The 144,179-nt window shown below is 40.9% G+C and overlaps 2 protein-coding genes, 3 long non-coding RNA genes and 1 pseudogene across 10 annotated transcripts; 5 read left to right on the top strand and 1 right to left on the bottom strand.

Moving 5' to 3' along the window:
- Positions 1-9,815: 9,815 nt before the first annotated feature.
- LOC123861670 (uncharacterized) lies at positions 9,816-23,161 on the top strand. The gene is made up of 4 exons (XR_006795090.2): positions 9,816-9,903; positions 16,316-16,515; positions 20,522-20,623; positions 22,931-23,161. It is a non-coding gene; the product is annotated as an uncharacterized LOC123861670 (long non-coding RNA).
- Positions 23,162-27,571: 4,410 nt separating this feature from the next.
- Positions 27,572-30,517, top strand: LOC135361624 (uncharacterized). Its single transcript, XR_010405209.1, has 3 exons — positions 27,572-27,794; positions 29,630-29,790; positions 30,408-30,517. It is a non-coding gene; the product is annotated as an uncharacterized LOC135361624 (long non-coding RNA).
- A 4,397-nt stretch (positions 30,518-34,914) lies between these two features.
- Positions 34,915-45,008, top strand: LOC123861669 (uncharacterized). 2 transcript variants are annotated; one of them, XR_010405208.1, is made up of 4 exons: positions 34,915-35,050; positions 35,164-35,264; positions 42,667-42,795; positions 44,862-45,008. It is a non-coding gene; the product is annotated as an uncharacterized LOC123861669 (long non-coding RNA). The 2 variants fall into 2 exon arrangements; XR_006795089.3 differs by having other exon boundaries at positions 44,407-45,008.
- Positions 45,009-71,361: 26,353 nt separating this feature from the next.
- On the bottom strand, positions 71,362-133,960 carry SLC38A6 (solute carrier family 38 member 6). 5 transcript variants are annotated; one of them, XM_045900989.3, is made up of 16 exons: positions 133,822-133,960; positions 132,515-132,645; positions 129,875-129,948; positions 116,681-116,733; positions 113,108-113,147; positions 101,203-101,281; positions 90,440-90,522; positions 89,911-89,969; positions 82,726-82,791; positions 82,439-82,492; positions 80,320-80,399; positions 79,573-79,673; positions 73,825-73,949; positions 72,534-72,678; positions 72,329-72,423; positions 71,362-72,148 (listed from the first exon to the last, which is right to left on the bottom strand). In XM_045900989.3, exons 2-16 carry the CDS (start codon positions 132,589-132,591, stop codon positions 72,068-72,070), a joined length of 1,212 nt encoding a protein of 403 aa, XP_045756945.1. In that variant the 5' UTR covers positions 132,592-132,645; positions 133,822-133,960; the 3' UTR covers positions 71,362-72,067. The 5 variants fall into 5 exon arrangements, with proteins under 5 accessions (XP_045756945.1, XP_045756943.1, XP_045756946.1 ...); XM_045900987.3 differs by having other exon boundaries at positions 133,758-133,899; XM_045900990.3 differs by lacking the exon at positions 133,822-133,960 and adding an exon at positions 133,459-133,671.
- Positions 85,269-85,895, top strand: LOC135361501 (large ribosomal subunit protein eL15-like; annotated as a pseudogene).
- Positions 133,961-133,971: 11 nt separating the features above from the next.
- On the top strand, positions 133,972-143,948 carry TRMT5 (tRNA methyltransferase 5). The gene is given in 6 exon segments (XM_045900986.3): positions 133,972-134,108; positions 135,448-136,103; positions 139,159-139,283; positions 142,295-142,949; positions 143,322-143,362; positions 143,364-143,948. Coding segments are annotated over 6 exon segments (1,530 nt in total). The 5' UTR covers positions 133,972-134,103; the 3' UTR covers positions 143,412-143,948.
- Positions 143,949-144,179: the final 231 nt, after the last annotated feature.

The raw sequence follows: 144,179 nt of genomic DNA, 5'->3' as shown, positions 1-144,179 counted from the left end.
CAGAGAGAGACACAGCGAGAGAGGGAACACAAGCAGGGGGAGTGGGAGAGGGAGAAGCAGGCTTCCCGCCGAGCAGGGAGCCCAATGCGGGGCTCGATCCCAGGACCCTGGGATCATGACCTGAGCCCAAGGCAGACGCTTAACGACTGAGCCACCCAGCCGCCCCCAAGCCTTTTTCAACTGATCAACATTTAAGCTGGCTGAGACAAAACCTAGAGAAGGGTGTGTTCTTTTTGTAGTTAGTGAGGGTCCATGAGGAAGCACAGGTGATGTGACTTCCAGGCCTGTCCCCACAGGTAGAGCCAGGCTGAGAGCAGAGAGAGGAGAGCACACTCAGCCCCCTCTGCTGATGACCAGGGCCAGCCTGCTGACAGCTGACATGTCTGGTTTAGACACTGTAGCTCAAGCTGGGGTTTGGATTCCTTCAAACAATCTACACATAAGGAAAGGAAAATGCCAACGTGATTTTCTCTGACACTTTCCCCCAAGTTCCTTTTCCATTATTATTGTTAGAAATTCCAGAAAGAAAAACACTGAATTAAGCATTACACACATTCCTCCCTGGATGAGAATCGGGTGTGTGGGTTTTGGGCTTATGATTAAAGTTCTTGTGTACCAAGTTACTTGGTAACCCAGGAAAAGCCACAGGAACTCCATGCCTACCTTCTCTGGGGATAAACTAGGGTCAACATGTTGACTTCAAAGGCCAAACTACTAACTGTAGCCTTGCTTGAATTTTCCTGATTGGATGTTGGGATGGTCAAGAAAGATGTGGACTCTCCTCAGCAGAGCTAGAATGTCAGTTGGGGTCCCTGCAGGAAGCAGAAGGCACACTCCAAAGGGGTGACTGGAGAGAGTTTAGAAATAGATTTGCAGGGCTATGGGTCAACCTATAAGGGATGATGAAGCACCCCAGGGCTGACAAGAGTACTGTGCCTTCTCCTCAGGCTTGAAAGGACAAAGAGATAAAAAGGAGTTCCTGGAATCTGGTGAGACCTGTCATTGTAGGAGTTGTGGTCTTCAGTGGAGGGATGTAGCTGCTGCCAACCCACAGCCCTGCCTGGAAGCACATACCCCAACCTCACTCTCCCCCCTCCTCCATGATCTCCTGCTGTGTCTCCCTTTGGCTGAACCCAGCAGGAAATGGGGGCAAAGGAGCCCAGCTGATGCAATCGTTAAAGGCCAACCTCCCAGGGCGCCTGACCATAGTGGAAAGGGGGGTGGGGAGAGAGTGGATCCAGGGGGCAAACAGAATACCAGCAGAGCTGGACAAAAGCCCCAGAGTCCCCCCAAAAAGAATAAGTCCCCAAATACACATCCACAGCGTATACTCCTACTTCAACATAATATGATGCATGCCTGTTAAATATGACTCTGTACACAGAAACACATGATCAACTATCAAGACCTACCCATAGTCCTATTATTATTAATAATATTCAAAGGGGAATTAGAAAACTCTATAGCAACTGGATGTCAGGAGCTGAGTAAATAAATAATGTAGCAACTGTAAGACACAGAGGTTGTTATCAGGCTGCCTCTACCCTGGGGCCCTGCCCCATTTGGGCCCCACCTGTAACACCAAGTGGCCCTACTAGAGATACCAACAGTGTAAGCTCCAGGCCCTTTGCCTGCCCACTGTTGATTTTCCTCTCTCTTCAGCTCCTGCAGGGTGGAATGTCAGCTGAGTGGCAGGGAGCCTGCTCACCAAGGGGCTGGATGATTGCTTTGGAAACCCATCCCTCTACTGGAATTTAATAAAAACCACCCACCAGACGCAGGGTGGGGGCACTGGCTCTTTAAATGATGCGTTCCTTTAAGGGGGAAAAAAAATCTATCTATGCCAGCAAAAAAGAGAAAGAATCTAGTTATTCAAAGATGGAAGAAAAAACGTTTTTAATTTGTAACTTTGCTAATTTCATTCCCGTGCTCAAAGCTCTTTGATGACTATCACTGCTGAGAAAATAAATTTCAAATGCTTTACCCTGAGCTTTGCACTCATCTTTTTCTACCAAAACTCTCATGACTCTCCTTCAGTTGTCCTTCTTCCATCAGAGTGACTGACTCAGAGGACATTTTCTAGGTAATTCCATGTGTGCTCCCACATACCAGTTTTTCATGCTTTAGGCCAATGGTTCCTAACCTAGGACAGTTTGCTACTTAGGGGACATTTGGCAATATCTAAAGGCATTTTTGATTGTCACAACTGGGGAGGGGACCTGCTACTGGTATCAAATAGCTAGATTTTAGAGATACTGCTAAACATCCTGTAAGGCACAGACAGCCTCCCACAACGAAGAGTTATAGAGCCCCAAATGACAAGAGGGCCAAGGTCGAGGAACCCTGCTTGAGACTATGCCAGGATGTCCTTCTACTCTCCACATCAAAATGCTATCCATTCCTTCACCACTTAGATCTGCATTACCCAGTTGTGTAGCCACCTATCATCTGGGGCTATTGAACCCTGGAAATGTGGCGAGTACAAGTTCGATGTGCTATGTCAAATGCTCATCAGATTTCAGAGACTTAGTATGAAAATTAGAATGTTAAATGTTTCATTCATAATTTTTATATTGATTACATGTTGAAGCAATATTTTGGATATTCTGGGTTAAGTAAAATACATTAAAATTAATTGTACTTGTTTATTTTGACTTTATTGGGGGGGTTACTAGAAAATGTTAAACTACGTATGTGACTGAATTATATTTCTATTAGTACTGGTCTAGACCAGGTATTGGCAAACCTTTTCTGTAAAGGGCCAGACAGTATTTTAATGTTTATGGCCCACACATGGTCTGTCATGTATTTTCTCCTTCTTCTCCTCCTACAGCTCCTCTTCCCTCTCTTTCATCCTTTTAAAAATATAAAAACTATCCTTAGCTCCAGGGCTATACGGAAACAGGCTTTGGCCCCAGACTTAGCCTATGGGCCATCGCCGGCTGACCCATGGAGATCAATGAGCTCCAGAAGCAATCTTTCCTTCCTGCTCTTTCACCAAGAACTTGGACTTCTCCACATTCTTCCTCCTATAAATTCTGATGTCTGCATCTCAGCCCTTCCTAAATCCATTAGCTCCTAGAAAGTTGATACTGTCTTTCCTAAACATGGATCCTCCAGAGAGCTAAGCAAGATGCCTCACACCAAGCATGGCCCTATGAGAAAGGCAGGAGCATATAGGGGTGGGGCACCCAAGCTATGGCTAGTTCCAAGGACCCCCCGACCTTTCATTTTCCTTAGCTCTAAGCGGAGTAATGGTACAACCTACCTCAGAGAGTAGGTGTGAGGATTGATGGAATAACAGACAAACAGAGCACTCAGCACTTTGCCATGAACATAGCTGTGCTTCTCATTACTGTTATTATTTTTATGAGAATCATTAGAATTAAATATTAAGTATTTATTGAGTTATAGAGATGAGAGAAATATGAAAACGATTCTTGTTATTCTTCTTCTTGTTGTGATTATGTTTTAAAAACCCACATATTTATGAATTGAATTATAAAGTCTATAGAATTAAAGCCTACAGCTTCCAAAAATCTGATTGTTTTTCCAGGGAGTTACACACACACATGAATGTGTATATGTTGGCAGCTCAGAATTAACAGGGTATTTTTTCAAGTTCTAAATTCCTCTCAAATGGGAACGAAGTGTTCTCCTGACCCTTCCTACACTTCATATTACCGTCGACATCTGCAACTAATTGGTGATCTATAAGTCAAAACTGTGACCAATGCAAAAAACCTTTAGCAAAGCCAGCCTGGGTTTGGCTGACCCTTCTTAATGTATTTCAGATTAAGACTAAAACAGGCCACCTTTTAACTGTTCAACTGAGTACCAAACGGTAGCAGTGAATATTTATCAAACATCAAATAACAACATGATCAGATAACATGCTTACCAGTGAAAATCTAATTTGGAGCATTTCTTAAATTTTATTTGAATTTTTAAGACTCAGACACTGTTGAGAAGTATAGAGGAATATATTGTCAGCATGCAATTGGATTGATTAACGTAGCCCTTTAAGACAACAAATCAAATTAGGACCATCTGAATATCTTTGTAGTAAAGGAAGGATACTTTGAGAAACCGTAGGAAAAGGCAACCCAGCATTTTGCTAAAGAACTTCGGCCCTGGAATCAACTGGCCTGAGTTTGGGTCCCACCTTTATCATTTACTAGCTACGTGATGCCCTAAGCCTCTGCCTTTATCCAGGAAATGGGGAGAGCAGAAGCCTTTTTATAGGGGAATCCTTGGGAGGATTAAATGTGATACCTTTAAAACAAAGTGCTTGGCACACTGCAACTATGTGTTTCAAACATTAGGAAAAAAAGGCTACAAAATGTACAGTCTAGACAAGTAACTGTCTTTTTTATTTTATTTTATTTATTTATTTATTTATTTTTAAAGATTTTATTTATTTATTTGACAGAGAGAGACACAGCGAGAGAGGGAACACAAGCAGGGGGAGTGGGAGAGGGAGAAGCAGGCTCCCCACTGAACAGAGAGCCCGATGTGGGGCTCGATCCCAGGACCCTGGGATCATGACCTGAGCCGAAGGCAGACGCTTAACGACTGAGCCACCCAGGCGCCCCAGTAATTGTCTTTTTTAAAATTAAAATATATAAAGGTAATGGACTTGGTAGCCTATTTGTGTGTTGACTAACTGGCCGACCCTGTGTTCTTTAGGAGAAGAGTTAAATACATGTTCTACTCATGGATCTGACTCCAGACAGTTGCCCAAATGAGAAGCAGCTTGTTGCAAATCAACAACCACATTCCAACTTAGGGCCCCGATGCAGCCATTTGCTTTCTTGGTCCAGTATCTTAGTTCTGGGGCCAGCACCCCCCAGCTGTCAGGCACGGCTACCTGTCGCCAAATTTCAGTTTCATTCCCTCTGAAGAATGATGGCTTATATTCCTGAGATTCCCCCCAGGCAGAGCCCACATTTTCATACCACCCTAACATGCTCTTCAAATTTGGTAAAAATCTACCCAGGTATTTTCACGGGATGTGGTAAAGGCAAACAAAGAAACAGAAACCTCATTTCTTAAAATGAAGTTCATTTATGTTCATTTATGATCCATGTAGTTCAAAAACAGGTTTTATATGATGCAATGTTTGTTTAAAGTACTAACAGTTTTGAGCATGATGATTAGACTCTGGATTTTTTCCATTGACATCTGCATGTCTCAAGCTCTGGGCCAGGCATCTATATAACTGTAGACATTTTCTTCCACCTGAACTGCTACTTCTTACTGTTGGACCTCTAGTCTGTGAAACGCAGTGGCCCAACAGCCTGATATCTCTGCAGATGCAGGATCCCCAGAGCCAAGAATGCAGGCAGAGTGGCCATGTTCTCCTCAAAGGGGCAAGCTCCTTGGGCTCAGTATCGGTACGCATTAGCCTTCCTTCATTCGTGGGGTTCTAAAGCTACTTGGAGTGCAGGGAAGTGCACCGACCATTTGACCATGCCAAGGTTTCCAGGCCCTTCTGGAAGCTGCAGCCACCTCCAACAGAAGACCAGGTCACCAAGGAGCCTTGAAAATAATCCTCTGAAGCCACAATTAGGAGAAAGTTGTCCTCCCACACCTGAAGTCACTGATGGGCTAGGCCAGTCCCTCTTCCATAATCGGGGTAGGATGTGTCCACGGGGCAATCACACATCATGGTGCCAGCACACTCGCTCCTCCTCCTCCAGCCCAGGTATGCGCTGCAGCAGGTGAGGGAAAGTGGCCATCTCGAGGCACCGCCAGCCAAGCTGCTTCGGCGAGGCACTGGGTGATTCGGGTATATTATCTCATTTAATCTACAACAGTCTTTGGGATTAGTCATTTCTCTCCCCCATTTTATAGCTGAGGAAGCTGAGGTTCAAGGAGGTTAAATCGTTTGCCCAAGGTCCTGCAGATCATAAGTAGCAGAGTCCAACCCACGTGTGACCAATACATTCTTTTTTTTTTAGATTTTATTTATTTATTTATTTGAGAGAGAGAATGAGAGAGAGAGAGCATGAGAAGGGGGAGGGTCAGAGGGAGAAGCAGACTCCCCACTGAGCAGGGAGCCCGATGCGGGGCTCGATCCCCGGACTCCAGGATCATGACCCGAGCCGAAGGCCGTCGCTTAACCAGCTGAGCCAGCCAGGCGCCCCTGATCAATACATTCCTCCTCAGACCCCTACAGCAAGCAGGAGGGAGTGTGCCCCAACTGCCATCCCCTGATGGCTCCCTGTCAGGGTCCCCGGGACCGGGGCTTTGTTCCAGTGCTGAACGCAGGCTCCCTCTCCCTCTCTCCTCCGCCCCCTCTCCCCAGGGTTGCCAGAGTAATGTGTCTCTTCTGTTCTGCTCTCAGTTTCCAAACTCGCAACGCTGGAGTCCTCTGCTTGGCTCGCATTCATTCTGAGCCGAGAGCTGGCCAGCTCTCAGCAGTGCAGGGCCGTCCATCACTCCTGTCTCAGGTTCGCTCCTCGGAGAGCCGGAGCTGACCACAACTGCCTTGGCAGGGTTCCACTGTGAGGGAGTCACAAAACTGGCATTTAAGTCCGGAGCGGAAAAAACACCCCAAGCTTGTTCGTTTTTTCTGACAGGTGCTGGAGCCCATGAAAGGTCAGATTCCAGCTCGCAGTCACATCCTGGCTTAGCCGGCTCCAGCACACAAAGGCCTGTCTGTCTCACCCGAGCGCCGGGAGTGAGGACCCAGGCCAAGGGCTTAAAATGGCCACCTGATGGCCTGCGCCTGCTGATCCGTTCCTTCACGGGCATTGGCCTAAATGAAGCATTGGGAAGCCCAGCTGCCGAGGATGTGTGAAACAGGCGAAATGAAGAAGAATGCAGGCTTTTTTCTGATTTGTAATTGCAAGAGATATTAACCCCCCGGCAGCCCATGAATCCATCCCCTGACATCCAGCCTGCTGTGGCTCATTTGTAAGAGCCCTGGGACACTTCTGTTTCATGTTCAAAGCCTTGCTGGGCTGGAAAATTGAGTGAGAGCTGTCCCTCCAAGCCCCAGCAAGGATGTTGGGAAAGGAAGGAGTTTGTTCTCTTCCTTGCTGATGTATCAGGGATAGCTCCGAGTTGCGGTGTTATTGGAACAGAGGGTGTGTGTTTAAAATGCACGTAGTGCATGCTTTCAACTGGGAATGTTTGTTTTGTTTTTGTTTTTGTTTTTTTTTAAAGAATTTATTTATTTATTTGACAGAGAGAGACACAGCCTGAGAGGGAACACAAGCAGGGGGAGTGGGAGAGGGAGAAGCAGGCTTCCCGCAGAGCAGGGAGCCCGATGCGGGGCTCGATCCCAGAACCCTGGGATCATGACCTGAGCCGAAGGCAGACGCTTAACCGACTGAGCCACCCAGGCGCCCCTGGGAATGTTTGTTTTTGCAGCCTTTACGAAAACAGCCCCCAATTCAAAATGGCTCCAAGGCCCCACAGTCCTGTATTTTAAGTTCCTCATCAACAGCTGTAGGCTGAGGCTCTTTCACATCTTTAACTTCTTCAAAAGATGGTCACTCTACCTACCGTGCCTCCAGACCTCTCTAGTCATGTGATTCCTTCCCTCCTCCTTCCCCCACCCTCCCCATAACTTTACACCAAACTGTGATGCTGGCGGGGAGCCAAAGGACAGCGGCTACTGCTTATCACCCTGTAGAGGAACATGGGAGATCTTGATTTTATAAGGATTTCATTTGAAAGCTCCTGTTAAATAGCAAGCCCAGACTACCAATAAAATTCTTTTTTTTTTTTTTTTTTTTTTGAGAGAGAGAGAATGAGAGACAGAGAGCATGAGAGGGAGGAGGGTCAGAGGGAGAAGCAGACTCCCTGCCAAGCAGGGAGCCCGATGCGGGACTCGATCCCGGGACTCCAGGATCATGACCTGAGCCGAAGGCAGTTGCTTAACCAACTGAGCCACCCAGGCGCCCTACCAATAAAATTCTTACCAAAAAAAAAAATATATATATAATAAATCTGCATGTGAAATAAACACAGTTGTTTTGGAATAATTTCTTCCCCAACAGTTGAGAATCTCACCCTAATAAGAAACTTTCTCAGTAAAATAAGCCACACACCAGAAACTGGGGCCCTAGCCTCTCCTAACTGTGCCACGGAGTTGTTCTGGGTCAAAATGTGTTCATACCGAGATGTCAGGGGAGCCCCAGCTTTCTAAGGGGGCAAGAAATGCCATGAGCACCAGCAGGAGGCTGACTGCCAACCTCTTCCTTTGTTTACCCAACTCCCCACGTGTCCTAAATGTGCCCCCAACCCCTAAAAGTCTGGTCTCTGCCACCTCAGCAAGGTTCCATCCCATAAACTCAACCAGTGTTTTGACTCAAAGAACTTTTGTTAGCAGCCTCTGTGAAAAGACAAGATGTCCTTGGGGCCGGTCCCACAGCCACTCTGTAATCTCTCTCTTCGGGAAGCACAAACATAACCCTAATAAACATACTGATGCTCACACCAACAAGATGCACATATTGTGCTAAGCTCTTTCCCAGCACGATCATAGGATTTCCCCACCACTCAGGGAAGTAGGTATGATTCACCCCATTTCATAGAAAAAGAGCCTGAGGCTCAGAAAGGCCCCTTCATGGGGTGGAACCAGCATGCAAACAACATAAATCTGACATCACAGCTTAGCCACCCTGCCGCTGTGCCTCTTCTAACTAGGGATGTTAGGAATAAATAATCCCCAATAATCTTTTCAAGGAGTATAGTATAAAAAACGTTTTGGCCAAAATAACTATCATTTATTGGGCTCTCAGTATGTGCCTGGCACTGCTAGAAGCTTTGTATAAATCTCTCCGAACATTCCTGCAAGGTAGCTAACATGACTCCATGTGATGTCAGTGGCCCGACAGACATGGGAACAAAGCAAAACCCTGAGTTTGATCCTAGAGTAAGAGGACCCTGGCCATGCAGCTGGACTACATACAATATGCATTTGGCAGCGTTCAAACAACGTACTGCTCCATCCTGTTATTTATTATTATTAGAAATAATAAATGGCATTTATTGAGCATAGAGCATGTGCTTTAGGGTTCCCATCCTGGTAGGTTTGTGGTCCCTCTTTAGGGATGTCAGCTTTCCAAAAATGTGATTCTTGTGATTTCCCAGACTGCCTGGGGCTCCGTCGTGTGTGTGTGTGTGTGTGTGTGTGTGTGTGTGGTGTGTTTGCACACTCCCGCTATGTGTCTGTCACACTGCAGGGAGCTTTTCCTCATTTAAACAGCCAATTAAAACCCACTTTGGCACTTAACGCATGTCACTGCTTCTAGGCACTCAGCTGCCTTCCCAGCAGGCCTTTAATTTGATAAAGAGCTTCTAATAACGACTAACAGAGCCCCGGTAAGTTAATTAAACCTCGTCCTTTATTTTGCTTTCAAGGTGTACCCTCCCCTGTAAAAGGCCCAAGGTTTGTGCTTGCAAATGACTTTAGACAATGTTCCATGCTTCAATGAGAAAAGTATGTCTGTCATGTCCTGGCAAGTTACACTTAAAGTCTCAATTTCAGCATCATGTCAGGCTTTAACGGAGGCCAGAAGCAGATGGAAAAAACCTTTGCACCCAGTTGTATGGAAGCCAGAGTTAGCAATGGAAGATGAGTTTCCTCTGAGAGTATAATGCTGAAAGACGACCTGGCTGTCATACCGAACTCCATTTATCCCATTTCTTTAAAGTAATCTGAGAGTCCAGATGGGTTGTATAAACAGAAGAGGAGGTTCCTGGGAGTTCACTAGCTTAATGAAGCCCGTATGTTTGACTCATGTAATAAGTATTTAATCATGCTGATGAAATTCATTTAAACCTCAGCCACACACGCCGTTGCAAAGCCCCAATAATGCCCTACATCACTCGTGCTGGCGGTGGTGGAGCAAGAGGTGAAACAGAAGGCTGGTGACATTTCACATGGTAAGTGGGCTTTGGAAGAGATAATGAGCCACGAGAAGCTAGCTTGTAGCTTTATTGCCTCTGAGTCTGCCCATGGTGAGGTGCTAAAGGCTGGGTAATAACTCACATAACCCCTCTTCTTAATTTCTGAGTGATCAATGAGAAAAGATACATCACTTGGGAAGCTTTCTGCTGCAAGTAACAGAAACTCCCCAACTCAACCAACGTAAACAATCTGGAAGTTTGCTAAATGCACATAATTAGAAGTTCTGATACACAGTGCTGTCAGACCCAGTTAATTCAGCAGCTTGATCACATCAACCAAAGACCCGAGTCCTTCCCGTCTCCCTTCTGCAATCCGTGGTGTGTTCAGTTGTCCACAGGCTAGCTGCCCCCATGACCTCCATGACGGCTGCCAATGCTACGTCACAGTGGAATGTAAATGACTGCAGTCCATTCACATCCAGTGGAAGGGGAGAAGCCATTTGTTCCTTTGTTAACAAAGAAAACTTTTCTTAAAGTGCCCAATCCCATCCTTAAGATCTTTTGCTCCCAAGCCAATGACTGACATAGGGACAGGATCCCCGTGATTGATTGACTTAGACTCTTTATCTCTGAGTGGCCAAAGTAGTGCTGGACTGGAGCAGCTCAGGCCAGTCTGCAGGAGCTGACAGCGCACAGCTCTTACCAAAGCCCTCCATTTAGTGACCTCGTGTGGGTATCTTGAAACCAGCCACAATGGGCAGATTTATACCACAGGAATTGGCAGACGCTACATACCAGGCTTTTTTCCTGAAGAGCCAGTTGATACGTATTTACCAGCACATCTCACGGCAACAGGGTCACCTTCCTTAAGGCTGGATGCCAGAACAAAACTGGGGTTCTTTTAGCTGGAAAGAAAAATAGGGACGTGGATGCCAAATGGGCAATCAACATTATCTGAGAAGGGCCCAGTGGCCCACTCGTTCTTTCTAGAAAACACAGCACTTGGAGTCTGAGCAACATTAAAATACCTTAGAGAAGTGTAGGGAGAACTCTAATTGGCTTTCAAAATATCCTAAAAGAACCTGCTTTGGTAGGAAGCACTTATTTTGTTGGCTGGCTTCGTTTTTCTGCCAAAGTTGAAAAGCTTCTCCTAAGAAAGTTCTTGGTGTCCTTTTGTCTGAAATGGTACTCCACGCATAGCGTGTTCTATGCTCATCCAGGAGAATCTGTGACCACTGCAGTTCCCTGGACAGCTTCCCCAGGAGTCCGGTTCACCAAGTCTGCTGAGGGGACCAGGAAGCTGCACTTTTAGCAGCATCCTCCTCCCCCTCTCAGTGATTCTGATGCAAGTTGTCTGAAAAGGAATTCCATACAGCAAAAGAAAGCCTGCCCTCACACTGGTCTAACTCAGAGGTTGGCCAGCTGGAGCCCACAAGCTAAGACAGATTTTTATATTTTTAAACGGCTTCTAGATCTCAAAAGAAGAATATACTGTTTTGTGATGTTAAAATAATATGAAGTGCAAATGTTTTCGGTGTCCACAATCAGGTTTACCTGTAACACAGTCACACATGTGCGTATGTGTTGTCTGTGGCCTCCCTCGAGCTATAATGGCTGAGCTGAGTAGAGCTGCAACACGGATCCCATGGCCCACAAAGCCTAAAGTATTTACTGTCTGGCCCTTTACAGAAAAGTTTGCCAACCCCTGCTCTAACATATTCCATTCAGTTGAAGAACCAATGGAATGAGAAAGACTTTCCCTATCAGTTCCCTCACGGAGGGATTCCCAATGGGTCAAGTCAAAGCCACCAGCCACATCAGAGCCCTGCTGCCTGGGAATCATTCTGTGGCTCCGTTTCCTTTGGCTCAAAGATGGTGAACAATGGCCAGGTGGCTTTCCCTGTGACTGCTAAAGGGCCCTACATGGTGTGTATAGCAGGTAGCGGAGCTTTCTTAGTAATATGCTCCAATGAATACAAAATCAGTAGACATCATACCATGTCCCATGGTGCCTCTGCCCCAGACACACCATTGTGCTTGCCCATGGTCAGGGTCAGCAGGGAGCAGATACAAACACATATGACGCATGGCCGCTGCCCTCCTGGGACTTACACTTTAGCTGGAAAGAAAATACAGAAAACTTCCAGGCAAGGCAAAAACAGCAGTGCTTCCATTTCATGCTATGGGACTTTTCTCAAACAAAGTCAGAAATGTGTTCAACCATTAGCCACCCTAGGTCAGGGCTCCATGAAATCAACGTCCTCTGTGAGAGAGGGACCCACAAAGGAGAGCTCCCAGAACTGGAGGCCTGCACTGAGGATTCTGGAAAGTTCCACTCAAAGACTCTTTGTTGTCAGAAAGTCCCTGATGAGTAGGACACAGAATGTGAACTCAAGGAAGAAGAGGACTCAAAAGGGGGGCTGAACAGAGACTAAGGAAGAACACATAGAGAAGATGGTATCTGAGAAGATCTTAAAGGGGAGGTCATAGAAGCACCAGACTAAGGATGCAGAAATAAGAATGTATAGGACGACTGAACAGAATGATGTGTCCCCTGGTAAGGCTGGACGAGGGGGATTAGGCTGAGAAGGTAGGTCATGTCATAGTGTAGAAGACCCTTAATGCCAGAATCAGAAATTGGCACTTAATTCCATAGAAAAGGAGGAATCGTTTTTTAATGTACATTGTGCTCTAAAATGTAACATATACAAAAAGGGGCACAAATCACAAGTGAACTTTCACCAAGTGAGAACATCCAGGTAACCAGTAGTTCTATTCCCTGCAGTACCTCGATCTGTGGGAAGTCTCCCCATCCTGGTATATAATTAATCATAACAATGATCATTATGTCTTATATTTATATAGGATGATTTATAAATATATTTACATGCGTTATTTAAGGCCCTCAAATTATGTGATAGATATCGTCACCATCGGCCTCGTATGGCAAAGGCATAAAGCAGTAAGATCACATGAGTATTCAGTAGAAGAATTTGGACTCTTTGTATCCTCACTCCATTAGTGGTACAATCACTAAAATGATGTGGTAGATATATATTTATTCAAATAGAAACATGGTCAAAATATATTACGGAGTTAAAGAAAATAGGCTACCAAACAGCCATATAGAATATTGCTTATGGAAGATCTCACAGGGCAGTAGAACATACCAGAGTCAGACCATCTGCTTTCAAACCCTGGCTCCGACATTTACTGGCTATGTGATTGCTATGGACTGAATATTCTGTGCCCCCAAACTTCATCTGTTGAAGCCCTAATCCCCAGTGCAATGGTATTTGGAGCTGGGCCTCTGGCAGATAATGAGGAGCAGAGGAAGACGTCCCAGCTGGTGGCTGCCCAGCGGCACAGAAGGGCAGGTGGCGTCTCTGCTTCGTCCCCACTCGTATTCTGGGAAATTGATCCCTTTATCTGAATGGCCTGGATTTAACTGTTTGGAATTTTGACTAATTTACCGAGTGTGTCTTAACGATCTGAATTCTGATAACCCTTGGGGAAGGGGCCAGTATAATTCACTTCCTAAGCACAGGAGCGTTGGAGTCATGCGTAGAATTCTTGGCTCCCCCAGTTACGGGTTGTTTGATCTTGAATAATTAAACTCAAAGGAAGCTCAGTCTCATCTACAGAAGTTGAAATAGAACGCATTCCTGACAGGTTGCTGAAAGGATTCAGTGAGATGACATAAGGCACTGCGCGCAGGGCCGGCCAGAAAGTAAGCGCTCCAGAGGGGTAGGCATGCATTAGTAATCACCCACAATAGGGCATCATCCCAAGAGTGGGGACCCCTGAAACAAGCATGCTGGGTGCCTTCCCTACAATCCCCGAGGCCCCCAAAGCACCCAGAGTCTCCAGCCCACATTTGTGCTTAGCTCTGCTGAAGGAAGAGGTGCAGGTAGGCTGGTGGAGGCCATGGAGGCCAGCAGAGACCAGAGCGGGGGCAGCCACACGCCGCAGTCCTGGCCTCCCTGAGACCTGCTGTACCCTGCTGCTGGCTGCCACATTTGGAGCGGGAACTCAGTCAGCCTGGCGTCTGTCAGCTCTCCTCAGCAGAATGCAGGGGGGCTGCTGTGGGTCTTGGTGCAGGATCGCCAACCCTTCCTCCCCCATGCCAGGGCAGGGCAGAGGGGAAGGGGCCTAACCTCATAGGGTGGTGGCTCTTGCTTTTTGCTTGAGATTGTCTGTAGATGCCTGCTTCTACCCGGTAAACACCCAAGCGCCCCCTGTGGGTGTGAGTGAATGCAGGTTCTTTGCCAAGGAACTCTGGCTTCCAAAGCTGGCGATGCCGGGAGGTACTTCCCCACCTCCCTCCTACTCTGTCTTAGTTGTGCCTCTGCCATGTCCCAGACCCTGAGGACACCAACGCCCTGATGCAGCCCCAGAGTAAGGGCGGGGCACCCAAGAACAACAGAGAGGTGAATGCCATTCTCTTCCTCCTTCTTTGACTTCTTGGGGCAAAGGGATGATTCTGAAAAAGCTCAAGGCCCATTCATGGTACGGCCCAAACAGAGTGGGCTCAGGGCACTAGCTCCTTGGGGGTAGCTTTCATGACTGTTCTTCTCTTACGGAAGGAAACCCCAGTCCCCTCAGTTTTCATGCCAAGAAATCAGAGACTTTTGTGTTCTTATAGAAGGAAAAAAGGAGGTAGGAGGATGAGAAGGACAGAGAAAAACTGGACCTCATCGTTTGGAGCCAGGCCCACAATGGATGGAGAGTAGACGCCGGCTGCCAAAGAGGCCGTAGTGCGGGCGCCTGGGTGGCTCAGGTGGTTAAGCGTCTGCCTTCGGCTCAGGTCATGATCCCAGGGTCCTGGGATCGAGTCCCGCATCGGGCTTCCCGCTCCTTGGGAGCCTGCTTCTCCCTCTGTTTCTCTCTGTCTCTCATGAATAAATAAAATAAAAATCTTTAAAAAAAAAAAAAAAAGAGGCCATAGTGCAAGGATGATGACCGGGGCTGTGGCCCAAGTGCGACACAGAGCTGAAAGTAGCAGCAAAACACACGTGGCCACGGACCCGCAGCCACCCGTCCCCCAACAGCAGGGGCCATGGGGAGATGGGCACACCCACAGTGCCTATGCTGGTGTGGAACCCACTTGTCCAGGGAGAAGGAGCAGAAAGAAGAAAAGGAAAAAATGGCTGGCTCACTCTGGATTCATAAATCACTGGAAGGGAGAGACCTTGCCCGGTGAAGTTGGAGACTCTACCTGGCACCGTCCTGAGGGTGAGCCTGGGTGTCATAAATCCCCGTGGCTCTGCCCACCACAGCCCTGCCCACTGGCCCAGGGCAAAGATGATGGTTATTTTGCTGGCTCTGGAGCAGGTGTCTGCCAGTCCATGGACACAAGCCCATTCTATGTGTTTCCCCTTGAGTGTGATGGGGGTAGAACAGAGTGGGTATCTGTCCCCGGGAACCTGGGAATGTGGCCCGGTGGCCTGGCAGAGCTCGAATGTCCTTGGCCAGCTCTTGGTGAGCAGAGACAGTCAGGAGATGAGTCTCATGATCAGATGACTTAGGCTTGCTGGAGTATTTTCCTCAGATTTTGGAATCATCTGAGGTCACTTGAGCGTCCTTGCCCTCCTTGTTGGGTCCCTCAGGTAGCTCACTGAATTCTGTTTAGCTTGTGTTGAGTGTTTAGCTTGGGTGGGCTTGCCCAGGGGGTGGTTGTCACAGTAGACTTTTATAGTTCACCTCACTGTCGCATCCACCAAGGAGGGGCCATACACAAAAAGGGACCGATTACAGATAGCAGTTGTCTCCCTCCCTACCAGCCCAGCTGAGCTACATGTAGCCCTGCCCCCCACGGCTTCACCACTGTCCGCATCATATCCCTGCTAGTACGCCTGCAGGAGCCCTTCCATCTGGCAAAGTCTTAATAATGCTACGAGGTGTCATCCAAATGCCCCATCTTCTGGGAAGCCTTCCATGACATCTCCCCCACCTCACGCCATCACATGCCAGAAAACCAACGAGAGCCCTTCTTTCTTTCGTTTGCTTCACAAACGATTGTTAAGTCCTACTATGTGCCAGGTGCTGTCAAAAACAAGATGGACCCAGTCTCTGCCTTCATGGAGTTTCGTCTGTTTGGATTAGAGAGATAATAAAATATAACTTAAGATGGTCACACTTAAAAAATGCTTTAAACTGAGAGCAAATGATAACGAGTAAATTTGCTAAGTTACCCTAGATGGGGCAATGAAGGAAGGCCTCTGTGAGGACAGATATTCAGCAGAAGCTGGAAGACGAGCCCCCAGTGGTACAGTTCAGAGGGGACGATGTGTGCTGAGAGACCACTGAGCGAGAGGACAGAGGGGCTCCTGCAGCTGGAGAGCAGTCAGGCTTAGATCACTCAGGGCCAGCAGCCACGGGAAGGAGTTGGGTGGTCGTCCACACTCAGGATCCTTCAATCATTTGGTATTTTACCCTGTTTCGGCAGGCATTCTGTTACACGGTTCCCACTGATTTACTTCTCTACCTTCCAAGCGGAGTATGAGCCCTTCAAGGGCAAGGCTGTGTTTCGCTTGTGACTGCATCTTTGGCATTGGCCCATTCAGCGTATCGTGGCTGGATGAGATGGGCATTGACCCCTGACCGCCTGAGGAGATTCGTACCTGTCTATTCTCTCCCCTTCCCAAGGTAAGAGAGCAGCTCCGCTTGGACGACCGGGTGGACGCGCCAAGCGGCCGGAGTAACTGACCTAGCCTTTGTCCTGAGATAACCCTGGCACCTGAGACACAAAGGCCACAGGCCTGGAACTGGTGGAGGCTTGGGCTCCTCTCCAGCCGCAGGCAGTGCCAAGGCTTCTCAGCAAGACTGAGCACCTTCTATGGGCTCATCCATGTTTTGAGGGCACGGCAGAAACTCACGATGAGTTTCTGCCCATTGTTTGAGAATTGTTTACATAGAAAAAATCTGGTAAAAACAAATCGGGTAAATATGCTCATCACATTTTTTTTTTTAATTTTTTATTTATTTATTTGACAGAGAGAGAGATAGCGAGAGCAGGAACACAAGCAGGGGGAGTGGGAGAGGGAGAAGCAGGCCTCCCGCCCAGCAAGGAGCCCGATGTGGGGCTCGATCCCAGAACCCCGGGATCATGACCCGAGCCGAAGGCAGACGCCTAACGACTGAGCCACCCAGGCGCCCCTCATCGCATGTTTTGATCTGTGGCAAGAAGCACTGACCCTAGGGACACTTTTGGATTTCAGTTTAGCCCACAATTCTAGGCCGGGCCCTGCCTTCCGAGAGCTTACAGTCTGGTTAGAAGTAAAGACTTGTAAACAAGTAAATGCTAGAAAGTATTTTAATTGCTCTGATGTAGAACACCAGCTCAGTTTACAGATGAGGTGATCAATTGTAGCTGGGGAGAAAAGGGAGAGCAGGGGACATTGGAAAGGTTTCCATTTGGAGAGAGTGAGTACATGTTGACCAGGCAGATGAGAAAGGGTCTTTCTGGTGGAGGGAGCAGGGTAAGCAAGGGGGGGGGGGGGGGGGCGGGGAAGTTCAGAAAGGGTCTACTGCATGAATTGTATGTGTATCTGGCAAGACTCAGTGTCCGATACTGGGGGGATTAGGGGGGTGGGGCAGGTTATGGAGATTTGAGTGCTGGGATGCCGGGCTTAGACGTGATCCTGTGGGCACAGAGCTCCCGTGAAGAGCTTTAAGTGGGACAGAGAGTGTAGAGGTCGTAAAGACTGCTGGGGGTGGCAGTGAGGAGCCTGGAGGAGAGGAGACCAACCCGGGAGGCCAGGGAATCAGGCGAGGCACAGTGAGAGCTGCCACTGGGTGGAAGCCGGGGGCTGAAAGAGAGGGAAGATTCTGTGGAGGAGTTGGAGCCCTTAGAAAGCTGCTTTGGGGATGGAGAAGGGCTTTCACTCTCACGGTTCCCCTCAGGGTGGGTGACGGTAGCAGCATGGAGGGGAGTAGATTGGGCAGGAAATCCATCCCCTTCTGGACAGTTCGAGATTGACATACTCACTACCAGATATATAGCTGGGCAAGGGGGTGCCCCCCCCTGGCCTTCTCACCTTGGTAGCCCCACTGGAGCCCTTCCTGGGTCACACTGCTTCCCATGAAACGAGAAGAAGTCTGTGGGACCATGGGGACGTGCCCGCCTAGATGCAGAGACGCCTCCTTCTAGACCTGACCCGGGTAACTAGAACCTGGGAATCCCCTGCCCGAATGACCCAGTCTGTGGCCTCTTCCCAGGCCTGTCCACCCCAGGCTGGCTGATGTGCACACTTTGGTCCCAGGCAGTGGCCAAGTGGCCGTTGTTTGGTGCAGCGCACAGACAGAGCTTGGTTGTGGGGTCTTTGCACTTATACATGTGTGTAAGGCCTCTTGGGGTCTGGGACAGGGGAGGGGTTTGGAAGAAAAAACGTCTCCATTTGGCTCCCACAAATATTAGGGACTGACCTAGAGGTAACCTGTAGGGTTACTTGGTGTTCTGAAATCTCCTTTCTAGATTAGTTATAATATCTACAAGCCCGCCTTACCTCCCACCCCCACCCAAGGTTGGTCCGACTCCTTTCCAGACCCCTCATTATCGTGGTTACCTCTTTTGAATTGACCGTTTTGTGTAACTAGAAATTCAGATCTCTGCTGCATAAACTACAATCAGGGACAACCGGGGAATTCAGATTCAATTATATATAAGAGCATAAGTCCCCCCCAAACACTGAGGGACGTAGAAGTGACTCAGGAATTAGGGTAGTGGCGGGAGAGAGAGTGCCGACTCGGGGAAGGGTTTGGAGCTCTACAGCCATAATCCAGACGAGAGAGAATGAGCAAAGAACCAAGAGGAAGAGGAGCTGAGTGCATGCATCTCGTATGACTCCAGAAGAGACAAAGACACACCTACATGTCCCGCAGGTACACCAAACACAAAGGGAAGGGAAGGTCCACTTCACTCTCAAGCCCACGGTGCTGACCCTCTGCAGTCTTCCTTTTGTCTCTTGCCTGAACACCTGTGGGTGCTCCTCTCCCTTCCCCTCTGCCCTGATTACAATGAGGCGCCTTCTCCTGGTTGGAGGGTGGGAGCGGGGAGCAACCATCTGGATTATCTTCTCTGCCTGGAGCTCTCTTCAACTCATCAGCTTTTTCATAATCTCATCTGAAAACATATCCTTTTTCATTTGTCTCTTAATTTCTCCCTCCTCCACAAATGTCTTTCTCTCCCTTCCTCTCTCTTTCTCTCTCTCCCCTGATTATTGTTGCTTTATAGAACACTGGGGGATAGATTGCCTGATAAAACATGCCTTGTAAACGCATATGGCCCTGGCTCTGAACTGTCCAGATCTACACCAGCTGTGTGACTTCACAGGTCCAGCTGTTCACTAGCGCACAACCCAGCAGCCTCATGATGTAGGTACCGGCTTAAGAGCTACTCTGTTCATGTCAGGAGCGTCTAGTGCGTGGTTAACCTTGGATCACCGTGATTACTCAGCCCACAGCCCTGGTAGATCACTCAAACCGAGCTTCCTGGCCAGGCAAGCAGGGCCACTGCTCCAGCCCAAGGGGTGGGGGCGGGGTGGCAATAATTCCAGGCCACCGGGAGGGGCCTGACATCGGCATCCCCGGGGTGTTTCATAAGCCCCGACAGCTCCTCAGCGCGGTGTTAGGACAAGTGGGGGCTCCTCTCACTTTACCACCCCGTTGCCTTCCCTGGAAGGGATCACTCTTCCTGCTTCGAGTCTTGTCCCAGACAAAGGAGCGGGGAATGACTGCACGTACCAAGAAAGGTCAAGTCTGGCCTGAAAGAAAAGGTGCACCTACGGCCTCATTTCGCAAGAGCCCTTTGCAGTTCCTTTGAATTAGTTTGTTTTGTGTTGCCCTCAGGTGGGGAGAGCCCAGGATCACTCTGTCAACAGCTCTATCTATAGCAGGAGCCCCTGCAGGCCCAGCCCTCACCCCAGCCTCTCCGCTGGCCTGGCGCTCGCTGACCCTGAGGCTCAGCTGTGGGAATCAATCATCTCCTTCCAGAACTCATCCTTCAGCAGCTGCACGGCCTCGGCTATTTTTACCACCCCAGGAAGCCGGTGGCCAAGGACGTGCTGGGCCACCTTTGCGGGAGGTGTTGCTGTAGAAGGCTGCCGGTTGTCAGGGCAGCTGAGCTTCTGCCTCAAGGTTAAATCCAAAGTGCCTGACCTGGAACAGTAGAGCACTTGATCTTCTTCCCCTCCGCGGCAGTGAAAGCACCCCAGAGGCTTAGGCTGGGGAAGCAGGTGGCCTGAGGAGGGACAGAGCCCAGGGACACCATGGAAGGGCTGGGGTTGGGGGGCAGGGAGGAAAGGAGGGCAGACAAGGGTGTGCATGTGCCCGGGTTTCTCTTACCCAAACAGGGAGATCGGAAATCAGAGCATCTCGGGCAGCTGGCCTCAAGCACTGCTGTGTTCTAGCCCAGGGACACCCATCCTGCTGCCTCCCCATCACCAGCTGACACTTCCAGGACTCTCTCTATGTGCTGGGCCTGGACAGGGCCTGGGGCTCCAGGGTCTGCCCCAGAGTCGTCCAGAGACCAGAGAGGCCAAATCAAACCGAACATCACCCAACCCATGAGGGCCCCTCGCTCCCCCGTCTGCCCATCACCCCAGTTCCTTTGCCCAGCCTGAGTTTATAACTATCTTCCTGCTTTGTTCTCAAGGGAGGAATCTGTGCAGTGTAAGAGCAGGGGATGCAAAGCATTTCATATTTGTAAACGTTCATCCGATACCCTAAACAAGCTCCTTCAGCACAATCCTGTGAGGTAAGTCAGTACTTTTAGTCTGTTTAAAAATAGTCTGATCAGCCAGAGTCTCAGCTGCTTGGGCACATGTGTGCTTTGCTTGCAAAGTGGGAAAAGCAGAACTCACTAACATCCTGACAGAGCGAAGGGTGGTCGCCTCACATTCCCTAGATGTCTTCCATCTCTGAAAAGGAAAGAAGGGGGTCTGGAAAGGAGAGCTCTGACGTTCTGTGTGTGCCCTCCTGAGGCCTTCAGGAAGGGAGAAAGCAGAGCCCATGAAATGCTCTACTGAAGGGATGGAATGGTGGAAAAGCTGATGCTCTGATCCCTTCCAGGCTCCAATGAGGGAGACAGAAACAAGTGAGGTGGGACCACAGGCCTGGTGCCCCACTGAATGGGGAAGAAGGCCGGTTCCCCTAAGCTACCCTGGTCTGCTGTAGAATAGCTGGGAGGAGTGGCTGAGGGCAGCATATCCAAGACGGAATAAGAGATACCCTAGGGAATGTTACATCTCGAAGAGCAGGAGGCAGGGGGTGAGGGAGGACCTGTGTGGATTACACAAGTCCATGGGCATCCGTGCCTGGGTGGGGCAGCAGGACCAGAGGTCCTGAGAAGTTTGTAGACTACCCCAGGGCTCCGAAGCCCAGCCAGGCCAAGAACTCCCTCAGCGCCCTGGGCTCTCTGTGGCTGTAACTGACCAGATACTTTCCTGCGCTGAAAGAGTCTCCCACAGCCAATGCCAAATTAGCAAATCGTTTAAAGAATAAAGTCACTTGACACGCTCATGTACAGCGGTGTGCAAACTGACATAAGCTTTCTGGAGGACAATTCGGCAACTACTATCGGACCTTAAAAATATTCACGCCCCTTAAGCTAATCATTTCTGCTTTATAAATTTCCCGAAAACAAAGAATGCCCAACAATAGGAGAAAAGTGAAATGAACAACAAAGCATCTATTTAATAATGATACATACTAATGATATGGGAAAGTGCTAAAAATGTAATACTTGATTTAAAAAGGCAGAATGAAGACTAGAGAGAGTATGATCTCACCATTTTTTATTATTATAACAGTGGCTATAAGATTAGAAAGGTCCCTGTTTAAGGAGATTCCTTCATAAGCCACGTATATTAGAAGGGAGACCTTGAAGGTTGGGTACTGAACACATGCAAAGTAGCAGAAGAGCTCTGGGGGGCTATGGTGATGACCATGGGGAGAAAGGGGCATGGAACCAAAGGAGGAGCAAGGAGCTGGGGGCATGATTCTGAGACTTCCCAGAGTAAAACAGCCAGAGATAGTCCACATTGGGGGAGCTGCTTACGAGGCACAAAGATGCCTGGTGTTCCATCTAAAGGTGCCATGGTGGCTGCCATCGACACCTCAACTCTGTACCCACCTGAAATTTTCAGGAAAGTCCACTTCATCAGTAAATGCCTCGTGTGAGTAGACATTTGGGGAAGAAATCCAGAGAAAGACTTAATACCCATCTAAGTTTATGAAATGCAGAACAACACAATTAAAATGGCTGTAGAAATAGATGCTTGTGGGCAGAGTTAATCCAGAGGACATAAGACTCACTGGGATTTCCAGAAACACTGGGGAGGACTTTGGACTTCCGGAGTAAATGCCACAGGGCTGAGCCTCTCCGGAGTACAAGATGCTGGGGAATCTTGCTAATATCACACGTGCATGTATACACACACACACGCGCACACACGCATGCACGCACGCTCGCACGCACATGCACAGAGCACTGAAAGAAGCAATACCAAGATTTCTACAATGGTTACTTGGGTAGTGGGTCTATGATGATATTTATTTTCCTCTTTATACAGCTTAGAAATTTCCACCTCAAATAATAAACAGACTTTTTATATTTTTCAAAAAAACAACAAATACAAATAAAAAGCACAGCCATTCCATGTGGCGTCTGGAGTGTCTGTGTTTGTCTATGTGTGGATGAGAAGCCTGGTGGGCCCAGATCCCACCATCTATGCTGACTCTTCATGTAACCTGGTGCAGCACTGGGGGCCAGGGGCCCTGCCCACACACAGACCACATGAAACCCCCAAGCTGGAGCTCTGGGACATTCTGGTCTCTCCTGCAGCCTAGAGGGTCCTACAGCTCACAGTGGGTCTGTGAACGGGAACCTATTTGCCTGCAAACTGAGGCACAATTACATTTGGAAAAATATAATCAACCACTGTCTCCTGGTTTCTCTGCCTTCCATTGATCTCTGTTTAGGTGTGTCTTCTAAAAGCTTGCAAGTAAAATATCATTCCACACTGATTTTCATCTTCAAATATCTTTCCTCTCCTTATGATAGAGCAGAAGCTGACACTGCTGGATTTGTTCTCTTTTCTCTGTTCTTTCATTGAAGAGAAATTCTGCACATAGTCAAGAGAGACGAAAAGAAAACCAACCCCCTTCACAGAACTAGAACAAATAATACTAAAATTTGTATGGAACCACAAAAACCCTGAATACTCAAAGCAATCTTGAGAAAGAAGAACAAAGCTTGTATCACAATCCCCGAGTTCAAGATCTACGACAAAGCTACAGTAATCAAAATAGTAAGGTACTAGCACAAAAATAGACACACAGATCAGTGGAACAGAATAGAGAGCCCAGAAATAAGCTCATGCTTATGTGGTCAATGTACAACAAAGGAGGCAAGCATATACAATGTGAGAAAGAATGGTCTCTTCAATAAATGGTGTTGGGGAAACAGGAAAGCTACATGCAAAAAAATGAAACTGGACCAGTTTCTTACACCATACACAAAAATAAACTCAAAATAGATTAAAGACCTAAATGTGAGACCTGAAATCATAAAACTTCTGGAAGAAAACAGGCAGTCATTTGACACGGGCCTTCGCAACATTTTTCTAGATAACGTCTCCACAAGCAAGGGAAACAAAAGCAAAAATAGACTATTGAGACTGCACTAAAATGAAAGGCTTTTGCACAGCAAAGGAAACCATCAACAAAATTAAAAGGCAACCCACTGAAAGAAAAAAGATTTTTGTAAATGACATAGCTAATAAACAGTTAAATCCAAAATACATAAAGTACTTACACGACTCAACACCAAAAAACACAAACAATCCAATTAAAAAACGGGCAGAAGACATAGACGTTATTCTGAAGAAGACATGGAGATGGCAAATAGACACATGAAAAGATGCTCAGCATCCCTCATCATGAAGGAAATGCAAATCAAACCACAATGAGATATGACCTTACAACTGTCAGAATGGCTAGAATCAAAAAAGACAGAAAACACCAAGTGTTGGTGAGGATGTGGAGAAAAAAGAATCCTGGTGTACTGTTAGAGAGAATATAAATTGGTACAGCCACTGTGGAAAACAGTATGGAGATTCCTCAAAATGTTAAAAATAGAAATGCCATATGATCCAATAATTCCACTACTGGGTATTTACCCAAAGAAAATGAAAACACTAATTTGAAAAGATATATGCACCCTTATGTTTATTGTAGCATTATTTATAATAGCCAAGATATGGAAGCAACCCAAGGGTCCATTGATAGATGAATGGATAAATAAGATGTGGGGGGTGTGTATGTATACATACATATACACACAATGGAATATTAGTCAACCATAAAAAAGAGTGAGATCATGGGGCGCCTGGGTGGCTCAGTTGGTTCAGCATTTGCCTTTGGCTCAGGTCATGATCCCAGGGTCCTGGGTTCAAGTCCTGAATCAGACTCCCTGCTCAGCGGGGAGTCTGCTTCTCCCTCTGCCTGCTGCTCCCCCTGCTTGTGCTTGCTCTCTCTCTCTCATACAAATAAATAAAATCTTTTAAAAAAATGAGATCTTACCATTTGTGACAACATATATGGACCTAGAAGGTATTATGCCAGGTGAAATAAGTCAGGAAACGACAAATACCATATGATTATATGTAGAATCTAAAAAACAAAACAAGGGGGGCCTGGGCTCAGTTGTTAAGCATCTGCCTTCGACTCAGGTCATGATCCCAGGGTCCTGGGATCGAGCCCCGCATCAGGCGCCCTGCTCAGCGAGGAGCCTGCTCCTCCCTCTCCCACTCCCCCTGCTTGTGTTCCCTCTCTCGCTTTGTCTCTCTCTGTCAAATAAATAAATAAAATCTTAAAAAAATAAAAAACAAAACAAATGAATCAACAAAAAGCAGAGTCAGACCCATAAGTAAAGAGAACAAACTGATGGTGGCCAGAGGGGAAGGGGATGGGGATGGGGAAAATGGGTGAAGGGGAGTGGGAGATACAGATTTGCAGTTATGGAATGAATAAGTGATGGGGATGAAAGGTACAACATAAGGAATACAGTCAGTGGTGTTGTAATAGTGCTGTATGGTCACGGAGGGTGGTGAGCACAGCATAATGTATCGACTTCTGGAATTATTATGCTGTACACCTGAAGCTAATGTAACACTATGTGTCAACTATCCTTCCATTAAAAAAAAAAAAAGACAACCAACCCATATGCCCATTGCACCTTCGGGTGGACAAGGCAAATATTTCTGTCTTGGATGATAATCTATGCTTTCACACTTGGAACTTTTCTGTACCATTGCCTTTGTGGAGATCTGAAAATGCTTCACCGCCCAACCACTAATTCTCAAACCATTTTGAGAAAAAAAGAGAGGAAACTAGGAAAAATTACTCTCAATGTCCTTTTTCTGGAGAGTGTCCTCAAATGTTTTTGCCTGTGGCCAACTTAGGCTTGGCAGAAGTCCCCACAGCCTATGTCCCTCTGCCTGTTTCCTCCTTCCAGAAGAAAATTTAAAAAAACCCAGTGGAAAAAAAAAATCAGAGGAACAAGAATTTTTTATTCACTTTATAAAAACATTACAAACATATACACATGATTTTATACTGAATTTCTAATATATATAATACCTATTTCTCATGTGTATATATTTTATAAAAACTTAAATATTTTTACATAGCATTATATTTTATAACATGAAACAATGCTTTCTTCAAAAGTTTAGTAATGCTGAATGATTCTTAGTAGGCTTCAAATAAATAACCTTTGGGAGAAATTGGCATTTTGGGTTTCATAACCCTCTCTCAGCCCTTCCATTAGCCTTGGACCATAACTCAAGAGCCATTTTTTTCCTGGGGACAACAATGTAGGCATTTTGAGCATAGACCCTTTTTGTTAGGAAATGAAGCCTAAGTGTAGTGGTAGGAAACAGACATTCTAATCACAAGTTTTCTCTTCAAATCCTCGGAGGCAATGATCTCTTTCCAGACCCTCCCGTGCTTTTTCCCAACCAAAGATCTTGAAGTAGTGGAGTGAAAAGCAGTAGAGACACCTGAACAGTGAAAACAGAAAGCTTGCCAACTTCTTCCTCACATGCCCACGATTTCCTTCCTGGGGTTTTTTAGTTAGGATCTTGAGCACTCAGAAAATAGGCACAGAGAAACAGAAGAGTGGAGTTTCAATAAAGACCAAGCCATGTTTACTACACGGTCTGAGTAGAGAAAAAAAGACAAGACAAATAAACAGGTGCAGCCTCCAGGGCCACCTCCCATCACAACAAAGGCCAATGTCAGGGAACAATCAGCCATCTTAATCCTTGACTGATTAAAATTGATCACCACAATCCAGGGACACACACATACTACAGTGAAGGAAGCTGCATAAGATCTTCAATCCCCAAGGGTCTGGCAAAGTTCAACTTCCCTTCCTTGCTTTTCTTCTAGAATTCAGTTTGCACATTTCTCTTGGATTCAGTGAAATCCCAGTCTTCTAAGAGATAAGTTTCAGAGAGGGCTCCCTAACCATTGTTAATTATAAAATAAACCCCAGTGGAGAAGAACTCCTTTCTTTCCCACTTTCCTAAAATTTGGGAGTTACTTAACACTAGATTCTATCATCTATAATGTAAGACTCAGAGCTGCATTAGCCCTCTCTCTGTTTTTACAGATAAGGGCCCTATGGCTCAGGGAAGTTGAGAAACGAGGGATACACAGCTAACAAGAGGCAGAGACAAGCCAGCATCTGGGTCCGGCTCCAGGGCCTGGACTCACCCTTCTGCTGGGTGGCTGCCCCCAGCTGGATCATCAAGCGCAGTCTGTGGATATCCTTGGGGACATGAAAAGGAGGGTGGCAAAGCCAGAGGTGGAGGGTTGGAGGAAGCAGTGGGATTGAGAAGACCATGAGCCATCATAAAAGAGGGTGTTCAGTCAGCAAGTAAATGACAGACATGCTCCATGGTTCCATCCCTATGCCCTGGGGAGGGCACCAAGGCACCAGAAGAGATGGACCCTTAGCCACAGTAGCATGGCCCCCCAAGTGAGGTCAGAGGGCAGATAAAGGGGCAGTAACTTTTGGGATGAGCAGGGAGAATCTTAGGACTCAGCTCTGGGAGTAGGGCCGTCCTGGTGGAGGGCACGTGTCCCAGTAAGGAAACGCATGAGGACAGGGCGACTGCTGGGCATTCTATGGAGAGTAGGGCTCACAGAGGATCGAAGGCTGTTCACCGTAACCATTTAGGCATCAGGTGACCCTTGTGTCCAGGCTAGGCACAGGTATCTCTCCTTGAGTGAAAAAAAATGACCTGCAGGTTGACTTCCAGGGCTGGTTTTATTTGTACTGCAAAAGTATAAATATCAGAAAAATTGGAAGATACAAAATTAAATAAAGGCAATGAGCCTCTGATGCAATTCAACACACCAAGGACATGACTCAATGCAAGGTCAACTGCCTCTCCCTCCCAGGCATTCAGTCCCCGAAACAGCTCAGTCAGGCTACGCTTAGCCCCCCGCCCCTCACACATCTCCGGGGTGCTCCGCCGTGCGCGATGCTGCCCATCCCCGTCCTGGCACGCATCCTCCAGAGGCCTGTCCTGGCCCCTCAGAAGTGTCCTGGCACAGAACATGGCCTTTCCCGAGTTGGTATCATTCTGCTTTTGACGTCTTCCATTGCAGCTAAATATCTAGCTCTGTGAAATGAAAAGATAGGGTGATTCTCTCCTCACTTTCTGTATTCTGTAAGGAGTGGCCATTGTCCTCATGCTCTGGAAACCTCTGTGAACTGGATCTGGTCTTGCCCACACGCAAATGGAAATGCCTAGATGGAACTAAGACCGACGGAAAGGGTTTGGCCAAGTCCCAAAGAAAAGAAAATGATTCGACCCTAAGGAGGCAGACAGTCCTGATTCCGGGCACACGAGGTAAACGCGAATGGAAATCCAACTGTTGCAGAGAGTGATTGCTCAGATGGAGCAAATGTGCTGTGAAATCAGCCCTTGGAAAATCATCTGGAGTTCATCTTAGTGAAATCCAAAAACAATAACGGACTCCCCAGCCACCCCAGAGGGAGCCTCAGGAGCTCCCCTCGTCAGAAGCCCGGAAAGCCGCGGCGGGAGCCAGGCCCTGGGTCTCCGACTCTGCCCTTGTTTATTTACAAACCTGCTTTCCTTTCCCACCTCAGGTCATCCCTCGGCTTTGCCCCCTGGGTAGCCCAGGGCATCCATCATGCCCCTCACCGGGCAGGCGCAGAGGCACACATGAAAAAGACCGTTAACTCGGCGGCTGCCTCCCCAGCCCCGGCCCGGCAGAGGGGTCCTGCTCACGGGGCCGGGGAGGGGGCGGGCAGACCAGAGACTTTGCTCTGGGCCATCGCAACAAAAGTCAGAGGGGAGGGGAATCCGAAGGCAGTCCCTGAGGTCCCCTAGAAAAGAGAATGCCCCTTTCGGTTGGGCTTTGCCTGTTGCGGTACACATTCTAAAACGTCCCAGAAGCAGCTCTGGTCCCTCCGGTATTTCACTCTTGCAAAGAAGGGGCCCGAGCTCATCCTGAGCCCAGAGGCACCAGGAGTCAGCCTGGGGAAGTGTGCATCCCCAGCAGCCAGGAGGGCAAGGGGGCATCTCAGTGCAAGGACTGGGACTGCTCCCACACAGGAGGTTGGAGCTCTGAGGAATTCAGGGATTTGTTGTCTTGTGATGGGCAGGTTTTGGCTATCACAACAGATTGAGTGAAATGGGTGACCTTCCGGAAGACTGATGGCTCCTGTCCCCAAACCTCACATCTGCCTTTGACACCCTCCCAGAGCCTGGAGCCAGCCCACTCTGGGTCTGTGATCTCACTTGGAAAATTCAGATGGTCGGGCTGAAGCAAAGACGTTGGAGGGAGTCATGGGAAGGACTGGGAGAATGTTTGTAAGCTGCTTAGCAGATGAAAGTGACAACGTGTCAAATTTTCCAAGCTGGTTTCCAAAGCATTCTATTAATGGGTCTTCCAGAAGCCCATCTCTTAACAACCTGAAAGAGGTTTGGGTCCCCACTTTTTCTGCCACAACATATAAGATGATGACATTCGTATAAGCAATACACTCCCACGGCCCCTCCCACACCGGTGCCCAATTCCCAGCATGTTGGCCAGCCTCCACCTTTCCCCTCCCACCCACGACGGCGCATCAGGATAAAAGTGGGTAGAAGGGCATTGTAATGGAGGTAACCTAGAAACCACTCTAGTTGCAAAAAATAAATTAGTGAACAAATCATTCACACATTTTACTAGAAGGGACAAATGACTGTTGTCTAAGTGTAGTCTTGTTGGGACGATGGTTGAAAAGGAGAGCTGGAGGGGCACCTGGATGGCTCAGTTGGTTAAGCATCCAACTCTTGGTTTCAGCTCAGGTCATGATCTCAGGTCCTGAGATCCAGCCCCGTGTCGGGCTCCACACTCAGGGAGTCTGGTTAAGATTCTCTCTCTCCTTCCTCTGCCCCTCCCCTTGCTTGTGCATGCTCAAATAAATAAATCTTTAAAAAAAAAAGAGAGAGAGAGAGCTGGAGCAGCGTGGAGCTCCCTGAGGGTGTTTGACCCCTGGCCAACAGGCCTGGCTGCCCTAGTCTCAGGGTCTGGTGTTGGGGACTTGCCATTGTTCCAGGATAGCATCTGCAGCCTTTCAGAAGTGGTGGCCCCAGGGCTGGTGTTGTCCACTATGCAAATATTGTAGCATTTTGCACCCCCATTGTTGCAGTCTGAGGACTTCTGTGTCTGGCAGGTAACTGAAGTGTAATCACATCGTCAAGATGATCATGTGATCTTGTGACCCAAAAGAAGAGACTGGACTCCTGGGCCACTGAGGAGAGATGAAGCTGAGGAAGGTGGGCTGGCAGGGAGGCCTTAGAAGAAAATGCGGGGATGTCTGCGAGAATTCCCAAGGTATGGGGTGAAGGATTCTTTCAGCATTTAGAATCTGCTTTCTTTGTGCCATACCTTGGGCCTCCGGCCAGCTAATACCTTCTTTCTTTTTCCTTCCTACCTCCAATAAAGAATGCAGCTGAAAATATGTATTTCAGAGCTTCAAATCAAACCAGTGGCTTGCCACACCAGATAGCACTGAGCCCTGCTCCTCACACAGTAGCCAGAGATCCTTGGATGAACTAGCACTTAGGAGGCCACTGCTGGCCTATGGGCGGGTCAGAGTTCTTTCAAGCTAATTGGGTATTTAGATGTGCTTGAAACCAGAATAGACATTCCATAGAAAGTCTGTGTGTCCCTCTCTTTTAAACATCCCTCGGGTCCTCTGAGTCATGGCATCTCTGCATCAAATAAACAACTGGGAGCTACGGGCTTCAGCAAGGACCGTAAAGTGGCTCGTCCCTTTTCATGCTCGAAGTCCCTTGTCCCTATGGTTTGACAAGAGATACTGAGTTGACGATGGTGATGCAAAGCCTCAGCTTGTCTAATCTGCAGCATCTGGGGCCTGGCCCTCACTTACTGACCTTGGGCAAAAACGTCAATGTTTTAATTGCGTGTCCTTCTCATTCATTCCACAGACATTCAAGTGTCATGCACAGTACAGACCCAGTCACGCTTTCACGGAGCTGCTCTTCTGGTAGAGACAGACAGACAAATGCAGACACATCCGATGTGCTCCAGGACGGTCAGGAGTTTCATCCATTTGTCTCTCCAGACCCTACAAGAACACCTGGCACATAATAAGCGCTCAGTAAATGAGCATGTTAATAACCACGGAAAAGGCGCCCGAGCTCTAAGTGTTACGGCCAGAATGCGAGTGTGCGGAGACAGAGGGGGGCCCAGAGGCATGGCCTGCGTGGTGGGGCAGCTGGGAGGGCCGGCCCGCAACTCACTTCGTGCACACGTGACCCACACGCCAGGAGTGGATTCATTTGCTGGAGCTGCTCTAGCAAGGGTAGAGACCCGGCGTCCTAAGTGGCAGAAATTGTGTATTTCACAGTTCCAGAGGCCAGACGTGGGCCGGGGTGCCTCTTTCTGAGGGCTGTGAGGGGAGATCTGTCCCAGGCCCCTCTCCTTGGTGTGCAGATGGTCAGCTGCTCCTAGGTCTCACACCCTCTTCCCTCCATACGTGTCTGTGTCCAAGTTTCTCCTTCTTATAAGGACACCAGTCATGCCCGCCCCCCACCCAACGTTACTGTAACTTGATAACCTTCGTAAAGATCCTGCCTCCAAATAAGGTCACGCTCTGAGGTACTGGGGGTTAGGACTTCAACATATGAAATTCAGAGTGGACACAATTCAACCTCAAGGTAAGTGTTTCATAAACGTTAGCTGTTAGTAAATTCAAAACCAGGGGAAAAGTAGAAACAAAAGCAAAACAAAACCATTAAATAATAAAGTTGGATGTTTGTTTCATTAGCTCAAAACCTTCCAGTAGCTCAATGCAACCCAAGAGATGAAGGCCAAGTCCCTCAGCCCGGTGGTCAAGGACTCCCATGATCAGCCTTCCCTCCCTGGTGCCCGGGCTCGGACCGCGCTCCCCGGAAAGCCCTCTCTTCTCGTCCCGGCGCATCCAGCTTCAGCCGCCGCTCAGAAGCCCAGCTGCAGGCTCTGCTCCTTCGAGGGTTATTTCCTAGGATGGTTCACTAGTCTGCGTCCCAGCACACTCAAGGGAACTCTGAAGAATAAAGGGAGGACTACTTTCAGAGGAAGGGGGAGGCTAAGGGAAAGCAAAAAGGGACCCAGAGACCCAGCGGCAGCAGGAAGCCACACATCCTGCGCTCCCCAGGAGCTGTGGCTTTAGAGGAACCAGCCAAACCAGAATCCTAACAAGACAGGGAGGAAGGGGGGGGCACCTCACAGGCCTCCCTTTCCTTCTGCCCTCCTGTCTCCTACCTGTGGCTCCACGGGCAAAGCCCACCTAGAAGATGGGGGCAAGGGGCCGGTCAATGTGGTCTACGGAGGTCTCTCCCAGGGCACCCAGCAGGGAACAGAGAGTCTCTGAGCCTGAGTCCAGGGCAGACAGAATAATCAGCACACACCCTGTCTCTCTTGCCCTCCTTGGATCCCACAGGGCATTTTTCATCTGGACCATGTACGTGACCTGTAGCCAAACCAAGCGCCCCTGGCTGGTGATCTCACTTTCCCAGTGTGTGGCTGTCGCTATGGCTGGAGGATAAGCCCCAAAGCAGAGAGCGTGTCAGACGCTTCCTCTGCGCCCACCCCCCCGTGGTGCTGAGTACAAAGCTGGGCTTGTAGTACGTGCTTAGTAAATCAGAGCTGAACTCAAGCTGGGTTGTAGAGATGAAGTGTGGGTGGGATCCACACAAATACATATTGAAAAATCACCGGCTCTGGAAGAACAATTGTCAGGCCCATTTCCTGCTGCAGACGGAGCCAGGAGACGCTCGGGGCTTGGCAACCTGACAGCTGAGGAGCAGCCAGGGAATTTAGCAGGAGACAGAGAAAATGAGCCCTGTGGGTCTGGCCCAGCCCCATCAAAAGCAGACTTAGGGCAAAATCTCTCTTCCCAGATTCAGGGGCCAAGGTGGGGTGGGCGCTGGCTCTGTTTGCACAGGTCTGCCTCGAGCCAGAGTGTGGGGGAATTAGGGAGGAGGCAGCATCGATCTGGAAGCCGATGGCTCAGCCTGAGGCCAGGCAGAGCTCGAAGGCACAGAAACGGTCACCTGAAGGGAGAGCACAGATGTGGTAATTGTGGCATCTGCCATACCCCAGCCCCTCCTCTGGTAGGAACGGTCTGCCCTTGAGCTAGGCTGGGTTGGGGCGAGGGTTGGCCATTGAATGGACCTACAGTGGGCACCTGCCTCCATGACAACCTGTCCATAGGCTAGTCATTGACATATTCGATGGACACTGTGGTCCTCACCTCAAAATCCTCTCTACCTCAGAGGACCTGGTCATTTCATTTCCCTTTCCAAGGAATGCACATGTGACTCAGTTCTAGCCAGTGAAATTTATAGGAAAGTCTGCTTGGGGACTTCTAGGAAAAAGAAAATGACAAAGACAATCTCCCCTATTCCCTGCACGCTGTGTCTCAATGGGATGCTGCCGCCATCTTGCTACTGCCAGGAGTTAAACCAACGCCGAAGCTTCTAGCACAGAGGTGGCAAGGACTTAGTCTATGAGGAGATAACTGAGCCCCTAAAACGGCCATTCTTCACACTCACAATTCCACTACTTCAGTTGTGTGAGGTAGTAAATGCCATTATTTAAGTCTGCTTCACTGGGGTTTCTGTTACTTACAGCCCAGAGCACCCTATTTGATATGACCTGAAAGACAATCAGCTAAGCTGGGTAGACAATCCCCCTCCAGGACGTGAGCAGGACAAGCAGCCCACCAATGGTTCGGGAACTGGTTTAACTGGTACACAAACTTTTAGTAGTTATGTATTTATCATCTATTCATTTAAACCTATAAGTAGAATATCAAACCTGTGACACCAGGTTTCTTTTAAAAATAAATTTTCTTGGGGTGCTGGGGTGGCTCAGTTGGTTAAGCTTCCGACTCTTGATTTGGGCTCAGGTCATGATCTCAGGGTCATGAGATCGAGCCCCTGTGGGGCCCAGTGCTGGGCATGAAGCCTGCTTAAGATTCTCTCTCCCCCTCTCCCTCTCCCCCCCCAACCACCCTCCACTCTCCCACCTCATGCGCATGCATTCTCTCTAAAATATAATAATAATAATAATAATAATAAATTTGCTTGTACACAATGTGAATTATTTTAAAGGAGAACATTCAGTAAAGTACAAACGGTACAAAGTGTAATATGGTATACAGAATGCAACTCTGAAATGTTGGTAAATTAGATCAGAGGCTGCTGAGGAATTAGCCAGTAAAGAGAGAGGGGAGCAGAAACACCAAGAGGGGGAGACATTCAGCTCAACAACTACCAGCTAAGTACCTTCACGTGCCATGCCTGGGTCGAGGTTGGGGATGCAGCAGAGAACAAGACTATTGTCTGTCCCGCTGCCTGCAGTCTAACGTGGAGGCAGACATCGAATCGACTAGGTAACTTCACAATACACCATCTCGTCCCCGTACCAGGAAATTCCATAAGAGACAAAGCAGTGTTAGGAGTGTGTATAACAGAAACACCTGACTTCACCTGGAGGGAACAGAAAGGCCAGAGAGAGAGAGATGGGGAAAGGAAAAACTCCCTGAAGTTGCTGCTCCTATTGGCCCACTTAAGCTCAGGGCCGTGAGCATCCTTAAAATAAACCTTCGCTTTAGGAGGCTGTTAGGGGCTGAACTGCATCCCCTCAAAAATTCATACATTGATGTCCTAAGCCCCAGTACTTCAGAATGTGACTGTATTTGGAGAGAAGATTTTTAAGAGATATTAAATTAAAATGAGCTCATTAGCAAGGGCCCTAGTCTAATATGACTGGTGTCCTAATAAGGAGGAGAAATTTGGGCCCAGAAACATGCATAGAGAGAAGATGGTGTGAAGACAGCCCCCAACAAGCCAGGGAGAAAGGCCTGGGACACATCCTTCCCTCATGGAGCTCAGCAGGAAGCACCCTGCCGACGCCTTGATTTTGGACTTCCAGACTCCAAATCTGTGAGACAATGAATGTCTGCTGCTTAAGCCCCCTAGTCTGTGGTACTTGGTTACATCAGCCCTCGGAAACTAATACAGAGGCCTAAGTGGGTTTTTGTCCCTCACAGTAAAAACAGCCCAAGTGACCCTGAGAGCACACAGACCTGAGTTTGGGAAGAGAAGATCCTGGCCAGGGAGGACTTCACAGGGCAGGACGCTCTGTGTCTGGTAGGCCTCGGGGTCTTCCTCCATCCTCCCCTCTCCCCCAAAAGGGAAATCTGGAACAGACACCCGTCTTCCCTCCTGGATGGGGAGGGAGCTGGTAAGAAGAACCCCTGCCAGGGGTTATGGGCTCCCTGGCCATAACCTTGGATCACTTATAACAGTCCTGCAGGGACAACGGGGTTTACTGCCAGGAAGAGAAACCCCAGGAAGCCAGCCTTTCTGCTTCTTGGGGTAGTGGGGTGGAGTGAGATTCTCCAGCCATGACTCATGCAAGGTTTCATGGGGAAGGGAAGTTAAGAGAGTCATAATGACCATACTGAAAAGCAGTTAAGCCCATTTTCATGGCAGCATTACACAGAATTAAAAACGGGACGATTTGGTCCTATTTTGCGACCACAGCTGCCATGAACTAATGCACAAGCAAACTGGACGGGGTAAGCTTCATGCTGGGACTCAGGCTGGGCACACGGGCCTGTATCCAGGGGAGGGGGCTTTTGAGCGTCAGCAGAAAACACCCTCACCCTTCCATTCCCTTCCTATTCCTCAGACTCCTCGAGATCACATGGCTATCTACCCGTTGGGAGGGGACACCATGAGAGCTGGCCGGGGCCTTGGCGGGCCAGACTTCAGAGACTCACTGTTGTCCTGGTAAGAAGAACCCCCCCCCTCCCCGTCCCTGGGGCTGCTAGGAAGGTGAAGAATTTGTAGCCATGCCTAGCCTAGAGCTGGCTAGAGTTTCCAGTTTTCCTGTCCCTGAGTTTCTTGAGCAACACCTCCCACAGCAGTGAGACTTGGGCAGACAGCACTGAGGAAATCCTGGAGAAGTGGGGGGCCCAGCAGGGAGAAAAACGGGCTCTTTCACAGAGGACAGGAGACTGACAGGTGCTAAGTGGGGGCGTGCGGGGCTTAGCCAGAGCTGTGCCACACACCGAGACTCAGAAGCCAGCTCTGGGAGCTGGGCAGTCAGTACTTTCCGACCAGCTGGTTGGCATCGGTGCTTCCATCTGTCTGCCGGCATTTATTGAGTGCCGAGTGTTTACAAAGTGCAATGCTAACAGCAGAGGCAAACTTAATAGTAAATAGGAGATTACACTTTGATGTCCCGGTCTTTGGACTTGGTCTGGATCCGAGCCCTATTTGCTTTGTGCTCACCTAGCTTCCAAAGTCAACCAACCAGCATTTGCTTCGTGCCCTGCTGGGGGCCATACAAGGATTTTTTCGGCCTAAGTGAAGGACACACGTGCCTGTGAGCAAGCACTAACAGCACAGGCCTTGTGGGGGAGGGCCCCGGACTTTCAAGAGCAAAGGAGAAGCTGCTCACTCGCTTCCTCACGCCACCTGTGATGGCAGCAGGAGGAAACGTTCTTAGAAGCAAGAACAATGAAAGAGACTATATTCTCCCAGCACCCCCCAAACCGCACCCCTGTCCCAGATGGGGAAGGAAGTGCCAAAGGAGCTTTCTTCCCCCCACCCTAAAAAATTTTTGCCAATAATTGCTAGAACTATTTGTTGCGGGTCTGCTATGTGTCTGGCGCTGTGCAGTTATTCTAGTTTCCACACTTGTGCATTGCAGGTGGCATCTCCCCATTTCACAGACACAAAAGTACAATGAAAAGATCAAATCGTGGCCCAAGGCACACAGCAGGGTTGAATGCAGAATCTGATGACAAAGGTTTCCTCCCAGCCCGCCTTGAAATTGCTCAATGTTTCCATAATCAGTGATTACGATCAATTCAATTTCAAGAATAATAAATTTGGAGTGTGTCTGAAAGGGAGTCAGCAGCTATAAATAAATACTCAAGGATATTTCTCTTGAGCAAGCTCCAGTAAATTGTAAGGAGTCACAGTTCTACCTGGAATCCATTTTTCATTCAGGACACAAGTCAGCAGCAGGTCATCTTTCCCCGGGCATCGCAATGCAAGGAGAGTGAGGCCATCAGCACTGTTTCCTTGAGTCCTGCCGTGCAGCGGTGCTTTTCGACCTAAGAAACCACACTGCAGAGCAGGACCAAAAATAGAAATGCAGGTTTTGCACATTTCATTCCTTAATGCTAGCACTTTGACCTTGTCCATAGTGGACTGAGAAGACTGCTATGATTAATCAAACTTTATTGACACTTGATGTGTCCCAAGTTGGCCTGAAATGCCAGGTGCCTCAAAGGTGACAGTTACCTTCAGAGCAGCATTTACGTCACAGTCTAATATTTTAAGCACATTAACCTCCCTCGATGCAGTGAAGGTTTCTAAACTTCAGTGGGCATTTAGAACTAATGTGTTCTCCAAGGCCTGGGCCATGGTCAACCATGGGTTTTAACAATGTTTTGAAATGGGGAGGAGGACTAAGGAGACTTGATATGGCCTTCGTTAACAATAGGTCCATTTAGGTCAATTCCTGACCCGGACGGTCTGGGCTGTCAATCCTAGCAACCAAGGCTGGATTCCCGTAACAGTCACGAACTGGAGGCTGATGAAGCCCCGCTACCGAGGCACAGACAGGTCCGATGGTGGAAACACAAGGCAGAACAGCAAAGCAAACCAAGACCCTCTCCGTCTGGTCCCACTTGGCCCCTACAGGTGTCTGCCTTCCTACTTTTAGGTATTCATCTCCTCTAGTTAATACAGTGCTCCCCAAATGACCGTCACAGCCAGTGGCAAAATAAAGGTAGTTGATTTTTCATAAACCAATTATACTCCATGGCAAGGACTATCCTTTCCACTATTTGTTGTTGTTAAAGTAGGCTTTCTTTTAGGAAGGACTGATGATGTTAGATGATGTTCTCTTTTTTAATGTTCTCACTTAGCAAAATAAGAAGTTAGCCCTTTGCCAGGGGTTGCCAAAATATTTGCAAATTTCACTGGTCTTAGGAACCTCTGCATTAAAACATTCTCAGAAAGCTTGACATGAGGATGCAGGTAGTACGTAAGTCCGGGCAAGTCCCGTGACAATGAGCTTGCGAGTTCCTTTTCCGCCAAAAGGTGGAAGGCTGACTTCCTGAGTTCAGCGGGCACAGGGAGGGCTCGCCCTGGGGGCGGCAAACCCGACGTCAGGCAAACAGACTGTATTTACTTTGTGATTTTGCCAAGGCTCTTCCTAGCTGCCTCTCCACCAAAAAAAGACAAAAATGAATCCCCCAAAGAAAGAGCAGGGGAACTGGGCAGGTTACTGTCTGGAAGGGAAGTGTTATTATGGATGATTTACCAGCCTTCAAAAAAGACAGGCTCTTATCAGGGCATCTCTCATCAGTGTTCTCTAGCTCTCCAAAGACCTAAATATGAGGAAATTGCCTCAAAATGAAGCAAGAACAAGTCTAGTTAGTACTTGATGCTCCCCCAATCTGGAAAGCTCTTCCTCAACCTCCTCCAGCTTCTGAGGTCCAAATTAAACTTCTTCCCGATACTGGTCCCAACTTCCCGAGATGTCCCAAGCCCCCCTTTCCCTGGGCCCCCAACACTCTCCATTCATACTTCTAGTACAGCACTGCTCATTTTTACATAGGCCATTTCCTTCTGATTAGGAAAACAAAGTTAAAATGTTGGAATTTTAATAATAACCTAGGCAAGGCTCACTGCATGCCTGGGCTCCTCTCAGCAGCGTGCAGATATCAACGCATCAATCTTCTCAATAACCCAGCGGCTCAGCAAACCCGGCATCACCCTACTTTCATAGCTAGAACCAGACCCCAGGATCTTCCTGCCTCTGGTGCCTGACCCAGTGCTGGCCACAGTCAGTGCCTACTGAAAGGGGTATGAGTCGCAAGACAGTTGGATTTGCCTATTTTGAGTATTGCCAAACCAAGGAGTATGGGGCTGGTCTGGATAATGTTTGAGAGTTTTCTCCAGTTGTTCAATTGTGGGAACCTCAATTAACTTACACACTCCATAGTCCTATTGAGTTATTTGTGTAAATGCATCGGTACACTCATAATTTACCAATTTATTGATCATTGACTGATAGCTAAGGGTGGGTACATAATTCTATCACCACCTTGGATCTTCTGAAGTTACAAGAGTGTGTACAAATTAGTTATGTGTGTGTGAGTCCCAAAAGGATTAGCAAATTAATACATTATGCCTGTGTCAACACTTCTATTTTTAAACTATTTACTTACTTAACTAACTTTTGGCTTTACTGACAGCTGTTAGTACAGCAAACTGGTGTTTAATGAAGCAAGAAAAATAATAAACCATGTTGATGTTATTTCCCAAATTAGTGCTTTTTAAAAACATCTCTTTGCTGGGAAGGCAAAATGGAGCTGGAGAAGATCCAAAGAAATACAATAATATGGTCAAGAAAATGGAATAATTTCCATGCAGCCAAAAAAAGAAAAAAATGTTCTTTTTCCTGGAAAGATGATGAAAGAAAATGTGATAAAAAGCTATAAAATTGTGAAAGTTTCACAAAGAAGATAAACATGGAGAGTTGTTTCCAAATTCCAAAATAACAGAAACACTTTTTTCTTTCTACCTTGGAGATCAACATAAATGTAGGTACATAAAAAGAAGTATTACTGCTTACACATTGAGAAGGAAGATAAAGAGTAGTACTAACTTTTTACACAGTGACAACTAGTAAAAGATAATTGGCTTAGAGCTGGATGGATTAAGGCATCTTGTAAATTATGAAGAGAAAACAGTATGTGGGAGGAGGGACGTATTTCCTAAGTTGATGAGGCAGACACTGAGGCCAGTAACTATGCCCTCTACCTGTCGTTCCTCAAACCAAATATTATGCTGGATGGACCACGAATCAATGTACCAATATTTGAACTTACACTTCTACCTTTCCTATTGTGTTTGTGTATCAGATGATGAACTTGATTTTTGCTAGTGTGTATGTAAAAACTATCCCCCCCCAAAATTAACCAGTTTCATTATAAAAACAATCATCTCCTAACAAAAGGTCTTATTTTAGTGACAAACGATAGTCCTTCCTAACAGAACTACCAGCAAAGACACTAATTAATGCAGACGCTCTTTGGCTGGTCTTAATGAACATTAGCCCAAGTTCTGTCTTTGGCCACAACACATCACTACCCTTCTTCCTTGTGATCCCAAATCACTGAACTAGTTCAGAAGCAACAGTCATGTAAATGAGCCCTCTGCACATAAACTCGCCCTGGGCTGGGGACATTGAATTCTGGCACCCAAGCCCGGAAGTGCCCACAGGGACAGGTTCTAACACATAAAAGAGGACAATGAAAAGGACTGGGACCCCTTCTTGGGTTCTGGCTCAGGGTGCTGTTGCCATTCCTCTGGCTTCTCTGGATAGAGCCTTCTCTTAGCAGATAATCACATCTCACCTTTTAGAACATGTGATTGAAATTAATGGGTGGCCAGCTTTCCCACGGTTGCTGGATGAGAGTGGCATGTGTCCACAGAGCAGGGACTGTGCTAGCACCTTCTGGTCCAAATACAATCTTGGAGATCTTCGCCTTAAATGGTAATTACTCTGGCAAAGATCCTTTATACCTTGCTCTAAATGTTATCCCTCCAAAGCAGAAAATGACTCTGTGGAAAGTCTTTTGTGTTTAAAAAAAAAAAAAAAAAAGTAGCTTTAGTAAAGGCATAGCAGCTTTGGAATAGAAAATGTATATTTTTACAGGCCATCATGAAACCCACTTGTGTAGCCAATAACTATTTCACATACCCATTCGCCTCCTTCAGAGACCTTCCAGGATTCAAGATCCCAAACCAAATACAGTCTTATGTGTTCCCAAATTATTTTTCCTCAGGGTTAAAGAGAAATTCCCATGAAGACCCACTTTTCCAGGATGCGGCACCCTCTCCATGCCAAAGAAAAAAACACAATTAAAACTGTGTTTCTCAATGTTAAAGAACATTGTGGATATGAAATCTTAGTCCAAATCCCCACGGTCATATAAAGCATGTCACAGAATTGTGTTTGGGGGCATGGAGGAGTGTTACAAAATAAATATTTCCCCATTAGAGCACACTGGGGAACGTTTGCTGACACCTACACTCAAATCCAGCAGGTTCCCTCGGAAGAGTTTGGCAAAGAACAGGTCTCTCCTAAATGAGGTGCTGGAATTGGTTAAAAATTTAATATTTACAAAAATGGTGCATCTTAAAAACCAGAACTCAGGCCCACATGGGGGTGTCTGTGCGGGCTGTGTGGCTCTGGCTTTGGTCTATGAAATGTCCTGGGTCAACCAAGGATCGTCACCTTGTGTTGATCACATCATTCCTTCTGTTTCTAGAGCAGTCTGTGGAAAACATCAAGGATTTTTTTTTTTCCTTCTTGGAATCTTTGTCTTTATCCCCCCTCCTGGAAAATTCTTCCTGAAACTGTTGATGGTTTGTTTCAGAGGATTCTAAGAGATTCCTATTTGCAAGGGCCTTGGGAGCACAAGTCAATAGGTGTGATAATTGCTGGTTCCTCTTGGAGAACATTTTCCTCTACATGACCTCTAGATAGTCCGAGCTACCTGGTCATGCCCAGTTGCTCTGAGGAGCCTCATCTGCCCTGCCTCTGGCTCTCCTCTGTGGCCAGAATGAAGGGGAGGACCACAAGGGTGGCCGAAGGAGCTCGCCCTCCCACTGCCCTTCTCCACCAGGAGGTTGAGCATTTGGATTTTCAACCACTCAGGTGCTCGCAGTTCCAGATTCGATAATTTCCCCTCCAGCTCCCATGTCCTTAACGAATCCCTTTCCCTTCTTTACACACACATTCACATACTCACTCAAATCACATAAAACTCAATCTAGTTCCATGGTCTTAAGTTGTAAGTGGAGTGATGGTTGCCAAATTAGTTATTATACTGGTCCTTCCAAGGCAAACTGCATGGATTTTAATCCCTTAAGATTTTGGGAGTGTTTCTCTTACCTCCAGTGCTGGAATTTCAGGGCACCAGAGCAAATGGGCAGTTTCAAGACAGGGTGGCCTTTGAGCATTCGTCCAATCACAACACCTGCTTTGGCTGCTATGTTCAGATCATGGGGATGGGAGTTTCAACACCCTCTGGGACCCAAATTAGTCTATATATTTCAACACCATTTCAATCAGAGAAGACTTTTTTTTTTTTTTGAGAGTTTGGGAAATGAGAAACTTGACAAAACAATTCTAACATGTATTTAAGAGAATAAATATATGGGAATAGCCAAGAAAGATTTTTGAAAGGAAGAGGAAGGAGAGGGTACATGCTTGATTAGATATGAAAACATGAGTTCCACTTCTGTCCAGTGTGTCGAAAGCTGAAAATAGTGCCTCTCCCATCCTCACAAGCACAGAAAGTCAGATAAACTACAAAACCATAAATTTCCTTAAACCCATCAGAAAGTTAAACTCATACAGAATCAAAAAGCCTGAAATCTATGGAAAGACAGCCCCTCCAAGGAGAGATGGGACATAAGCAAGGGCTTTCTTGTGGTTGAGTATATGAACAACAGAGACCAGGTGCCATACAAAAAAAAGAAAAAAGAAAAAAAATAATTCAGCTAAAAAGTGTAATAAATTGTTAAAGGCTAAAAGTGGGCAAGCCTGAGAGTATAGCACCCCTGGGAGTTGGAAATACAAGTGGAATTTACACCCACTTGCAGGTTTTCATCAGAGGCCTCCACCCATTGCTTGAGAAAGGACTGAAAGTAGGGCAAGAGACCAAAGCAGCTGCCCTCCACGGTACAGGCCTGTGGAAGGGAAGCAGCATTGCTGAGGGAAAGGCACAGATTATACCCAGACACTATTCCCCTTAAGCCGCTGGGGGAAGGCAGCAAACTCTGTTGCACTGGGGCACCCATTGTAGCTGGGAGAAGGGTAAGAGACAAAAAAATCCTTCCTGGAAAAGGGGCAGGAAACAGTTCTGGGCCCAAGATCCTATAAGAAGTCTCTCATGAAGTGGGAAAGGGATAGGACATGTTCTCCTGCATAAGACAGAAGGCATGGTTCAACTGCCACAGGGAGAAACGGCAGAATTTCTGAGTAAGCCCCACTCCTGAGACCCAGATACACAGGGCCAGCCTGGGATTGCACCAGGATAAAACCCACCCACACTTCCCAGTACCCAGTAACAAGTAACAGCAGTCTACCCCACAGGCTGGGGACAAGAGCATGGAGAAAGAACCTTTCTGAGGCAGAGATACAAAGTGAAGGCTGAACTCTGCAGCTGAAGAAAGAACACTGAGAAAAACCCTCCGATACCCCAGCCATGATCATAAACATAAGGTAATGCTGAAAGAATCTGAATCTGGTCATGCACTGAATATAATCATAGCACCCCCCCCCCCAAAAAAAAACCCCAAACCAAACCCAAGCCTGGCTAAAATCCTGCTATATTCACTCAGTCTAACAGAACAAGGTTAATGTCTATTTCCAGGCACAAATACTATTTACCTTAGCTTTCTGGTCTACACACAATGTTGCATCAATAAAAAAATTAGGAGAAACATTAAAAAAAAAATCAAGGGAAAAATAAACAACCCACTGTCAAGAGGCAAAGTAATCAACACAACCAGACTCAGAGATGATCCAGATAGAATTATCAAATAGGGCATTTAAAATAACTAATATATTAGAAGCCTAGTGGAAATGATGAATATGTATGAACACATCAAAATTTTTATCAAAGAAATGAAAACCATAAAAAAGAATCAAGCAGAAGTGTCAGAAGTAAAAAAACATAGTGAGGATGAGGAATGCCTTTGATAGGCTCAAAAATAAATTAGACACAGCTGAGGATAGAAACAGTAAACTTGAAGGTAGGTCAATAGAAATAATCAAACTGAGGACTCCTGGAGTGGCTCCGATGGTTAAGCGTCTGCCTTCGGCTCAGGTCATGATCCCAGGATCCTAGGATCGAGTCCTGCATCGGGATCCCTGCTCCTTGGAGCCTGCTTCTCCCTCTGCCTCTCTCTCTCTCATAAATAAAATCTTAAAAAAAAAAAAAAAGAAAGAATCAAACTGAAACACAAAGGGGGGGGGAAGCCCAGAGAATCTAAGAGCTGTGAAACAATATCAAACTCTCTGTTTGGAATTCTAAAAAGAGAGGGGAAAAAAAGGGGGGAGGGAGAAAAAAAGAGCAAAAGAGCAAGTGAAAGAGTGAAAGAAAAAATGAAACAAATATTTGAAAAGATAGGTGTCAAAATTTTCCAAAACTAATAAAAGACATCATGCCGAGAACCCCAGGCAGGATAAATACAAATGAATAAAGAAGCCAACACACCAAAACACATTATATTCAAACTGCTGGGATTGGATTATACATACAAATGTCTGAAAACTTCAACAATACACCTAAAGACAGACCCGATGGTTTCATTGGAAAATTCTATCAAACATTTAGAAAAGAAATTAGCACCTATTATATGCAACATATTCTAGAAAATAGAAGAGAGGGTAACACATCTCATTTTATGAGGCCAGCATTATCCTGACATCAAAATCAAAGATAGTTTTAAAAACTATTAATATCCCACATGAACGAACATTGGTGCAGAAATCCTTCAAAAAATTGGAGATATATAAAAAGAATACAGGGAATAAACACCAACTAAATGATAAATGGATAAAATTGCTCATGTCAATATTTTAAAAGTGGAAATTTGGGTCAAAAAATAAAGAATAATACATTACTAGTGAATGGAGTTTATTCTGAGAAAGCAAAACTAGTTCAATATTAAAAATTGTCTTCCACCATATGAACAGCATTTTTAAACACACATAACACATTGCTACTATTTTTACTCTTGTCCTGTGTCTTTTTAGAACAATTGAATTTGTAATGTATTTTGCCTTCATTCATTCAATTCTCAGTGCTCTTCGTTATCTTTGTTTCAGCTCCTGCTTGAAGAACTTCAACATTTCTTGTAGACTACATCTGTGGGCAATAAAGTCTTGGTTTTCATTTTCTGAATTCTTGCCCCTTGGTTAGGGGGAAGGATTTTGGTTTTTGTTTTTCTGTTTCCTTCTCTCAGTTTTATCAGTACTGCAAGGAAAACGAGGTTTTGTCCTATCTCCTGCAGATTAAGGCTTTTGTTCCAGAAGGGATGAGGAGGGCTGGGAGTGGATGGTTTCAGGTCCCTCCACAGTGGCTATTTTTCCCTTCCCCAGACCTGCCCCACGGAGGGATTCTTTCTCAGGACTTTGGCCAGTCTTTTCTGTGAGGGCCTGATGGGCTTCATGGAGAAAAGCCTGAAAAACAGATGCAGACTCCCCTATTTATGTGGTCCCCAGGGGCTCACACTCCCTTACCAGCCCACACTCATTCTCCACTAATTCTTTACCTACTCCAGGTGACTTCTGTTGGCCCCATCTCCCCCCCAGGGAGGCGAGGGCTCGTGGCCTGCACTTCTCCACACGCCCGACTGATCCTTCGATTTCAGCCTACTTGCTTGCCCTGTAACCTCAGCTCTCGGATGGGTCCAAAAAAAGGAGTAAACTTGTAGTTTGTTTGTTTGTTTGTTTGTTTGTTTACTTTAATGAGAGTGGAGGTGACGTTCCTTCTAGATGTCTACATCTTGAGTTTTCTATTGTCTTCTCACCTGGCTAGCCCACAGGGCCATTTCATTCCTCAATATGCTTTTCATACTCACAAGAATGCCTCAGAGACAGCCACACTAGCACGGACATGCTCCCATCGGCCTGGAGGGAGCCTCCTTCCAGGAGCCAGGTCTACCCTGTGGAGAGCCAGAGGTCCAGCTGAGGAGGAAGCCGGGGTCCTCAGTCCCACGCTGGGAAGGGTCAGTAGAGAGTCCAGCTTGCAGAGAGAGCAATGAGCATGCAAGCAGCCCCTTTGCTTTCCAGACTCTGTATCAGTCTCCAGTGCCTGTTTGTGCCCCCACAGCTGTCATCTGGGAGGCTGCCCCCATCCTAGCAGCTTCCGCATGTGTAATGCCAGGAGCTCCCTCTTTGCAGCCGGGGGCGGTGGAGATTGTTTCAGCCTTGGCAGGTGAAGATAACATGGTTGAGAAGCCACATTTATTGGCAATAGAAAACGGGGTCCATGTGTTCCCACTCCACACTGTGTACCTTCTTAGGTGTCTGAGCTGCTCTGGCTTCCAGCTGGTTCATTTGCCTTCACTCTTAACAAAAAGGAGAGACAGGGCAGAGAGATGCACACACTCATATGTTTTATGTATGGGGTCTGTAACAGTGTTGAAAAGGAACAGTTGATTTCTTTCTTTCCTTTTAGTGAAGAGCGAATAGGGGCCGCTGAGCACACAGCAGAGCCCCTCCTCTACCACACTCAGGGGTGTCCTTCAAAGTGAAAATCACCATGCTCTTGCCTTCAAAGGTTTCAATGCTTGTGCATATTTATCAATGAAATTGCTTACAGATAGGCTATAGAAGAGCACTGTTTCTTTGTAGGGTTTGAGACTCTCAGTTAATTCATACTTGCATCCCACATTCACCTCAAAATACCCCTAAAGAGGTAGATTTTGTTATCTACACTTCACAGAGAGGAAAATCAAAGCTCCTAGGGAGTGACGAACACAGTCACTCAGCTCCTAAGGAGGAGAAATCTCTTGGAGTAGTGCTAGAGTGCAGGGGGGGGGGTTCACACAATGGAGGGAGTTGACGTGGGAGCTGCTTTCTGCAACCTATGTCCTCGCCTTTGTCCCTAAGCCCTCCGGTTGGAGTCTGAGCTTGTCTCTCAGTCAGGAAACAAGAAACAGATGATGTACTCAAAAGGAAAGTGTAGTAAAGAAACTTTACACAATGTAAGAAGCAAGGTTTAAGGAAATCACTGGGGGACAGTGAAGTACCCTCGTGGCCCATGTATGAGTCTGCTAGGGCTCCTGTAACAAAACAGGGCAGACTGGGTGGCTTCAACAGTACAAATGCATTTGCTCACAGTTCCGGAGGCTAGAAGTCCAAGATCAAGGTGTTGGCAGGTTTGGTTTCTTCTGAGGTCCCTCTCCTTGGCTTGCAGATGGGCGGGTGCCTCCTCACATGGTCTTTCCTCCATGCGTGGGCAGCCCTGGTGTCTCTTTGTCCAAGTTCCCTGTTCTTATAAGGACGCCGGCCAGATTGGATGAGGGCCCTAACTTTATCACCTTTTCAGAGGCCCCATCTCCCAAGTCCAGTTGTATTCTGAAGTATTGGAGGTTAGCGCTTCAACATATGAATTTGGGAGAGGACACAATTTAGCCCATAACAGCTAGTAACAATGAGGGACAGGTAGTTATTACTCCCCTATGACTGAAGTGGCAAAGAGGAAGCCCCCGGCAAGGATGGCTACATGGAGAGGGCCACCTGACAGGAGTTGTGCCTTTGGTAGAGAGGTGCAGCCAACATGGCCTGGCAGAGAGGGGGTGTGGGGGGGTGTTTACCCTGATATCACTTTCATCTCCTCTCTGACCTCCCACGGGTGACTTTCTTTCTTTGGCAAGCGATCCCACTGACACAGCCCACAGGGGTCTGCCTCCTTGACTGAGAGCCGGGTGGGAAAGGGTGGAGGGGCAAGTATGAGATACTCAGCATGGCTTACAAACTGAGCACTAAAGTCTGCTCTGAAGTGATGGTGATTTACAAGAGGGGCATCCCATTGCCTGGTTTTTCAATTATTCCTAGGTACATTCAATGGTGAGAGGACACTGGGAAAACAACTATGTCTGTAGGGTCATTCTAAGCAGACATTTCACAAGAAAACAGTCTTTGGAGATGTCTTCTCTAGGGTTGGGGGCAGAGGCATCATCCACATTACTTAAGCGGACAGCGGAGAAGGATCAGGGATAACCTGGGTTTCCACCGGCTCCTCAGAGCCCTTCCAGTCGGAGTCTAGGTGTGTTCATGGCTGCATGTGATCACGCCTCTAGGCCTTTACCTGTGCTGCTCCCTCTGCCTGGAGCGCCCTCACACTCCTTTTCACTGACCAACTCTCACTTATTCTTCAAGAGAGGCATCCACTCCCAGAACCCTTTCTTGGACTCTCAGGCCCAGAGTAGGTACCCCTTAGCGCGCAACCATCATAGCCAATGTTCTCCGCATTGTACCGCTCGTTTGACGAAAACAGAGACTCACAGAATGAGAAAGCCCACTGGGGGGACCCATGGCAACAGGCCTCGGTCCAAAATCAAAATCAAGGCAGTCGGCAGGACTGAGGGACATACTCTGAACTTCCTGTAAGGTAAGGAGACTCTTATTGCAGATGTAATAGGCAGACCAGTTTTCTGGTTTTAGCCATGTGCCAGGGGACAATAGCACATGATAGCGGTGGTCACCCAAAGATGTCAACATTTCAATATGTTTTAGGCAGGACACAGCATAGACGAGGGTGGAGGGGGTTATCCATCCATCCATCCATCTATCCATCCATCCGAGCACACCCTCGGGGTGGGGGCTACTGTGCTAGGAGGTCGGGGGGGTCACAAAAGCATGAGCGGCGGTCCCTGCGCTCCCGCGTGGCATCTCCCTGAGGCCCGGCCTGCCTCGCCCGTGCGGTGGAGCGTTGCGGGCGACGTGGCACTCCTCCGCAGTTCGGCCGCACGCCTCAGTGCTTTAGGACTGGCCTTTGGAATCAGGCCTCCATCCTGACTGACCAGCTCCGACGTTGGACACATTTATTTAAGCTCCGTGAAGCGATTTCGTCGTCTGTGCAACGGAAACAGTAGTGCCATTGGCATCGGGTTGCTGTGAGAGTAAAATGAACAAGCCGCACAAATGAAATACTCAGCAATTGTTAGCTGTCTTGTTTTATTGACAGAAGTACTTAGGGATTCGGGAGAAAAATCGCCATGGGCTGGGTGGTCAGGAAAGGCTTGGCGGAACCTGAGAAACTTGACTTGGGCCTGGGAAGGTGGGTTTGGAATGTCTGTGGATGGTGAGCAAAAGGACGGGTCAAGCAATGACCCCAAAACACTGGCCAAACGAAAGTAATCCCACGGCCTCTGGGCCCAGACCCTTGTCCAACTTACTTTGGTTTTAAGTCCTCAGTCAAGCCTCCCACCTCAGGCAACCGCCCCCTCACAGCCCCTGCTTCCAGGTCTGGCTAATTCCCCTTCTGCTCAAACCCTCCATGATTTGCTACATGCCATGTGGCCCTCTAATTCCATCCCAAGGCTCCAGAGGTGCAGATCTGCAAACCAGCGTGATTAGCCACCACTGCTGGCTTCCCATTCAGCATATAAATCTGCTGCCTGGGATTACCTCATGCCAGAAAACCGAAATCCAAGTCAGATGGTTAAAGCATTAATAGCAGTGAGTGTTGTAAAGACTCAACAATGCGAACCTTCCCAAAATGAACCATCCTGACCTCCCTTGTGCTGACAATGCGTGTGTGACATCATGTGTAAATGAGCCTTAAATTTGAACCAGGTGCCGAGAGCTGTCTGGCGTCTCCAGGCTGCTGTATTAACCACTAACATGCACAGGGCGGTTCTGAGGCAGTAAAATGAAGCGAAACCCATGGCAGGGACCAGGGCTGGGCCGCAGCAGCTGTGGCAGTGAATATTCAAATCACGCCCACCCTGTTGGGCCCAGGCCCCCGGGCCCTGTAAAGCTTATTTCCGGATGGCTGGAGAGCCCCCGGGGAGAATTTGGCTGGCTTCACTCAGTGACAGTGCTCCTCCATGCAAATCAATCCGTTCTGACTTGATTCCCAGGCTTGATTCTGGGCTGTTTTGATTTGCATCCGTGAGGTAGGACTCTGAAGCTCGGTCTGAAGCAGCAGTTGGTGACAAAGTTGATCATGCAGGGACAGGCAGCCTAAGAGACATTTTTGGAGGGCGCAAGTTCCAAGGAAGAGGGCCAGCTCCAAATCCTCAGGTGCTATGGTTTCTGCTGGGCTGACACCTGGAGATAGAAGTGTGCCTTTGTCCGTCTGGCCTCACAAATCCCCTCAGCTGGGCCTGTCCCCACAGCAGGTTACAGGACAAACAGGCTCTGGAGCTCACTAAACAAAATTTGGACGGATGGAATTAGGCGTGTATGTGACCTACCATTGTCAGTCATAGGTCTGAGAGAGTGGATGCAGCAGGGTAAAAGTGAGCTAGGAAGAAATTAAGCCCAATACAATTGAGAGGGTTTTGGGGTTTCTTTTTAAATGCTTACTGTTCATGGTGCCCGATCCCAGGTTATTAAGAGCACGACCATGTTACTAGCCTGCATTCCTTTCATCGCTAGAAACTGGAGGCCCATAGAAACTGGAGACATTGAGGATAGAAAGAAGGCTTATGAAATGATTGCTGTCTTCGTGGGGACTGTTCTAGAAGCTCTATACATGCTGGTGAAAAGAAGCTGGAGCCAAAGAGGTGAAAACCCACACCCCACAGACCCCATAGGTCTTCAGTCCAAAGAAATCCTGTGTTGTTGAGGGCAAGCTCTTATACCACCAACACTCACCAAGTGCACTACACGGTACTGTGAAGTTGGGCGGGGGGGGGGGGGGGCATGGGAGGCAGGTCCTGGACAGAGGATGTAAAGGGGCTGCTAGACATAGTATCTTTCCTAAAGCCTATTACAGTGTGGTTAGATGTCAATATACAAGGATTTGTATACTTCATAATGTAAAGAAATTAAATGTAGCACCAAGATGTTAAAGATGGGTTTCCTGGATAATGGAGCAAATAGTTTCATGATGTCCTAGTCTTAGAAGTCCTCAGAAGAGGCAAGTATTGAGGAAGAGGAGGAACTTTGGAAAGAGAACACAGCATGAATGGCTCATGCGAAAGTGTGGAGGCAGAACCCATGGATGGGTTCCTTAAGATGCCATGGGTTTCATAGGATCTGAGAGCATGAGGGATTTCCCACAGCTCCAGAAAAAGTTCCTTGTGCCCCTTAGAGTTGAGACTTTGGAAGAAATTATGCGTGGGTTTTTAGATGACCAGCCCTTGAAGGCTGAAAGTGCGTTTTTGGAAGACGATGGTGGTGGCCGTCAAGGCAGGCAATTCAGATCACTTTTGGGACACGCCTTATTCAAAAGCCTTCAACCAAGACTCAACCTTTTGTTTATTTAAAGTCCAAACTCAGGGACGCCTGGATGGCTCAGTCGGTTAAGCGTCTAACTCTTGATTTTAGCTCAGGTCATGATCTGGGGATCGTGATATCGAGCCCTGCATCGGACTCTGTGCTGTGCATGGAGTCTGCTTAAGATTCTCTCTCCCCCCACCTCTGTCCCTCCCCTGCTGCTCACATGGGTGCGTGCTCTCGCTCTAAAAAAAAAAAAAGTCCAAATTCAGCCTGGCTTCCAGAATTCTTTACAACCAGGATCCTATCCTTCAGCTTTATTTCTCAAACTGTTCATTACATCTTTACTCCTGACAAAATTTTTACTTGTCATTTCTAAAATATACTTTTCATTTTTTTTATGTGTTTATTTTCTTTCCAAGTGGAAGTGCATTCCTCCCATTATCATCTCTACTTCGGTTGTCCTACAATTTTACTCAGCTCTTACTTCCTCTGCAAAATCTTTCCCATTCACCCAGAAGGCCATGAGCCTCCCTCACTATGAACTTGTCCAGTAGAATTTTTAATGTTCCTAGTATTCACCAAGCTATATTATTCTTTCAACAAGTGTACACTGATGTCTAGTGTGCACATGGCATGCACTATGGCCAAACCCCGTCCTTCTGGATATTACGATCCTAGTTGTATACAGCTTGCCTCTATTGGATTGTGAGCTCCAGGAGTGATTCACCAACCAAAGGATAGTTACTATGTGTATGGAATGATGCCATGAACCTATGTGACAGAATCATCCACTCGCAAATGAGGTTGGAAATGGAGTTAAAGAATTTTCTCTCATCAGAATAAAGTTCTGGGCGGAGCAAGATGGCAGAGGAGTAGGAGACCTGGATTTTGTCTGGTCTCAGGAAATCAGCTGGATAGGGATCAAACCATTCTGAACACCTACGAACTCAACAGGAGATCGAAGAAAAGAATAGCAACAACTCTCTGAACAGAAAAGCGACCACTTTCTGGAAGGTAGGACGTGCGGAGAAGTGAATCCGAGGCGATATTCGGGAGGATAGACGGCGGGGGAGGGGCCTCCGTAGGCCGCGGAGCACAAAATTGGAACCTTTAAGAAGTCGGCTCCGCTGAGGGACGTCACTCTGGTGGCTAAGCGGGGGGTGGAAACCTCGCGGGACAGTGTGGTCTCAGGACCCTCGGGGTCACAGAAAGACCGGGGGTGCCTGAGTGCGGCAAAGCTCCCAGGTATCGGAGCAGGGAAGCCGGCTGCAGAGGCGGAGCCCAGGCGCGGGCTCTCAGCTCGGGAGTCGGGCCCCTGCTCCTCCAGCAGGGACCCAACAAGCGGCAGATCCGGGGAGACTCACCTTCTTCCCCCGGGAGGAGAGGCACGGGAGCACACTGCAGGAATCTGCTGGGTTTGGAGACTCCACACGGGGTCGGGTGTCAGAGATAGAAACGTGCGGTCACAGGCCTGGTGAGCAAGGAGTGCGCAAGAGACCGGGGAGACGGGAGTGACTGGCGGCTTTTCCCTGGGGGTCCACTGAGGAGCGGGGCCCCGAGTTCTCGGCTCCTCCGGGGCGGAGACTGGGAGGCCGCCATTTTCACTCTCCGCCTCCAAAGCTGTACGGAAAGCTCGCAGGGAACAAAAGCCCCGGAGAGCAAACGCAAGCAGATTACTTAGCCGGAAGGGGGCAAGGGCGGGGCAATTCCGCCTCCGGCAGAGACACTTGGAAACCACGGCAACAGGCCCCTCCCCAGAAGATCAGCGAGAACAGCCAGACAAGACCAAGTTTACCGATCAATGAGAACGGCAGAACTCCAGCGCTAGGGGACTACTGCACATAGAATCCATGGCTTTTTTACCATGATTCTGTAGTCTTTCAAAGTTAATTTTTTTAACTGTCTTTTTTTTTTAATTTTTCTTTTTCCCTTTTTCTACCAACATCTTATCAATCCCTTTTTTTTTTTTTAAAGATTTTTATTTATTTATTCATGAGAGACAGAGAGAGAGAGGCAGAGGGAGAAGCAGGCTCCCAAGGAGCAGAGAGCCCCATGCGGGACTCGATCCCAGGACCCTGGGATCATGACCTGAGCCGAAGGCAGACGCTTAACCATCTGAGCCACCCAGGCGCCATTATCAATCCCCTTTTTAAAAAACATTTTTATTTTTTATTTTTAGAGTCATATTCTATCCCTTCATAGTAGTTACCTGTATTTTTGGCATATATATATAAGTTGTTCTCTCTTTAAAATTTTGAGATAGTTTCTTCTAACAGATCAAAATGTACCCTAAATCTCTAATGTATGGTTTTTTTTCTACTCCCCTGCCTGATCACATTCTCTCCTTTTTTTTTTTTAAAAAAATCCTCTTCTTTCTTTTTCCAAACTTCTTATCAATTCCTTTTATAAAATTTTTTATAATTTCCATCTTTAGAGTCATATTCCATCCCTTCATCATATCAACCCTTATTTTTGTACATATATAAGTTTTTCTTTCTTTAAAATTTTGGGAGGCACTTTCTTCTAACAGACCAAAATACACCCAAAATCTAGTGTGTGGCACTGATGTATATACCAGCCTGATCATATTTGATCATATTTTGTTTTTTTTGTTTGTTTTGTTCTGTTTTTGTTTGTTTTTATCTTTATCTTTTTCTTTTTCTTTTTTCTCTCTTTCCCTTTCTTTTCCCACTGCTTCAGGTCTTTTCTGATTTGTTTAGATTATATTTTCTGGGGATGTTGTTACCCTGTTAGCATTTTGTTCTCTCATTAATCTATTCGCCTCTGGACAAAATGACAAGATGGAAAAAATCACCTCAGCAAAAAGAACAAGAGATAGTACTGACTGCCAGGGACCTACTCAATACGGACATTAGAATGATGTCAGATCTAGAGTTTAGAATCATCACTTTAAAGATACTAGCTGGGCTTAAAAAAAGCATGGAAGTTATTAGAGAAACCCTTTCTGGAGAAGTAAAAGAACTAAAATCTAACCAAGTAGAAATCAAAAAGGCTATTAATGAGGTGCAATCAAATATGGGGGCGCTAACTGCTAGGATAAATGAGCCAGAAGAGAGAATCAGTGATATAGAAGACCAAATGATGGAAAATAAAGAAGCTGAGAAAAAGAGAAATAAACAACTACTGGATCACGAGGGCAGAATCAAGAGATGAGATCATAAGATGAAACATTAGAATAATTGGGATCCCAGAAGAAGAAGAAAGAGAGAGAGGGGCAGAAGGTATACTGGAGCAAATTATAGCAGAGAACTTCCCTAATTTGGGGAAGGAAACAGGCATTAAAATCCAGGAGGCACAGAGAACCCCTCTCAAAATCAATAAAAATAGGTCAACAACCCGACACCTAATAGTAAAACTTACGAGTCTCAGAGACAAAGAGAAAATCCTGAAAGCAGCTAGGAGAAGAGAGATGTAACCTACAATGGTAGAAACATTAGACTGGCAACAGACCTATCCACAGAGACCTGGCAGGCCAGAAAGGACTGGCAGGATATATTCAGAGCACTAAATGAGAAAAATATGCAGCCAAGAATACTATATCCAGCTAGGCTGTCACTGAAAATAGAAGGAGAGATAAAAAGCTTCCAGGACAAACAAAAACTAAAGGAATTTGCAAACACGAAACCAGCCCTACAAGAAATCTTGAAAGGGGTCCTCTAAGCAAAGAGAGAGCCTAAAAGCAACATAGACCATAAAGGAACACAGACAATATACAGTAAGAGTCACCTTACAGGCAATACAATGGCACTAAATTCCTATCTTTCAATAGTTACCCTGAATGTAAATGGGCTAAATGCTCCAATCAAAAGACACAGGCTATCAGATTGGATTAAAAAACAAGACCCATCAATATGCTGTCTGCAAGAGACTCATTTTAGACCCAAAGACACCCCCAGATTGAAAGTGAGGGGGTGGAAAACCATTTACCATGCTAATGGACACCAAAAGAAAGCTGGGGTGGCAATCCTTATATCAGACAAATTAGATTTTAAACCAAAGACTGTAATAAGAGATGAGGAAGGACACTATATCCTACTTAAAGGGTCTATCCAACAAGAAGATCTAACAATTGTAAATATGTATGCCCTTAACATGGGAGCAGCCAATTATATAAGGCAATTAATAACAAAAGCAAAGAAACACATCGACAACAATACAGTAATAGTGGGGGACTTTAACACCCCCCTCACTGAAATGGACAGATTGTCTAAGCATAAGATCAACAAGGAAATAAAGACTTTAAATGACACACTGGACCAAATGGACTTCACAGACATATTCAGAACATTCCATCCCAAAGCAACGGAACCACATTCTTCTCTAGTGCCCATGGAACATTCTCCAGAATCGATCACATCCTAGGTCATAAATCAGGTCTCAACCAGTACCAAAAGATTGGGATCATTCCCTGCCTATTTTCAGACCACAATGCTTTGAAACTAGAACTCAATCACAAGAGGAAAGTCGGAAAGAACTCAAATACATGGAGGCTAAAGAGCATCCTACTAAAGAATGAATGGGTCAACCAGGAAATTAAAGAAGAATTTAAAAAATTCATGGAAGGGCGCCTGGGTGGCTCAGTCGGTTAGGCGACTGCCTTCGGCTCAGGTCATGATCCTGGAGTCCCGGGATCGAGTCCCACATCGGGCTCCCTGCTCAACAGGGAGTCTGCTTCTCCCTCTGCCCTCTTCCCTCTCGTGCTCTCTGTCTCTCATTCTCTCTCTCAAATAAATAAATAAAATCTTTAAAAAAAAAAAAAATTCATGGAAACCAATGAAAATGAAAACACAACTATTCAAAATCTTTGGGATGCACCAAAGGCAGTCCTAAGAGGAAAGTATATAGCAATACAAGCCTTCCTCAAGAAACAAGAAAGGTCTCAAGTACACAACCTAACCCTACACCTAAAGAAGCTGGAGAAAGAACAGCAAATAAAGCCTAAACCCAGCAGGAGAAGAGAAATAATAAAGATCAGAGCAGAAGTCAATGAAATAGAAACCAAAAGAATAGTAGAACAGATCAACGAAACTAGGAGCTGGTTCTTTGAAAGAATTAACAAGATTGATAAACCCCTGGCCAGACTTATCAAAAAGAAAAGAGAAATGACCCAAATCAACAAAATCATGAATGAAAGAGGAGAGATTCAACCAACACCAAAGAAATACAAACAATTATAAGAACATATTATGAGCAACTCTATGCCAGCAAATTAGATAACCTGGAAGAAATGGATGCATTCCTAGAGATGTATCAACTACCAAAACTGAACCAGGAAGAAATAGAAAACCTGAACAGACCTATAACCGCTAAGGAAATTGAAGCAGTCATCAAAAATCTCCCAACAAACAAAAGCCCAGGGCCAGATGGCTTCCCAGGGGAATTCTACCAAACATTTAAAGAAGAATTAATACCTATTCTTCTGAAACTGTTCCAAAAAATAGAAATGGAAGGAAAACTTCCAAACTCATTTTATGAGGCCACCATTGCCTTGATCCCAAAACCAGACAAAGACCCCATCAAAAAGGAGAATTACAGACCAATATCCCTGATGAACATGGATGCAAAAATTCTCACCAAAATATTAGCCAATAGGATCCAACAGTACATTAAAAGGATTATTCACCACGACCAAGTGGGATTTATCCCTGGGCTGCAAGGCTGGTTCAACATCCGCAAATCAATCAATGTGATACAATACATTAACAAAAGAAAAAGAATCATATGATCCTCTCAATAGATGCAGAAAAAGCATTTGACAAAATACAGCATCCTTTCTTGATCAAAACTCTTCAGAGTATAGGCATAGAGGGTACATACCTCAATATCATAAAAGCCATCTATGAAAAACCTACAGCGAATATCATTCTCAGTGGGAAAAACTGAGAGCTTTCCCCCTAAGGTCAGGAATGCGGAGGGATGTCCACTATCACCACTGCTATTCAACATAGTATTAAAAGTCCTAGCCACAGCAATCAGACAACAAAAAGAAATCAAAGGCATCCAAATCGGCAAAGAAGAAGTCAAACTCTCACTCTTTGCAGATGATATGATACTTTATGTGGAAAACCCAAAACACTCCACCCCAAAATTGCTAGAACTCATACAGGAATTCAGTAAAGTGGCAAGATATAAAATCAATGCACAGAAGTCAGTGGCATTCCTATACACCAACAACAAGACAGAAGAAAGAGAAATTAAGGAGTTGATCCCATTTACAATTGCACCCAAAACCGTAAGATACCTAGGAATAAATCTAACCAAAGAGGCAAAGGATCTGTACTCAGAAAACTATAAAATACTCATGAAAGAAATTGAGAAAGACACAAAGAAATGGAAAAACGTTCCATGCTCATGGATTGGAAGAACAAATACTGTGAAGATGTCAATGCTACCTAGAGCAATCTACACATTCAATGCAATCCCCATCAAAATACCATCCACTTTTTCCAAAGAAATGGAAAAAATAATCCTAAAATTTATATGGAACCAGAAAAGACCCCGAATAGCCAGAGGAATGTTGAAAAAGAAAAGCAAAGCTGGCGGCATCACAATTCCGGACTTCCAGCTCTATTACAAAGCTGTCATCATCAAGACAGTATGGTACTGGCACAAAAACAGACACATGGATCAATGGAACAGAATAGAGAGCCCAGAAATGGACCCTCAACTCTATGGTCAACTCATCTTTGACAAAGCAGGAAAGAATGTCCAATGGAAAAAAGACAGTCTCTTCAACAAATGGTGTTGGGAAAATTGGACAGCCACATGCAGAAGAATGAAACTGGACCATTTCCTTACACCACACACAAAAATAGACTCAAAATGGTTGAAAGACCTAAATGTGAGACAGGAGTCCATCAAAATCCTAAAGGAAAACACAAGCAGCAACCTCTTCGACCTCAGCTGCAGCAACTTCTTACTAGAAACATCGCCAAGGACAAGGGAAGCAAGGGCAAAAATGAACTACTGGGACTTCATCAAGATAAAAAGCTTTTGCACAGCAAAAGAAACAGTCAACAAAACCAAAAGACAACCAACAGAATGGGAGAAGATATTTGCAAATGACATATCAGATAAAGGGCTAGTATCCAAAATCTATAAAGAACTTATCAAACTCAACACCCAAAGAACAAAGAATCCAATCAAGAATTGGGCAGAAGACATGAACAGACATTTTTCCAAAGAAGACATCCAAATGGCCAACAGACACATGAAAAAGTGCTCAGTATTGCTCGGCATCAGGGAAATCCAAATCAAAACCTCAATGAGATACCACCTCACGCCAGTCAGAATGGCTAAAATTAACAAGTCAGGAAACGACAGATGTTGGTGGGGATGCGGAGAAAGGGGAACCCTCCTACACTGTTGGTGGGAATGCAAGCTGGTGCAGCCACTCTGGAAAACAGCAGGAGGTTCCTCAAAAAGTTGAAAATAGAGCTACCATATGATCCAGCAATTGCACTACTGGGTATTTACCCCAAAGATACAAAAGTAGGGATCCGAAGGGGTACGTGCACCCCGATGTTTATAGCAGCAATGTCCACAATAGCCAAACTGTGGAAAGAGCCAAGATGTCCATCGACAGATGAATGGATAAAGAAGATGTGGTATATATATATACAATGGAATATTATGCAGCTATCAAAAGGAATGAGATCTTGCCATTTGCAAGGCGTGGATGGAACTGGAGGGTATTATGCTGAGCGAAATAAGTCAAACACAGAAAGACATGTATCATATGACCTCACTGATATGAGGAATTCTTAATCTCAGGAAACAAACTGAGGGTTGCTGGAGTGGGGGCTGGGGTGGGAGGGATGGGGTGACTGGGTGATAGACGCTGGGGAGGGTATGTGCTCTGGTAAGCGCTGTGAATTGTGCAAGACTGTTGAAAATCAGATCTGTACCTCTGAAACAAATAATGCAATATATGTTAAGAAAAAAAAAAAGAAGATAGCAGGAGGGGAAGAATGAAGGGGGCGGAAATTGGAGGGGTAGACAAACCATGAGAGACGATGGACTCTTAAAAACAAACTAAGGGTTCTAGAGGGGAGGGGGGTGGGAGGATGGGTTAGCCTGGTGATGGGTATTAAAGAGGGCACGTTCTGCATGGAGCAGTGGGTGTAATGCACAAACAATGAATCATGGAACACTACATCTAAAACTAATGATGTAAGGTATGGGGATTAACATAACAATAAAAAATTAAATTAAAAAAAAGAATAAAGTTCTAAGTTGCTAGAACATGGCTCTCTTACTGAAAGCAAATTTCTTTTTGTTTTACTAGAGAAGTGACAACATTGTGAAATGTTTAAGTAACTGAGTCTGGGAGTGATTAGGCATCTTTTGGGGGATTTGATTGAAAAGAAAAAAAATCCGGGAAAACCATTTTTACTTTGACATTAAAATGCATGAATGCAACTCTATTTATTTAGTCTGGTTAGCTAATAAGTTGAGAACTATTCTGGATGACTGAAAGCAAAGAATTTATTTGAATGCAAATGAATGACAAATCTTTAGACAAAGACATGGGAGTGTCCAAGTATTTTGCTTCCCTGTGAAATGTAAATATTATCATGGTATAATCATTACTGATTGACTCTTAATATAACATATAAACCTATGAAGCTTTGTAGTAGAAATGTATTTTTCCTAAATGCTGAAATGTTGGCCAAATTTTGTAAATTTATAAACCAGGAATTATTTAGATATTTTTCCCTTCCAAAGTTTAGGATCAGCAATTACTGGGGAGAAAGCCAACTAAAAAAAAGGCGGGGGGAATATATGGCAAATTTTGAACAAATATGGGTCTATTGAATTTAAAGGAGTGTATTATATTCTTTTATGAACTTTTTTATATTAAAGGATAGTGAAGATAGGTGGCAAAGTTTTTTCTTAATGTCCATCACTTTGCAAAATAAAAAGTTGGCAATCGGGGTGCCTGGGTGGCTCAGTCGGTTAAGCATCTGCCTTCGGCTCAGGTCGTGATCTCAGGGTCCTGGGATTGAGCCCCTCGTTGGGCTCCCTGCTCAGCAGGGAGTCTGCTTCTCCCTCTCCTTCTGCCCCTCCCCCCTGCTTGTGTGCGTTCTCTCTCTCTCAACTAAATAAATAAAATCTTAAAAAAAAAAAAAAAGTTGGCCATCTTAGGACGGTCCCAAACGTCTATTTTGAAGGTCTAAGGATCCAAAAGAAATCCAGTCTGGAAAACACTGAATCAGATTGTTGATGGTCTGAGGTATATTTGGATTTTTAAAAATTGTATTTGTAGAGAGTCATAGAACACAGAATTGGATTTCTAACATTGTTTTTCAAGGGGTCCAAGTTTTCACAAAGTCTGATTGACAAATATTGGAAAACATTCCCGCTCTACAAAAAGCCCACATGCCTTTCCTTTGCAGAGAATTTCCTCTGAAACACTTAACAAAAAAGAAACAGTAATGCTGTGGCAATAGACCATGACTCAGACGACAAAGAATGGGCCCAAAGCTGTCCGGCTGGTGTGACAGAACAGACTCAGACTCAGGTGCAACATTTCAATGAATAACACAGCTTTCTATACAGTTGGTGTTGACGATGTATCTACTAAGAGCAGAACCTTTTTATGGGGAAACTCCAACAGTGGATATATTTAACCATTAGCACAATAGTTAAGCACACAAAAACTTGCTTACAATCTGGATGAGTGATCTTGGGCAAGTCATATAACTTCCTAACTTCTCTAAACTTTAATTTCTAATCTATTAAATGGGGGAATAAAACTGTACCTACTTCAGATGACATGTGATCATGTGCTTGGCCTGGTGCCTGGTCCATCCACACATGGGCTTGCTCATGATTGGTATATTATTTTATGAGACTGATGACCTCCCATTCATTTAAAATATCAAACTCAGATATAAAGAGAGAATTGAGTAAAAGAACCAGGGAACTACAAAAATGGTCTTCACTCTTTCCTCATGGGGGTGCCCTTCCCTAGGGACTGCACTCCCTTCGATTCCTACCTTTACCATCCAACCAGAAGTGGGGTCAGGAGTTCTGATCCCAAACACAAAACACCTTAGGTTGATAGAAGGCAAATTCTGGGAGACCAGTCTCTGAGCTACCACGTTTGGTTCTAGAGAACCCAGGGAGATGACTCTAAGGGGAAGTGTTAGAAGCACAGAGCTACCTCAACTCCCAAGATCTACTTCTTTGAGGTTTGGTCTTTTGTCTTTAAAAGAGAGGATTTCCCTATAAGGACAACTGAAGACTAATCATGAGTGACATTAAGTCAATGAAATAACATTGGGGTGCTCTTGAGATGGCACCTGAAGGGCCTCGCTTTGAGAGCCAAGCCTAGTTGGTTCAATCACATCTTCACAGGGGGATGGCCTCACAGCCCTTCTGACGTCCCCAGCACTCTGGGAAGAAGCACTGGCTTACATTTTTCCCAGTCATCGCTGGCTTTGCAGTCCACTTTTGTGAGGGTTCGGATCGCCTGGCTAGCACAGATGCTATTATACTTTTTCTGCCCCATGTGGCTCCAGGGAAGGGTTTTGCACACACAATCCAGCTCACACAAGGCATTTCTGTGTATTGCTTTTATTGGTTTCAGGAGACACAGGCAGGCAAATTAAAGCTGAGTATTAGACGTTTCTGTTCGTAAAACACCCTTCGGCCACTTTCGCTCACAAGCTCCAGACTCCCACCGCCGGCTTAGCACCTGCTGCCTCTTTCCCTTGGCTTCTCCTCAACCCCAAAATCCATGTTCTCTTTTACAAAGAGTGCTGTAGATAATTCTTCAACTTCCTCTTCTCCTGCCAACTCATTCTCATAAGGTCTTACCTTTTTTTCAAAAATTGAGGTAAAATTCACATAAAACTAACCATTTTACAGTTCATAGGCATTTATTAAACTGTGAAACCATAGAGGCTGCATCCCCAATGACTTAACAAGACAGTTTCCTGAACAAAGACATGAAAGATATTTCCTAGTACTAAGAGAAAAAAATTTTAAGATCATATATTTTTTAGGAATCTCTACACCCCACGTGGGGCTTGAACCTACAACCCTGAGATCAAGAGTCACATGCTCCACCGACTGAGCCAGCCAGGTGCCCCCCTAAGGGAAATTTAGAATGCCAGTTGCGTCCCCTCCCTTAAACCTTGTTCTTCCAGGGATATTAGTCTTTTGGCATTTGAGGAAAAGATGCCGTCAAACAGCTGCTTATCCTTTTGGAGAAAGAGAGATAATTTGTGGGGGGAAAATGGTTGTGAAACATTTAAAACAGATTTGTTCAGAGAAGGTGGTATTTACAAAACTAATTTTCGGCTTTATTTGTTACTCAATGGAATATCAGCAACTTACTTGCAAATCATTCAGCAAATATACATATATATATTTTTTATATATTACATATAAATTTGACATTTGTTCATAGCTGTTTTGCTACCCACATATATGCTTATATATGTAGCAAAACAACTATGAACAAATGTTAAATTTCAGTGGTGGGTCTATGGACCTATTATTCCAACTCAGATGTATATTTGAAATTGTTCATAATAAAAAGTTGGGAAAAACTCACAAAGAAGAGCTCTTTTTTTACATAATTAGTATACACCTGTGTTATCTACATTTTTAGGATATGAAATTTTAGGCAATGAAGGGTACTGGACACAAGTCTGGTGTCGGCTGCAGTGCTTACACTGATCATTCAAACTAAACAAGCCTGATAACGGATCCAAGGACTGGTTGACCTAAGCAAGGATAATACGGAATCCCGGAAGAGCTACAGCGACGGACAGCATCTCTCCTCAGAGTATCAGTCACACGTCACCTCCTGTCCTAGGAACAGCACACACGTAAAGGGCCCAACTTTCACATGGCACTCATTAGAGCCACAAGAAAACTCCCTAAACACACAGTGAAGTAAGATTTAACAAATATTTACTGAGCACCAATTGAGTGAACTTATGGTATTAGGTGTTGTGTATAAGCTAATATATGCAGGACATGGTTTCTGTTTTGGGGTTAACTACAACTGAGTCAGGGAGAGAAGGTGCTTAAATGTGAAAAGTTAAATAACACCACAAAATGTGAAGAGTAATTATTACATTGTTGGTGAAAATGTAAGTTAGTAAAACCTTTAATGGGGGGCAATTTAGTAATATCTATACAAATTAGAAACGTGCATACCCTTTGACTCAGAACTCCAGTTAAATGGGTAGGAACGAAATACCATGCAGCTATAAATAGAGTTAGGCTGTTTTGTTTGTTTGTTTGTTTGTTTTTAAGTAGGCTCCACGTTCAGCATGGAGACCAACATGGGGCTGGAACTCACAACCCTGAGATCAGGACCTGAGCTGAAATCAAGTCCGTAGCTTAACTGATTGAGCCACCCAGGTGCCCCTAGGCAGCGTGATATGTACTGATACAGAATAATCTCCAAAACAGATGTGAAAGCAAAAATAGACAAGTGGGACTACATCAAGCTTAAAAGCTTCTGTGCAAGAAAGGAAACAATCAAGAGGGTAAAAAGTCAACCTGCAAATGGGAGAAAATATTTGCAAACCATATATCTTATCTGATAAGGAGTTAATATCCAAAATATATAAGAACTCCTACAACTTAATAACTAAAAACCCCCAAATAACTCTATTTAAAAATGGGCAAAGGATTTGAATAGACATTTCTCCAAAGGCATACAAATGGCCACTGGGCTTATGAAAAGATGCTCTATGTCACTGTTAAGGAAATACAAATCAAAACCACCTCACATCTGTTAGGATGGTCATTATAAAAAAAATCAGAAAACAACAAATGCTAGTGAGAATGTGGAGAAACTAGGACCCTCGTGCACTGTTGGTGGGAATGTAAATGGTGCAGCCACTAAGGAAAACTGTATGGAGGTTCCTCAAAAAATTAAGAATAGAATTTACTATAGATCCAGGAATTCCACTTCTGCATATTTATCCAAAAGAACTGAATGAGATATTCATACTACCATGTCTATTATAGCATTATCCACAATAGCCGAGCGGCGGAAACAATCTAAATGTCCACAGACAGATGAAGGGATAAAGAAATTGTGGTATATACGTACAATGGAGTATTATGTAGCCTTAAAAAAGGAAAACCTGCCATATGCTACAACATGGATGAAACTTACAGACATTATGCTAAGTGAAACAGCCAGTCACAAAAGAACAAATACTGCATGATTCCACTAAAGCAGTCAAACTCATATAAGCAGAAAGTAAAATGATGGTTGCCAGGGCTGGGAGGAGGGGAAAATGAGTTTTTGTTCAATGGACATAGAGTTTTAGTCATGCAAGATAAAAAAGTTCTATAGATCTACTGTATGTATAATAATGTACATATAATTAACAATAGTATTGTACACTTAAAGGTTTATTAAGAGGACAGATTTCCTGCTGTGTTTTTTTACAATTGAAATTATATATCTATACATATCTTTAAAGATCTCTAAGTAAAAAGAAGTCAAGATGCAGAGGATTGCATGTAGTATGCCAACATTGTGTGTGTGTGTGTTCTATATAAATATATAGTTAGCTAGGCTTAGAGTATATTTTGCAAAGATACAGAAAGCTGTAAGAGTGGCTGCTTCCAAGGAAGAAAACTGGATGCTTGGGGCAGATAATGAAGGAGGGCAATTTTGTAACTTTTGAATTTGTACCAATTAAATTTAAATATTACCAATCAAAAAATATAAGACAAAGCAATTTATAAAAATATAAGAAATGTATTATAAGGTACTAATGACACATACCAAAAGAATTATCTAGATAATAAGTGATAAACCGGAATGGAGAATGAAGTATTTACAAGGTGGAATTTGAGCTGGGCCCTGAGGAATGGGAAGTGTTTGCATAGGAAGAGGAGAGGAGTAAGGACAGGCCAGGTGTGTACGTACAAGTTGGAGTGGGGAGGGAAGGAGAATAGGAGAGAAGTAAACATGGAGAAGCAGGGTAATGAAAGGCAAATCAAGTGCCAGACAGTGAGATGGTTTCAGGGTAGCATAGAATGTAGGTAAGAGAGAAAAGAATGAAATACAGTTTAGTAGATGATGCAGGGGAAGGTGGGATTAACGTGGCGGGCAGCAGGGAGCCACTGTAGGCTCTTGAGCAGGGAAGTCCTATTATAAAAGCAGGATTCCAAGGAGATCAATGGACACAACAGACAAAATGAACTAAAAAATAGACAACTGTTAGAAGGCTGATGCAGCAATCCAGTTGGGTGCCCATTACAATCATCTGGGAAGCTTTAAAAATATGTACCGAGGCCTGAGTCTCAGGCAGAGATTCTGATTTTATTGGTTTGAGGTGGAGCCTGAACATTCTCATTTTTGAAGGCTCCCCAAGTGATTTAAAGAGCAGCATGGGTTGAGAAGTGTAATAATCCAGGCACAAAGGGATGAAGGCTAAGGTTCAGGTACTGGCAGGAGGTTGGGGACAGGATAAAAGCACATCTAGGAGACATTTCCAAGGAAGAACTGATGTGGTGACCGACTGGAGGTAAAGAGTGAAAAGATATATAGTCTGTTGGATTTCTGCATTCATTCAACAAATATTTATTAAGTCACTCCCAAGTACCAGGTACCATTCTAAGCTCTAAGGATTTAGTGATGAACAAGACAGACAAGTCCCAGTTCTTAACAAACTTGCAGTCCAGTGGTCACAGACAACAGGTGGGACTCCCAGGAACACACTGCGCAACAGGGCGGCCGGAAAGCACGACTCCACGCTGGGGGCTGCTCGTTTGCGGAAAGCGGTCAGGGAAGACCTCAGGGAAGACCTCTTTGGGCCAGTGACACTTGAGCTGACACTTGAATGAGGAGGAGCCAGGCTTGCAAAGGTCTTTGAAGAGAATGTTTGAACTAGGAAAAACAGTAAGCATGTGGGAACAAAGCTTGGTGTGTTCAAGGCACAGAAAGGCTGGCTGGCTGGAGAGGAGTGAAAGACAGCTACGAGACGAGGTCAGAACTAAGTCGGCATAGACCAAGCAGAGCCTTGTAGGCCATGACAGATTTCATTCTCAGGGACATGGAAGGCCCTTGGAGGAATTAAGCAGAGCAATTTACATTGTAAATGATCTGATTTACATTTTTAAACAACTACTTTGGCCGCAGTGTGAAAACGGACTGCAGGTGGCAGGAATGGAAGCAAGAAAACTAGCTGGAAGGACAGATTAGAACATGCTAAGTTTGGATAACTGTGAGGCATCCAAGCAGAAATATCCCAGGACAACTAGAAATGTGGGGAATAGGTGAGGATCTCGGTTGTACCTACTGACTTGGGAGACACTTCCAGAAGGACTGAAGAAATGCAGGTTAGATGACACTACAGGACAGTAACTTTACCCAAAGAGGAGATTAATAACAACATGGAAGAAAAGTCTCTAGTGGTGGGCTGCAGGGCTCTAGAGTTGGTCTTGTCTCACTGAACATCTTTATCTGTGAATGGGATAAAGAAATGGCAGGATCATGAAAAATATAAAAAAGCAGGGAATAATGATACATTGGAATCAAAACTCAAAAAAGATCTCAACTGCTGGAAGGATGAGCTAAAGTTAACAACACAAAGTTTAACACATATAGATAACAGGTGTGTGTGTATGAATACGTGTATGTATTATGTAATATATATTCCTTTATACTTAAAAAAATTAAAATCAAGTACAAGACCTACAAATCTGGCAGTTCACTGAAAAGAGACCTGGAGCTTTTACTGACCCCATACTTTACGAGGCTGAAGTGTATTGTCATTGTGAAAAAGCTGATGTAAGATCAGAGTATGGTGACATTATTACAAAACTACAAAAATTATTTTTCTGGGGAAGAATGCATCAGTAGTGAACATAAACTGCACTGATCAAGAATATTTCTAGAATACTACTTTCTGATCGGACTATTGAGTAGGTGGCTGAAGCAGAGAAGAGATATGTGATTTGAGGAATAAATAAAACCTGGTTAAGAGAAAACTTAAGTCTTTAAACACGAAGGTCTTCAAAGAATTCAGAGAATTAAAGAGACTTGTCCGAAACTAGACAAAAAAGAGGTAGAGCTGGGATTTAAACAAAGGTAAGTATTGACTCCAGAATGGTAAAAAGTCTACCGTTATGTAAATGTATGAAAATGTAGATTTTTTTTTTCCTTTGAGTTATGCAGTTTCACTTATTAAGTCCATCTGAAAAGGTTCAATCAGAAAATTCCAAGTTTTGAGGCACCTGGGTGGCTCAGTCGTTAAGCGTCTGCCTTTGGCTCAGGTCATGATCCCAGAGTCCTGGGATCGAGCCCCACATCGGGCTCCCTGCTCGGCGGGAAGCCTGCTTCTCCCGCTCCCACTCCCCCTGCTTGTGTTCTCTCTCTCGCTGTGTCTCTCTCTGTCAAATACATAAATAAAATCTTAAAAAAAAAAAAAAGAAAATTCCAAGTTTTATCCAAGAAATTCAGGTGTCTTATTTAACTTCACAACTTTAGGACTAGGTGCAACTCCTAGTACATATTGTGTGCTCAGTAAATATTTGCTCAGTGAATTAGCCAGTCCCTTTGCCTGTGTTGTGCATCGGTCCACTAACTGATATAAAACACATATACATTCAAACAAGAGAGAAACATTTTCCTGCAAGTCTTTTTTCCTTATCCCATTCCACATAACCATGTCTTTTAATCGCCTTTTTTTCCCCCTGGCAACTCCATTTCCCTCCCCGCCCCTTTCCTTTGTCCCACAGGCGAAGAAACCTCTCACTCCCACCTGGCCTCTTGGCCACCAGCCAAGATGAGTCTTCCTGCTTCTCATAATTGCTCATTTTGACTGACAGCTTCACAAACTAGGACAGTGGATCATGAGGACAGTAAAAACAGATCAGATTGTTTAGGAAGAGTGAGAAATAGAATTCTGACTACAACAAGGAAACCACATCCACAATATCTTTACTCATCCTTCACCAAAATTTTGTTTTCCTATTTTTCCCTCTTCATTATGAGAAGACTATAGGAGGATAATGGTAGAAAAATGAATAAATTGTGTTTAAATTAAAAAAAAAATTTCTCGGTACTATAAAAGGTTCTGAGACGTTCTAAGACCAAAAATTATGACACCTAAAATCTAGGCAGAGTTATTGGCAGGAAACAAGGTCTTTTTCAAGAGGGTTAAATTCTAACATAGCCGCAGAGTATTGTCAACATGCCAAGAAGAAAATCAGGTTAAAATTAATTGTTTGAGTCCTTTTGTTTCTCGCATCTATTCTCCATCTCTATATACCATACTGGCAAAGTCAGCACCAGAGACTCCACACCCAACTACCCACAGATTATCTAGTAACCTGATCCTGCAAATACACAGGATAAGAATGGAGAAGAAAAAAATCCCTTTACCTTAGAAAGAGATCTTTCAAATTCAGTAACATCTCATACAATGCTCACCATTTCGTTTATGCTCACAGAATCTTATTCTTAGGCTCCAAAATGAATCGTTTCAGGGTCAAATGGTTACAGCACTTCCACGAATGGGGGGGATACACATTTCAAATACAAAGTAGTACCAGTGCAAAGGTCACATGGAGAAAGAAATGAATCTTTCCCAACTGATCTCTGTTCACTTCAGAGATCACCCCCCAAATGAGGGTGGGAGAGAAAAAAGTTCTTAAAGGTGGATGTTTTGTATGTAGGCAAATATAGAACATGAGATTTTGCAAAGGTAAAAAAGTTTCTAGAAGCACATGAAGGCCAGTGATTAGCTCATAACCCATTTAAAGGCATGTGTAAAGTTTACCCGAAAATGGATGGTTTGCTTCTGCTTTTCCATTGGTGAATTTACCAGGTATTAAACTTACATTTAAAAGGTGTCATGGTAGAAGAAACAGAGGAGCAAACAAAGCCGGAGAGGTTGGGCTGATCTGGGAACTTGCTACCCATCAAATGCCAGTTAGGAATTGCCACAGTAGAGAATGGTACTTTCTAGACTGCAGCTCTATACCTAGCTTGTGCTGAATTTCAGGTTCTGCTTCTAGATTGAAAGGAAAAAAACACACACACACACAAAGATTTCCAGACCTGGGTGTTTAAAGGGCCCTTCACACAGTAAATCAACCTACTCCTGTCTTGTTTTCTCCTCAGCCAGACTGAAATAATACAGCACTAGCAGAGGTGTGAATTACCCCCATTCATCTTAATGGAGTGTTAACTTCAAAGGCTTGTTTTAACCATTTAAATGCTAAGCTCACGAGTAAACATTGTTAAAAAAAGGTACAATTTAAACATTCACCCTCAACATATGAAAGTAATTCATATTCTCAGCACTTGTCTTTTAATTTAGCAAACAAGTCTCCAAGTGTTAGAAAAGTATATATTTTGTGCTTTACTTAGTTTTATGTTAAATAGTTCTTACCTAATAAATTATGATCATTAAGCCCATAAAGCAAGGGCCTATATTTCCCAGGAAAAATGCAGCAGAGTACTTGAACAAGGTTTTTGGTAATCCCGGTGAAGGGGGCACTGCTCTTACCTGCCATTTTATTAGCTTCCTCCAAACTCTTGGGGAAGCTGTGACTCCAAACAGGCAATTAGATAAGGCAGAATATTAAAGTGAAATAATAATAATAATAAACTCTTCCACAAATATTTTTCTCTTGATATTAACTAAGTTTTGTGCAGGGTTTCAATAGGTTACTTGTCCCTTTGCCAAATTCTCATGATCCTATCCCATGAGCAGGTGACAAATATATTAACTGATGCCCAGCTGTCATCACACTTAACATTTGCCCCAGGGGGCATCCTTGCATCTGTTGCAGATTTAGGGTTATTTTGGTATTACTGGAATTAGATTTATGTAAGCAGCTGAACACCTATTTGTATTTGGATCTATAATTTCATAAACAGAAAAAGAGGGTACAAGAATTAGCTTATCAGACTGATGGGCTCTGGCTGACCTGAAGCCACATGGGAAGCCATGCCTGGCTGTGCCCCTGGGACCAGGCTAAGTGCCCATTTTCAGGAAGATATCAGTAGAAGAGTACAGCAGGGGCAGAACTGTGGGAAAACACTACAAAGAGTGCACATGGGGCCACTTCCCCTGAGAATGAATGCTAGAGAAAGAAATATATTAGCTGTGCAAGATGGAAGATGAGGAAATTCCACGTTCCTGATTGAAAGCAAATTTATTTTACTGGTCCAGATGAAGAGACAGGAAAAAGGGGATAACTATCTCATCTATTAAAAGAGCCTGTCTTGGTCTGCACCAATTTATACAAGGTCATTTAATCCTCTCAACAGAACCCTGTATAACTGGTATTAACTCCATTTAATACGTATGTGAAAGTGGAGGCTTAGAGAGGTTAAGTACTTTGCCTAAACTCACTGAGATTTGAATCTAAGTCTTTCTAACCCCCAAACTTGGACTTTTTCCATTATACTACACTTATCCCCAGTTGCCAAAGAAATATCTTAACTCAAAAGAGAAGCTCAGTTGTCAATTCTTCAGCCCATTTCCTAAGTGGGAAGCAAGGGGGCACCTGCAAAAGTGTGTATTTCCATACATGCAAATTGTACTTTGCATGCAATTCCCTACTTTACATGTGCACAAGGGTAGAATTACATTTTTACTGATACACCCTGGCTTTGGTAGGCTGCTAACAAGGTGTCCTTTACATAGAACACTCATGGGGAGGAGAGATCTAGCTTCTGGTTTCCTACCAGAAATAAGCCACATCAATGGTTAACAATGATTTCTAACCTCCACAGAAAATACGATATAAATCACTATTTGTCTCTGTTTGCCAAGTAGAAAGTCACATGTTGTAGTGACAAATGAGAAAGCTCAGAGAACTTCCAAATCCACAGCCAATCATCACAGCTCTATCTCATAATGAACAACAGGAAAATGACAAAAGTTTCTTAGAGAAGATTCAGAGGCAGGGCAAAATACCAAATGAAATAATCCCAGTTTTGTTATTGGTGATTAATGTTGACAACATTAACCCACAGCTAACATTCAATTTTGTATATAAGCTCAATACACTGATTTCTTAAAAAACAAACAAATGAAAGATTGACCCAGTATATTTAATAACATTAAAAACTTTTGCTCTGCCATAAACACTGTTGAGAGAATGAAAAGGCAAGCCACAGACTGGGAGAGTCTTTGCAAAACACATTATCTGATAAAGGACTGGTATCTAAAATACATAATGCATAAAACTCAACAATGAGAAAACAATCCAATTAAAAAAATGGATGAAAGATCTGAACCTTACCAAAGAAAATATACAGATGGCAAATAAGCCTATGAAAAGATGCTTAACATCATATGTCATTAGGGAAATGCAAATTGGAACAACAATGAGATACAACTATACACCCATTAGAATGGCAAAAATCCAAACCACTTACAAACCAAATGCGGGCGAGGATATGGAACAACAGGAACTCTCATTCATTGTTGTCAGGAATGTAATATATTACAGCCCGTTTGGAAGGCATTTTGGCAGTTTCTTATAAGACTAAATATATTCTTACCATATGACGCAGCAATTGTGCTCTTTGGTATTAACCCAAATAAGCTGAAACTTATATTCATGCAAAAACCTGCACACAAATGTTGACAGCAGCTTTATTCTTAACTCTGAAAGCAACCTAGAGGTCCTTCAACAGGTGAATGAAAAAATAAACTGGCACATCCATTACAATGGAGTATTATTCAATGATAATAAGAAATGAGCTATATGAAAATACATGGATGAAACTTAACTGCATTTTATTAAGTGAAAGCAGCCAGCCTCAAAGGTTAGATAATATATAATTCCAACTATATAACATTCTAGGAAAGGCTCACAGGGAAAGGCTCATAGTTTTTATGAAGGCAGTCAAGAGATCAGTGGTTGCCAATGCTTGCATCAATAGTGAACTCTAAGGTAAACTATTTACTTTAGTTAATAATACTGTATCAATATTGGCTCATCAAGTGTAACAAATGTACCACACTCACGCAAGATGTCAATAATATGGGAAACTATGGGTGTGCTGGCAGTGAGGGGATATAGAAGAATTCTGCATATTTTGTTCAATATTTCTGTAAACATTAAATCTACCTGAAAAAAACAAAATCTATTAATTTTTTTTTTTAAAGATTTTATTTATTTATTTGAGAGAGAGAGAATGAGAGATAGAGAGCACTAGAAGGAAGAGGGCAGAGGGAGAAGCAGACCCCCCTGCTGAGCAGGGAGCCCGATGCGGGACTCGATCCCGGGACTCCAGGATCATGACCTGAGCCGAAGGCAGTCACTTAACCAACTGAGCCACCCAGGCACCCCAAAATCTATTAATTTTTTAAAAATAAACCACAAAGATTGACCTAATGTATTGAAGAACATTTTGAATTTATTTTAATTAAAACTGTTATAAACCCACTTTCCCCTACCTACTCCCATTTTGTTCTGCTTTTCTGTTAATAATGTTTACAAAAATGTTTACCCATATAAAAAGGATTTATCCAAGGTGCCTTCCAGAATTACTCCTTTTTTTGCATATAGAGGTAAATTATTCTTCATAAGAAGTAGGAACATATTTCTTTCATTTATTAATCCAATTAAAAATGATTAGTGCTAAACTAAAATTCCCAACCAAAATTCCAAAGATGAGCAAAACAAAAGCCTGTGGAAATAAAACGATAAAGAACAATTAGAGTATTTTAAACCTCCACCTTCTCCAATAAAGTATGTTATAGTTCAAAATCCATTAACTTTCTTAATGTAGATAAAATAGTCAATTATAAAATGACAAGTTATTTCTTAAAACAGAATTCTTAAAAGAAATAAACAAAAGCTAACCTACCCCAAGCTTTTTCCATGAGAGAAAATCCTCTCTGCTAAGTTTAAGATAAAATAGTCCTGGGAATACAAAAATCAAACACGTTGATGTACTGGAACCTTTGAGCAGGAAAAAAAAAAAAAAAAGGGTATTGTCAGATTCAGATGTGAGGCTGGATGACAATTTTACCCATTTTGTTATATGGGATTTTTTGAAACAGAAAACTTACCAATTATACCAAATACATTCTTAATGTCAGGAACATATAATGCAAGTAAAACAATGATAATATTGACTGCTAGAGTGATCAAAGAATGGCGAATCCATGAGAATGGAAAGTTGGAGAAAAACATCATCATTAAAGCTTTCCTTGCCTGTATAACAGAAAAAGAAACAGATTTAAGCAAAGAAAAAGTGTCAAAACCAAAATACCTGCTTAGGGAAACACAGGTACAATACAGTAACCATGACATTCTTGCCCCCTACACCATTTAGATTTTTAAAATATAGCATAAACTATTATTAAAGTGTTTATGACTCATAAACTAAGAAATATACCTTTCTGTGTGAGCGTCATAAAAATTATTTTGCTTCAATTCTTGAAGAAACGTTCACATTCAATTTCTCTAGGTTGCATACTTTTCAAAATGACCAACAATAACACTGTGTGATGAGATCTCAATCATTTTCATTAAATTCACACACAGAAGAACAAAAGGTTAAAATAGAAAAAGAGGTCATGCTATGGGAAAGAAACATCATTTACTATTTTATTTTATATTATCTGTTTCATAGCATGTAAATATAAAAACTAATTCATGACACATCCCCCTTCATACACTGCCACCCCCCCATCCCCCGCGCCAAGGCACGCCTGGCAGAGCAGTTCACACAAGGAGTGGGCCAAAGATCTTGAAGGCCCAGTTCTTAGGGAGCTCACTGTTTAGGGGTTCAAGACATTCATGCAGAACCATTCATACCTAAAGCCTCTGTTTCCATTTTCTCAGAAATTCTTAAGATTCTTACATATGGCAACTAAATGCAGAATGAAGATCTGATCTGCCCCTTAATTATAATTCTAGAGCAAATAAAATATTTTGACTAGGATTAAATTAGAATGTCTATGTGAAAACAAATCTACAATAAACCAGAAGGAGCTTATTTTTGCTGACTTGACTTTTGCCTCTTCATGCACATTCTTTTGAAAACAGAATACAGAATTAAAGAGGGGGAAAAACCCAAAACTTTAGAAGAACCATAGTCTCTAAATTGGAAACAATGCTGTGGGAGAGCATAAATCTAAACTAAATCTCAAAAAGCACAAATTAGCTTAGTGGTTCACCGTTATTTCTGTGCTTTCATGGGGCCATATGCAAGTATGAGGTCTTTGATCAATTACTTGACAAATGAATAAGATATACAAGACTAGATGTGATTCAAACACTCTAGTCTGCAAAGCATTAGTGTTGCCATATTAGGGAGCTGCTACATTAAGCAACAAGCCCTTTAAGAATACTTACAGGGAAGTGGATTAGAGGGACTGTCAAAAGCACAGCAAATAGTATGCATAACTTCACAGTCATGATGACAACATCATGGGGCAAGTATGTGCTATAACCTTGCAGTAATTCTGACGCCACTTTGTCTGTCAATTAAAAAAATAATAATAAGGACCACATTATAAACTACTAAGATGTCAGTAACAGCAAAATTATTTTTCTTGCACAAATAGATCTTAACAAATTTTGGATTTTGGAACCTTTGAGCAGGAAGGCCTTTTCCCTATCCTATGAAACACAGAGACATTAGTTAAATATCTTCTTGAAAATTACAATCTTAAAATAAAAAGTATTTATATATAAAAGAAAATTACAATCTTTTCTTTTAAACCAGAAACCAGCACAGGCAGAACCTCTAAAATTATGACAATGAATATATACATATATAGTTATCTCTTTACAACTTTTCTATAATCTGAAGGTTTTGAACATTTATGTTTGTTTTGTAAGGTGCTTTCACATGTATTACTGAAAGTGTATCACATGTTTCCTTCCGATAACAATTAAGACAGGTAGCTAGGGTAAGAAATATTAACTGACTTGCCCAAGATCATACCACAAAAAGGGGAAGAGCTTCGCAGAGCTATACACCCCAATTTTTTTGGTGCCAAAGCCAACACCTTTTCCTCAATACCACAATGTTTTCTAGAATCTTACACTTCCGGGCATATTGCCTGCTTCATCAACATTTCATCTGTAGATTCCTCTTTCCTAAGAAAATGCAGTTGTAGGGAAACGCTTACTCGGCAAGCCAGTGTGGTAGTCAAGGGCAGAATGTGTACACACTGACCAGGCTTTGCTCCATGCTGTTCTTCCAGTTTCACAATATCTTCTGCACCCCCCGTCAGACAGGGGCATGAAGAGTGAGCGCTCTCAAGAGCACTCCATATCCTGCCTTGCAGGCAAAGATCAGTTTGTACTTAAAATGGAATGGTGCTTTTTAAATTTGAGAGTAATATGTATTGGAAAAGATGCTTTGGAGGAAATAAAAAAACAAGGATCTTAAAATATAAAGGAGCAATAAGATGCACACACCCATATAACAGAAAGTGGATAAACACAGATACACGCGTAAGTGGCAGTAGTCATTCTGAACAAAGAGCTACAGTGATTCTGAATAGGGAAAGGTAACTATGACTTTGGGATGAGCAAGCAGGAAATCCAGGGAGGCTTGGGGAGAGTCATCATGGTCTAGAGAATAGCAGGAAGGTAGAGGGCCCTGAATTCTGGGACTACACAGACTAATGTTCAAATTCCTCTACTTATTAGCACCTTAACTTCTCTGAGTCTCTCTGTTCTTACATCTGCAAAATGGGGACAGTAATATTTTGACCTGTGGATTACTGAGAGCATTAAATGAGTTAACGTATGTGTGGGGAAAGAGATTTTCTGTCAGAGCAAGAAGAGCACAGGCAGAAGCCCAAATGTAGCAATGAGAATATGCATCTAAGAAAATGAGTACCCAGTGGTACTACAGTGGCTGGAAGAGGATGTGCTAGAGAGCAAAGACAGTAGTGGGTGATATGGCCAGAAAATGCATTTACGACCCAGGAGCAGGGCTCTTCACAGGTAAACCCTATGAAGTGGGCCACAGAGACGCAATGACTTATGAAGATTAATGTATTATGATCTGAACTAAGCACGAAGAAAAAGATACCCAAAACAGAAATAACAGGAGGTTACTGTCATAATCACTGAGAGGTAATGAGAAACTGAACTAGACCAGTGATAATGGAAATGGGAGAGAAACTAATTGTCTAACATATGAAAGAACTACTTTACACGATGTGAGACTAGTGGACTAAAGTAAGAGATTAAGAAGAGCCAGGAAAGCTGGGTATTATTTCCAAACCTGAGATATTTGTAAGCCTTTGAAAAAATATGGCAAACTCTTTTATTTCCACTTTCTGAGTCATGAAAGTGAGCTATTAACACTTAGTGCTTAACAATTTTGTACTTTTAAAATAGTCTGGTTATGATGTAACATTTGGGCATAGGCCTGGCTCCCCAGAGGAACACTTTTTCTCCCTCACCTTATGACACTTTAACATCTATAAAGAGCCAGTACTATTAATCCAGGTACATACTTATAGGTCCCTGTAATCTGACAAAATTTAGATATTAACTAAGCTTTGGGAGCACTGGATAAAAGGATCCCAAGCAGCTCCAGAAGCCTGAAGAACTAGATTTATTATAAATTCAAAATATCTGTTACATATCCGCTTTCTACTTTCCCAGGATGAAAACACTTCATCTGAGACAGTCAATTCTGTGTTCTTAGCTGAGCCTTAACATATGTAAGGGATAGAGTACAACACACTTCTCTGAATTCAGACAAATCTCTATAAATCTCAGTAAGGATATGACAGTGATCTCTGCAAGTTATATATACTATTACATCAGCCATATGAAGTTTATACAGATTACCATAGAGTAGCAGAAAGATCACTGGATTAGGATTCAGGAGACATGCCACTAAATGTGTGACATGTCACGTCACTTCTCTGGGCTTCAGCTACTCATTTACAAAATGAGTTGAAGGCCTTAACTTATGACTAGCCCTTGTGATAATTGCTCAATCAACAATTTTTTTCCATAAGACTGAGAGCTACTGTTATCTCAATAGAAATATATCATAAAAGATGTTCCTTAATTATAATTAACAACCCCCCACAAGCTAATGTAAACAGCAAAATCAATACCTGAATTCTCTTTTATCTTTGGAGAAGGAATTACTTTTATATCATTCTTCTTATCTATCACCCACCTATGATGAGATTTTTCTTAGATGTGTACTTCTCCATTAGAGAAAATGTGGATACTCTGAAGAATTTGCAGTGGATTAAGTCAGAGACAACATTAACAGCTTTACCTGATAACAAGGACAATCCCTGTGTAGGAAATACTTCACTTACATAATGAAAATGTTTAGCCTCTGTGTTCACGTAACAACAGATAGATAGGTATATAGGTAGGTAGGTAGGTAGGTGAAGACACATAGATATGCTTGGAGCTTAAGTGAGCCAGGTTTTTCCAAAAGCTCACTAACAAAAACTTGGGATGAAGGAAATCTCGGTTCTATTGCATAATTCCTGAGGAGGCAACATGATAACAAAAACACTCACTCTGGAGAAAAGTCAGAACTGGATTCAAAGCCCAGCTTGTTATTCATTAGCTGCAGGTATCTGGCTGGCTGAACCGCTCACCCTATGTGAACCTATACCTTGTAGAGTTGTAAGGATTAAATTAAGCAATGTATATAAAATACTGGGCATTTACATAGTAAATGTTAGCTCAATAAATGTATTAGTATCCGTCCTTCCTCCACTTTCCTTTCAATCTGAGCTTTCTTAAAATTTAGTACTGCATCTCACAGTAATTTACGTAACTATTCCTCAGCAATCCTGGAGATTGGCAGGCCATCTGTGGCTTCTTCCAGACAGCTATTTATCCATAAGGTGGAGGAAGAGGTCTATTTTTTGGATTTTTTCTCAAAGTTGAAGATCACTAAATAGAAGAGTATTTGTGCCAGGTGACAATTTTACTTTAGAAAAATATACAGCTATTCTGTTATACTAAGTTTTTGCTGAATCCCAACAGAGAACCTGCTACAGTATCTTACTGATCTAGAAAAGTCTTATTGAGCTCAAGTCTGTACAAAAATTTACAAACCCAACAACCAAAACTAGAGTTTATGTAGTTCAAGAATCCTGCTTCATCAGCAATGATCAAAAAAGCTTAACCATCTGCCTTAATTTTCTTTGTAGTGTATCCAGCAGGGTACCATAGTCATGTTGGAAATAATGCTTTTCCTGATGGTGTACACAGAGCTCTACTATACTACTCTTATCCTACATCAGTATTAAAATGCAAGAGCAGATTTAGATTAATGAATGGCCTTTATTACTGTTAAAATAGCACAGAGATAATAAGAAAAGGACTATATGGCAATTATAATTTTCTCATACTCTGAAAACTCCAAGATCATACTCATAACATAGTACTATAGAGTTACCATATTTAACTTAAATTCCATTAAAGATAGTGAGAAGTAAAGGGCTGAAAAACTGAACACCTGAAATTATAAAATAACTACAACGCTAATGATAATAATAATAGTAACCATCAGTAGTAGCTCTCCTTTGTGGAAGACTGCTATGTGCCAGAGACTGTAACAGGCATGTTACACATACCTCATTTCCTTCTCAATACAACTCCACAAAATTACCCGTCACAGATTAGGAGACGAAGAGATTACAAAGGTGAGCCTCCTGTTCAAGGTCATAGAGCAGAGTAGTTATCTGTACCACATTGGATTTCAAAATCCATACTCTTTCCACTGGGATTAGGAAAGGGAGCTGGTTTAGTAAAGGCAGCTGTGCAAGTAAATGTTGTCCAAAAACTTGTCAGACTTGGAAAAACTCTGGGAGAGAAGCAAAGTGCCACTGAAGTAATCATGGCCATCTAAGACCTGCAGCATGCGCACAAGGCTATCAACCATGAAATAAATCAGTCATAACAGCTAAGTATCACCAGAGTAGTAACTGCCATTTACTTGGAGAGTTGTTATAAAAGCGCTCAGAAGCTGAAAAATGTAATCAAGAATTGACAAGTTGAGTGCAATTTGTTACAATGGCTTTGTCTGCAAATTAAATATGTTTGCAAATTAAAGAGACTACGATTTTTTTTCTTATTCTAGACTTTTAAGTTTCAGTTTTTCTTGAGGTTCTTTTCAGAACAGAAAAAAACATACCAAGCAGGCAATTTTTCAAAAATAAAAAAAAAATTACTGTTATTTTAAGAATTTAAAACAATCCTTTGGGGCGCCTGGGTGGCTCAGTTGGTTAAGCAACTGCCTTCGGCTCAGGTCATGATCCTGGAGTCCCTGGATCGAGTCCCGCATCGGGCTCCCTGCTCGGCAGGGAGCCTGCTTCTCCCTCTGACCCTCCCCCCTCTCATGTGCTCTCTCTCTCTCATTCTCTCTGTCTCAAAAAAAAAAAAAAAAAATCTTTAAAACAATCCTTTACAAAATTTATGGGAAAAGATCATGGTGCATCATAGAACACACATTGCCAAATTGTGTGAATTAAGTCTGAAGGCAAAGATCTCTGATATCTAAGCGTACAATTATAACCAAGTGTAAACCCTTTCCTTTCGTAACTTGTTCTTTTGCAATTAAGATGATTGATTCTCCCAACCTCCCAAACTGAACTAGAGTCTAACATATTGAATTCTCAATTAAAAAATAAAATCATTGGGCGCCTGGGTGGCTCAGTCGGTTAAGTGACTGCCTTCGGCTCCCTGCTCAGCAGGGGGTCTGCTTCTCCCTCTGACCCTCTTCCCTCTCGTGCTCTCTGTCTCTCATTCTCTCTCTAATAAATAAATAAAATCTTTAAAAAAAATAAAAATAAAATAAAATCATTATTGCACATTTTTTTCTTGTGGAAAGACAGCAATGTCCCTGAGCTTTATTTAGGTGTTTAAGAAAATTTTCATACGAAGTTATTAATCTTGAACTTGATCCACATTTATTAAAAGAAAGAAAATCAATTTTTGAAGATCCATAAAGTTACTACAGTACTGCACTGAATTCCAGCAGCCTAAACAAATTAACTTACTAATGAAAGGCAGAAACAAAGTCTATCTTCAGGTGTGAGATCAACTATAGAATAATTTCTTTTGTCACTGGTAGTTAAATAATATACTTACCATAAAAAGTGAGGTACCCAAAGAGTGCAGATATAAAATAAATGAGAAAACTTAAAGCAATTGCTGTGTGGGTTACATTTTGCATTCTTTTCTTTGAAGGACTAAAAGACAAAAATGGCAAAAGTAGAAACTATGATCTGAATGATATATATCTAAAGAAACAAATATCTCCCAAGCTAGCCAAGAGGATTCCTTAATTGTTCAAGACCTACTTTATTAATAACTATATATTAGAATTTCTGATTTGAAATTACTGCACAAAGATTATGCTTCCAGGAAACATTCTCAAGTTGGACAGAACTAACTCTCAGTTGTTTTATTTTATTTTTTTTCGTGTCTGTAGATATTTATTTTTTCAACTTCAGGGTATTTATTAAAAATATTAACAGGGATCACATTAAATTTGTATATTAACTTGGAGAGAATTTACATCTTTACCATACTGAATTTTTTTTTTTTTTTATGTTCAGTAAGCCAGCATATCAGTTGTTTTGTTTTAAACTAACACTTAGGGGCACCTGGCTGGCTCAGTCGGTAGAAGAGCATGTTTTGGGGTTGTGAGTTCAAGCCCCACACTGGGTGTAGAGCTTACTTAAAAATAAAATCTTTAAAATAAATAAATAAACTAACACTTAGTTTCCCAGTGATGGGAAAGAAGGATTCATAAAGGAGAATGTCATTCAATTTGAAAGTCTAAGTAAAAAGAAATACTTAATACACTTAAAATATTTCAGGATTCTATGGTACCTTTGAAGTTCACAGTATATTGGCAATACTGAGGTATGGCAGAGAAATGAAAAAGCCATGGTAGGTATGGCATAAACACTCTGGAAAAGAATTTAAAAAGATGAAATTATTAAATGCTATCCTGTTGAAACCACTACTCCATTTGACAATAAACTCAGTTCTTAAAAAAAAAATCAATTTGGTTAAATTTATTTCATCTTTCACGAATCATCTCTTTATAAAATAAGGGTGTTTTGTTTGTTTGTAAAGAGATGCATGAGTATGGTCACCAACGAATGTTTTACTTGATAGTTGGACTGCCTGTGCTAGCCAGAATATTTCTTGGCTGGCTTCTATACCATGTTGGGAGTACCATCAACTGAATCTAAGGGAATACTGAAAATACTAATCACATCTTACCATCTTTAACTAGGATCTGTTTCTTCTTTTTTTTTAAAATATTTTATTTATTTATTTGACGGAGAGAGGGAGCACAAGCAGGGGGAGTGGGGGAGGGAGAAGCAGCCTTCCCGCGGAGCAGGGAGCCTGATGTGGGGCTCGATCCCAGGACCCTGGGATCATGACCTGAGCCGAAGGCAGACGCTTAACGACTGAGCCACCCAAGTGCCTCAACTAGATCTGTTTCAATGGGAATGAATATGATATATTCCCGACTAACAAATTCTTAAAGATCCATTGGAATACAGAAACATAAGTGTTTTTTTTATTAGAATACTTAAGAGCCAGAGGAAGTTATAAAGCGAACAAAGTCATCATCTAAGTGAAAATACTGTCTTTATAAAATGGGTGGTGATGATTTACTTTCTCTTTTCTACTATAAAAAGATTACCCTCGGAGAGCCTGGCTGGCTCAGTTGTTAAGCGTCTGCCTTCGGCTCAGGTCATGATCCCGGGGTCCTGGGATCAAGCCCCGCACTGGGCTCCCTGCTCGACGGAGAGCCTGCTTCTCCCTCTCCCACTCCCTCTGCTTGTGTTCCCTCTCTCGCTGTCTCTCTGTCAAATAAACAAACACTTAAAAAAAAAAAAAAGATTACCCTCTAATTAACAGCTTTAGGCTTTTCAACAAAAATTCCAGATGACTGAAGGAAGACCTATCTTGGGATATAATGCCTCCTAAAATATCTGAAGGGAGCTGCAAAGGAAAGCGGTAGCATTTCCTGAAGCTGGATTAGGGGAATGAGAGTTTAATTCACAAATTCTCTTTCATATATTGCTCAATTTCCTGGCTTGTCAATTACTCCACCTAGATAGATCTTTAAGGCAGACAGCCTTTACCATGTAAAGGATGTGGTAATCTCCCTTGTGGAGTCAGAGAGACATTTCTCATTGAAAAACTGGGGATAAAAAGGAAAATTCTGCATGGAGGACTTAGCACACTAACATGCTACACTAATAGAGTTGTACAAGAGTGGAGGAGATTCTAGTATCTGGGACTTGGATTTCAACAGAATCAAAAAATGTAGATGAAGAAACTTGCGGCAACAGGGAAGACTGTGGGCTCTTCTAGAATGGTAGAGTAGAAATCATCCATATCACAGTTCCTGTCTCCTCTGCCAATACTCAGGGGCTCTTAACAGACATTTCCAGTATCCTGGTTCTCAGAGATGGCAAGGAGACTTGGTCTTCTAGTCTCCACTCCAAGCGTCATAAATTTCAACTTTGGAATGTCAGCCAGAATATATATTGGCAGCACTCAATTGCTGGTCCAATGATGAAGCTGTTTAGCTACAGACCGAGGTTCTACTCACAGGGGAGGAGTTTTTGATATAATTGGCTATTTAGCTTTACAAGTCCAGAGGGCAACAGGAAGTCTGTATCCACAGAGGACCTTATTGGCCAGACCAGACATTTGGTAAATCTGTTCTTTTGGGCAGTGGCCCATTTAAAACAGGCTCCATTTAAAAGTATGCCAAAAAAAAAAAAAAAAAAAGGTGGCTGTTTCATAATGGGCCACCCTGTGTTAAATAATATTATTCTTCTGGTAGGCAACCCTATACTTAGCATTTTCATGAAAATTAATTAGTTACAGGTACAAAGACCTAAGAGACCCTGTTACACAAATCTCTTAAAACTTGAAATGTGAAAAATCAACCAAAAGTATCTGTTAATAACTTACACACCTCTTTGGAGAAATGAAAGAGCTTTGGTTTACAATCATCTGTAGCATTTGAAATCTGTTTAAGAGGATTGAGGGGAAAAAGAGAAACCAACAGTCATTAAAAATCAGAATACATCAACAAAAATGATGTATTTATTATTAGTAGGCTTTCAAATAAAAATATTTCAAAACAAAGTTCCAAATTGCAATATAGCCATTACTTTTTCATTAATTAGGGAAAAAAATCATTATTAGTCTGATTTTTTCTTTTTAGCTTAAAATAAAAAGAAACAAAATATAAACTATTACCTGGAAGTATTGCCCTACATAATTTAATGGCAGAGGACAAGGAATGGACCATTTTTTAATCATCACCTGTAAAAATAAATAGAATCCACACTCAAGATTATTTCTTATAAAATTCATGACAAGGCATTGATTTCAAACAGGTCAGCATTATTTCAATTAAACTAATACCATACCAAATAATAGCTAATAGAAGATTCTTTGCTCATATTATCTTTTTCCAGTTAGAATGGGTCATCCTTTAACATGGATACCTATCGTGAGGGGAGAGGGGATGCTGTATATCTATTTAGTGGGGTTCTCCCCCATTAAAGACAGAGAGTATTCTCATGTCAACTGTCAACTTTCCAAACCCGAAAAGCACCAAGGCATTAAAAAAAAAAAAAAGTACAACTCTAAATGGGAACCTGATGTTTTTAGTGACAATGGTATAAAACTATGGCTATTTGTGGACCTGGCATCAGTAGCAGATCGAGAAATATTAATAGTAGTTTGGGAGATGGCCACAGGCAGAAGTAAGTAAAGAACTTATGCAAAGCAGGAGTTCTGATGGAGAAGTACTGTCCTGCTGGCTTTTTTCAGACTTGCATTAGTTTTAGTAAATGTATATAAAGCGGGCTAAGAAAAGAGCACATAGCTAGCGAGCTCTAGCTGGTAAAAAGAAATTTTTAAAAAATTAAAAGAAATCCAGAGGGATGTTATTTCCCTGAAATAATCAATGCAAATATCTCGGGATTTTACTCTGGATTGTGGCCATCCTTCTCCTAGACCTACAGCTGCGGTCGTGTGGACATTACCATGTTGCAGTAGTTTTGGGGCACATAATTATTCTGTAAATATTTGCTCCAGGCTGGAACCCAGCATACACAGGGGCAAGGGAGAATAAAGGAGGCATTTGTCCTTAGCAGGAGACCAATAAGGAAATACTAGTCCTATTCCTATTTGGTATTTATCTAGTTTTGGATTTTAACTAATTCAAAACAAAATTTTATATACTGATAAAACAAATCTAAGGAAAACATACACTTTTAGAATTAAGTTAATGAGTGTTAGAACTAAAGAATTACTCTTAATTAAAACCCTCATCAAGGAAAAAGAAAAAGAAATAAAAGGGTAAACTGAGCAAGTTGCTTGGACATTGGACATTTATTTCAATATGAAATAAAACTAAATGGTCAACTTACCAAGAGGAAAAAAAATTAAAAGCAATGATTTCACATCTGTTTTCTGATATGTTTTCAAAAAAAGGATGAGGATGGGGCAGGGCAGAAGCTAGAGCAGCACGGTTGTCACTGGTCTCTCTCCTGGCCCGACTCCAAATGCAGGTTGCACATCTCCCCCTTCCTAACAGTGGTGGGGTGGCGGCAGCAACCATATACTGAGCACTTGGGTACCAAGTACTTTGACAAGGTTGGAATGTGAGCTAGCTCATTTATTTTATCAGCTATTCTTACTTGGCTTGGAAATCAAAATATTTCAAAACAATGCTCCAAAATACAATATAATGATTCTTTCATTCATTTTCAATGAATTCCTAGTTAATGAAAAAGTCATTAGCAGTTTGGTTTTATATTAATATAAAGTTCAGTTACTATAGCTAATTTCCCTGCAGAGACCAATCCTAAGCCTAAGCCTGCCCAGTAGGATGGTGAGATGTGCTGTTCTATAACGCAGAGTACAGCATGGGAATAGTAAGATACCCAACAACGAAGCGTTAACAGGGAGTCCTTGCTTCCGTTGAAGACAGAACATGGTAAGAAGACAACTCCAGGGGTTAGAAAGACAAAGGGAAAAACAATTCACTTGTGTAAAAGGCCCTTCCTTCTCTCTGTCCTAACTTCTTCCCATCTTTCAAGGCTCAGGTCAAGTTTAATTTCCTTCTCTCCTGTCAACTGCTGTGATTCTTATTCTGAAGCAAATAAATCAATGCTTAATTAGGTACTGTCTATATTGTTGTCTATTTTTTTCCAATTAATTTTTCTCATCTCCCCTATGAGATTGCCAGATCCTTATGAGCAGTGTCCACAAATCTATCTGAAGCACCAATCATGCCTCACTCAGTGCTCAGAACAAGCAAAGCTTCTGACTACAAACCATCCAAACTGTTTCCTACTTTGATTACTGGCTTACTAAAATATTACTTAAGATACTAATCTGCATTCAAGACAGAACTTTTGGAAAGAATGGCAATCCATTAGTTTTCTGAAACGGACCAAAAAAGGTAAATCTATCTGGTTACTGTCATTCTTGACCCACTATTAAAATAAAATGAATTTTAAAAATTTTAGATATTTCAGAGGGGGGCAAAATTTTATGTTAAAATTTTTAGGCAAAATAAGGATCTGGGGCAACAGATAAGACTGTAAGTTTTGGGGTGCCTGGGTGGCTCAGTTGGTTGAGCTTCAGACTCTTGCTCTCAGGGTCGTGAGTTCGAGCCCCATGTTGGGCTCCAAGCTAGGCCTGGAGCCTACTAAAAAAATAAATAAAATTTAAAAAAAAGACTAAGTTTTGCTTTCCATCTGGTGGCAGCTCAAAGGTCAGCCACGATGGGCACTTACAAGTCCATCCAGGAGCTATGGAGGAACAAGCAGTCCCATGTAATGCACTTTCTTCTCGGCGTGTGCTGCTGGCAGTACCCACGCTGTGTGTGCTCCACAGGGCTCCCCCAGGCCCCCAAAGCAGGCGGATAAAGCGTGCAGACTGGGGTACAAGGCCAAGCAAGGTTATGTCATATATCAGATTCACTGTAGTGGCCCCAAATGCTGTTCCTAACGGTGAGACCTCGAGCCAGCCTGTCCATCACGGTGCTAACCAGCTAAGGTTTGCCAGAAGCCTTCAGTGGGTTGCAGAGGAGTGAGCTGGATGCCACTGTTGGGCTCTGAGAGTCCTGAATTCTTACTGGGTTGGCAAAGATTCCAGGTACAAATTCTTTGAGGTTATCCTCATTGATCCATCCCATAAAGCTATGAGAAGAAATCCTGACAGCCGGTGGATCGCCAAACTGGTCCACAAGCACCGGGCGATGCCAGGGCTGACATCTGCCGGCCGCACAAGCCGCGACAAAGGCTTCCAGGTTCCAGCAGACTATGAGCGGTTCTTGCTGTGCAGCACGGAGAAGACACGATACTCTCCAGCTCCACTGTGTAAGTAATGTTTGTAAAATCCTTACCTAATAAACAGTTGAGCTCAGGCATGGTTGCTCAAAAGTGTTCTTTGTCTGTTAAAATGAGTTGTCTGCAGATTGTTCCATGAATGTGTTGTCAAACTATGAAGTGATGGTGTGTCTTGTTTCTAATAAGATAAACACTTTTGTCTTTGCTTTACGTCATCAGGGAGTTTATATGCCAGTGTTTAAAATGCTGTTTGGTATAATAGGTGTAAAATAAATTCTGTAAAAGTGGAATGCAGAAGCTAGCCATCTCATCTGTGGGTGCATATAATGAAACCTACAGCTTCACTGGGGTGATGTAATGCTCTGCTGGTTTACTCCCAAATGGTTGTTTTTAGGGGTTTGGTAAGAACAAACTTTTTAAATTGGATTTTGCTTGGCAATGTGAAGAACATTCAAATCCCTTATCATAATCATATGCAGAATAATAAAGTTAATTAACTAGGGTCCTCATTTTTAGGTTTAATCCAATATTCCACTTAAGTAACTGCTGCTTTTGAAAGAATAGTTCAAAAGAATGCCACCATTTTTAGAAGAATTGAATAAACCCATTGTAAGAGGGTTCTCTTACAAATGAAAATAAATCCTGCTTAACCTAAGCAAAATTGCCTTGATCTCCACAGTACCACTGAGGTTCACATAAAACATGGAGGCTTCTGATTCTATCCCATGACTCCATGGGATCTGTAGAATACCGAATTCCATACAAAGCAGTCAGTATAGTATTTACACCAGTGTATATTAAAACTGTAGAAACTGAACATTAGGTAAATGAGAAGATTTTACCTTAAGACTTGTAAGCTAGTAACCAATGCTAGGATTGGGAAACTGGTAGCCATCAGATAACCTTTTACATGTGAGGATAAAAAATTAAAGTCAGCTGTGATCAGAATTTAAAAAAAAACCTGTAAGTTTCGATTTACATTATTTGGAGAGTGTAATTTAAGAAAGTAATAGATTTCTGGACTGATTTTTTAAAAAATTTTTATATTAAGAATTTTTTTTAAATGTAATATAGATATTATATAGATTTATAAATACATATTGACAAAATAGTAAATGGAGCGAGCCATTGATACAATTCCAAAAAGTCTGGGTTGATATATACATGTTTCCTTTCCCTAACCATTATGTATTTCAAAACCTAATTATTTAGAAAGTCTAAAATAAAAGTCACAATTAAAAGGAACATTTTTTAAAAAGTCTTCATTGTCCCATTGTAGATCAAATTTAAACTGTGCTCACAGGTAAAAATCTGAGCAGATGGTTTGTAAAGCATTACAATAAGTACAGAATAAGGGCATTATGTCCATATGACTGCTACAGTAAGAAATCTGCATCAAATTTAAGAGTATCTGCCATGACAGAAATGAATATTGTGAAAACTACAAAAGACATATCGTATCAATATATTTCACATGCTTCAAACTACTGGCTATAAAAACCAAATTATTCTTACCTATGCAATGCTTGGATTGCCAATTATCTGTGAGGAAAAAATTCAGTGTTATCTAGACTGATTCTCTTTCACATCCATATGTTCATTTGCATACAAAGGTCATTCCTAGCCAAAAAGATGCTTCTCACAGTTTATGAAACTGGACTACTTTCTAACACCATATAGAAAAATAAATTCAAAATGGATTAAAGATGCTTAATTAGGATTAAACGTGAGACCTAAAACCATAAAATTCCTAGAAAAGAACACAGGCAGTAATTTCTCTGACATCAGCCATGGCAACATTTTTCTAGACATGTCTCCTGAGGCAAGAGAAATGAAAGCAAAAATAAACTATTTGGACTACATTAAAATAAAAAGCTTTTGCACAGTGAAGGAAACCACCAGAAAAACAAAAAGAAAACCTACTGAATGGGAGAAGATATAGGGGATATCCAAAATACATAAAGAACATATACAACCCAATGTCAAAAAAACAATCCAATTAAAAAATGGACAGAGGGGTTAAAGAGACATTTTTCCAAAGAGGACATACAGATGGCCAACGGACACATGAAAAGATGTTCAGCATCACTAATTATCAGGGAAATGCAAATCAAAACCACAATGAGATATTACCTTACACCTATCAGAATGACTAAAATCAGAAAGACAAAAAATAACAGGTGCCGGTGAAGATGTAGGAAAAAAGAACCCTCAGGCACTGTTGAAAGGAATGTAAATGGTACAGTCACTGTAGAAAATAGTATGGAGGTACCCCAAAATATTTAAAATAGAAATACCATATGATTCAATATTCCACTACAGGGTATTTACCCAAAGAAAACAAAAACACTAATTCAAAAAGATATATGCATCTTTATGTTTATTAAAGTACTATTTACAATAGCCAAGAAATGGGAGTAACCTAAATACCCATCAACAGACAAATAGATAAGGAAAATGGATGTGTGTGTGTGTGTGTACACAATGGAATATCACACAGCCACAAAGAAGGATGAGATAGTGCCATTTGCAACAATACAGACAGACCTAGAGGGTATTTTGCTAAGTGAAATAAGTCAGACTGAAAAAGACAAATACCATATGATTTCACTCATATGTGGAATCTAAAAAAACAGATGAATTTAAAAAAGCAGAATCAGACCTATAAAAACAGAACAAACTGGGGGCGCCTGGGTGGCTCAGTCATTAAGCGTCTGCCTTCGGCTCAGGTCATGATCCCAGGGTCCTGGGATCGAGCCCTGCATCGGGCTCCCTGCTCGGCGGGAAGCCTGCTTCTCCCTCTCCCACTCCCCCTGCTTGTGTTCCCTCTCTCGCTGTCTCTCTGTCAAATAAATAAATAAAATCTTAAAAAAAACAAAACAAAAACAGAACAAACTGATGGTGCCCAGAAGAGAGGAGGGAAGGGGGTTGGGCAAAATGGATAAAGGGGACTGGGAGAAACAGACTCCCAGTTATGGAATGAATAAGTCACAGAAATAAAAGGTCCAGCATAAGGAATATATAGTCAGTGATACTGAAATAGCATTGTATGGTGACAAATGCCAGCTACCGTTACGGTGAGCAAGGCATAATGTACAAACTTATCACATCACTATGTTGTACACCTGCAGCTCATGTAACACTGTGTCAACTACTCAAAAAATAAAGTACCACTGCAAAAAAAATCCATTTATGGTAAGAATAACTGTTGTCTCCCTTTTCCATGTGGAGCCTAAAACGTGTATGTTCATGGATGTTACCTAAACTCCTTATGGTAATCATTTTGCTATATATGTAAGTCAAGTCTTTATGCTGTACACCTTAAGCTTATACAGTGCTGTATGTCAATCATATCTAAATTAATTGAAGGGGGGAAAAAGCATATGTTTGATTCATTTACTTCTAAGATAGAAGTCAGATAATTTGAGGTGGGGAGGGCAATCATTTTTAATGGTGATAAGTTCAACAAATGATTAAATGTAAACACTGTTAAGTATTTTAGTTTTAAGAGCATCCATTTAAGTATTTTTGTACACTAAAACCAGGGTGACTTCCACTTCATTTAAATAATCTAAAGTTGCTTTATCTTTGCATCCCAGAAGAGAGTTCAACCTAAATTAAATGCATCCTAGATTGTTGTGACAGCTTGAAAATCTGGCTCTATAATATGGTTTAACTACTGGTGTGTTGTGTTGCTCCTTTGGGTAGCATTTTCTTTCACTAATTTTTCAACAACAAGGAAGAGCTGAAAAACATACACACCCAGTATTATACAGAAATAAACTGATACACACACCTACACAAAGAATTAAACTTCATCTAAGGTTTTAACAGAATCAGTGTGCTCTCCTTTCTAGTTAACCAAAAGAGATACTGCATTTGGAAGGATGCTCTAGCTAAGCCTCTTCAAAATAGATACAATAAAGGAAATAATTTTGTGGAATAAAAGTGCTTTTAATAACATACTGAAATAAAACTCTGACAGAAAACAGAGTTAAAAGAAAAAAAGAAGACATTAACACAATAAGTTCAATTTCAGTGAGGAGATAAGCAATATGCTATATTTTAAACTTACCACAAGAGCAAAGAACACCATAAAGAAAAATGATAAACTACTTGTGTAGCCAAGAAAGCCTGTAAAATAACAGTAAAATAAAAAGCAATTTATAAGGAAAGTGATCCTAACATACAGCTAAAGCTATACATCTTGGGCATGTTTTCCATTACAGTGCTTGGTATCTGGGGCTTAGGGCTGAGAATAAAAACATTCCAACTATCTGTCACAGATCATTTATGCAGCTCCGTACAGCAGAAGTGGAACTGGCTTACCACTAATGGTACACTGGGAGGAAAAGCTGCTCTTTAATGTTCCACTGTAAAGATTTTATTTTAGTGGGGCAGACAAAATACTACTGCAAACCAAGTAATAGGCTAACTAGGCAAGGCTGAAGGCTGAACAACCTAAAATAAGTCCAAGTTCAAAATTTTCACTGCTACCACCCTTCTGCTAAAAATGTGGTACTGTGAAATTTAAAAGCCCCTTAACATTATTTTCTTTCTTCCTTCCTTCCAAACAAAAACTGTCCTCTTCTCTAAAGACTTACCTATTTTAGGAAGAAGTGCAAGAGGGAACACAATGCCAACACAAATGATTATTAGTAGTGTTTGTCCATCGAGATACCAAGACCTATTAGAAAAAAAAATAATAATCGTATTTTAGGCCCAGGAATCCAGTGCTCGTGTTTGCGCACACACACAGTTATAACCATTACAACCATCCACTAGGAAAAGCCTACTTCCTTTCATTAAAATATGTTCTTGTGAAATCCTGTTACTCTTATTGATGAATTTATATTTAAGAAATGTATCAAAACAATGAGATGCCATTTTCCAACTACCAAATTAGCAAGTATTTGAAAGTAAGATAATGGTCATTGTTGGTGAGAAGTGACAAGGTGTACACAACAGTGGTGAAGGTAGGGGTGCCTGGGTGGCTCAGTTGGTTAAAAGTCTGGCTGTTGTTTTTGGCTCCTCATGAAATCAGGGTCCCGGGATTAAGCCCCAGGGTCAGCCTCTGTGCTCAGTGGGGAGTCTGCTTAAGGATTCTCTCCCTCTTTCTCTGCCCCTTCCCCCTGCTCGGGTGCATGCACTCTCTCTCTAAAATAAATAAATAAATCTTTAAAACTGGTGAAGGTAAAAACTGTGTATATTACCTTTCTGGAAAGCAATATGGCAAAAGATACTGAAAAACTTCAAATATTTAACACTTACAGAAGACTATTAAAAATAAACAATCAGGGGGTGCCTGGGTGGCTCAGTTGGTTAAGTGTCTGACTCTTGATTTTGGCTCAGGTCATGACCTCAGTGTTGTGAGATAGAGGCCCTAGACGGCTCTGTGCTGGGTATGGAGCCTGCTTAAGATTCTCCCCCATCGCCCTCTGCCCGCCCCCACCCCTCCCTGCTCATGTGCACTCTCTCTCAAAAAATAAATAAATAAATAATCAGTTGGGGCGCCTGGGAGGCTCAGCCAGTTAAGTGTCTTAACTCTTGATTTCAGCATTTCAGCCCAGGCCTTAATCTCAGGGTTGTGAGTACAAGCCCTGCACTGGGCTCCATGCTGGTTGTGGAGCCTACTTAAAAAAAAAATAATAATAATAATAAACAATTCCCAACAAGGACAAAAATATTTGTAAAAAGATGTTTACTGAAAACATTTAAAATATTGAAAACTGGAAACAAATAGCTAAGACCACAACAATTTTTAAAAACAAATTATGGGACTATGGGATGATCATAAAAAAGAAAATTTTACAGGTATAATAATGAATAATATAATGATATGAAAACATCCTAAATATATATAGCATGATTAGCAATTCTGAGGAAAAGTGGAAAAGAACTGCAACATACTGATAGCCATCATCCCTGGGTGGCAGAATGATGGGTAAGTTTTCTTCTTTACAAAGTTTTCTATATTTTTCAAATTTTCAAGAAAGAGCATGAATTACCAGGGAAAAAAAAGTATTACATTTTTCATATAAAGGCATTAGAATACTAAATGAAAAAAAAGGTAAGTTAAAAGTGTGATGATGTATTTGATTACTTAAAAAAACTGAATGAACATTAACAAAAAGGTCAGAAGGATATTCTTAAAATACCAGAAGAAGATATTTCTATGTGGTAGCAATATGAGCAATTTTTATTTTTCCCTTGTTTGCATATAGATGGTTTCAATTTTCCAATATAAATACATGTGTGGAACTTTTAAAAAGTTAGAGTTAATTCCCCAAGAATTTAACAGTAAAGACTTCACTTTAGTATGTAAAGGACAGACAATTCATGAAAGAAGTATAACTAGTAAATACACATGAAGAAAAGTCCAATCTCTGGTGCTAATTAAAGAAATAAATATGAGGCTGTTGAAATTAACCTAGTAAAATGATTTAAAAAGTAATATTGAAGAATGTGGCATAACTGGTCCTTCAGGCATTGCTAGTGATCTTGTCCATTAGTACTACTTCTGGAAAAACAATGACATTATGTAGAAAAAGCAATAAAAACATGGTAATCTAAGAAAATAAATATAATATAAAAAATTCTATGTGCATGAAGCTATGAATACAACATTACCATAACATTAAGAAGCAAGCTGGAGGGAAGTTCTATATATTTAACAATAGAAAATATTAGGCCCATAAAAGCATATTCAGTGGAATGCTATGCAGTTTTTTTAAAAAAAGACAATTTAGTAAAATGGAAAATACTAATGATAAAAATATAAAATATGTGGTTATTAACTATGTTCTAAAAAGCTTTTTGAGAAAAATTAAAAGGAAATAAAACAACAATGATTAGGTAAGAGATGGTATTACATATGATTTTTATTTGCTCTCTTTTCTAAATTTTCTATAATCATTTTTCACTGAAACATATACACAATTATAATAGTAACAAAGTATAATTAATGTCTATATGGCAGCTGGAGCATCAAAGACAATAGGGATTATTTTTTCAAATCATTTGGCAGATACTCTCCGAGTTCCCAGCTGGTGAAAATGCATTCTCTTTTTCTACCAGGTAGCTAAAGTCACCCACTGACATGTTAAATTAAGAAAATGGATAAATTCCTAGAAACATACAACATATCAAAATCATGAGAAATAGAAAATATGAACAGAGCAATAATGAGTAAAGAAAATGAATCAGTAATCAAAAATTTCCCAACAAAGAAAAGCCCAGGACCAGATAGTTTTACTGGTGAATTCTACCAAATATTTAAAGAAGAATTTATGCCAATCCTTCTCAAACTCTTCTAAAAAATCTAAAGAGAAGGGAACACTCTCAAACTCATTTGACAAGGGCAGCATACTCTAATATGAAAGCCAGATAAGGACACTATGAAAAAAGAAAAGTACACATCAATATCCCTGATGAATATAGATGCAAAAATCCTCAACAAAATATTAACAAAATGAATTCAATGGCACATTAAAAAGATCATACACCATGATTAAGTGGAATTTATCCCTGGAATGCAACGATGGTTGAACATATGCAAATCAATAAATGTGATACAGCATATGAATAGGTTGAAAGATAAAAATCATATGATCACCTCAACAGATGCAGAAAAAGCATCTGACAAAATACAGTAACTTTTATAATAAAAGTCTTCAACAAATTGGGTATAGAAGGAACATACCTCAATATATAAAGGCCATATACAACAAACCTACAGCTAACATCATACTCAAGAGTGAAAGGCTGAAAGCTTTTTCTCTAAGATCAGGAACAACACAAGGGTGCCAACTCTCACCACTCTTATTAAACACAGTACTGGAAATCCAGCTAGAACAAATCAGGCAAGATAAAAAAAATAAATAAAAGACATCCAAACTGGAAAGGAAACAGTAAATCTGTCTTTATTTGCAGATCATATGATCTTATAAGGAGACTATCCTAAAGACTCAACCAAAAACTAATCAACACATTCAGTAAAGTTGCAGTTTACAAAATTAACATACAGAAATCAGTTACATTTCTATACACTAACAATAAAATATCTGAAAAAAATAAAACAATCCTATTTACAATAACATCAAAAACAATAAAATATGTAGGAATAAATTTAACCAAGGAACTGGAAGATCAGTACACCGAAAACTGCAAGATTTTAATGACAGAAATTGAAGAAGACACAAATGGAAAGATATCTTGTTTATGTTCATGGATAGGAAAAATTAATTTGTTAAAATGTCCATACTACCCAAAGCCATCTATAGATTTAATGCAATCCCTATCAAGATTCAAATGACACTTTTTTACAGAAATAGAACAATCCTAAAATTTGTATGGAACCATAGAAGATCCCGCATAGCCAAAGCAATCCTGAGAGAGAAAACAAAACATCACACTTCCTGATCTCAAACTAAACTACAAAGCTGTTATAGTACTCAAAACAGTAGAGTACTGGCATAAAAATAGACACACAGACCAATGGAATGAATAAAGAGCTCAGAAATAACTCTGTGCTCATATACAGCCAAACTGCTATCTGACAAGGGAGCCAAGAGTGTTCAATGGGGGAAAAAGTCTCTTCAATAAACGGTGTCATGAAAACTGGATAAACACATGCAGAAAAATGAAACTGGACTCCTATCTTATACCACTCACAAAAATTAACTTGAAATGGATTAAAGACTTAAATGTAGTATCTGAAACCATAAAACTTCTACAAGAAAACAAAGGGGGAAAGCTCCTTGACATTGGCCTTGGCAATAATTTTTTGGATATGATACCAAAAGCACAACCAACAAAAGCAAAAATAAGTGGGACTACATCAAACTAAAAAGCTTTTGCACAGCCAAAGAAACAATAAACAAAATGAAGAGGCAATCTATGGAATGAAAGAAAATATTTGTAAACCATATAACTGATAGGGGGTTAATCCAATTTAAAAATGCACAGAGGAAATCAACAACCATTTTTCCAAAGAAGACATACAAATGGCCAACAAGTATACGAAAAGATGCTCAACATCACTAATCACAGAAATACAAATTAAAGTCACATTGAGAGATCACCTCACACCTGTTAGTATGGGTATCAAAAAGACAAGAAATAACAAATGTTGGTGAGGAAGTGGAGATAAAGGAATCCTTGTGCACTGTGAGAAGGTGAACTGGTTCAACCACTATGGAAAACAGTATGGAGGTTCCTAAAAAAATTAAAGGGGCGCCTGGGTGGCTCAGTCGGTTGAGCGCCTGGCTCTTGATTTCAGCTCAGGTCATGATCTCAGGGTCCTGGGATGGAGCCTGGTATCAGGAGTGCTCAGCCAGGAATCTGCTTGCGGATTTCTCTCCCTCTCCCCCTGCCCCCGCACCTTGTGCACATGCATGTGCTCACACGTGCTCTTTCTCTCTCTCTAATAAATAAAATAAATAAATAAATAAATAAATAAATAAATAAATAAATAAATCTTTTTAAAAAACTAAATGATCCAGCAATGCCACTTCTGGGTAATATATCCAAAGGAAATGAAAACAGGATATCAAAAAGATATCTGCATTTCCATATTAATTTATTTATTTTTATTTTTTTAAGATTTTATTTATTTATTTTGACAGAGACACAGCAAGAGAGGAAACACAAGCAGGGGGAGTGGGAGAGGGAGAAGCAGGCTTCCCAACGAGCAGGGAACCTGATGCAGGGCTCGACCCCAGGACCCTGGGATCATGACCTGAGCCGAAGGCAGATGCGTAACAACTTAGCCACCCAGGCGCTCCATGCATTTCCATATTTATTGCAGTATTATTCAAATAACCAAGATATGGAAACAACCTAAGTGTTTGTCAGTGGATGAATGGATAAAGAAGATGTGGGGTGTGCATGTGCGTGTGTGTGTGTGTGTGTGTATGTAGAGCATATATACCATATATATAAATACCATATATATATGTGAGATAATGGAATATTATTCAGCCATGAGAAAGAAGGAAATCTTGCCATTTGTGACAACATGGTGGGACTCTGAAGGTGTTATGCTAAGTGACATGAGTCAGGCAGAAAAACATCATTACCGTTTATCACTTATATGTAGAATCAAAAAAAGCCAAACTCGCGGAAACAGAGTAGAATGGTGGTTACCAGCAGGACTGGGGTAGAGGAGGCAAGGGAACTGCGATACTGATCAAATGGTACAAACTTGCAGTTACAGGATGAATAAGTTCTAGGGATTGTGACTGTAGTTAATAATAATAATATACCTGAAAGTTGCTAACAGAGTAGATCTTAAATATACCGTGATGGAGGGTTTAGCTAACACTACTGTGGTAATCATATTGTAATACATGAGTATATCAAAATACATATTGTATACCTTAAATTTATACACTGTTATATGTTAATTATCTCTCAATTTAAAAAGAAAGAAAGAAAGAAAAGGTTTTCCCCTACACGGGTTTCAGCCCCTGGCTTCTAACACGGACTTCATGATTCACTGTGTCTCTTTTATTTCTGGTTTCAGAGGAAGTCTTTTTCTAATGTATGTTTAGCGGGTATTGGTGGGTGCCAACAACCTCCTTTTAAACAGAACAAAAGAAGGAGTAGCAGCAGAAATAGCACCATGATCACACCTTTCCCTTTTTCACTCTAATTCGTGTCTTTAGGAAATGCCTGTGTCAGAACCTAAAACCTGTGCACAAGTATTTCTAGTACTCACGGACCTGAAGTTGTGCTCTCTGCATTTACACAAGCCTCTCAATTCCTGTATGTAGGAGGACCTAAGGGCACACGTATTAAGAATACAAAATAATACCAGGCAGGTTCATCTTCTAGTCACTCTTGAGTAAGTATCAAAATAGGAACTTCAAAACATCCCTCATTGAAGGACACTTGGCAACTAAATTTCTGAAGCTGGCAAAAAGCTCAGGACTCTACACCTAAAACCTCCTTCCTTCAGGGACCCAGTATCAGACCCAGACAATTGCAGTGTCAGGAGAAAAAAGGGCCAGTAGAACACCAAAGCAGATTCCATCTGTTAGCTCTGCTGTTCCTACTGTCATGAAGGTGGAGTTGTGCAACAAGCACATTAATCCTTAGGACCAGACTCTTTCCTCTTGCATAAGAATAAACATTTTGAAATCCTGAACTTTATAACTTATACTATTATAACTATATTATGTCAGACCACAATTCTCTCATGCCCAGAAGCCATGAGACTGCTGAAAGCACTGAACTGTGGGACTGAAGACAACGTCACCTCCTCCCAGCAGTCTCTCAGCATCACAGTTATGGTATGTTAGCACAAGAAGAGACCTCAGAGATCATTTGGCTCAACAACTTCATCTTATATGTCTGTAAAAGCAGAAAAGGATGAGAATGATCTTAGTGACAGGAGAAATGGAAATAATCTCCACTCTTTTTTTTCTTAAGATTTATTTATTTATTTGAGAGAGAGAGAGAATGCACATGTACGCGCAAGCAGGGGGAGGGGCAGAAGGGGAGAGAGAGAGAGAGAGAGAGAGAGAGAGAGAGAGAGAGAGAGAAGCAGACATGGGGCTCCATCTCACAAGCCTGAGATCATGACCTGAGCCGAAACTAAGAGTCAGATGTTTAACAGACTAAGCCACCCAGGCACTCCTAATCTCTACTCTTGAATAGTTACTCTTGAGTTTTTGGTATTTTTCAGATACTGCTTCATTTTTCTCAAGATGGTGCTTTCCTTTACACTCTCCTCGTCACAGGATTGAATTTTAAATTCCTAATATAAAAATAACTTCATTGCAAAATGTAATTTCACTATCCCTGGCTTGGCTACTGGTTATTATTAAACATTTCTTGTACTTATTAAGGTACATTAATAAAGACAATTGTAAATACAGTGCTTTTCTTTATCATTCAACTACAGGGCAATTCAGTAATGCACACTAAAGTTAGTTTAGATTTGATATGCATGTCACAGTCAACTGAATTGTGTTTGGCAATGGATATTTTCCAAAGAACAGAGATGATTAAACTTGGAAAATTAAACCCAGCCCGAGAAATACAAACCAGTAAAAAGTAATCTCAAAAAGCACATATTGAAAATCAAGATTTTAGAAGAATATACTAACCTTAAATTTTTTCCTAAGGGGGGAAAATGAATTATCTAACAGAACCCCTGTTTTCCTACTATAATCTAAATATACATTCCTTTAAGCCAAAAGAATTAGAGTAAAAAGTTTTTATACTTCCTAGAAAACTTGTTTGATCTGTGGATTTAATTCTATATGATAAAAATGTTCCAAGTATGAAATATAGAGTATAAATCCTTAGCTGTATTGCAAATGCTTTGGCATGCAGATGCTTTTTTCCATATTTTAATGAAAACCAGATTTATTTATAAGTTGCTTTAATTTCATTCTCGAATAGACTGGAACAAGAGTATCATATGTTCTGAATTAGGATCTTACTCACATCCCATATCAATTATGTAACTCAAATGCAAGACAACTTAATTGTGTCAATCATATTCCCCTGACAAGATCATTAAATGTTAACAGAGAGCTTCCAACTTTTAACAGCCATAGATTTTTAAAATATAAATTATTCTCTGAAAAGTACAGATGCCTCATACAAGTTTGGGATAAGTATTATAGCTTCTGACTTCTAACAGTAATTGTTGAAATTAGAATATTATGAACATACGGTTTCTTTTTTATAACATCTTTATAAAGGCTTATATTTCACAAAGGTACATCAAATCTCACAGAAAATAAGCACACCTGAAAGACCTTAAGTGCAATTTATTGTCAATCAAGCCCTAAAATAAAAGCATAACAATATCATATTGATCTCGGAAGAAATATAGCTATATAACTTTATTCAGAAATAAACTGCCCTAGATAGTTGTCAATTACCATAACATTTGTTTCTTAATTATTTTACAGCATTAAGCTTTAAAGATTGATGGTTTATCTGCATTCTTACCAATTAATATAGTCTCTTATTGATGTTTTTTTACAACTCTAAAATCCAAAATAAGCAAATGTACATTACATGTAAAACAAGATGAGACTGTTAAAGAGGTGTGCAATTTTCATCAAAACAGAGATGATGCCAACTGGCCACAGTATTTTGAAGTATAGCTTTAAAAATCCATTTCTGACCTATAAAAAATACCATTTTAATCAATTTTCTACTAAAATGAGTAAGATGGGGGTTAACTTTCATTTTTTTAAACAAACCAGAAAAAAAAACCCAACAAAATAAATGGTAATTGATTTATTTATTTAATTTTATTTATTTTTAAAGACTTCATTTATTTATTTGACAGAGAGAGAGACAGCGAGAGAGGGAACACAAGCAGGGGGAGTGGGAGAGGGAGAAGCAGGCTTCCCGCCGAGCGGGGAGCCCGACGCGGGGCTCGATCCCAGGACCCTGGGATCATGACTGGAGCCGAAGGCAGACACCTAATGACTGAGCCACCCAGGAGCCCCTGGTAATTGATATAAAGAGAAAGCTATGTAAAAGTATCACATTTAGAGAAAGAAGACCTAAGTTTTAATAGCAGTTCTGTCTCATACTACCTTAATTATTTCTAAAATTTTATATGCATGGTTATCCCTCCTCTTTCCATGAAGACATATCACAATTTAAAAAAATGTAAATAGAAGTCACCAAATTCAGGAGCAAGAAAAAGGCAAACATGTGACAACTATTAGGATTAACAGTCAAATTCAACTCTGACCTCCCTGGCAGAGCAAACAGGGAAAATCCACCTTTAATATATTTATTATTATTGAAATTTCTTTATTTTTAATTGAGGGTATATTTGACATTCAACATTATGGAATTTCTTAATTCTCCACATTTACACTATTGCTATCAGCTTACAAAAGCATGTATATATATAATATCTTATTTGATCATCTCAACGACTTTGTTAAGAAGGTAATACTGGTACCTCCATTAAGCCAGGTGAAGAAACCTCAGGCTCAAAATTAAGTTATATGGCCAGAAGAAGTAAAATCAGTTTCCTGAGGTCACTGACATGGATAGAACACATGTCTCCTTACTCTTAGTCTAATATTCCTGATTCTACTTCTCATTGCCTTGAGTTCTTAGCCCTAAACTATAAACTAAATTTGTCACATAGAATTTTTTGAATAACAGAAGTTGTCCTGAATATTTTTACAGCAAATGAAAAAGTGAATTTCACATAGCTCTTTCTTAGAGCAATCGTATTCACCAAACTAAGAGCATAAAACTTAAAAGCAGACAAAGCAAGGCAGTTGTGAACATCAAATGTGATAATGAATGTGGAAACCCTATAAACTGTAAAGTACTACACAAAGGCACAGTATCTTCTTAAGATTTTTTTTTTTTTTTTTTTTTATCTGAGACAGAGAGAATGAGAGAGAGAGAGAGCTCATGAGAGGTGGGAGGGTCAGAGGCAGAAGCAGGCTCCCTGCCGAGCAGGGAGCCCGATGCGGTACTCAATCCAGGGACTCCAGGATCATGACCTGAGCCGAAGGCAGTTGCTTAACCAACTGAGCCACCCAGGCGCCCAGGCACAGTATCTTCTGATGATGAAAAATCATTAAGGACTTCTGATTTCTATTCAATCTAAAGTATACCATACTTTCTTTATAAATACGTATTTGCAGTTGTCTAAGAAGAACTTTTTCATGGAAGCCAAGTTGTAAAACTTAAAGAATTTTGAAAACTTGCCCTGCAGTCCAGAACAAGTCCAAATATTAGAGCAAAACAACCAAATATTTAAGTCTAAAAGTCTGATAGGTTTTTGTATTGTGGTTTAGAAATTATGTGAAATAACTTGATGACACTTAAAAGAATTTATTCTGTCTTTTAAAGTGTATTTTTCTCAAAATTTCTTTTTCTATGCAATGAAAGGAAAAGTATAATAAATTTGTTTTTTCCTCATAAAAAGAGATGAGTCAATAGTCTTTAGAACCCAGTATTTTTTAAATAATAAAGGAGAAAGGAAGTATAATGTGGTTTAGTATTGTTTACAATATTGTTAAAAACCAGGAAATGAAATCATTAAGTCTCTGCAAATCATTTATTTTTTTCAAACCATGCTTTAGAATAGAAATCTCACAAGTGTGGTTGTAACTTTATCACCGTGGTTTGCGGAGAAGCGACCACAGTATGATCCACTCCCCTTCTCTGTTTAAGACCTTTACTCTCCAAACTTCTCACCATCCCCCATTCCCTACCTCAATCTTTCATATTCCCAGAAATTTCTCCTTTGCTCTTATGCAAGAGATAGTTCCTCCCTGTCCTGCCCTATTCTATCACATCATTAATAAATATTTATTGAATTAACAAATTAATGGATACAACATGAAATATTTTCTCTTACCCAGTATGGTCTCCCGACAAAAATTCTGAAATAGCAGCAGGAAGCTCTGTTTTAATAATTAAAAGATAAGATGACATAGCTGCAAAAAGGATAAAAATAGTTCCTATTAGAATTCTATATTTTTAGCCATTTAAAGAATAATCTATACAGAAACACAGATGTCCATTAGGGCTTTGACAACATGTGGAAGATTAACTCCTACTGCACTATCCTGAAGGTATATACACACCAGGAATGGAGATAAGTAACTTTGTAGAGAATAACTGGTAGTTCATTAAGTATCCTTTGCTTACATTTCAAGCCCAAGACAAACTACTTAGGTAGAGAAATGGTCTTAATTACAGGCCATTTATAAATGAAATTTTCTTTGAAGTTCTGCACAGATTTGTATATGTTATTAACCCTGTTCAAGGCAACAGAAGTTAGTTTAGCAACAATTGATACAGAAACAGGAGTTTAATAAGTACAGCTAATAATTCTGATTACTTGTTTCTTCTTACTAGAGAGAGACAGCTCCCCAGAAGTCTCCCTCCCTCCCTCTCCTTCTCTGCTTGCCCCCAACACACGTTATGCACATTACAAAATAAAAACAAAATGCATGAGTTATATTTTAAATTGTCCTCTAAAACTGATTAGAAAAGATTCAATGGAAACCATTAAGCATATTAAAGGGACAAAACTTACAACTTTTATTCCATTTTATTAACAGGGCTCATCTGTATTATGCAATCACATCCTGAAGCTAACATTGTTTCTTACAGTTTATCTGACAGGATCCAAGAAAGAACTAGCTTTTACAGCATTTTAATAATGATCCTATTTCTGAGGTAGCTATAAAAAAAACACAAATCCTATAAACCTTCCATCATATATTAGGAAATATTTTAATATGGTTACAGAATATAGAACTCATTTATATGTAAATACTTGAGTTTAAGCTTACATGTTTAAGTATATAGAAACCCAGATGACTGGAATCAGAACTTCAGTTTAACAGAGTAATAATCTCTCTTCCCCCCAGAGATTAAGGATATATTAAAGAAGGACCAACAAGAATATATTCAAGAAGAATAAAGAGCGTACGCTGTACGCACGTTAATTTTATTACTTATTTATATTTCAGGAAGCATTTCACTTTCTCCTTGGACCTACAAAAACTAAGAACACAAATGAATGCCAAGTCTGAATGGTCAAAATTGATTAAAAGGCTCAAATGTTTAAGAAAAGTATGTTTTTCTCAAACAACATATGTAAACATAGCTAAATTTTTCCACAATTATTACAGTGCTGTGTGACTACTTAAGAAAAAAAGGAAATATACTAGTTTGTATATAAATTTATATGAAGATAGACAATAACACACAGATACACATAATTTTTTAAGTAAAATGATGTACCCATGGCAAAATAAAATTGAGAACAGTTAATACTTCTCTGCAATGAAAATACATATATACACATTTTCCAGTTTGTGACTACTTATTCTTCCCCAAAAGTACAGTTGCTGAAGTATAGCTTTTTCCCCAACAGAAGTACAGTACTTCTTCAAACTCTTTTTGTTTGGGAACATTACAATTGATTGTATATGAAAAGGTGTTCTGTATTGTTCATATTGTCAAAAGGAAAAATGCTATCAATTTGGCACAGAACAGAAGGAAGGTTTAGATTAACCTCCTCCACTCAAGGATTTGGGGTCTTTGTTTATAATACTTTATCTATCCCAAAGAATCATACACATATGGTATAATGAAAATCATGAGCCGAATTTTCTGAAACTGGCCTAGAGCTGTTTAAATGTATCTTGCAAGGAAAAAAAGGAGGCAAAAGTACCTTGAACACAAGGAATGCAGACTTCCTATACAATGTAATTTATTATCTGCCCATCAGTCTTTCTTGCTTGGATTAATCCAACACCACATGCATTTCTAAAGTTTCAGACATTCATCTCTTTCAGTAATTTTCTATTATTTCTTTTAGATCTTTAGTTGTAAAAGCTTCAATGAATATGATATCGTATTTCTTTCTAATATACAATCTGTCATTCTTCCCAGAATTTCTATTAGCCCCTGGCTAATCATTTGATCACTTTTATCCTCTGTTGTAGCCTTAACTCTTTGGTTTTCAAATGGGAGTCCTATTTCATTAGATTCCAGTCTGAAGAATCATGTATCTTTCAAGAAACATGAACTCACCAAACATATGTTTCTCTCTCAAAAAGAGATCTCAGCATACACAATATAATAAAACATGCAAAATACTGCTTCTCTCTTAGGGAATGGTGGTGTTTGTTTTAAGAGCTACAAAACCACACAGCTCCCGATGAGGAAAAGCCCCACTGATTAAGTAAGTAAAACAAAGAAAGACACTATCCTTTTCACGGTCTTAATTATTTTTTCTTAACCACAAGTAAACTTCCATGCAAGGACTAGCACCTTAAAATATTATATATAATACAGAGAAGAAACAAAAGAGATTACCAAATATACAGTAACTTAGGAAATACATCTTAGATTTACATAAAAAGGACAGTTAGCTCAGTAAAATAAAATAGAAAAGTTTTAAAGATATAATATCAATAGTAAGGCTCATATATCCATGGTTTTTAACCAAAAGGTTCACTAGATCAAACAGCTGCCTGCCACACCTCTTGTCTCATGTCTTCTATTAATGGCATAAGGAAGTGTTTAAAGACTTATCTTAGAGACAGGTCATAAGCAAGAATTTGTAAATGATTTTTTGCTGACAACAATACATACCATAGACTCCTAATACAAGACACACCATGTTGTACTCTAAATTAATAGCTGTAACAGGGTCATCCATTTTAGCCATGGTTATGGTTAAGTGATTCTGGCCCCTACACTAGCAAGCCAGAATTGGTGCTAGAAGACATACCTTGAAGACAGGTATTCAAGCCATTGCAAATCATTTAGTTTTACCACATTAACTAAATAAGTATTCTTTTTGCCTTCACTTTAAACATAACGAATAGAACTCATTTAATGGAAACTGCCCTGGGAAGGAGATAAATAAAATCTGTCAATCTAATCAAAACACAGAAATTGAAAGTATTCTTTGAAAACCATGTGGAAAAGCAACTGTTATACTAAGAAATGACTAAAATAGGGTAAAATTTGATTAGGCAATAGCTGGTAGTAAGGTATTAATATTGGTTGATCTAATCATAGAAGAGAAACACATGAGCTGGGAACATGGAGGTTGAAGGGAGAGATGTCAGAAACAACAGAAAAGGGGAAAGGGCCCTGTGAGAAAAGAACCACAAGAACAGTGAACATTTTGGAGTTTTGGATGCCTATTCCATGCTTCACAGTATTCTAAGTGATTTGCAAGCTATTTTCCCAATTAACCTTTACCACAAAACTGTGAGGTAGATATTTATTTCACAGATTTAGAAATGGAGGCATGAAGAAGTAACTTGCCCAAGGTAGTGATGGTAGAAACAGTCAGTCTGGCTTGAGAAATTTGCCCTATTAACTCCTAGGGAAAAGTGCAGGAGCAAAGTGAAGAAGAAATCACCACAGCAAAGAAAAATAAGGGAAGTCTGTCAAGACCACTCCCTAGAATTATTTTTTTCTTTTTTCATCGGCATTTAAATAACAAATTGCTTACAAATGCTGAATTCAATAGTTAAGGTCAAAGAAATTAATGAGAAGTCTTAAAAACACTATGTTCATTTCACTTTGACATGTATTTTCAATGTAATTTATTTCAGCTTTGTAGCTGGTTTGGTGAAGTTATTAGTCCAAGATTCCTCAGATAAGCTAAGGAGTTTCCTGAGGGCCTCTATTGCATCTACCACTATGATTCTAATGCATCTGCAACTATTATTGTAATTCAGAGGAAAGAGCTTCCTATTCTCACATATTTGAGATATTAACACCAAAATGAAATGTAAAAAAAATTAAAACAAAACATAAAACCAATCCCTCTTCCCAAAAACCCTGCACTCTTATGGACCATTTTTCCCAGGACTCCTTAAAAAAATATAAAGTCTCATTTGGAGTCTGGGTCTAAGAAATCATTAGTTTGCAAAAATAATTATCCTTTTTGTTAAACTCTTAAAATACACGTATGAAGATAAGATTACATACAGCTATTTTAAAAACAGAATTAGGTTTTCAGCACTTGGAAGAAGTTCAGCAACTTCTTAAAGGATTAGTCAGCCAGCCCTAAACAGATGTACTATGGGAAGAAATAATAAGTTTGCCTTTCCGTCTGAGAGATTCAATTTTACTTCAAACATGTTTTTAGTCATGGATAGCAACAGGTTTATTCTATTCAACACATCTGATTAACCTGGTGTTCCTCCTAAATGTTCAAATGCCAGTGAAAGTCTATCCCCACTCAAAATAGTACCCAACACAATCTCTTTTTCTAAAACCCCCCAAAATGTCATTTCCTTAATTTGCTCATAAATGGAAATCAAAATATATAGAGGAAAATTTTCCCCATAACCCTAGGAAAATACTTATCTTTGTTTTATCATTTATAAGATCTTAAATTTGAACACAATGGGAGCAGAATATCTACATTTCTGAAATCCTATAATAAATTTCAATAAGTCACAGGAATAAACGGTACAGCATAATGAATACAGTGGAAGATACTGTAATAGCAATGTAACAGGACAGATGGCAGCTATGCTTGAGGTGAACAGAGCATAATGTATAAACATGTCAAATCACTAAGTTGTACACTGGAAACTAATGTAACATTGTGTGTCAACTATACTCAATAAATAATTTAAAAAATTATTACTAAGAAATATATTACTTCAAAATCTTTTTTTAAATTTTTTAAAAGATTTTATTTATTTATTTGACACACAGAGAGAGAGAGAGCACAAGCAGGGGGAGCGGCAGGCAGAGGGAGAGGGAGAAGCAGGCTCCCCACTGAGCAGGGAGCCCGATGTGGGGCTCTACCTGAGGACTCTGGGATCATGACCTGAGCTGAAGGCAGACCTTGAACTGAACCATCCAAGCGCCCCTCAAAACCTTTTTAAAGCGACGTGTTGCCTAAATTTTATCAAAGGAAGTACTTGTGGGGAAAAAAAAAAATCTCCTTCCAAATTTCCTATATCTTTCCTATTCTAAAGCCGTGCTTTCTAGAATTTCTGGACAGTACTGTTCAGGCTCAAAGAAGCTATAGTATGTCTACAGATGAGCTGACCAGCAGATGGCATTGTAACAGCACGCCCAATCCCAGTCTCCCAGGGGACAGCACAAACTATAAAACATCTAAAATGACTTCATTATCCTATTTAAAAAAAAAAGGGCAGAAAATAAAACTAAATAGTTCCTAATTTATCTATACTAAATCATGAATTTTAAAAATACTGAGAATTTGAAATTTTTATAGTTCTGAACTGAAAATGATCTTATTTATACCTTTCTGATTATGGGATTTAGAAATTGTGCTGCTTGAGTACAAGAAAGGGCTGCAGAGCAGAGTTTCTCTTAAGTTTTCCAAACTGAGGTGTTAATCAAGACTGCTGGAGTAAGGTTCATAGGATCTGTGTCAGACTGGAAAATCTGGATCATTCTAGCAATTTCAGGAAGTTCCAGTAAGACTACTAATATTTAGGGCTCTCCTTTCACAATATGTATCAGTGACTCGATCTTTAATCTCCTTTAAGGAATTGGGGCTTTAAAGAACTAACATGCTATCGATAGTGGTCCTTCATATTTTATAAAGAGCAAAGTAAGGATTTAACTTACTCCTCAGAGCCACCCACCTTTCCACACTCAATTAACTTCACTTTATCATGTACTTCTACTTCACAGGACTTTCTCTGGTCTGATTAAAAATGATCTGGGGTTTACGGTTTGGTTTCTAGGAATATTTTAGCCTACTAAGTGGTCTATCTCAAGAGTTCAAATGAATGTGAAACTAACTACTTACTTTGGTTTTTAGGAAAAGAATCTCATAATGCAACACAGCTAGAGGAACCACGTGGAAGCTACGTACACTTACTTGCTACTAGGGCACTTACTCCTTTTGCTAGTAGCCTACCAAATTCAAACGCTAAGCCAGAGTTGTCTTGCCTGTAACAGCATTACATATTAAAATTTCCAGATGTCTCTTTTCTGACTTTGTGTCCCAGCAGCAATGACTCTCAGCAAATGCCACTCCAGCGACCGAGGAAATGGGCAGCCGAGGGCTATCACTAGGACTTATTTCAGTCCCCTAATTCATAATTGTGGGGAAGAGATCAGGAATTGCTTGGAAGTAGTAAAATACTTGCTAGAGGGCTCTCCAAATTCCAAAGACAAAGGTTTCCATAAGCTTAGGACAAGAGTGCTAAATTTAGTGAGTCACATTTTTTTCTATCATAAAGTTTAGAGACTATTCAAAGACACTGTATTTTTCCAATCAATTTGTTAGACTACATCAATGCCCTGTGACTAATACTTGGTGCCTCATTGATGCTGGGGGGAAAAAAGGTTTCCTGTAAGTTCTGACAGTAAATTCTTCCTAAAGAAACTATATACTCACTAATATATTCCATGGTCTCCTCTTCCCAGCTGATCAATTCCCTTCCTCCTAAAGAAGCACCGAGCCAGGTTGCTGGCTTTTCCTTCTCTCTCTCTCCTTCTCTTATTCCTTCCTTTCTTCCTATAATAAGTATTACTTACTAAATGCCTACTATGTACTAGGTACTAAGAACATAAATGAATGAGCAAATTACTTAATTTATGTAATAAGGAGATATAGGGAATAACTGGGTCTTCACTGAAACATCCATGTAACAAATACTGATCAAGAGCAATTCATAATCATTTTGAAAGGTCTCTCTGTTCCATTTTTCTCATAGATTCATCAGGGGCATAGAATCCTAAGAAAACTGAAAATGTTTAAATGTTACAAAGAACAGAAGAGTTAGGAAGCATTAATCTAAGACATGATTATTTAACCTGAAAACAGATTTCAAAATATTTATATTCTATTTTACATAAGATCGAACTCTCCTCTTACTTTCAGCCTTTTAAAATTATGTAATTCCAATCTACAAATCATTCTATGAGTTTTTAAGTCTTTCTATCATTTGTATAGTATATAAAATTATCTCTTTGAGGCAAAATCTTAGACTTTTAAGTAGAAATTTTAAAATTCAACAAATATTATTTACTGAGTTCCTCTACCAGAACTTAGGTCAAGTTAGAAAAACGAATAAAAACACATAGTTCCTATCCCCAGTGAGTTTAAAAAATCCACAATATTTATTCTTCTCACAGGTTTTCACACACTTACTGTATCACAGCAGAAGGATAGAGGCTTTAGAAGTAAACAGCGAAATTGAGTCCCAGCTTTATTAAGGGGTAAAGGTAAGTAAGTTATTTATCCCCTCTATGCACTGACTTCTTCCTCTGTAAGATGAGGATAACATCATCTCCGTTGAAGAGTTTTAAGTACAGGGGCGCCTGGGTGGCTCAGTTGGTTAAGCATCCAACTTGATTTCAGCTCAGGTCATGATCTCAGGGTTGTGAGATGGAGTCCTCTGGCAGGCTCCGTGCTGCCTGGAGCCTGCTTAAAATTCTCTCTCTTCCTTTGCCCCTCCCTGCTTGCTCGCTCTCTCTCAAAAAAAAAAAAAAAAAAAGTTGTAAGTACAATTAAAGTGTCTAGTAGAATGTTTGACCTAGATAGGATCTATTATATCCATTTTTCAGTTCTAACCAATCAGGGCAAAAACTCAGACCATTTATACTAATAATAATCATCCTATCTTTCAGAAAATGGTATCAGAACCAGATTACATGCAGATGGGCATGTAAGAAGTATAAAAATTTAATGTGATGCTATACACTTCATATCATCTTATAAATATCCAACATGTTTCTAATTAAGAAAAAAGGCAAAATCCATTTTGAAGAAATAACATTATATAAGTCATATGCACAACATAATCAAGAGCCTCCCAAATCAGTATGCTGCTACTTCGCAAGCATACATGGCCTAGTAAGTGTTTAGGACTTCCACAGAACCAATTTATATCAATCAAAAAACTCTTTCTTAAGGCTCGAGTCCCTAAACTTTAACCCCAGAGGCTCAGCAGCTGCCGTAAAGGGAAGTTTGAAAAACTGAGACTCCCCTTTTCTGACAAAGAACAGCATCCATGAAAGCTTTTAGAGCAACAGTTGATTTGTGAATTACCTAAGAAAAGACCACATCATCTTTTGAACCAAGTATAACCCTCCTACTGAACCACCTGTAATAAAAATATTTCAATACTCTGAAGGAGTTAACATGCCTCCCAAAGTGCCAAATTAGAATTAGAATTTTGGGGTAAGAAGGGACCTTAAGTCCCTGTTACCCATCCTATTCCCACAGCAATTTAGCTAAGAGGAAACTGAAGCCAAGAGAGTGAGGGAGGGATTTCCCCAAGATACATGCCTATCCGGTGGCACAGACAGGAGTAGACAGAATTCAAGGTACCTGACTTCCAACCCAGTGTTCTGCTCACAAGAGCAAGCTTCTACTTCTATTATAATAAAGGAATGATTTATGCATACCTGGCTAAGACAACAGCTCTGAAAATATGTTTCAGTTATTACTTAGTGGGCTCAATAAATAAACTTTTAGCCAATATGAAGAAAATCATGAGGACATTATTTTAAAAACTAAACATTATCAGCTTTTCTGAATTTGAGGGACATTAAAAATTACTGTGACTGGGGCACCTGGGTGGCTCAGTCGTTAAGCGTCTGCCTTCGGCTCAGGTCATGATCCCAGGGTCCTGGGATCGAGCCCCGCATCGGGCTCCCTGCTCTGCCGGGAGCCTGCTTCTCCCTCTCCCACTCCCTCTGCTTGTGTTCCCTCTCTCTCTGTGTCTCTCTCTGTCAAATAAATAAATAAAATCTTAAAAAAAAAAAAATTACTGTGACTGTCTCTAAGTCAATTTTTCTTCTTTTTTTAAAGACATTTATTTGAGAGAGAGAGAGAGAGAAAGGGAGGGACTGAGGGATAGTGCACACACATGTGGGGGTAGGGGCAGAGGGAGAGGGAATCTCCATGGGGCTCAATCTCACAACCCATGAGATCATGACCTGAGCAGAAACCAAGAGTTGGTCACTTAACTGACAACGCCACCCAGGGACCTTAAGTCACTTTTTCTTAAAAAAAGATTATAATAATATAAAGCAAACAAGCACATCAACATACTTAGAGTTGAGAGACTTGATGATTTACCTTCCACCAGATGCAGGAATCCTTTCTAGGACATTCTTTTTCTAGAACTTTTTAAAATTTTGTGTTCAGCTTTTCAAATATTTAAAGCTAGTGATCAGTCTAGCCATTCCTTTTTCTCTTTCTTGATAAATATATGTAGGATATTAAAAAGTACTTGGACATAGCTCATACAAATCATATTCAGCTCTGTTCAGTTCAACAAAGGTTTATCAAGCCCTAGGTATTGTGCTAGGTTCTGGGAGTACAAAAAGAAATGAGACCTAATCCTTGCCCTGGAAGAGCTTACAAGAGAGTAGGGGAGAAAAGCATATACAGAAATAGCTTCAATCTAATAAAAAGTGCTAAAATAGATCATGTACAATAAGAGATACAAGATTAGAGAACAAGGAAGGGATCAGAGTGAAGGATACCAAGAATACAACAGTGGGCATTTTGACAAGGTCACACATTTGGATCCAAATTCCTGGATTGAAAATACTATATATTTTCATATATATATATATATATATATATATGGAAATATACATATTCATATATATATACTATATATTCGGCTCAGGTCATGATCTCCGATTCTGGGATCAGCCCCAAGTCGGGATCCCTGCTCAGTGGAGAGTCTGCTTCTCCCTCTGCTCCTCTCATTTGTTCATGCGCGCACTAGCGCTCTCTCTCAAATGAATAAAATCTTAAAAAAAAAAAAATTCTACATAAAATGCCAAACAATAGTTCAACCTAACCTAAACAAAATGTGATGGTTCTTAGTAATAACATAGAGTAATGAGGGACTGAAAATATTAAAATATACACTCGTATTAGGGGCGCCTGGGTGGCTCATGGGTTAAGCGTCTGCCTTCGGCTCAGATCATGGTCCCAGGGTCCTGGGATCGAGTTCCCCCATCAGGCCCCCTGCTTCTCCCTCCCTCTGCTGTTCCCCCTACTCTGTTGCTCCCCCTGCTTGTGCTCTCTCTCCCTCTCTCTCAAATAAATAAATACAATCTTCAAAAACATATATATACACTCGTATTAGACATTACAAGTGCATACTTAAGCAATTATATTTGCTAAAATAAGAAAAATTATTCTAAAGCAGATCAATGGCATTATACAAATTCATAAAGGAAGAGACTGCTTACTGGCTTTTAGTGTGAAGATGAAGTAATGTATGTTAGAAGGAGATTATTGGTATGACACCCACGAAAGCATTCTTCTCTTTTTTCCATGAACATTCAAAGAATTAAACCTGAATGTTCAGGATTCCCAAAACAATAGCAAGTATAATTTATTGTTGGAATGTTAATTTTTTCCTTGACCAAGAAACTCATTAAAGATGGAATTTGGTTGAATACTACTTAAAAGTAAAATAGCTCAGATCTCTTGAGTATCAGAGTTGAACTTTATTAAAGCTGTCATCTTTAAATTATTTTGAACTATTACACATAAGAAATAAGATTAAAATTTACTCTGACCATACAACCTTGTGTAAGGTCCAAAATGCATGTCAACCTTCCCTGTGTGTTTTCCTTTAACCTAATAGCATTTATTTAGTCCTCCAGTAAATGGTAAAAGAAAATTAAGACCTTGTTCAGCACTATATAACTTTTTTTTTTAAGATTTTATTTATTTATTTGACAGAGAGAGACAAAGCGAGAGAGGGAACACAAGCAGGGGGAGTGGGAGAGGGAGAAGCAGGCCTCCCCCCGAGCAGGGAGCCCGATGCGGGGCTCGATGCGGGGCTCGATCCCAGGACCCTGGGATCATGACCTGAGCTGAAGGCAGATGCTTAACGACTGAGCCACCCAGGCGCCCCAGCACTATATAACTTCTTTACAACATATACAAACATGACTCCCATATTTTGGATTTAAATGTTTAATACATTTAGTTAGTAACTATCTATAATTAACAGTAATTTTTGTTTCTACATGGTTCTGGATATTGGGATCTTTTTTAATGAAAACAAGATACAAGATAAATGTGAGAACGGTTCTTATTTGCTTCAGGTTTGTTTATTTATTTACTTACTTACGTATTTATTTTTTTATTTTTTAGAGAGGGTAGGGGTGCAGAGAGAGGGGGAGAATCTTAAGCAGACTCCACACCCAGCACATAGACCAATGCAGGGCTCAATCTCATGACCCTGAGATCATGACCTGAGCCAAAATCAAGAGTTGGATGCTTAACCAACTGAGCCACCCAGGCGCCCCAGGTTCGTTTATTTTTTAAACTACCTTGTCGTTTTAAATTTCTTGGTTATAAGAGGACACTGCTTATCTACACCAGATTGTTCACAGCCCAGGAAACGTCACTCCCTCTGAAGCAGTATATACCAATGCCATAATGAGGACAAAAGTAGAGGGGAAATACTTCAGAATCACCTGGAGAATCTTTCCGAACTGTACCTTACCACTATCACAAGTACAGAAAGCCAATGCTTTAGAGGTGTATTGCAGACCTAATAACAAGACTGAAATCAAGGATTTACCTGAAACTAAATTTAGAAGCTACTGTCTTACAAGGACTGCTAATAAAAAGGATCTTAAAAAAAAGAGAGTAATGAGAACAATGCTGAAGGTTTCTGAAGATATCTATGTGTGCAGAGGTTCAGGTTCCCAGCTAGACCTGTAGTAAGGCAATAAACAAAAGGAAGAAATCACTGCCATCACATTTATGCATAAGCAGTGCACTTTCAGTTTCTTACCTCCAATATTCTGAATTAGGATGGTGCCTGCTACTGCCACCTATAAAAGAACAAATGTATTCACAAGATGAAAGAAGAAATAAAAGGATCAGTATTTTACTAAAATCCAATAACCCATTACTAAAAAACAGATGCAGAAGTGAAGAGAAATCGAAAAGAATACGTTGTCAGCCATTTATAATACATAAAACGAATTATCATCACATAAAAAGCCCTTTTTTAACAGTTCCATAGTTACCATAAAGAATGCTTTTGAAAATTTTCTTGGCAGTCATTTTAAACAGTTAAAAGTATTAAAAACTAGTAATTGGTGATTATCAAAGTAGCAAAAAATTGAAATTAAATCTATCTGGTCTCATTCTCCCTTTTTCACTGCTTTAGGAGGTAAAATGAGACATTGCTTTAGTAGGTCGACTGCTACAGCTTGAGGTGTGCTGTGAGGATGCTATTTTGCATAGAAGGAAATTATATAGTCTCCTGAGTGTGTTAGCGTGGCAAAAAACAAGCTTTTGAACATCCTGTCCCAGGAATTAGTAAAGTCGAGAGCAGAAAACTCTAGAGCCCACATATTCTCAGATCTGAAATTTTAAGCAAACTATTTCAAAATCAAGAATATGGAGTGGGTTTAGTGTAAGAAAGAAGAAGGTCATGAAGACTGTAGTCTATTGGAGAACTCCTCCCCTTTCAAAATGGGGCACCTGCCGCTCAGCTCCGGCCAGCTGCTGGCATGTGAGAATGTGGATCCAATGGAGCTCTAGCTTCTACATTTCGTTAATTTTTCAAGGAAAGTCAGAACTGAATTCTTTCAAAATTTCATAACTCTTAGTTGGCAATCAGTTAAAAATAAGAAAATGTAGGCCAAACCAAATATGCCTAAGGACTAAGTTCAGCTTGTAGGTTTGCTGGTTTGTGATTCGGATGAGCTTCCTGGGAAACTCAAGACACCTTATCCATTCTTGGTAATCAGATGTACTCAAAGGAAATGACTAGATATTCTACTTCCACTTGGGCCTTTCAATCACATAAGTCTTGGTGGATCTGCACCCCCAATGGATATTTGGAGTGGCCTAGCTATCTAGGATCATTCAGTTCATGGACTGGGAACAGATCACCTCTCAGACTCCCCTCTACTAGGAATTCCATCAGTGGTACATCATTTGCCTATCCTGGAAACACTAGAGGCCTTGGGGTCTGCAGAGTAGGGCTAATGATGGAGTAGTTGGCACTCTAACTTTTCCAGAAGAAACTTTGCATGTCAACTCTTTTAAAAATTAGTTACAAAATGTCATAGTTATTTGTGAAGACTATTTTGAACTTTTGCACACTTTTATATACAATTGATAGCTACTGCTATCATACATGAAATTTTGATTCCTACTAATATATTGCAAAAAACAGTAAGATCAACTTATTCATGATTATCTTTCCATCTTAAGTGCTGAATTTAAGCACTTAAGATCTACAAAGTCAGTATGTCTATCTATCTATCTATGCCTTCAGTGCCTACTATAATGAATAGCACATGGTATTTACTCAATAAATATTTGCTTGGTGAGCAGATAAATTATAGACAATTTTAAAATCTTTCTTAAAAAGTTCAACAAATTTAAAAATATTTCTTTAATTCTCAGAACACTGTTATCTTATTATGTCCTATCCATATCTGCATCTTATCTGGAAAGAAGGAAATAGGAAAGTTTCTTTTTTTTTAATATTTTACTTATTTATTTGACAGAGAGAGAGAGAGAACAAGCAGAGGGAGCAGCAGAGGGAGAGGGAGAAGCAGGCTCCCCGCTGAGCAGGGAGCCCGATGCGGGACTCGATCCCAGAACCCTGGGGTCATGACCTGAGCCGAAGGCAGACCCCTAACCGACTGAGCCACCCAGGTGCCCTGGAAATAGGAAAGTTTCAACCCAATTGTGGAAGTGGAGAGGAAGTATAAAAAAGGCAAACAAACAGCAACTCCTCATTTAGAGTATCCTCTGTCTGTGCACCTGCCTAAGAACTGAGTGCCTACATTAATGATAATGCAACTATTCTAGAGTTTTAGAAAGGGAAAGGGGACTCTCAATTCTTTTAGATTCTGCTGCTATTCAAGGAATGCAGGAAATACTAGTGTGAAGTAACAGTGATGATGCTTAGAGTCCTATTTATAGATCATATGGAATTAATTTGAGAGTTTTCTTATACGTATAAATAACATTTTCTTCTTCCTTGGTTAAACTGGATACAGGAAACTGATTATGATTATATGAAACATCCCTGTCTGCAGGAAAGAGAAACTGTTACCAGGATGATTAACAAAACCCTTTACCTGCAAGTAACATATTCTCCATTTTGTTCAAGTTTCAAGTTATTAAGACAAGGTTAAAACCATGAGGCTACACAGCATGATTTAAATATTCTTCTTATACTTTAAAAAAAAGTTAATTTGAAGTAAACACAGGTGTTCCCCTATCATGTAGCTATATCTTTTTCCTCCCAGACTCACTTCTTAGAAGTTGGTTTGGCCATCTTTAAGATTAAAAACAAACACAAAACACAAACAACAGTTTTACAAATGAAAAGAAAAAGTCCTATTTGAAACCAACATGAAAATGGGTTTTAAAAGTATGATACATCTTCAGAAATAAAGTACTACAGTACTCACAAAAATATTTAACTCCTGATTAACTGTGGAGGAAGACACTGTTTTCTCTACCTCTCAATTTAGTTTAATATGCCTATCACAAACGAATGCCCAATAAATATTGCTGTCATTTCTATTATTCTGAGGAGGAAAAGCAGTTGATTTAGAGTCTGAAGTTCTACAATGTAATACTGGCTTTAAGGAACTGTGGACATATAGGCCCCTTCATTTCTCTGGGCCTTAATTTCCTCACCTATAAATGAGGGAATAGCTCGATCATCTTTTAGCACTGTTCAGCTCTTAAGTAATATAATCTTCTAATTACCAGTTTTGTAAATAGTCATGCTATAATCTTAATTCTATGCTTCTTTCTTTTCCTATCTTTATGAGGATTTACTCAGTTAATATAATCAATTTTTTAAAAAAGATTTTATTTATTTATTTGACAGAGAGAGACACAGCGAGAGAGGGAACACAAGCAGGTGGAGTGGGACAGGGAGAAGCAGGCTTCCCGCGGAGCAGGGAGCCCGATGCGGGGCTCTATCCCAGGACCCTTGAATCAGACCTGAGCTAAAGGCAGACACTTAACGAATGAGCCACCCACGCACCCCTATAATCAAAATTAATTAAAAAAAAAACTTAAAACAGGCCATTGTTACAGCTTTAAAATTGTTCAAGTCACTGCTCTCCTTCATTAGGGTGAAAAATACTAATATATTTAAGTGTCGAATTAAATTTATTGATGCATTTTCCAGAAGGGCATATAGAGAGATTTCTTCTCTTTGTCTTCCTGTTCCCATCATTCTGTCTTTCTTCACTTTAGTTTCCTTTTAATCCCCTAATTTCTTTCTCTTAGATATACCTGTCTCTTTTAACTAGAAATGGAAGGAAAAAAAAATGTCTCTGGATTTTGGAGACAGTAAGGAGAAAAAAAAAAATTTTACCTTTCCGGGTAACCCAAATGCAAAGAGTCCAAGATCTTCATAAGATGTCACAGCTGTTAAGAGAGATTATAATTTTTACTTTTACACAAAACTATTTGTGTGCCAAGTCCTAAAGGTAAGAAAGCTATTCTACTACTATTGTATAGCTATTGGATGGTCACATTAAATTTAGAGCAGAAGTAACCACTGCTGGGGGAAACTTTTGGAGACTTACGGTCTGTAAGGATAGAGTCGTACAATAAGTAGAGCTTAGCAAATTGCAAGGTTATCTACTTACCACCCAGCCTGCAGTACAGTAGTTCAAATGCACTGATCACTCAAGAACAACCCCACTTCTCCCTCAACAGTACTTGCATACTACACTATCTAAAAGCAAGCTTTCACTGGCAATAGTCTCTGAAAACTGCATATATAAAGGTAGATAAAGTATGAAAGCTGTATCATACTTTCAGAGACATTCATTTTTCCTTACCTCATAATTAGTAGGGCATACACTTTCTTTTTTCATCATGAGTATGGAATTACATTTTTATTCCAGATATTTAAGAAATGCAGGCACAGAAAAGATGAAAATTAAATGGCTCATAAAAGAACCCAATTTGTCCTTAGCCTGTATAGCTTCATGTTCTAACTAATGACACCACCAGTAAAAATGAGAAGTAAAAACATTTATGTAATCCTATAGTCTGAAAAGTGCTTAACCTTACAGTACTTACACTAAAAAGCAGCAGACTAGCAGATGCTAAGGCTTGGTACAGCAACACACTTTTCCTATTGAGTCCAAGATATGGTTCATCATTTTTTAAAGCAAGTTTTAATATATTCTCTCAAGAAATACATGGGTTTTCTTTAAATTATCACTAACTTAACAAAAATCTCCTCTGTACTTTTATATACAAAGACTACCAGGTTTGTAAAGTTAAGCATTTAAAAACCGTTTATGGCCTTTACATGTTACACCTACAAAGTTGGAAAGAAAACTGAAATGTTGAAAATATAAAATTACTAAAATACTAATTAAGAACAAAAATTTTAGCATTTTTAATTGCAAAATTTAAATTATTAACTTTAATCTATTATCAGAGTTGATGGATGATGTTCTACAATGTAGTAGAACAGGTATTTTTTTTAAGTGTATTTATATACTGCTAAACACAGTGAACAAAGACAATTTAGTTTTGATTTTGGGATATATAATTTGATTATAAGTAGGAACCTTTATACTTTAACAGTGAAAGACTTCTACAATAATCTTACAGGGGTAGATTTTGGATATATTTTAGAACATAAAAATTAAAAAACAGAGTTACAAAATAAAGAACTGGAATTTTTTCCTCCTTTGTGAAATGCCAAAACTCTTTTTTCCAAATATACACATTCTAAAGTGAATGTCATCACAAAAATTAATAATTATTTTAATCAATAAATCTTTACTAGTTTAATTTTCTAAACATAATTGATAATATTATATAGGGGCACAATTCCTTAAATTTGACATTCCAAACCCTTCGTATATATATTAAACCAAAAAAATTGTCTAAATGTTAGCTTCTATATAATTTGACACTGAGAAGGTAAGTTTGCTGAATATTATGTGTATGTGAACCAAGTTGCCAGAATGTCTCTGATCTGACACTAAAGCATGAGATTAAAGAACATCATTGTTCAATTTTAGCACCCCTCTTTAATATTAGAGTTAAAATTATTATCTGTTTTTTTTTTAAGATTTTATTTATTTGCCAGAGAGAAAGAGAGAGCACAAGCAAGGGGAGTGGCAGGCAGAGGGAGAGGGAGAAGCAGACTCTCCACTGAGCGGGGAGCCCGATGTGGGACTCAATCCCAGGACCCTGGGATCATGACCTGAACCGAAGGCAGATGCTTAGCCGACTGAGTCACCCAGGCGCCCCTATCTGTTCTTTCTTAAAAAAAACTTTCCTTCCAAGAACTTAAAGCAAGGAGGCTTTTCAGTGTCACAAATGGGAATATACTGAATAACTTGCTTTTAAAATGACTTATGTAGAGGTTCTCCGTCAATAAGCAAGTTATTAAGATGATACTAATCCAAAAATTTAACTAAGGTTTGCTTTATTTTTGAACAGCAGAAAACAAGTATAGATTTATATTTAGTAAACATGAAAAGCTAATAAATTTCCCATAAGCAAAAGTCATAATACTGAAGGATTCCAAAAAGAATTGGTATTTCAATTACCTAAATAAATTAAACATTTATTAATTTTTATATTACAACACAACCTTTATTATCACAGAAAATATAATCAAACTAATAGCTTAATAAAGATAAATGTACTTGCAACTTCTGACAGTAGTGGCGTACATTTTAGCAATTTCAAACTTGCACTCTATCTCCCAAATCAGCACGTCTGGCTCGCCATTCAGTTTTGTTGCTGTCATCATACTTCTTTTATGTTGCAACAATTAGAAGCATTTTCCCATGTCTAAGACATCATGAGTATGAATAATGGCTTCTGGCTTAACATTGAGGCTTTACTAAAATATGTACACAGTCAGCCAAATGCTTTATCTCTACATATTCTAATTTTTAATGGTTTTCTGGACCATCTCAACATATAAACCCAAACAACCCTAGTGAAATATTTTTAAAGTTCTGTTCTATCATTTGGGCAGTTAAGATGCTAGTAATAGTGTAAACTGGTATGATGTTTGGAATACAGTTTGAACAATGAGTCTTTAAAATATTTTTAACATTTGGGGGCGCTTGGGTGGCTCCGTCGATTAGGCGGCCGACTCTTGATTTTGGCTCAGGTCATGATCTCAGGGTTGTGAGATCAAGCCCCTTGCCAGGCTCCAAGCTGCCGCTCAGCATGGAGTCTGCTTGTCCTTCTCCCTGCCCCTCCCCCAGCTCACTCATTCCCTCTCTCTCTCTCAAATAAATAAATTTAAAAATATATATTTATAACATTTTACCCCTAGAAGCTTGCATCTTAGGAAATAAGACTAAAATCAGAAAACATTATATGCAAAGATTATCATACATAATTTACACTGAAAAAAAAAAAAAAAAAAAACCCACCACAAACCACCTAAATGTTCAATAATGGTAAAGTGGTTAAGTATATTATAGTAGGTATACCTGATACATTAATAGGTAGCCATTAAAAACTATGTTAATGATAACATGAAAAATGTCAATATTGAAAGAAAAAATTGATTTGAATATGATCCATAAATTAAAAACGTAAAAAGAGTGGGATGAACTATAAACTGGTAATAATGATCATGTAGTCTTCTTTGTCTTCCTTTTTTGGGGGGCATTCAAATATTCTACAATGACCATAATGGGCTGGTGGAACTTTAAAAACCATACTCTTTGTATAGTTCTATTTCCTCCACCAAATATCGGATGGGGTTGATTTAAGCTGCAACTTTTAATCTCTTGTTTAGAAAAGTATCATTTGGTCTCCTAATAAGGGATATTTTTCTGCTCTTTCATATGATCAATGTTTTAATATCTTATTTATAAAGTGAAAATGTTTTGAGAGATCTCAAAATAAGATGTGGTAATGACCAGTCACATTAGAAGCATATTCCTACAGAATAGGAATAACATTAGTTATGAAAATTATAAAATTAATTCAGTCTTTTACAGGAAACCATACAGGCAGTACTTGGCACAATTCTCCTTAAATAAATAACTGAAAGCAATCGTTAGCAATCTATTTTAGGAAATGATTTTTTGATATTAAAGAAATCAATGCTATGTTTTCAGGAGGCAGAAAGGCTGTAAATCTTAACAAGTAAATTGGGAGAAAATTTCTTCTTTAATGTACCATCAAGGCACACGATAGTGCTATTTTGGCGAGACCAAGAGTTTGGCTCTACACGAATCATTTGGAAAGCTGCTTCCCATAAAGTTGTGGAATACTTCCAGCTAGTTACTCCAGTGTTCCGTCTGCTTTGTATTTTTTCCTCAATGAAACAGGACAATTAATAAACTCTGGTTACAGTACAAAGCCCAAGTTTCAGCAGCAGAAATATTATCTTTGGATCTGAACTGAGGGACATAAGTTATTCAAAAACAGTTCAATTCTCAGAAAGTTGGCCATTTGGAATGCACCCTTATTATTTTGAAATTCTTCTCTTTCTTGTGCTTTCCATCATTTTCCTCTCACCTTTTTTCTCCCTAATAGTGTCATGCAGGTCATTCATTTATTGAGTGTCTACTATGTAACTGTATCACTACTTCTGACCTTTCTCAATATGTAATTAAATGTCAGTTTACCCACTAAATGCAGCATGATTCTAGAGAATTCAATGAAGGAAAAGAAAATAGAATACTAGAATACTAGAAACATTCTCCTTTCAAGTGGCACAGAGGTTGTGATATTGCATGTGTAGAGAAAGTTCTAGGATCCCAATATACTGCTTGGCTCTGCTGTGAACATTTACATAATCTTACCCTATAAATGCTATTCATTAGTTTTCAACTTTTAGACTCAACTTACAGATAAAATGTGAATGACTTACATATGATTACAAAACAGAAAGTAAATATTGCCAATCTTGACAATATAAAGGTGCAGCAGGGAAATATGGGAAGTATGGGAAATAGGGAGAGGACAGGTGAGAGAAAGGATAGGGGCACTAATATATCACATAGTAGAGTCAAGGGATGCTCTCTGAAGTCCATGGAACAAAAATAAAAATTTAAGCCTATTAGAGTTACAAAATAATCAGCCCACACAGGTGGGTTATGATACCTATAGGAATTTCATTTCAGATAGTAAATGGAGCCCTAAGAATTTTTTTAAGAAGGGTGTTGCAATGGAGGCACCTGGATGATTCAGTCAGTTAAGCATCTGCCTTCCACTCAGGTCATGATCCCAGAGTCCTGGGATGGAGCCCCACATCAGCTCCCCACTCAGCAGGGAGTCTGCTTCCCCCTCTGCCTCTGCCCCTCCCTCAGGTCATGCTCGTTCTCTCTCTCTCTCAAATATTAAATAAATAAATAAATAAGAAGGGTGCTGCAATGGACAGTGTTGAGAACCACTGCTCTAAAGGGCTTATGTAAAAAAAAACCAAAATGGTGAGCACAAAGGATATATTTTACTCATTTATTTCCTCATCACTGTTAACAATTAAAATCCTAATAAAAGAACTATAACCTTACTTTAGGAAGAGGAAGTTAGGGGCTATGCTCTTTTTCTCAGTGGGCTCTAGGAAGGACCAAAATTCTCTTTGGAAGCAGCAAGTGGTGAATCCCAGTATCTTCTTTGACTCTTTTCAACCACCTCAGTTGCTTCTCACTGGTTCAGCAAAAACTCCAAATTCCTTAGATGATACTTGTCTATCTCTTCAGTTTTCTTTTCTCTTTGTAACTCATGCACAAATAGTAAACTATTTTTGGTATCTTGAATAACATATATAGTACATACTTTTCTATATGCCATATTCTCTCTTCCCTTGTCTCCTAGTCAAATTCCTTTTCGGCTCAGTCCTCAGGAATATTTACTGACCCTCAACCTCCAACCCAGACAAGGCAAATCACTCCCTCTTTTGGGCTATCACTACATCTAGCCCATATTCAAATAGCTACAATCATCACACTGCCATTATAATTTTTTTTACTTACATATTTGTCTCCCCAGTTAGACTATGAACTTTTTCAGGAAGGAAGTCTTACTTATCTCTGTATTCCCAACAGATAAAAAAAGAGTATTGAATAAATGAATGAACCTCTACCCTGGGCTTCAGTTCTAGGACCTGTCCATCTAGATATACAGTTGACCCTCGAGCAACACAGGGGCTAGGGTGCCAACCCGATGCAGTCAAAAATCTGCGTATAACTTTTGACTCCTTAGAAACTTAATTACTAAGAGCTTACTGTTGACCAGAAGCCCTACTGATAACAGTCAATTAACACATGTTTTGTATGTTATATACATTATATACTAGCTGCTTTTTTTTTTTTTAAGATTTTATTTATTTATTTGACAGAGAAAGACACAGTGAGAGAGGGAACACAAGCAGAGGCAGAGCAACAGGGAGAAGCAGGCCCCCCGCGGAGCAGGGAGCCCAATGAGGGGCTCGATCCCAGGACTCTGGGATCATGACCTGAGCCGAAGGCAGACGCTTAACGACTGAGCCACCCAGGCGCCCCTATACTGGCTTCTTATAAAGGAAACTACAGAAATGAAAATGTTATTAGAAATTCATCAAGAAGACAAAATACATTTTCCATACTGTACTTATCAAAAAAATCCATATATAAGTGGATCTACACAGTTCAAAACTGTGCTGTTCAAGAGTCAACTATTCTTCAAATCTCCCTATCCAAAGCTGAACTCATTTTTACTTTGAATCAATGCTTCCTGCTATGTCCTTATCTCCATTTAATGACACTATTATTAGTCCAGTGTTTCATAACAGAAATCTGGGAGATACCCGTAGACATGTCCTTCTCTCTTATTCACCATATTCAGACATCAGCTCCTCTCAATTCTAACTCCCTTAACCTCCATATTCCCTAATCCATCTTTCATTTCCCTTGTTAATACTTTGTTTCAATCTTCCAGTATTTGATTCTTAGACTTTTGTGACAACCAGGCATCACTGCTGACTTACTCAGGTACTGTTAGTGCAAATTAGAGCCAGACAAATGAGAAAGGCTTTCCTTTCAGGAAAAAGACAAAGAAAAGGGTCATCATGAACACATATCTTGAAGGCAAGCACGGCCTGGAAGGATGACTGTGCCTTTGTGAAAAACAAAACAAAACAAAACAAACTACTTGGGGGCGGGGAGGGGGGCTGGGTAGCTCAATCAGTTAAGCATCTGACTCTTGATCTCAGCTCAGATCTTGATTTCAGGATTGAGTTCAAGCCCTGCCACAGAGCCTACTTAAAAAAAAAAAAAAAAGCAAAAGCAAAAGCTACTCCAATCTGGAGATGGCTTTTAGATCAGCCGCTCAGTTGTCCTGGGAATTCCCTTTACTTCTCTCCTGTGCTAAATTCCCTATTTCTTCGATAGTACATAACTTTGGTAAATGGCATCCTCCACTGCTCATTAAGTAGGAGTGCATAGGAAATAATTTTTTGAGTCTTTGAATGTATGAAAATGTTATTATTCTACCAGCATAGTTACATGATAGTTTTGCTGGGTATAGAATACCTATACTGAAATCACCCCCCCCCCTAAATTTTGAAGGTATTGTTTTATAGTCTTCTTATTTAAAGTATTTCCTGGGAAGTCATTTGCTATTATAGTTCTTGATTCATTGTATGAGAATTTTGTTTCTCCTCTCTGAAAGCTTTTAGGATATTCTCTGGGGTTTCTGATTTTTCACAATGATGTGTGTTTGTATGAATTATTTTGCAATTATTATAGGATACTAAGAAGAATCCTTTCAACCTGGAAACTAATTTCCTTCAGTTACACAAACTTTCTTTCTATTATTTTGTTGATAATTTCCTACCATTACATTTTTTCTCTTCTCTTTATGGAATTCCAATTATTTGCATGTTGAACCTCCTGGACTGGACCTCTATTTTGTATCTTTCCTCTCTTATTCTAAGCTCCTTGTCTTCCCCTCACCTCCCTGCCTAAAAAATTTCCTTAACTCTTTCAACACAACTACTAATCTTGAATTTTATTTTTAATTTCTAGGACTCTTATATTCTCTTATTATAACCTTTTAATAATTTCCTCTGTTTCAAAAATGCAATATCTTCTTTTAGTTCTCTGAAGCTATTAAATAAAGTTGTTTTTTTTTTAAGTTTTCATCTGGTCTCTGTATTATCTCTGTTTCCTCTTTTCCTCTGAGTTTGTTTCTTTCTTAATTTTTTTTGGTGGGGGGGGAAGGGGCAGAGGAAGAGGGAGTGAGAGAAAGCATCTTAAGCAGGCTCTACACTCAGCACAGAGCCGGATGCGAGGCTCAGTCTCACAACTCTGAGATCATGATGTGGGCCAAAGCCAAGAGTCTGATGCTTAACCGACTAAGCCATCCAGGTGCCCCTTTAATTTTTTTTAATAAACTTTCTTTTTAAGAGCAGTTTTAAGTTCACAGCAACACTGAGCAGAAAGTATGGAGAGTTTCCACATCTTCCCTAACCCCAAACATGCACAGCCTCCACCACGATCAACGTTCTCCACTAGAGTGGTACATTTATTACAGTCAATGAACCTACACTGACATATCATTATTACCCAAAGTCCACAGTTTGGAGTTCGCTTTTGATGCTGTACATTCTATGGGTTTTGACAAATGAATAATGACGTGTATCCACTAGTAAAGTATCATACACAATAGTTTCATTGCCACCAACATCCTCTGTGCTCTGCCTATTCATTTCTCCTTCCCCTCTAGCCCCTGGAAACCACTGGTCTTTTCACTGTCTCCATAGTTTTATCTTTTCTAGAATGTCACAGAGTCAACCATTTTTTAAAAAGTAGGCTCCAGGGGCACCTGGATGGCTCAGTCGTTAAGTGTCTGCCTTTGGCTCAGGTCATGATCCCAAGGTCCTGGGATTGAGCCCCACATTGGGCTCCCTGCTCCGCGGGGAGCCTGCTTCTCCCTGTCCCACTCCCCCTGCTTGTGTTCCCTCTCTTGCTGTCTCTTTCTCTGTCAAAAAATAAATAAAATCTTTAAAAAATAAAAATAAATAAATAAATAAATAATAAAAAGTAGACTCCAGGGATCCCTGGGTGGCTCAGTTGGTTAAGCGGCTGCCTTTGGCTCAGGTCATGATCCCAGGGTCCTGGGATTGAGTCCCACATCAGGCTCCTTGCTCAGTGGGGAGCCTGCTTCCCCTCTGCCTGCCACTCTCTCTGCTTGTGTAATCTCTCTCTCTGTGACAAATAAATAAATAAAATATTTTAAAAATTAAAAAATTAAAAGTAGACTCCATACCCAACATAGGGCTTGAACTCATGAGCCTGAGAGCAAGAGTTGCATGCTCTACTGACAGAGCCAGCCAGATGCCCCAAGAATGTTATACACCTGGAACTGTACAGGATGTAGCCTTTTCAGATTGGATTCTTTCACTTAGTAATACACATTTAAGGTTCCTCCATATTTTTTCATTGTTTGATAGCTCATTTCTTTTTAGTGCTGAATAATATTTCATTGTATGGATGGACCACCATTTATCCATTCACCTACCAAAGGACAACTTCGTTACTTCTAAGTTCTAGCAATTATGAATAAAGCAGGTATAAACATCCATGTGCAGGTTTTTGTGTCAACATAAGTTTTCAACTCATTTGGATACCTAGTAGTAACATCTAGATCTGGTAGTACAACTGCTGGATCAAATGGTAGCCTCTATACCTTTTCATCAGAATCTTCACATGTTGTGTCAACATTTACCTTCAAAATTATAGAACGGGTACTTTCTCACATTTGGAGCTTGCATTTGGAGTATGAGGGTAGAAAAATGAGTTCACCATAACTCCAAGATCTTTGGCCTAAGCAACTACAAGGAAGATGCTATCATCTACTTAGGTGAGAAAAGAGTGGAAGGTATAGACTGGAAGTGCAAAATTGGACAGTTTGGTTAATTTGAGATAGATAGATAGATAGATAGATAGATAGATAGATAGATAGATAGATAGATATCTCCAAGTGGAGATGTCATGGAGGCAGTTGGATATGAGACTGAAATTCAGGGGAAGAGACCCAGGCTAAGGACATAAAGTTTAGGGTCACCAGGAGCCCTAGTGAGTATAAAAGAAATCAGAGGAATAGTCCTGGGGTACTCCAATGTTTAGAAGATGGAAAGATGAAGAATATTCAGCAGAAAAAAAGAGGAGTATTCAGTGGAATAGGACGGAAACCGGAAGAATGTAAATAAGTGTCACACAGAGGAAGGAACAACTAACTACTAAACGCTGCTGAGCAGTCAACTAAGGTGAAGACTGACGACTGACTGCTGGATTTAGCAACTAAGTGCAAGTCACCGGTACAATAATTTCAATGGAATGATGGGGGAAAGCCTAACTGGAGTGGGTTCAAAAGAGAATAAGAGGGGGAAAAAAAAGAAAGAATGAGAGGAAGGGAAACTATCTGGCATAAACAAGTCTTCTAAGGAGTTTTGCTATGAAGGCATGGAGCCATATTGAAGGAATGTGGAGTCCTTCTTAAAACAGAAGAAATGACAGATTCTTTGTAAATGATAGGAAGAAAACAAAGGAAAAAAGATGATAAAAAAGAAGAAGAGAGAAGGGAGAGAGTGGCTGGAGGGATGCAGGTGAGAGCAGATGGGATCACAGCAGAAGTAGAAAAGCTGGCCTTAGATAAGAACACTAAGAGTTCATCCAAAGTAACAGAGCATATGGCACAAATGATAAATGGGAAGGTGTAAGTGGTGGCAAGAGCCTATAATTTAGTTCATTTATGATTCCATCTTCTCAGTGAAATAGAAATTGAAGATATCAGCTAAGAATGTAATCAAGGAGAATGTGTTGAAGGTTTGAGAGAAAGGAGAAGATATGAAAAAATCACCTCCTAATAGCAGAGTAAGCAAGTGAATGAACTAAGGAAGTTAATAAGGACTGTGTGATAGTGTCATAGGTCCACTAGACACCGAATTATAGTGATATCACTCTGCGAGGTTATGTGTTTTTCTTCAGGAACATTCAATTGCACAGGTGCGTGTGTGAAGTAGGCAGAGTCACATTTAACCATGGTTGGATTTTGCTAGAGGAGTAGGATGATAAAAGGGAGCAACAAGGGAGTGCTTGTAATAATGTACCATGAAACTCCAACTGGACAAAGAGGGGATATATGGACAAGAGAGTGAGGGAAAGTACAAAGGTACTTTGAATCAATGAATTCCCTCCTGCTGATAGCGATGTGGAGATCAGAGGGGACCTATGGGTTTATTCCATAAGCACAGAAGTTTCCCCAAAGAATCACAATAAGCCAACTGTTTCTGAGAGAGTATTGTGTACAACACCTTGCACTCTTTAAGGGTTTTGCATCAGTGGGAACTCATAATAAAAGCTTGTACTGACCAAAGCCTTGGCATTTTATATACATTACTGTATTTCATTCTCACAATAATCCCAAAAGGAAAGCATTATCATTACCATTTTATAGACAAACTAAGGCTAGAGAGATTAAAGTACCTTATATGCTACCTCAGCTCCTCAAAACAGTCTTCAGAGACCTCAATCCCTATATAAAATCCAAAATATCAGAATTTCACATGAAGAAATCCTTTATTTTTATAAAGATTAACATTTCCCTTGTACTCCAGGCAAATAAATGAAGAAGTTATTTTGTAAAGACTTATGATAGCCCTTTCTCTGACCAATCTGATCTGAGTAATACTCCTTTATGACACTCCAATACATTGAGGAAAAAAATTTAGCTACATGTTATTCTCTAGTCTTTTATGTGTGTGCATATATATACATATATATATATATGTATATATATTTTTTAAAAGCCTACCTCCATAGAGAATTTTACAATGACTGAAGGAGTTCAACGGAAGACAGGTGCATCAATGTATATGAAGAACCATGAAGAAGTTAGTTCATGGACCAAGCAAGCTACAAAAATAAAGGAAAAGAAAAAAGAGAAAGAAACAGAGGTTTTCAGTTCATACACCCCCTAAAGAAACAGAAAAGAACCAAGACAGTGTCAGAATTTTAAAGTTAAATATAGATGAACTGAAGGAAAAAAAAAAAACAGCATTACTTGGAAATCTTCCTAAATTGAGTATTACTTCCAAATAATTGAAATTAATAAAGCATGCTATAACATTTTAGTTAATGAAGACATAGTTGCCGTATGGTTGACTAACATATTATTCTTTCAGTAGAATCCATAATAAAATAACCTATTAAGATGTTAAAAACTACCACAATTAGGTAAAAATAATCTTGTCACAGAGAGAAGCAGAATTTCAAAACATGAAATTTTTGAAATTTCAGCAGGATTTATAGATACTTATTTAATGCTATTATTCCTGAATTTGGGATGCTGTTATGAACAACTTGTACTTTCAGATTACTATCACTGCATTGTTTCCTAGTATTTTTATCTGCACTGTCACCCAAGCCCCTTGAAAGAAAAGGCATACATTTGCAAGCTGGATGACCAAAGGTGCTGGTACAAGTTATAGCTGTGAACTGTGGATCCTAAATCAGCTTTGCCTAAGAATCATCAGGAGGACTTTTAAAAACATATTTCTAAATTGCACCTCAGATTCTTGGAATTAGAATCCCTGTGGTTTATGAATCTCTGTTTATAAAAAGATCTGCAGGTATGTCTGATGGCATAGACAGATTAAATAGAGTAGAGCTAAGTATGCTCTGGAGAGTCTTAAAATTCTCAAGAAATACCTTTGGGCTTCTCTCACCTGTTCCAGCCAGAATCCTATTTTTATCTATTTTATGTATCTATTCTGCTTCTTAAAGTCTGAAAACTATAAAATCTGATAGAGCAGAGTGAATTCACCCACACAAGAATTAAACTCATGATTCTGGCATCAAAACTGACCTAATCCAAACATAAAAGAGACCAGACAGATAAAAAGACCAGGATTGATGGACACAGAATATTTGTTAATGCCATAAGAAAAGCTCTACTAAAGCACTTCTGTAATTCATATACTTTTATTCATTGCAACTGAAGAGAACCTAATACATGACTGAATTAAAGTTCCAAATGGAAAAATGCATATACATATCTAAATTGTTTTAACTGCATATAATTCTGTCATTTCCAAAAAAACTACCTTATTCTAGACTTGCAATTAAAAATATAAAACTAAATAAATCTGAAGTTTAGTGACCTTGTCTCCTACAGAGCAGGCAGGAATAAATCTGAAAAGGTGTTCTCCTTGAGGAAATAATCACCCTAGGAGAAATATGATCAGAATAAACACCTGTCTACTGCTTCCCCATAACATAAAGTTTGGATTCTTTAAACCCCTTTCAGGGGTTTCCCCTAACCTACCCTAATCTAGAAAACTATGCTGTGTGCTACAGAGAAAGGCAGGTAAGTTTCCTCCTCCCATTCTGTCTTTAAATATTCTCCTAGGATTGGGTCTATCTATTCTGGCCTTTTGAAATTCTCCATTTCAACCACCCTGCCTAATAATAATGTACACCTGCTGGAAATTAAATTTGAGACATCCAATCCTTTGTGTGGTTATCATCTCAAAGGGTTGCTTCAACAAATAACTCAGCATAATATTTTCACTCACCTGTCTGAATGCACATACTAAGCAGGAGGTGAACTGAGTAAGAAGCCAGGAGAGCAACTATCAACAGCAAGAAACTGAAATATAAAAGAGTACATGGTCAAACCCCCACAAAGTTTTCTTTTTTGAGGTATCTCATTACAAAACAAATTTTTTTCACATTCAAATGTTCACAGGGACTATCTTTGAGTAGTTGGATTATGGTTACTAAAGAAAATATTATTCTGTATTTACCAAATTTTATTTAAATGAAAATATACTGCTTTTAGATTAAAAAAAATAAATCAGAAAGAAACAAACTTTATTTAAAACAAAACCAATTTTCTCCTTCAGCACTCTTATCTGCTGACTGCTGGTTCAGCCATTCAGTGATCTTGTACTGTTTCCCTTTTATAACTATTTCTTCCTATTTTAAGTCTAAACAGAAGTTTTAGTTGTGAAATCTCATTGTCTTCTTTTTCCTTCCCTCCATCCCTCCTCTTCCAATGACTGTACCTCCCTATTATATCTTCACCTATAATACTGAGTTAAGACTGTATTTCCTAGGGGCATCTGGGTGGCTCAGTTGGTTGAGCATCCAATTCTTAGTTTCAGCTCAGGTCATGACTCCAGGGTCGTGGGATGGAGCCCCATGTCTGGCTCCCCAGTCAGTGGGGAGTCTGAAGATTCCCTCTCTCTCTCCCTCTTCCCCTCCCCCACTCACATACCCTCACTAAAATAAATAAATCTTAAAAAAAAAGACTGCATTTCCTAGCATCCATTAAATACATACACACTCACCAAACCAAACCAAAGCAGTTAACACACATCTATTGACACAATTTGAAAAGGTACAAATAATGTAATAATTAGGGTCCTTTCACCAAAAGTGTGAAAAGAGACAATATGCATAATTTCCTACTTATTCTCAGGAGGATACGGACAGGACAAGCTTCTTAGAAAGCTGGCACTAGTGAGTGCCCCAAGAAGTTGAAGAAATTCTTTATGGTCTACTTAATACTTGTTATTAAGTAGCAAAGCTGAGAGGTACACTTACCATTTGTATACAAGTACACCTGTCAGTACACTTGAGGCCTCACAAAATAACAGTTTGGTATCACTAAATGGAAAATGTGACATGATTCAGTAAGGACATGTTCAGTGGTATACATCTGCATGTAAGGCCCTGGAGTACAAAATGTGATTTTTCAAAGGGAACCCAAAAATGAGTCCTATGATTATGTCTTGCCTAAGATGTCAAATACAGTTTTGAAGTTTTAAAATTATGAAAGTTTGTTAAGAAACAAAACAAACAAGCAAAGAGGGAAAAAGAGAGATAGAGAAATCAAGAAATAGACTGTTAACTATAGAGAACAAACTAATGGTTACGGGGGGGGCGGTGGTAATAGGTGATGGGGATTAGGGAGCGCACTTGTGATGAGCACTAGGTGATGTATAGAATTGTTGAATCACTACGTTGTACACCTGAAACCAATATAATACTGTATATTAACTAAAGGGAATTTAAATTAAAACTTTTAAAAAATTATGAGGGGCACCTGGCACTCAGTAGAGCATGCTCAGGGTCATGATTTCAAACCCCACATTAGTGTGGATCCTACTTAAAATTTTTTTTAGGTTTTAAAAATTATGAAAGTTTGTGCATATAACCCATTATAAAAGCAAGTTGGGGGGGCGCCTGCGTGGCACAGTTGGTTGAGCGTCCCACTCTTGGTTTCTACTTGGGTCATGATCTCAGGGTCACAGGACAGAGCCCCGGGTCAGGCTTCTGGCCCAGGTGGAGTCTGCTTGAGATTCTCTCTCCCTCTCCCTCTGCCCCTCCTGCTTGTGCACACGCTCTCTCTCAAGTAAATCTTTAAAAAACAAAAAAAGGCAAGTGGGTTACTTAAAAATTGGTTTGCTTATCAAGAAATTAAAAATAAAAGCAGAAAATAAACCTAAATGAGACTCGATGCATTTTAAATTTCCTGATAAGATAGATCTGCTTCTATTGATAAACAAAACAAACGCTAAATGCTAAAGATAAGGTCTAGTTCTAAAGGATTTCAGTTTCACAGGGAAACTAACTTGCAAACAAATCACTATAACACATTATAATAACAGAATGAATATACAAAGTACTATGGAAACGCAGAAAAGCCAGGAATGTCTCCTCTTTTGGGCCAACTGGAATGAGTCGAGTCTAGATGAAAAGGAATAGGCACAGAACACATGTCTCAGGGAAACAAGACTACCTAAGAGTAGGAAGACAGGAGAAGATGGGAGAGAAATGAAAAGATTATGAACTTAACCCTCATAAAATTGCTATTTATAGGTAATCTGTATGGCTGATAAACTTTAATTCACTTTGGCCAACTTGACACAACAAATAGCCACTCCTTAAGGTTATTATAAGCAAGTGTGGATCAAGTTTCCATTTTAAAAAATTAGCCACACTTTTGGATAAAAAATACAAATTATATTGCATCCCTCCAAGCTACAGACTGGCAACAATAGTAGGAAAATGCTAGAACCCCAGAAATAATTTAACTAGACACTGTATAACACCAGCTCTGGAGCCTATCTCTTTGCTTCTCAGTGTACTATCAAAATGGAAGAAAAATAAAATAAAAGTAACAGTAAAAGAAGAAAAAAAAAACTCACCTAAATCCAAGGATGCCAGTATGAGCCATAACATAAGCTAAGCCAAGGATGCCACTTCCCATGATGGCATTCGTCATATTAAACACAGAAAAACCAAATGAAACACCTGGGGATCCCTGTCTGTAAAGTTCCTGCAAGCACACAAATTTAATAGTGTTAAAATGTTTGGATGGTGAAGTTCAAACTTCATCAAGAAATGAATGACAAGTTATGGAGAAAGTCTCCTGCAAACCACAGGCACTGTGTGACACACTAGTTTCTCAAGCAGCACTGGTTTCCTTTCTTCCCTTCCCACCTCTCACTAGTGCAGCGCCAGGAATCTTGTTTCTTAGGAAAATCATCTCCACCAGTACGGAGCCCAGGCAGACTTCGGGAAAAGCCATGATTAACCTTGTGACTGCAAAAGATGAAGACAGGATAGGAATGGGGTGGGACAGAGAGAAGGGAGATGGCCTCAGCTCGTGTGATTACTGAAGAAATCCTTAGTTAGCTTGGGGCTGCTGTAGACCATGGCTGCTCCCCAATACTGGGACTGCAAAAGTAATCTCTATATATTTAATGAATTAAGTCAGCTCAAATGCAAGGATGGTCAGGAATACCTTGCAATGACGATATAATACATAGAAGCAATTCACGTTGCTCTACCGAAGATACCCTTGAAAACACCCTCTCCCAAAACAGCATTTGGGAGCAAAGTCCTAGAAACTGTTACAGAGCAGGGACTTGAGTTAAAAGGCTAAGGACCCACTGCACAGGCTTTAGGGCCAAGGAAGTACCTATGGACTTATCACCAGGCCACCTCCACTCCTTCACCGCTAAGGATTTCTGTATGAAGATGTTTCTTAGGCAGCCAATGACTAAGTCTAGAAAGAAAAATCTTGTTGACTCTGGCAAAAACCTCACAAGACTGGTGGAGGGAACAGGAAGTCCACAAAGACACTCACAAACAGCACTGAGTTACATAACGCTAGGGCTGCTCATCCAGTCAGCCTCTTCCACCTGTGCCTGCGCCTTCAGCTTTTCTTTCTGAGCCATGTTACGCTGCTAGCACATTCATACACTCCGCCGGCTCTCATCCGCCTCTGGCTGCTGCCTTAGGGCGCCATCCGCCAAGAGTCAGGCTCCAGCTTCTCCCTTATCCCCATGCCACACCCCCACCTCCTTCTTTTCCCGGTCTCACTTGCCAGGCATTTCAGGGAAGCCCGGAGGCCTTCAGCACCGAGAAGGAGCGGAGGCCACTTACGTTGCTTAGCAACGGGCTCAACTCTTCCGCCTCCGCCTCTTCGGGCTGCTGGGCAGAGACGTACCAGCTCCGCTCAGCGTTGACGATCCCCCAGGGTGCCTCCATACTGCTCGCTGGCCGACTACCAGGTCCATGTGCGAGCTACCACCCCAGCCCTCCAGTCGTTAGTCGCATCGGAGGCGGGGCTGTGGGCCCGGCCCTTCTGAGTTCCGGTACCTCACCAGGGCGGGGAAGAAAGGAGGGAATCGACGCGATCTGATGACGCTCGCCCCTCGGTGGCGAACGGTGATGATGTCATCGAGGGCCAGCCTTCCGCGAGCGGCCCATTTACGAGCTGCACCAGAGCATGAGGTGAGGGGTCTATTCTCGGAGTCAACCGCGGAGCGATGCCAGGAATTGGGATGGTGACGTTGGTGAGGTGGTGACCGCAAAGCCCCTGAGGGGAGAGGCTGAGGGTCGGGCGGCAGTACCCGTCCACCACGATCTGCTCCCCGCCGCGCGCCTCTTGGGCGCAGAAACGTCGCGAGGTCACCCACCGCCTGGGTGCTGAGCCTAGGTCCGAGTAGTGGCTAGGAAGGAATGTGTTTAATCTTTTCAAAAGCTTTCTGAAAGAGCCTTTCATTTTACACGTGGGAAACCGAGACTCGGGTTAAGATATTACAAGATCACACAGCTGGTTAACTGCTAGCCGAATTTGAACCCTGACTGTGAAGTTTGAGAATTGCTTTACAGGGTCCTGGGGCAGGGCCCTTTCCCCTGCTAATTGGTTCTTTGGTATTTTAGAAGGCAAAGTGAATAACTGATACTATGAATGAATGGAAGGGGCATGTAACATTTAGCAAATCCTAGTCCTCAGAATACCAAAACCTCAAGTCATAGGCAGGACTTGTGGTAGTAAAACATTGAAGACAAACAACGTAGCAATATATTAAGACCACGGGCTCTGAAGTCAGTCAGACCTGGTTTTTAATCCTTGCTCAGCCGCTTACAGCAGCGAGACTGGGTGAATTAACCTACTTCTGACCTTTAGTTTGCTCGTTTACAAAATAAGGATGTGATATCACACACCTCCCAAGATTGATAATGTGTGTAAAGCATGTAGCAGTCAGAAGAATATCCTAGTAAATATTGCCATTGGTAAAGTCTTAAGTATAATGACCATTTCATTTAGAGGTGATCTTTTAACTCAAATCTCAGACTTCCAATCCCACATGTATGCTATAGAAAATTGTGGGTGGAGAAGTTCATAGACTATAGGGAGGCTGATGGATCACTAAGCCCTTGTCGTGGCAGCAGGTGGGTTGAAGGTGCAAATTTATCATTTATTGCTAATAAAAGACAACATATCATGGAAAAGATAGTATACTTGTCACCACTAGAAGTTTTAATTATCAGCATTTAGCGGTTGTTTAAAACTGTAGAATTCAGATTTTTTTTAAGATTTTATTTATTTAGAGTGGGGGGAGGGGCAGAGGGAGAGAATCTCCCGCAGACTTCCTGCTGAGCACCGGGCCTGATGCAGAGCTCAATCTCATGACCCTGTGATCATGACCTGAGCCTAACTCAAGAGCCCCACACTTAACTAAGCCACCCAGGCACCCCTAGAATTTAGAGTTTTATTCTTAAGCTATTGTGAACATGTAAGTTTGTAGTTTTATGGTAATTTTTTTAAATGCATACTTTTTTTTAGGATCTTATGGAGGCCATTTGGATTCTCAAGAACACTTTTTAAAGTGGAAAGCTGTAGAATATCTGAATCAGAATCACTGACTCCACTAGGTTGGACATCACAGATACAGAAGCTTAGCAGAGCACCTGGTATTTTCTTGTTGGATCAAAGAAAAAGATTCTCAACCATGCCTGAAATAGAATCAGACCAGAGAGACTCTGAATTGTTTTCACCACCCTCTAATGTTCGAGGAATGACAATACTTGATAGAACAGCTTTTAAAAAGACAGTAACCATCCCAGTGCTTAAAGTAAGGAAAGAAATAGTCAATAAATTGATGCGATCCCTTAAAAGGGCAGCACTGCAGCGCCCAGGCATAAAACGTGTGATTGAAGATCCAGAAGATGAAGAAAGTAGACTAATTATGTTGGATCCCTATAAAATATTTACTGATGATTCCTTTGAAAGAGCAGAACTCAGTATTTTAAGGCAGCTTAATGTCAATCCACAGATATCTAAATATAATTTGGAACTAACTTATGAAAACTTTAAGTCAGAAGAAATCTTGAAAGCTGTGCTTCCGCAAGGTCAAGATGTGACTTCAGGTTTTAGCAGAGTTGGACATATTGCCCACCTGAACCTTCGGGATCATCAACTACCTTTCAAGCATTTAATTGGTAGGTATGTCTTTCATGTACTAGAAAGTAATTAGCAAGTTCTAATTTTAGTTTTTAAAATTATTTTCTTAGATGTCAAATTACAGAAGCAGGACATTTTATCATTTTAATTTTAAACTGGATCTTGGGCTACATACCCTCTCTTTTGAGAATAGTTTTGGAATATTCTTTTTTTTTTTTTTTTAATATTTTATTTATTTATTTGAGAGCGAGAAAGCGAGCATGTGAGAGAGAGAGCGCGAGTGATGGAGAGGGAGAAGCAGGCTGCCCATCGAGCAGGGAGCCCGATGTGGGGCTCGATCCCAGGACCCTGGGATCATGACCTGAGCCGAAGGCAGACGCTTAACCGACTGAGCCACCCAGGCGCCCCGTTTTGGAATATTCTTTCCCGAGTGATAGCAAAGCTCTAAAAATCATTTCAGGCTTTTGTGTATACAGTATACAAGCATAGATTAAACTCAAATCTTTCGCTTTGGCAGAATTCTTTGGCATCTTGTCATTTTGGTACACAGGACTTATTTGACCCTCAGGACTATGTTGAATTCTAGGTTTCTTAAATTTGAGTGTTTTACCATGAAAAGTGCAAGACCTTTACTCATGTTTTGATTCAACTGATTGAGCCTCTTCTATATGTCAGGCACCATACTTTGTTTTTTAGTGCCCTTATCCTTTTAGAAATGGTGCTTTTGTGGGATGCCTGGGTGGCTCAGTCAGTTAAGCGTCTGCCTTCAGCTCAGGTCATGATCCCGGAGTCCTAGGACTGAGTCTCACATGGGGCTCCCTGCTCAGCAGGGAGCCTGCTTCTCCCTCTGCCTCCTGCTCCCCTTGCTTGTGTGCGCTCTCTCTCTTCCTCTCTGACAAATAAATAAATAAAATCTTTAAAAAAAAAAAAAATGATGCTTTTCTATGTTGTACCTCCGTAAGCCCAAGTTTGAGCCTGGGTCCTTTATCCTTTGGGATAAGAAAGAAGACGACTAATCACGATTGCAGTTAACCTTATACAAATATTTGATGTCCATGTATTCTCCAGATTAATTTTTTTTAATGTAGAGTAATTGTCAGCACTTCTGGGAATTATTTTCACCTTTAAAATGTAGTTCTCAATATTTTGCATGGGTAGAATTTCAGAAATAGGCTGTTATGCATTTCCTTTGTTTTTATTGATGGACGGGGCTAATAATATAAAAAAATATCTAAGCAGATCTTTATAATTATAACTGGGTGCAAATGTCAAGGATAAGCTTTGCTATGAGTCATTACTTGCCATAACTCAAACATGCCTTTTGGCATCCCTACTTTATAAAGGGGCATTCAAAGATTAAAAGTGAAACATTCTCATACAGTGATAATTTTAAAGCTTTTACTATAGACTTTCAGAATTGGTTTTGGTTTTTTTATTTCATGCCTCATTTCAAACTCCTGTAACCTTAAAAATTGAGTTCTGATACTTGAAGCAGAACAGGATAAGAACAATGATTGGCTAGAGTTTATTGATATTATCATATTCAAAATCAGGTATCTAATTATCAGAAAGAAACTGGACAAATTTTGGTTATATATCAGTGTATTTGTATTTTTGAGTACTTTTTACTAACTTACAAATCAAGTTATCTTTTTTTTTTTTTTAAAGATTTTATTTATTTATTTGACAGAGAGAGAGAGAGCACAGGTAGGCAGAACAGCAGGCAGAGGGAGAGGGAGAAGCAGACTCCCCACCGAGCAAGGAGCCCAATGTGGGGCTCGATCCCAGGACCCTGGGATCATGACCTGAGCCGAAGGCAGACGCTTAACGACTGAGCCACCCAGGCGCCCCTCCAAATCAAGTTATCTTTATGCAGTGAGATTAGCATATAGATTCTTAAAAATTTTTTAAGTGCTGAAAAAAAGGTAGACTAATTAAAGGGCATCAATATACCATTTCTGGTGTATTTTATTATCTTTGTAGCTTTTTCGGCTCTGGCACATATTTGACAAAAAGAACAATTTAAGTAAATGAACATTGTATTTAGATAAGACTCTAAAGAATGTTTCTTTTTTTTTTTTTTAAGATTTTTTTATTTAAGAGAGAGAGCGCACAAGAGAGCGGGTGGGAGGGCTAGAGGGAGAGGGACAAGCAGACTCCCCACTGAGCAGGGACCCTGAGATCATGACCTGAGCTGAAGTCAGATGCTTAACCAACTTAGCCACCCAGGCACCCCAAGAATCTATGTTTCTTTTATTTGAAAACTTATTTTGCTGTTCTATATTGCCAAAGGGAAGGCATCTGTTTCAAGCACACAGTAAAGCAGACATTTGGTTTGGGGCCAATGGGGACAGGCTGGTGATTTCTGAGATCATTTGTTGCCATGCTCCTTACAGCTCTTCTTTCTGTTCTTTACCTTATGGTCTACCTTTTTGCTTATTGTTGTGTATTGGTCCATTTGAGATTTAGTAAAAAAAACATGGAAAAATATTAGGTAGATCCAAACGCCTAGAAAATTTTTCTTTCTTTCTTTTTTTTAAGATTTTATTATTTGACAGAGAGAGAGTGAGAGAGCATAAGCAGGGGGAGCAGCAGAGGCAGAGGGAGAAGCAGGCTCCCTGATGAGCAGGGAGCCCGATGCAGGGCTCGATCCCAGGACCCTGGGATCATGACCTGAGCCGAAGGCAGACGCTTAATGACTGAGCCACCCAGGAACCCCGTTATGGGTACATTTTTAAAGAAAAATTTTTGAGGGGCACCTGGGATGGAGCCCCACATTGGGCTCCCTGCTCCACGGGAAGCCCGCTTCTCCCTCTCCCACCCCGCTGCTCGTGTTCCCTCCCTCTCTGTGTCTCCGTCAAATAAATAAAATCTTAAAAATATATATATACCCATATGGTTTTTTGTGTTTGTATTGAAGGCTACAATAACTTTCCTAATCTGTTGAATTTTTAGAATTGCATGCCACTATATACACACTAGATGCAATTTTTGGGTCTATAAACCAAAAGAAAATGGTTTATTTCCATTTCATATTTTCAGTTTTATTTTACAACCAACTGGCAATATTTATTATGGATTCTTCTCTTTCAGGCCAAGTTATGATTGACAAAAATCCAGGAATCACCTCAGCAGTAAATAAAATCAATAATATTGATAATACATACCGAAATTTCCAAATGGAAGTACTATCTGGAGAGAAGAACATGATGACCAAGGTATGGAGTATTTTATTGTCTCCTAGGTACAGATTATATCAATTAATGTTTAGAATCTTAATAGATGACAAAGATTGAAAATATTTATGATAACCTAGTATTGATGAGTATGTGAGAATGTGAGCATTTGTATATCCTTTTGATGGGAGTGCAAATTTGATACAAATACTCAGGAAGAGTATATGGTAATATATTGCCATTTTGAATAGGTACATCCTCTGACCTAGCATTGCATTTACAGGAAGTTATTTCAAGGATATAATTGGACAAAACTGTAATGATGTATGTACTAGGTTCTTCATCATTTTTATAACAAAACAAACAAAGGAATGGAAACAACCTAAATGTTCATCAACGAATTGATCAAATTCTGGTATATAAAATAATATATAGAGTAGTATATAGAATATCGCTCTTATTTTAACTAAATATTTATGTAAATATGCACATATATTAGAATGTTAACAGCGGGCATATTTTTATTTGATGTAGTTACTAGTGACCTTTGTTCTCATCTTTATACTTTTCTACTGAGCACATATTTCTTTTATAAGAAAAACAAATCTATTTCAAAGAAAAAATATTTTTAATATGTAGGAACAAATTCCTGGTACCCCCAAAATATCATCCTCTACCCCCAAAATCCTCTGGAGTGCTGGAGAATATAAACTTTTTTAAGCCAAAAGTCTTAGATGATTATATATTAACATATGAAATTTTGTACCCAAGCTAGGAAATAGGTTAAACTCTCTTCATAACTTGAAAAAATTTTAATAACAAAGTCCTCTTAAAATGTTAGATATGTCTTTTTGTTTGTTTCAAGTTCTTGTTTAAATTCTAGTTAGTTAACATATAGTGTAATGTTGGTTTCAGGAGTAGAATTTAGTGATTCATCACTTACATGTAACACTCAGTGCTCATGACATCAGGTGCCCTCCTTAATGCCCATCCCCCATCTAGCCCATCTCCCTGCCCACCTCCCCTCCAGCAACCCTCAGTTTGTTCTCTATAGTTTACAGTCTCTTATGTCTGCTTCCCTCTCTGCCCCCCCTCCCCCTACATTCATCTGTCTTTTTTCTTAAATTCCACATATGAGTGAACTCATATGGTACTTGTCTTTCTTTGACTGACTTCTTTTAAACAGGACTTCATAAAACTCAGAGTTTGCAAAATAATCATTTTTTAAGATTCTGGGCCACATAGACTTAGGTGAATATTTTAGGTATAATATTATTTCGCCATAATTTAATAGTAGCAGAATATTAAAATGCCACTTACTACACGCTTACTATTAGGCCTGAGCTAATGTTTTAAATATAACAAATTCTGAGAAGCCCACAAGATAATGGTTGTTGTTTTTAATATTCTCTTTATGCAGATGAAGTAACAAGGTATGATTGTGCAGGGTGTTTGGAGCCAGGCTTCTGACTCCAGAGTTCATGCATGGTCTTTCCCTGTATAACCTCCATGGCCTACTGCTTGTATATAATGTATGAGTTCTGTTATGGCAAGTAAGATTTGAGTGTGAATCCTTTGCTGGGATCAGTGCTTAGCTCATCATACACTGATTGAATACTGCATATTCTTCATTTGGTACTGCCATTTAGGATAGCAGGTGGCATCATTCTCCGCGATCTAAAAGTTCTGAGAAACTTACATAATTTTTTAAATGGCTTCTGATTTCTTAAGCCAACTAAAGTTTGTTCTTAAGATATATTTAATACTTAGCATATATACCATATAATAAATGTAAAAACTCACTCAGTATAATTTCTTTGCTCCAAACAGAATCACATTTAAGTTTGACTTTAGGAGCTCATGCAACATCTAAGTACTTTGTGTGTATATTGTGAGTAAAAAGATTCCTGATGCTGACTGGGTGAGTGAGATATCAAAGACAGTGTGAGTAAAACCAGAAGGATACTTAGAATGTATTTTTTTTTTTTAAACTAGTACTGTGCTTCACATTAAAAAGGGGGAGTAGAAAGGATATTTCAGGAAAAGCATTCCAAGACATATTCAGAACCTTCCAGTTTGTGTATCTAGAAAGAGTTTTAGTTGGCAGAATAATGAAGGAACATTTCCAACTCTGGAGCCTTAACATGGCCAGAGCATCTGATGTGGTTGGGAAGAAAAAATATTTACACAAATTTGAAGGCAGAATATTCCATGAAGGCAGAATACAGAAAATATATCTCTATCAGATTTATGGACCTTAGGAACTTTTTTGGCCCTTTGATTCTTCATCCATTAAAATAAGGGCTGAGGTCACATTCCATGACTTAAACTGATGGCTGAGGTCACATTCCATGACTGTAATTTTAATTTTGTTTTCTATTTTCTGTCATGTTTATCATAGTCCCAAAAGAAATGGCATGAAGTCTTAAATGTGTTCAAGACTTAGCTTCACTGTATATATTTAATCAATGAAAACTCAAATTTGGGAAAAAAGAAAATAGCAGAATGATTTGTTGTATACACTGGCTCTAATTTGTAGACATGAAACTTGCAAAGTCCAAGTAACTATCTAAAAACATAGTAAAATACCTCAAAATTCATTGGTACATGGCAGATCTATATCATGCCTCCCTCTTACAAACTGAAAACTAAGGAAGCTTATTTGCTGAGTGGAAGTGCTATCTGCAACTTAACTAGTCATCATGAAGATGTGTGTGGTGTGTTGTTTCAAATTATGGGTTTATTTCGCTCTCCATCAGGTGACAAAATAGAGTATGATTAAGCCAGTCAGTTGGCCTGTCTGAAAAATTCCTCATGTGATTTGGGAACCACTTTATGGCCCATTAGAGTGAGATGGAGAGACTTTTCTCATGTCAGAGTCTTAATATGGGTTGTTAACTGGCCTCAAAGATAGCATAAACACTAGAATTCTAATTAAAAGGCACTGTTATTTGCTCTTAAATGTAAATGTATGTGTGTGGGTATATCCATCCAGTATTCATGGCTGGAATTTAAGACTAAACAGGTTAATCAAAGTATAATACCTTTTTCAGGTTCGAGAAAACAGCTACACCTATGAATTTGATTTTTCGAAAGTCTATTGGAATCCTCGCCTCTCTACAGAACACAGTCGTATCACAGAACTTCTCAAACCTGGGGATGTACTATTTGATGTTTTCGCCGGGGTTGGGCCTTTTGCTGTTCCAGTAGCAAAGAAAAACTGCACTGTATTTGCTAACGATCTCAATCCTGAATCCCATAAGTGGCTGTTGCACAATTGTAAATTAAATAAAGTGGACCAAAAGGTGAAAGTCTTTAACTTGGATGGGAAAGACTTCCTTCAAGGACCAGTCAGAAAAGAGTTAATGCAGCAGCCAGGACCACTGTCAAAAGAAAGAAAACACTCTGTGCACATTGTCATGAACTTGCCAGCAAAGGCTATCGAGTTTCTCGGTGTTTTCAAATCGCTTTTGGATGGGCCACCATGCAGCATTGAGCTCCTTCCCATAGTGCACTGTTACAGCTTTTCCAAAGATCCTAATCCTGCTAAGGATGTTCAGCAACGAGCTGGGGCTGTGTTAGGCATTTCCTTGGAGGCATGCAGTTCAATTCACCCAGTAAGAAATGTAGCCCCTAACAAGGAAATGTTATGTATCACCTTCCGGATTCCTGCTGCTGTACTCTACAAGAACCAGACCCTAAATCTAGGTGAGCAGTTTCTGGGAAATTAAATGTAAACTGTAATAGCCTTCATGGAGCTTTCTTAGGCTACATATATATTTTATTTATTAAATTTGGAAATATCTTAAACTAATTCTAGTTAGATTTTTCAATTCAGGATTCCTTGCCACTCAGTTGTGACTCGTTTCCCCCAATTTTACAAATATTAGCATGGCATACACACTGTTCAGTCTAGTAGAAGGCTATTTCATTAAAATAATAAATTCTCGCAGGAATGTTACTATTTGATGTATAAGTTGAGTATTAAAAATCTTTAAAATGCCTATATTATTTGCTTTTTAAAAGTATTTTCCAATGTTAAGTATTTTAACTAATACAGGTTTTCTGGATTTGTTACAGAGAATCATGATGATCCACCTCTTAAACGCCAGAGGACAGATAAATAAAGTCTTTTCAGAAGAAAAAACTCAAATTTCCTCAGTCACTTAATTGGAAACATTTTCTCCCTCTCCCCACTAGACCTTTACATAATGAAATATAATTTGTATGACTTCATAAAATTTTAGCAGTTAACTTTAGTATTGAACATTTCTATTTTACCCTTGTTGTCTTATAAGTTGAAGATTATCAAATTAAAATTTAAATGACATAAGTCTACTAAGTATAGTTTATCTGTTATAATCTTACAATCTAAATTATATCTAATTCTTCATTAAATATATTTAAATATTGACTGTCTCCCGGGAAAATAGTTTTTGAAGGTGGGATAATTCCTTGCTAAGAAAGTACTAATACCACTTTGCAGTGATCCTCAGTGTCTAAATTTTATATAAGTACCCCTAACTTATCACTGTATAAGTAATAAAAATGAAATCATTTAGATCAGGGATGGCAAACTATGCCTGGCAGGCCAGATCTAGCCTACCACCTGTTTTTGTATGGCAGATGACTGGAGAATGGTTCTTATACTAATGACTGAAAAAATTAAATCTTGTGACATGAGAATTATATGAAATTTGAATTTCAGTGTCCATAAATACAGTTTTTTTGGAACACACCATGCTCATTTGTTTATGTTCTGTCTGTGGCTGCTTTTATGGCGTAATGACAGCACAGTTGAGAAGTTACAACACACACAAAGTGATTCTCAACAGTTCATACTGCTACTCGGCATACTTCCAATCACCAGGGACATGGTTGTTACTCAACAGCATTTTGAGTGCCATGTAAATCACCAAGCTATAATATTATTGCTAG

This window comes from Mirounga angustirostris, unplaced genomic scaffold (genome assembly GCF_029215605.1).
Source record: "Mirounga angustirostris isolate CCGP_5_RB_7025 unplaced genomic scaffold, mMirAng1.0.hap1 SCAF_9, whole genome shotgun sequence".
NCBI lineage: Eukaryota > Metazoa > Chordata > Mammalia > Carnivora > Phocidae > Mirounga > Mirounga angustirostris.
The sequence above is the reverse complement of the archived record's forward strand: the minus strand, read 5'-3'. Positions and strand labels throughout refer to the sequence as shown.

Coding starts and splice junctions, on each gene's coding strand:
- SLC38A6 (XM_045900987.3), bottom strand. CDS start 133,862: ATGGAGGCACCCTGGGGGATCGTCAACGCTGAGCGGAGCTGGTACGTC. Junction 101,282..113,107: donor CCTAATTCAGAATATTGGAG/GTAAGAAACTGA, acceptor TCCTTTTTGCAG/CTATGTCATCTTATCTTTTA. Junction 79,674..80,319: donor ATATACTGTGAACTTCAAAG/GTACCATAGAAT, acceptor TTTGTCTTTTAG/TCCTTCAAAGAAAAGAATGC.